The 120,028-nt window shown below is 39.5% G+C and overlaps 13 protein-coding genes and 1 pseudogene across 39 annotated transcripts; 6 read left to right on the top strand and 8 right to left on the bottom strand.

The window, feature by feature from the left end:
- Positions 1–2,702: 2,702 nt before the first annotated feature.
- LOC115742241 (serine/arginine-rich splicing factor RS40) lies at positions 2,703–6,852 on the bottom strand. Of its 5 annotated transcripts, XM_048282260.1 has the most exons (7): positions 6,703–6,819; positions 5,764–5,883; positions 5,538–5,683; positions 4,115–4,227; positions 3,749–3,984; positions 3,037–3,606; positions 2,703–2,950 (listed from the first exon to the last, which is right to left on the bottom strand). In XM_048282260.1, exons 3-7 carry the CDS (start codon positions 5,641–5,643, stop codon positions 2,926–2,928), a joined length of 1,050 nt encoding a protein of 349 aa, XP_048138217.1. In that variant the 5' UTR covers positions 5,644–5,683; positions 5,764–5,883; positions 6,703–6,819; the 3' UTR covers positions 2,703–2,925. The 5 variants fall into 5 exon arrangements, with proteins under 5 accessions (XP_048138217.1, XP_030532274.1, XP_030532265.1 ...); XM_030676414.2 differs by lacking the exon at positions 5,764–5,883 and having other exon boundaries at positions 6,703–6,852; XM_030676405.2 differs by lacking the exon at positions 5,764–5,883 and having other exon boundaries at positions 6,696–6,827.
- Positions 6,853–8,865: 2,013 nt separating this feature from the next.
- LOC115740868 (two-component response regulator ARR11-like) lies at positions 8,866–13,589 on the bottom strand. The gene is made up of 7 exons (XM_048281819.1): positions 13,568–13,589; positions 13,083–13,223; positions 11,917–12,069; positions 11,373–11,786; positions 11,192–11,268; positions 9,157–10,242; positions 8,866–9,066 (listed from the first exon to the last, which is right to left on the bottom strand). The coding sequence occupies exons 1-7, from the start codon at positions 13,587–13,589 to the stop codon at positions 8,866–8,868; spliced, it is 2,094 nt and encodes a 697-aa protein (XP_048137776.1).
- A 3,974-nt stretch (positions 13,590–17,563) lies between these two features.
- Positions 17,564–20,850, bottom strand: LOC115742224 (traB domain-containing protein). 3 transcript variants are annotated; one of them, XM_030676385.2, is made up of 7 exons: positions 20,379–20,512; positions 19,453–19,581; positions 19,271–19,359; positions 19,118–19,192; positions 18,854–18,961; positions 18,333–18,428; positions 17,564–17,997 (listed from the first exon to the last, which is right to left on the bottom strand). In XM_030676385.2, the coding sequence occupies exons 2-7, from the start codon at positions 19,556–19,558 to the stop codon at positions 17,731–17,733; spliced, it is 741 nt and encodes a 246-aa protein (XP_030532245.1). In that variant the 5' UTR covers positions 19,559–19,581; positions 20,379–20,512; the 3' UTR covers positions 17,564–17,730. The 3 variants fall into 3 exon arrangements, with proteins under 3 accessions (XP_030532245.1, XP_030532254.1, XP_048138952.1); XM_030676394.1 differs by having other exon boundaries at positions 19,453–19,591; positions 20,380–20,511; XM_048282995.1 differs by lacking the exons at positions 17,564–17,997; positions 18,333–18,428 and having other exon boundaries at positions 19,080–19,192; positions 19,453–19,568; positions 20,379–20,850.
- Positions 20,851–29,155: 8,305 nt separating this feature from the next.
- Positions 29,156–29,985, top strand: LOC115743686 (ethylene-responsive transcription factor ERF027-like). The gene has a single exon (XM_030678588.2). It carries the CDS (start codon positions 29,227–29,229, stop codon positions 29,836–29,838), a length of 612 nt encoding a protein of 203 aa, XP_030534448.1. The 5' UTR covers positions 29,156–29,226; the 3' UTR covers positions 29,839–29,985.
- A 5,837-nt stretch (positions 29,986–35,822) lies between these two features.
- Positions 35,823–36,589, top strand: LOC115740861 (ethylene-responsive transcription factor ERF025-like). Its single transcript, XM_030674492.2, has one exon. The coding sequence runs from the start codon at positions 35,878–35,880 to the stop codon at positions 36,400–36,402; it is 525 nt and encodes a 174-aa protein (XP_030530352.2). The 5' UTR covers positions 35,823–35,877; the 3' UTR covers positions 36,403–36,589.
- Positions 36,590–44,852: 8,263 nt separating this feature from the next.
- LOC115742962 (post-GPI attachment to proteins factor 3-like) lies at positions 44,853–48,731 on the bottom strand. The gene is made up of 5 exons (XM_030677532.2): positions 48,491–48,731; positions 47,211–47,472; positions 46,900–47,096; positions 46,191–46,378; positions 44,853–45,493 (listed from the first exon to the last, which is right to left on the bottom strand). The coding sequence occupies exons 1-5, from the start codon at positions 48,583–48,585 to the stop codon at positions 45,207–45,209; spliced, it is 1,029 nt and encodes a 342-aa protein (XP_030533392.1). The 5' UTR covers positions 48,586–48,731; the 3' UTR covers positions 44,853–45,206.
- Positions 48,732–49,386: 655 nt separating this feature from the next.
- Positions 49,387–51,000, bottom strand: LOC115742971. The gene is made up of 2 exons (XM_030677544.2): positions 49,811–51,000; positions 49,387–49,720 (listed from the first exon to the last, which is right to left on the bottom strand). Exons 1-2 carry the CDS (start codon positions 50,267–50,269, stop codon positions 49,433–49,435), a joined length of 747 nt encoding a protein of 248 aa, XP_030533404.1. The 5' UTR covers positions 50,270–51,000; the 3' UTR covers positions 49,387–49,432.
- Positions 51,001–51,130: 130 nt separating this feature from the next.
- Positions 51,131–54,849, bottom strand: LOC115742909 (calcium-dependent protein kinase 26-like). Of its 2 annotated transcripts, none has more exons than XM_030677435.2 (5): positions 54,493–54,849; positions 53,161–54,052; positions 52,772–53,068; positions 51,723–52,118; positions 51,131–51,641 (listed from the first exon to the last, which is right to left on the bottom strand). In XM_030677435.2, the coding sequence occupies exons 2-5, from the start codon at positions 53,747–53,749 to the stop codon at positions 51,373–51,375; spliced, it is 1,551 nt and encodes a 516-aa protein (XP_030533295.1). In that variant the 5' UTR covers positions 53,750–54,052; positions 54,493–54,849; the 3' UTR covers positions 51,131–51,372. The 2 variants fall into 2 exon arrangements, with proteins under 2 accessions (XP_030533295.1, XP_030533306.1); XM_030677446.2 differs by having other exon boundaries at positions 53,161–53,993.
- Positions 54,850–57,629: 2,780 nt separating this feature from the next.
- On the bottom strand, positions 57,630–60,885 carry LOC115742940 (sorbitol dehydrogenase). Of its 4 annotated transcripts, XM_048282384.1 has the most exons (7): positions 60,740–60,885; positions 60,420–60,620; positions 60,155–60,222; positions 59,465–59,701; positions 58,929–59,219; positions 58,288–58,475; positions 57,630–57,967 (listed from the first exon to the last, which is right to left on the bottom strand). In XM_048282384.1, exons 2-7 carry the CDS (start codon positions 60,526–60,528, stop codon positions 57,775–57,777), a joined length of 1,086 nt encoding a protein of 361 aa, XP_048138341.1. In that variant the 5' UTR covers positions 60,529–60,620; positions 60,740–60,885; the 3' UTR covers positions 57,630–57,774. The 4 variants fall into 4 exon arrangements, with proteins under 4 accessions (XP_048138341.1, XP_048138343.1, XP_030533365.1 ...); XM_048282386.1 differs by lacking the exon at positions 60,740–60,885 and having other exon boundaries at positions 60,398–60,705; XM_030677505.2 differs by lacking the exon at positions 60,740–60,885 and having other exon boundaries at positions 60,420–60,702.
- A 1,676-nt stretch (positions 60,886–62,561) lies between these two features.
- On the bottom strand, positions 62,562–65,165 carry LOC115742980 (annotated as a pseudogene).
- An 874-nt stretch (positions 65,166–66,039) lies between these two features.
- LOC115742918 (L-idonate 5-dehydrogenase-like) lies at positions 66,040–68,778 on the top strand. The gene is made up of 6 exons (XM_030677460.2): positions 66,040–66,258; positions 66,918–66,985; positions 67,091–67,327; positions 67,691–67,981; positions 68,178–68,365; positions 68,454–68,778. The coding sequence occupies exons 1-6, from the start codon at positions 66,153–66,155 to the stop codon at positions 68,644–68,646; spliced, it is 1,083 nt and encodes a 360-aa protein (XP_030533320.2). The 5' UTR covers positions 66,040–66,152; the 3' UTR covers positions 68,647–68,778.
- A 3,470-nt stretch (positions 68,779–72,248) lies between these two features.
- LOC115742989 lies at positions 72,249–72,662 on the top strand. The gene has a single exon (XM_030677564.2). It carries the CDS (start codon positions 72,249–72,251, stop codon positions 72,660–72,662), a length of 414 nt encoding a protein of 137 aa, XP_030533424.1.
- Positions 72,661–89,153, top strand: LOC115742899. Of its 2 annotated transcripts, none has more exons than XM_030677425.2 (2): positions 72,661–72,701; positions 85,890–87,985. In XM_030677425.2, the coding sequence occupies exon 2, from the start codon at positions 85,913–85,915 to the stop codon at positions 87,869–87,871; it is 1,959 nt and encodes a 652-aa protein (XP_030533285.1). In that variant the 5' UTR covers positions 72,661–72,701; positions 85,890–85,912; the 3' UTR covers positions 87,872–87,985. The 2 variants fall into 2 exon arrangements, with proteins under 2 accessions (XP_030533285.1, XP_048138502.1); XM_048282545.1 differs by lacking the exon at positions 72,661–72,701 and adding an exon at positions 88,893–89,153 and having other exon boundaries at positions 85,488–87,622.
- Positions 89,154–99,337: 10,184 nt separating this feature from the next.
- Positions 99,338–110,607, top strand: LOC115730271 (MADS-box protein AGL42-like). 16 transcript variants are annotated; one of them, XM_030660899.2, is made up of 9 exons: positions 99,636–99,884; positions 99,958–100,181; positions 102,498–102,579; positions 105,145–105,206; positions 105,310–105,409; positions 107,903–107,944; positions 108,042–108,083; positions 109,873–110,039; positions 110,153–110,607. In XM_030660899.2, exons 2-8 carry the CDS (start codon positions 99,964–99,966, stop codon positions 110,014–110,016), a joined length of 690 nt encoding a protein of 229 aa, XP_030516759.2. In that variant the 5' UTR covers positions 99,636–99,884; positions 99,958–99,963; the 3' UTR covers positions 110,017–110,039; positions 110,153–110,607. The 16 variants fall into 16 exon arrangements, 14 of the variants coding, with proteins under 14 accessions (XP_048138506.1, XP_048138505.1, XP_048138504.1 ...); XM_048282549.1 differs by lacking the exon at positions 110,153–110,607 and adding an exon at positions 99,338–99,582 and having other exon boundaries at positions 99,713–99,884; positions 107,903–108,083; positions 109,873–110,095; XM_048282548.1 differs by lacking the exon at positions 110,153–110,607 and adding an exon at positions 99,338–99,582 and having other exon boundaries at positions 99,708–99,884; positions 107,903–108,083; positions 109,873–110,095.
- The last annotated feature ends 9,421 nt before the right edge of the window (positions 110,608–120,028 follow it).

Here is a 120,028-nt window from a genome sequence, read left to right as displayed (position 1 = left end):
TTACTTGCATCACGAGTGTGTGGAGATAAAACCAAAAGACCCTTTGTCCTAAGCTTTGATGTTGAATTGTGATCCAGAGGAAACCTCTCCCCTTAGGATCGATTTTTTGTCATGCTCTCCGATCCGCCTTTCGGTACCGAAAATGGGAAGAAAACAAAGAGAAACTACCTTTCGGTGTGTCCTCTTTCAACGCATGTGTGGTGTGTGGAAAGCAGCCAAAGAATGACACCCCATCATGGGGATGACCAAGCTGAGCCAACCCTAGACCGAGGGAAATCATATTAAAGGCCAAAAAAAAAAAAAAAAAAACAGAAGCCCAAGAAGTTGGGGATCCCTTAGGATGGTAAAAAACCAAGACGATAAACCCTAATGTCTTGAATAGTAAGTAAAACACGAGAAAAAAAAAGAAACAAATAACAATAATTTCCCTCTCGAGTCTCGACATTTATTGGTCCGGAAAGAAACAAAGAACTTGGTTGAAGGAAGCATCGCCACTTCTTTTTATTGCCCTCAAACGGTTGGATGTGGCTAATAGGGAAACTGATTTCTTCTTCTATTTTTTCGTTATCTTCTGGGGACAAGCTTAGTGAAAAATGAGGAAAACGGCAGAGTTTGAACCTTGGCTCCTTAAAGATCAATGTGTGAGTGTGTCCAAGAGGGGAGCTTAGGAACTGGTAGAGGAAATGCTGTCCCAATGCGATAAGAACTCTTGTTTCAACCGCTTGTGGATTAGCTTCCAAATCCTAAGCTCTTGTCCGCAAGTGCTGACGATGAGAAAACAGACATAATGAGGATAAGCTTGGTGACAGATCAGTGAACCATTAAACTTTGAAACCCTCGGATGATTTAAAGGATCCATACTCGAGATTTCAATTGAGAATTGTGATGTGCGTCTATCAACCATAGGTCAAAGAATGCGTGATGTTATCTAAAACGGCTTCTTAAAGTCTCAGTCCAATTACAATCAACATGCCTTCGGATTTAGATAATTAGGGTTTCGAGTAGTAGCTACAAGCATCCAAACATTCCCTTTCCTTTTTTAATTATTATCTTGTCTCTAATTACAACTAAGTTTCGACCGATCTCCTTTCTTTGGGGATTGAAATGATTGTCCTCTTCGCCTAACTTAATATCAATTTTGTCTCGAGTGGAAAACTAAAACAAAGGTTCGGAGGAGCCAAACTTTTTGCTTACGCACGGGACATGGTGCAACAGTGCATACAAGTTGGGATTATCTTCTAGTTTGCGATAATAGCAAGTTGCAGTGCTGAGATATAAGTAAAAGAATTAGAGGGCAAGTTCTATGTATCTAATGTTTCTATGAAATTTCATATATAGCGTACACTTGTTAAAAATTGCACCAAACTTCAAGTACTTAAAGGAGGCTACGACTCCCCTAGTCCCCTCGATCTGTACTGGTCAGTGGCATGCAAATGCAAAAAAGGAAAAAAAGAAGAAGAAGAAAGAACTCCCCTTGGCTTTATCCCCAATTATATGTACATTTTGTAATGACAGAAATATTGTACCTCTAGAAGAATTAACATATTAGGGCGTTACATATTTTGGTAACACCCCATTTTCAGTTTCCTGTAGGAAATGAATTGCAAAATTTTGCACCTCGTGTTTCCACGACAAATACCTTTTTACATATTTTTTTTTGTAAACCCAATATTTTTTTGTTTTCGATCTCTTTTAATCCATGATCAGAAGTTCAGTTCTGAATACTTAGAGAATGGAGGGGTTATCAAGGTTTTCAGCCTAAAACATCTGGCTTGTGCATAGGTCAAAGAACGAAGGTGGGTGTCATCTAAAAAGGATTCTCAAAGTCTCAGTCGAACAACTATCAATATAGCGAGGCATCTCCATCCAAACATTCGCATTCCAATTTTGTCTCTGGCTAAGACTCCGTTCCCGACACCTCTGCCGAGAGTTGTCTTCTTCGCCATCTGTTTCCCCGGCGCGAATCCCAATTTGGTTCTAGCGAAACGGGAAACTTTTGGGTGATTCGCAAGTGCCAAGCTTTATAGGTGCATCATGGAAACTGCAACTATTTTCCCAAATGGTGCTGCATCCATATGTAAACTCCAATAAGACAAAAAGAAATCAATAATGCCGCTAGATTGCAAAAACAGCTCCTTTCGAGCAAATCCTGTGAGCCTGGTAACTATTTTCCAACTCTCCCTAGTGGACGCCCCTACGAGAGACAGACGAGTAACTTTTCAAAGTCCAACTACACGATAGCGAAAATGTCCGTGAAGCAGCAACATGCCTAGCCTTCCTTCAGTCTGATGCTCTTAGTGATGACAATCAGATAACACGAAACCTCACAAGCCATCTTCTGTTTTCGACGCAGCTCCGGCTCTACTCAAGCATTCACCAGTGATTGTTTCAAGCATAAGAATGCTGACGAATACACCAAGTTGAAATCTGTTATCAGCATTAGCAAAAGAAAAACAAGGTGCTAAAGTGCCCAGGATAGTATGGTATTGCATAAATCACACAATAATGCCCGGATCCTGCCCCTCCTCAAGTACCATAATAATTGGCAGATCAAAATCATGTACCGATCCTTCCGCAACAGTAACTGCTTAACGCATTGCGCCTCATGGCTGTGCAGAATGTGTCGGTGGGCGCATGTGCATGTCTACATGATTAAGTTAGATCCATGGTGTGCCCCATGGCCATCATATAACGAGATACGATTCATCATAATTTGAAAGGACTTTTAAATCTCCCTGAAATGAAAGAAACTTACAACAGTCAAGTTCTATCCGCAATAGCTACTACGCAGGTCTTAATTGGATTCCACTAACACTTTAATCCGAAGCAGTCATCAAAGAAAGAACAAAATTAAAAACTTGACCGCTAATGAAAGACAGTGATGTAACTAGGTAAAAATTCCTTCTTCACTTGCCAGCACAAACTTCAATCCTCTGCTGCAGGTGAATAGCTGAACATAAAAAAAGAGGGGAAAAATCAGACATGCTTCAAGTTCGTCGAAACTTCAGCAAGAACAAAGTTGAAAATCATACAGACCTGTGGCGTCCACCTGATGCAGGACTTTCTACACCAACATCACGGGCAACATCCTCGTTATGATCTGTAGGGGGCTCACGACCATTTTCAGGGCTTTCCTCTTCCCTGTCGGGGCTCTTATTGCGATCAGGACTGTTGTTAGGTCCCATTGCTGGTTTTTCATACGGGCTGTGGCTATGGTCCCGACCATTGCCTCGGCTGACCACCTGCCTCTTATATGGGCTTCGGCTTCGGCTGCGGCTGCGGCTACCCCCAGAAAGAGATCTCTCCCTTCGACGAGGACTGCGGCTAGAACCTCGACCGTAGTCTGGGCTTACTCTCTGTGCCTGACGGTCAATCGGGCTAGATTCACGACCATAATGAGGACTTCCCCTTTCTCTTCGATAAGGACTAGCACCTCGACCGTAATCAGGGCTACCTCTCTCTCTTTTATAGGGACTAGGGGAGCGCTTCCTATCATAACCTCTTTCAGGTGACCTACCACGACCTCTGTCTGGGCTGTACCCATCTTTCTTATCATCATCATCTCGAGCAGCATATTCCACTGATATCACTCGATCCATCAGCTTGCTGCACACAATGAGAAGTAAACCAGTTAAGAAAGCAAGTCAATAATTTGAAACCACTCAAACATCGAACCGGATTTTTCTCCTGGAAATAAATCCTACAGTTAGTCCAACTCTACTAAGGAGAAGGGAAAATAAGAACGCACCTCATATTTGTAGCATCCAACGCTTTTGTAGCATCCTCTTGATACTCATACTGGACGAATGCAAAATTCCTTCTAATCCTAACACTGACGATCTTCCCATATGGCTCAAAGTGCTTCTCCAGATCCCTAGTTCTGGTCTGATAAGTATCAAAGTTAATAACAAACAAGGTCTTTGAGGGTCTCCCGTTAGTTGAGGATCGCCTTGAACCACCAGGCTTTTTAACGCCACGTTCGTGCTGCACGATGAATCAAACAATCAGAACAAATGCATGACAAACCATACGCAAAACTGACAAGACATGCCAAAACCGCCTAGAGGGGAAAAGGCCTAGTGATGCTGGCAACAACCAGCAAATCCAAATATACCTTGGTCCATTCCACACGAAGCCTGCGTCCCTTTCGACCAAATTCTATCCGATCCAGTCCACGGATTGCATCTTCAGCATCTCTCTCATCGTCCATGTAGACAAAAGCGAATCCTATCAAACAAGATTAAGGAAATAAGAATTTCTTAATACAGGAGAAAAGGTACACATAGTTAGATATCCCCGGTGATATCATCCTTGATATCGTGAACCCGTTACTTCCGCCAGCAACATGGACCGCCCCTCAAACCTATCCTGCCAACCTCTTTAATCTATAAACTAAGTGACTAATAAGTAAGTAACAGACCTTGTGAGATGGACTAAGTGATGTCAAGGAACAACAACGCAAATGTGGATGTCTCAAATGGGTCAATGTAAATGCGTGCCTTCTCCATCTATTCAGCTTCTTCCGCGAGTGGAGTCGGCAATGTATGTTTCGACCTTGAAACATGTCTGAAACTCAAGGCTGGAGGAATGTGATGACATGGTAAAAGCAATGGTATCTGAATAAAGTGTGGGATGGTAGTGCCATTTGCGGATCAGAGTATCTCTTCTTAATAACAAGAAGAGGAAGCTCATTCCAGGCATGGAAACAGGATTCTGAAGAGCCATCCATTAGCCGAGAGGTATATGATTATGCCAAGTTAATCCTGCGTCAAAGAAAATATTGAGTATGGGGGTTTACACCACATAAAATATTCTTTTTTCTCTGAACCCCCATCTAAAACTCAATCACGGAAGATTTCAGAAGGAGATGCACAAGTTGAGTCATCCAGTCAAACAGCTGCAAGCTGGCACTGAAGAGAACTGAATCCCTCTGAGATGGTACCCTTGACTCCAACCAATCAGCTCCGTGGTAGAGAACACAGGCACCTTTGTGAATTGCTTACTTAGCTCGTAGAGGGAAATATATTTCTGTACACAGCATTCACCCTGAACTATGCAGATGGGCCAAAGTGCTTCTTAGAGTAGAAGAAAGCCCAGCAGCTTCGAGTTAAGTTTCTCTTAACCGGTAATATCACGTCTTTAAGAAGTTAAACCCTTTCATGATGAACCCTCTAAGATGACAATTTTACGAAAAAAATTGTGAACAGAATTTACCCACCTGCAAATTCAGGCTTAAATGACTCTACTTCTGCTTCCATGATTATCTCTCAACCCAGAGAAAGAAATGGATAAAGTTCCACGGAAGGATTTTACCAATGTGATAAAGTAAATAAATTAATGGCATAGAAGAGAAACTACCAAGCCAATTGATGGTGACCTGATTGGAATCGCCCCACATTCATCACAGAAAAAATTCAGGTTTGCCAGATTCATCAATTTGATTGAGCGACCAGACAGGTGAACAAACATAGAAAGAACAAAAAGAAGCAAAAAGATTGAAGTAGTAGTCATACATGCAGTGGAGACAAGGCACTTACCAGACTTCATATCCACCTTATCGACTTTTCCATATCTGCGGAAAAGTCTTTCCAATTCAGATGGTCTGGCATCATACTCAAAATTCCCACAGAAGATAGGCCTCATTTTTCGGAGGAGCAACTTTTCGCACAGCTCTGCAATTCCTCCAAGAAAGGGGAAGACAAAAAAATCGGTAAGCTCATAAAAAAGAATAAAAGTACACTCGCATGAACAATAAGCAGTAACCTCGTGTAACTATCAGAAGACAACAGTTGTTGAGCATCATAGCTTGAACGACTTTTGTATTATATGCCCAGAAGCAATTTCCTAATGCTGGTGAGCTATTATATTCAAAAAGTCTTATGCCTAGGAGAGGAAAGAAGGAAAAATGATGTCTTTCCTCGATCTATCCGCAAAACCTGGAAAAACTTATTGAACAGGGCAGGTGCACCAAGTTTCAAATGAACTTCTGAAGATCAACTATGGAGAGGAAAACAATGAAAAAGGCAATTTTTTTAATTGAGAAAACCCGTGTCTAAACAAAGGAAGCAAAACATGAAGAGATAATCAAGCTCATGAGAATTGTATTGAATAATGTAGTCAATCGGCAGAAACATACTTGGGTGACCAATTGAAAATTAAAAGGAACCTGGATGCAAATTGCAAGATATGTGTTTCCAAAAGCTAATATGGGATCAGCTTCCCCTAAATCCTAAAGATAGACCGATATCACCACATCAACAATCTAATACACCGGATTCCAATCCCATTCAAGTATGAATCTCTATATTTAATATCGCCTTAGAGGTCAACCCAGGCACACATCTTACATCAACCGAGCATCGAATCCATCCAGTACACCCACCATGACCAATTAGGGACTAGCACGTGCTCGGTCAAGCTACGCACACGCTAAAACATCATGGAAATTCCATTCCTTTGACCTAACACCAGATCGGACAAATTACCGAGCAGATCTAGACCTATCCGATCCGAAGCTAAGAGATCGAGGTATGACGAACTCAATCATGGCTTTAATCAACCTCAATCAGCGTAGCTGACCAGAAACCGCAATATCGCAGTTCTAGAGAGTCGGGTCACGAAGCTGGAAGCTCGAATCAGTATCAGCACAATCGACATCACGCGCATGAAAGAGGGGATCATGAGGATTTTCGTACCTTTTACCTTCTGGAGGCGGCCAACGCGAGCTCTGAAACTCTCCAAAAACCCTAACAGAGCTCCTGGGGGAGAAGATATGCTCGAGCAGTCTCACAACAGGAGGGAACGTTGCGCTGTAAGTACAAGCCAGGGAGGGAATAACGTAAGATACTAGTGAGAAGTCCCTGAATTTTCTTCTATTAGCAAATCAGTCCCTTCTTCGCGTAATATTTCGCAATTTAACCCCTGTACTTGCGGGTAGAAGTGGGGTAGGTTTCACGGCTAACGTCATCGCAGGTCGGACCCCAATTTAACTTTTTATTGCTCCCCAAACCCGTTACGGTCCCCCATCAACAAACTAGTCGGGTTCAAAAAAAAAAAAAAAAAAAACTAGTTGGGTTCTTCCGACCAAAAAATAAAAATAAAATAAATAAAACAAAAAAGATAACACCACAGAAAACCGTAAATTGGTAGACCTGTAATAAATTTATTTCAAATTATTATTTTTAACTACAAAAGCCCTAAACCGATATACTTATGATAATTTTATCTTAAATTGGTATATCTAACCCATCCATTAGTTTTTGTCAAATCTAAACGTTAAAGTGCTAAGTTGTACGATACATGACAATTGATGGGTATACCAAATTGAGATTTTTATCCTCTGTTTGTCACATGTGTATCGGTTTGAAATTTTGCATGGTATTAACCCAATTAAACGGGTGGTAAATTTGTCACAGATATACCGGGTTGCGATTTTTTACCGTAAAAAAAAAATTAGTTTAGGTTTAAATCTGTCACAGGTGTCTCAATTTAGGATTTTTGTTGGTCAAAAAATAGTTTGGAGTGAATTTGTCACAACTGTACTAGTTTGGGATTTTTCATACAAAAAAATAATTTTGAGTAAATTTATCACAACTGTTTCGATTTGAGGGTTTTTTATGATATTAACAAAACAAAAAAAAATAGTCGGATTCTTGTTGGATACGCTTTTTATTCGATGTGTTCATTCAATTAATTTCAAAATAAATCGTATTTTGACCGGACCAATAAAGAGAGCTAAGGTTATAAATAATGTATGGGTCACAATCGCAATCAATCGCAGCACGACTGTTGCCATATGCATTAGCTTTTTCGTAGCCACAATACAATACCTACAAAAAAAATGGCTTGCCAACACAGAAATGTAACGGCTGCAGCTGCACCAAACGGAGTCTAGTAGCAAAGTATAATCAGAATGGAGTTCAGGATTCGAACTGAGCTCGTCCACTCACACAGAGCCACAAAATACACTTGCTATCGATCATTCTTGCCAGAAACGAAAAGGGGATCCAACACCAAACATGTACTTAACCTTCAATTACAAAACCAGTTCCATTCTAAGCCGCAGATGTTGTCAGAAATAAACATGGCTGTCTCAAATTCAAACAACAGAAATGGAAAGAGGGTTGTCTCAGTTCAAACAGCAGAAATGGAAAGGAGCAAGTCCATATGATTATGCATTTTATTTATTTACAAATGTAGATCCGAATTTGAAGCTCTTCATTCTTTCACAGAAAGGGGCTACCGGTAAGCAAGGCGTCCACGAAGTCCTCACCCCATATCTGCAACCAACCAAGACCTTATATTAAGATCACGAACAAGCTCGAGAAATATGTCGAATTCAACAGTATGCGCTTTCATTTTATATGTAGAACAAAAAGGCTGTACATTAGGATAGGATTCCTCGTCGGCAAACAGATCATTGAATGAAGTAGTTGGCTCCGAGAGAGGCATGGCGCCGTGCTCATTGTTCTCTTGTTGCTGAACATGTATCCACAGGCACACACCACATATTAAGAGAGGTGAAAATTCAATTTTAGACATAAAGACATATGCATATGTCTCTGTGTTCATGAAGATTGGCTCACCTGATTGGAGCATTCATTGGAGGGCATAGGTAGCCTGTTTTGTGGGGCCTCGCTGTCGTGGCTGCCGAGCTGAATAGCCTTAAAAGGGGAAAAGGTTTAGTGAGTAATGATTACTTGAAGAACAAGGATGATGGTCATAAACATAAACAGGCAAGAAGCTAACACTAACTAATCGTTCTTTATTTCGATTTAGATTTCATGTCAGATAGCAGCGGGGAAAACATAAAAACGAGGTGATTACTCAGCAGTCGAAACCTACACACTTGCATGAAATTTAATTTTAACGAACGACTGTAAATTTCAAAGAAGAAATGGGGCTCAAACATGCCTGGCCAAGGTCCTCGTCAATCCAGGGATCGAAATCCTCTAGTTGATAACATGAATCGGAACTTTCAATTCGCTGAATTTCTTTGCTGGGACTGTTCATGCCTGTACCAGGAGAGGAACTAATGACTCCCTGATGGGGTCCTCCTTCCTGACCCTGTTAGGATGCCAAGTCAACAAGTTGCTAGAAAAATTCGCCATCAGTGTTTCACATTAATATATGTAGGTAATAAACGATTCCTCATACCTTATTAGCCGATTGCTTGAAAACGAGATCAAACAGATCACCATCTCCATAATGTTGCTGATCAAGGCTATTCACAACTATGGGAGCATTTTCCATCACATCTTGTTCATGAGCATTTCTGGGCTGAATACTTGCAACAGGTGGTTGCGTTGTAGGTGCTGGTTGAAAGAGAGGACTCTCAGGCCAATTAGCAGCAGGAGAAACAAGTGGTGGCAATGGCTCAGTTATGTGAAATCCAAAGGGAGGCTCTTGCCCTTCTTGAACAATGTAAGGCCCTGACGAGCTCCCTTCCCCAAAATTTGATGAGGAAGTCCCAAAATTATCATAGCCAATGGGACTCATGAACCCCTTATTACCATCAAGCGTATTTCCACCACCTCCAGTCATCTGAGTACCACAGAAGTTGGTATTGGTGGGGTTTGAATTGACAGAAGGGTAATGAGCAATGTTGCTCGAGCTAGGCATGAAAGCACCTGAACTTGAAGAATGATTCTGTGGAGGGTACACTTGCTGGGCAATTGCGAGGCCTGTTATGACATTTGTAGGGCCGAAAGATGAAATTTGTATGTTCCTTGGTCCTCTGGCGTTGGGCAGGATCGCTTGCGAAGTTGAGGCATAGGTTCGATAAGGATTGACATTGACACTGGAGTTGGCGAACATTGGATCCTTCGGTATGGAAAGACCTCCAGTGTTGGGCCTAATCACTTGCAAACTCGAGGCATTGGTTGGATAGGGGTTGTTGTGGACACTGGAATTACCAAACATTGGATCCTTAAAGATGGAAAGGCCGACACCTGAGGCATCTTGAGGAGGAAATCGTACTGATGTGGCACTGCTGTTGTGGCCATTGAGTGCCTGGGTACTCACTCGGGGCCTTATTTCAGGAAGGGGCGGCTGGGGATGCCTCCTTGGAAAACTATCAGGAGGCATTTGATGTTGGACATCGTTCCTGGCCGACCATCGAGGCCGATGGTGCGATGTTGAGCTTGAACTTTGGGCTTCTCTGGAAGAGTTCCTTGCTCTTGCTCCTGGTGCGACTGTGCCATTATCTCCAACTGCAACTTTCTTCAAGAATATGCGATACTTCTGCGTGTTTTTGAAGATAACAAAGCCATCATGAGAACTCTTTTAAACGATGAAGCCACCTTGAACTTGAGAAAAATTAATACGCAGCTGGGATATAGATGTAAATGTGAACTTTTCATAGGATAGTTGATGATTACGCAGAAGGAAGTCGTAATAGACATGGATGCGCATGTGTACATTTATGAGGGTACCTACTTCTGTTGCATGGATGACAAGGAGCAACAAAAAGTAAATAAAAAGACGAGCTGTGGAAGAACTCAACATGCTTGAAAGCAAGATTGGAGATTTTGAATACTTGAGAAATGAGGAAAGAAAGAAGTTAATGAACATTAGAGTTACGAGTTTCTACTTCCTACACATGTGACAAATAGTGTTCAAACAGTAGTGGATTGGTTTGATTTTTCCTTTTCGGGACAATTGCAAATGGACCTTAACAATCCTCTGTGCATCCCGGTCATTTTTTCAGCGATGACAACTAATGCATGAATGCACACTCATAAATAAGTACACGCACGTGTGTCTTCGAAGTTCATAAGAGTCAGCAAACAATTTGAGAACAGAAGTAATAGATTATCATTCAATAGTGTGAGTGGATCCATACTATTTAATTAGGAAAATAAAGAGATAAAGATCATTGAATACATAAAGAAGCTAGCATGTTCATACTTTAGTTCATGTCAACTAGATAATAATGCATAAACATCACATCCCAAACTATATATTCTTCATGACAAAAAAAAAAAACTATATATTCTTGAAACCCTAAACTGCTGCGGATACAATATTCCCTAGCACTTGCAATACTTGGAATCTCATTAGATTCATGCAAAGTTATCAGTATCTACCAGCCTAAGTGATTCATAATTTGCGCTCCAATCGACCTCGAAAGATACATCTACTCATAGGAAAAGAAATTTATAGAAAATGCAACAGTTACAGCAATGCAAACCTGCAAATGGCTGGCTATGTTCTCTCTAGTTAATCCAGGGATGTTCATGAACTCAAGAATCCTTTTGGGAACAGCTTCTGCAATATCAGAAGATGATATTCAGAGAATGATTAATACATACTCATGAGACGTATATCGGCAGCTCTCAAATGGGGCAAGGCAAGGTCGGAGGTTTTCTTACTGTCCAGTCCTATGTAGTTGATAGCATGCAAAAATAGATCGTGAAGCCCAGTTGTCCAAACCACCTTTGATTTTCTTGGAGGGGTCATTGAGTAATCAATTCCTCCATCATTTTCGTCGTCGTCCCTGCTCCTTTTCTTCCCATTTGGATCTTGTGTACTGCCTTCCTTTTCCAAAGTCAAGGGTTGGGCAGGAATATTAAAACCTTCATGTATAATTCTCTGATATAGTGATGCACCAATTGAGGCACTTGCAGCTCCTTCCTCAATGACAACTGCTTTTCCCTTTTTTCTTGCAATACAATATTGCCAAATATTTTTCAGATCATCCGGCCTCACCGGTTTCACAATATAGAGGGAGGCTCCTGCCTCTAAACTCTTTAATATCACCGATTGTCGATCATCCCCCGACATGACTGTATGAAGAAGATGAATCAAATGGACAATACTTAAAGTTCACTCAAATACATTTAAAACAAATATGGAGCTGGAAGTTTATAAACTATACAAATCAAATTGACTGGAGTTTGCAAGTTTTGGACTCACCGATCACCGGCAGATCAAATTCTTCTCGGACATGCCTTTGTAGCTCGAGACCATTCATGTCGGGCATGTGATAATCAGTCATGACAAGGTCAAAAGAACACTTTCTTGCTCGAAGAATGGATAAAGCATAGAGGGGGTGTTTTGCGGTCACAACTGAAATCCATATCATTGCAAAGCCATTATTAGATATATCAATTCTTAGAAAAACAATTTCCCCGAGGTTGAACCCTTTTTCTGCCCCTTTAAATGAACCATTTTCTACGGGCTTGTATGTGAGGATCATATGATTCACAGCCTAGTGTTCTCGTTGAGAAAGGTAAATATCTATTTTAGTGATCTTTAAAAAACAATAATTTTTTGTGACTTCCACATTCAAGCAGACCTCATGAAAGCTTCGATTAATGTATTTCATTTAGCTAGATCAATTTAAAAGTACGAAAATTTATTATCTTGATTAAGGATCTAAAGTTCCAATGCTTTGTATTTGCTTGTAGAGATAGATATAAGCAAATAATGCATAAAGAACATGCATGATAATTCTAAACATTTGGCTTTGCGATAATATCTTGAAGGGGTGATTTTCTTTACCGCAAATGTTGATGCAGACCACGTGAAAACTTCAATTGACAGATTCATTCAACTAGATCAAACTTGAAAATATGAAAAATGGGCATCTTGATCAAGGATCTAAAATTCTTGCATTTTTAGTTAATTTTAGAGATAAAAATCAAAGCTTGCTTGATAATAATTAAAACACTCAGAAAATTTTAGATGTAAGCAAAATCAAATTTTTACTACACCCATTAACTAGACCAAAAAAAAAAAAAAAATTCCAATTCCAAGGATGTCAGATCGTTTGAAGTGTGGAAATAAAGATACATGTTCGTCATTTCTCACACATACATAAGTTTGAAAACACTAAATTTGCATGGTAGATTTTCTTCCATATCTGGAACAGCAACACCCCCCCCCCCCCCCAAAACAAAAAAAAAAAAAAAAGGAGAGATCTTGCTTAGTCAAACGAAAATGGAAATCGTTTCTCTTGCTTCAGTTGAAACGAAGGAGGTACAGGTAGCTAGATCACGAGTCACCCATTTGAAATCAAACAACATACGACACGATCTCTACATACATGACTAAAAAGCAAGGTTTGCAAGCCATTTTACCTTGATAGCTCCAAGCTCCAAGAATCGCAGCAACAATGGAAAGTGAAGTAGAGCAATCATCGACGACCAAAATGCTAAAATTCATGAGTGGGCTTTGCATCTTTGTGGATTGGTCTCCTGTATCTGCCTCAAGCCAGTAACCTGAAAAACCAGCTGCACAAGGGTATAGAGAAATGTAAAATGGCTCTTTTATATGGAGAGTAGTGCAGGAAGGCGATACATTTGTCACGATAGACTTCTTTTAGGTTGCCTGATTCAACGACGCTGTGTGTATTTTGTGTACGTATTGGTGGGGATTGGTCTAATCAAAGGTTAGGACACCCCTTATCGTCCAATGAGAGAGAGAGAGAGAGAGAGAGAGAGAGAGAGAGAGAGAGAGAGAGAGAGAGAGAGATATGTCAATGGAATTTCTTCAAGGCTCTTTTTTTTTTTTTTAATGGCAAACGAAAGAAGGTTGATCCCAGATAAAAAAGGATTGAACTCACCAAGAAGAAAAATCACATGCATGTTTGTCATAATCCTAAGGCTAGTTATGTAAACAAATCCACGATATAATGCGCATTTAACGCTAACAAGCTTAAGAAGTTCTTTACGTGGAATTCTTCATGAGGCAGAAATGTTTCAATTTGATTCTCCTTCCTAAGTGTCTACTACCATGTTATAATTTCATCACCTATGAACAACATATTTTTAAATAAACGCGGCGTGATGTAATTGTCGGCGGATACGGGTTACCGAAATAGTTGAGATCATTCCAATTTAAGGCTAAGGTGATGGATATATCTTTTTATGCATAGATTTATTAGCAAACTGGGAACTTTTTGGGGATTGCAAATCTTTATAACGGCTCCCGTAACATGGTAATTGTGAAGAAATGCTCGATATACAGGATCCCGATTTCGGCGGGTTAAGTTTCGTGAAGTAATTAACTTTTTAGACATTATAGTAAATTTTATTATAAAGCTTTTCGAATTTTGGGACCCCTCTTTTGTTTATTCTATTTATAACTCACATTATAGTACTTTTGGTTCCCCGAACTTACTTCATTACGTTACATTCACGTTCCGTAAATTTCATGTAATACCTGACTTATATATGGAATGCAACGTGTACTCATGTTATGTCTAAGATACAACATTTATTTATCCACTATTGATGTTTGTCAAATTTGACGAATATCTAGCACATTCCATTTAAGCAATACTTCGACCTATGCAAAAGTTCTAAAAGAAAACCACTCATCACTATTAGTTTCATAGGCTTAATGCTTTTAATAAACGAAGTGTGAAATTTTATTCAGCCCATTGTTTTGGACGAAAAGAGTTCTCATTATTTCATTGCTTGCACGAGACATACAAAATGATAATTGTAGTCACTGAAATTTCACATGACCTGAGACATATGTTAATTACATGCACTTTCATTAAATAAAACAACTCTTTAGCATTAGTGTCGACCTAATTAAAAACCAAGAGATTTTCATATGAGTTTTCTCATACAAGTAAAACTCCTTAATGCTACGATATTAATCCTATTCTGACTCTAACTCTCTAATTCTAATTACTAATTACGAAAGTTAGAGAAACAAGTATAAGAGAGTGCAAATTGATAACCGGGGTCTTTGACCATAATAGCAAGAATGCTATGCGAAAATCAATAAGAGAGAGTGCAAAATACCCACTCTTCAAAATTAATTAAAATGGCACACAGTGTAACAAGCAGTGCATACAAATTGTAGAATTTAATTAATTGATTACTTAACAAGTGCTCTTACGGCTATTTTAGAAAGAAACTTCGATCGAAAATTTCAAAATTTCTCTTGTTTGATTATTCATTATGTCTGGAGACACTCTTTAATAATATCCGGAAAAAAAAAAAGAAAGCTAGAAAGAGAAAAAAAGGTTCATGTGCATTGAAAGTCTGAGGCCTGGACTAATTTGCGGCTGCCACATGGCAAGCATGCAGCCATGCATGGGCATGAAGAAAGAGTTGACCCTGAAATGAGGAAAAGAGCAAGATTGGTAACAAATCTAGAGTACAAATCTGGATTTATTGTATGTCATAATTACACTTATGTGCATTTAACTAGAGGCCTTCTCTCTTTACCCACTACTAATTTCGTGGCAGGTTGATTGTGAACTTGTTAATTTATGAATTCACTCTATCTTAAATAATTTGCACATCAAGAAAAGTAATGCAACTAATCGCTTTCTCTTCAGATAATTAAGCCTCTACGCTCGTGCTCCTTGGGTTGTAAGAAATTTGCTCCTTCCTTAGTATTTTGAGTAATAAATTGAGTCGGACCAAATCGTGCACCATAACCAGAAGATGCAAGTTCTAAATTATAGTTAATTTGATAGGTGTAATAGAATGACATGCTTATGTTCATTTGAAAGTCTCATATCCTAAACAAACATCAACTTTAGGTTCAGTCCCAATTCTATCATAATTTTATTTTTGTCTCATACAAAACCCTTAACTTTTGGTTCAATCCCAATTCTACCCTAAACTTTTTTTTTGTACCACTAATTTTAGGTACAATCCCAATTCTACCGTAAAATTTTTTAGTTTAGTAAAAGGCCACAAACTTTTACTTTAGTCACATATTTGCCTACGTTAACACTGCATCCAAAATCACCCTTAATGTTGTGACATTTCCACGTCATTTGCTCTAATTTTTCTCCAAATTTCAGATCCAAGAAGATGTATTTTGGAGATGAATTTCCACATCAGTCCAAACATCTTCTTGGATCTAAAATTTGGGTAGGAACTAGAGCAATTAGGGTTGACCTTCTTCAATTGCTTTTACTCTTATGCTCTTCCATCTCACTCGGAAATCTTCGATTTTGTACTTAGTTTTCAACCTCTTGTGCTTCGGAAAAGTATGTTCTATTTAGAAAAGTATGTTCTATTTCAGCTAATGATAGTATCATGTAAGACAACCGGTGTTTACGTCGGTGATTTCCAGTCATAATTTACTAGAAAAACTATATTGAAAAATCGTCAAAAGATTTGGAAATAAATTGTCCAAATTAAAATGTTTAAAACTGAATTAGTTGTCATACAATAAATTTAGGACTTTTTTTCCTTAATTTTCTTGATAATTGAACGTCTATGCCTTGTGCCTTTCGGATTACAAATAAGTTTCTTTCACCTTTGTATTGAGCAATTAACTTGAGTTCGACCACATTGTATGTACACCATAACCAAAAGTAGAAAATTCAAAATTATGATTAATTTGAAATTGTTCCTGAAATATTATGCAGAATCAAACCAAGTATCACACCAACAATTTTTTGCAGCTATCTAATAGGTTCTTAGGCAATTATGCATTCTTAAGTTCATTTCTACTTGACGAATTGCTGGAAACTCGTGCCTATTGCATAGATCATCCTCTTTTGAAGTAAGTTCATTTTTCCTTTGTTATTGTTCCTGAAATATTACACAGAATCAAGTCAAGTATTGCACCAAAAAGTTTTCGCAACAATCTAATAGATATTTAGCTCGTTTCTACTTAACGAATTGATGGAAACACGTGCTAGGTGTTGGAAGCAGTTACTTATTTTTTAAAACCTAAAACCTAGAACATATGCGGTCACAGGTTATAAAGTCTACTTAGGTTCTACCTACATTCTTAATTGAACGATTACAGTGAATTATCATTTCTAATGACCATCATTTGTTGTTACAATTCACTAACCGTAATTCATATTTAAACAGATGAAGAATATGAAACATTAAAAGAATAAAAATCTCAGTCATGAATATCGCTGGAAATTGAAGCTCAAACTAATGGTTCCAAATTCCACACCGATAACCCACCGCTGTGAAATATCACAGAATCGCGCAAAGACATAAAATAAGAAAAACATAAAAACTTATTCTAAGTTCCAAGTTCCACCTCTTTAAACCTGGAACATATCATGTTTCCACCGGTTTGATTTTTCGATTCTGGGTTATGCCTTGAAACCATGCTCACTCCTAATAATTTGGACAGTTGAATGTTAACATATTTATCTATCTAAATATTGATTAGTAAGACTGACTTTAGTACAGTAAGTATATACAATGTAACGACTTCTGATGATGAACCAATGTAATTAGCCTCAGTAATTTGTTTGATTTATTCAATTTGATACGATGAATATTCATGTTTTTAATCTAATGATGTCTATTATTATATCCTAGTTGAGTTGAATATCTTACATGAATAATCTGGATGAACGTTTTTTCTTTCCACCATTCAAATTTATTGGATTGAAAACTAAATCATCAAATTTCCATAACTTGAATTGATGAAAATATAATATTGAATAGTTCCATATAGTTTAGGGACTAAGTTAAACGTTTAACCATAAATCATATTGAATAAATTAGAAGTTGAGAGACGATATTGCACAGTAGATCGAAATTCAGAAATCATTTGTGTAATTAGCCCTTGAGTTTTCACTGAAAGAAGTAAATATGGCTGCTCGAGATTCAAACTGATCCAACAACTACTGCTTCTTTCCTTTTTAAGCCAAATGTACAATCACAAATAATTGGAAAGTACCAACACTGCCAAAACAATACAAAATAAAAGTTCCCAACATATTGACCTATTGTCTTCAATTCAAAGAGATGGATTATCTAATCCCTTGATTTAGTTTTATACTGCACCTTTGACCCATTCATACAATGCCCAAAGCAGAATCCCTAACAAAGTGTCTCTAATCAAGCTCCTCGCGAGATCTTCAACCCAACCCCCGGTTTTATTGCCCCCTGCCTTATTCCCTGCAAGATCACGGAATCGCAAGTTCCCTTGGTCTGAGATAAGCGAATACACGACCCCGTTCATGTGGCCCTTCCCGATCACTCCCACCACCCTCTTGCAGTTGTTCACGGCCTTGCTCCGCTTTAGGGACCATGCGAGATACTGTGATAGCATACAGGGCGACATTGATTGAGCAAAGTTATATATGTAAGAATTTTCTCCATATATGAAGAATGAGCCCCCCCCAAAAAAAACCAAAAAACAAAGCAAATGACTAATTAGTAATGCTTTGCTGCCATATATGGTGGATGGAATGCCAAACATTGGATGAGCAATCTTCCTCACACCTTAAGCAATCTTGCGATCACGACTCCAACAGAAAGAAAAGTTCTGCTCATCCCTTTATGTACACATGAACCGCAATGCATGATATGCTGTGCATAAGCTGAAAGTTGCTGGAGAAGGGTAGCAGTTTAGCTGACAAAGAATGTACTCACCGTGTCTCGTTCATGTATGAGAGGCTGTAGAAGTGCTGGATAAGAAAAGCTGAGCTGCTTGTACAACTCAAATGTGCTATCCCCGGTGTATGATTCCTGGAGCAAAACCAGGAATCTGCTTTAGAAACTACCAGTTGTTTACAATAGCTATTGGATGTTTTAGAAACTCAATCATCATCCTGGGAGGATGTGAATCATGCAGAATAAGCATAAAAGGAAGCATTATGTGATTCAGGAAGAAGCATATTACTCCATGTTTATCTGGATGATTCTGTGCAAGAAATGGTTTCTGTATACAAGCCACAGCTCTCGATGAGGACTTTAGAGACAGAACCATAGATGTGGCATATATATCATCAACCAGAAAAATTTACTCCCAATTTGGATTCAAAAAGGAAAAAATACAGAAGAATCTCATGGAGTGAGTCTGGTCTTACACCAATTTTTCATTGCATAGAAAACTACAGCTAATTTCTTGTGATGCGATGCAAAATGACAAAAAGCTGATCAGGAGAGAGCACCTGAAGATTACTCCCTGACGCATCCGATTTTGATGCTATTCCACGAAAAACAGAGATCACTAGGCTTATTTTCTGAGCCCATTTCAAACTATTCCATGCTCTCTCAAGCTGAACAACAAAACATCACAAGTGAATACTTCTGTCAGTCAACTACCATAGGACCTCAATCATCCGGTCCCAAATCTAATGATTATGACGAAGAAAAGCTAAATGATCAGAAACTTTCTTCATAAATCATGAGACCAGATGTTCGAGCATATATACTGTTATTTCAATTGGCCGATCCCCCAACACAATTTGAGCACCGATTTCTTCGGATACCTTCCGAGCAGCTCGAAACTGTCGGCAAGAAAATAATCCCAAGTTGAGAGAATGTCATAGGATTATGGAGCTGAAATCATGATTTCGGGTCACTACCTCATCTCCGAATGGGCGGTTGACATCTGAGGATATTTTTGAAGAGAAAATTGCCAAGAGTAGACGTAATGCTAGAGCTGTCTGACCACCTGTCATGAACCAAATAAAGATCATCTAATTGACCTTTATTAGCATTTCAAGTGCAGAACGGTACTCATAAATAACAAGAAGCTAGAGCTTACCCAAGTTCATGCTACGACCAACGGCACCAAAAAACCCGGTACCACTCAGGGAAAACATGCTGGACCGTAATTGTTGACTCGGATCTCCTTCACTAGATGTGTACATGATCCCAGCTCTGAAAACAAGCTCTGCAACGACGGGAGTTCAGAAATGGATAGGACATTAAACTTTTTGGTGCTTCTGAGACCTCAGAGTGCCAGTTTCAGTCAGAACTCAGAAGCCAAAATATGGAAAACTACTCTCGTTTCTAATACCCGACATGCAAAAGAAAAATGCGAAACCAAAGTAGCACAATGTTGACCTGCAATTGTCGTTTAACATTATGACATATAGCAGTAATAATTTTCGAAACGTCCAATGCCTCTGTGTGATTTGGGGTGACAAATTGGAAACCATGCATGCTAAATACTTGCAGCATCAGTCAATGCTCAAAATTTTCAACCAGTCAATGATAGTCAACATACCAGCAAAATTGATGGTTTACTTTCATTATGTCCCATATCGAACTAACTATGGGCAACTTAATTCCGCACTCAACTAAGATTTCAAACTTAATGCCTAATTCGTTCGATTCATTTGTAAGTGGCGGCACAAGACTTGGTAAATCAACTCCTGCTTTCATCAGGATCTCTGGTCTAACCCCAGCCTGCCAATATTTACTAGACAAACAAAACAAAATGTTGAATATGCACACTACATTCTACCCTCTTGAGAAACTGACGCATATAAGAAGCATGTCAAGAATATATACCAAGCATGTTCATAGCATGACTATGCTGGGTTAAACAAAAAGAAATTCAATCAACTCCTGTGTGTTTCCACTGCACTGGGGATGAATTATTGGAATGAGTACTGAACGAGCTCAATAACCACATTCAACGCGATAGCACAAGAAGAAAATGGCAACAGAAAGGTGGAAACTTGCCTGCTCCTACAGAGCTCGACCACGACGTTGTCGGGCCTCAAGGCCCGGACAACCCGCGCCACGTCATCGGCGGACCGCCGCGAGATGTGAGTGGTGCCCAGCAGCCATATCTCCTCCGGCTCCACGAACTCCGACCTCCATGCCGGGGCCGGGCCGAACTGCCGCTTCCGGACCAGCACGAGGGCCGCGTCGTCCGCCAAATCCAGCAACTCAGGGTGCGACGAGGCGATCGAGGCCTTGGATTCCTCCAAAATCTCTCTCCGGAAGTCGAATCCGGGCGGTGGAGGTCTGATCGAGGCCCTGAAGGGTCTGATGATTCTGGGTGTGCGTAGAGTTGGGCTCGGTGTCAACACGGGGAAGGGTTGTGGTCTGAGGATGGTGTCCATGGATGTGAGGAAGGATTTGCTTCCACACTCCAAGGATAAAGAGAGAGAGAGAGAGAGAGGCAGGCCTTGTGGTGCTTCAATGGTCACTTATCATCCGTATAGGTCGTCTCCGTATGCAAGGGAAATCAGAAAAATGGGTGGACATTCTGCAGCTGCACTTCGTATCTGGTTCATGATATTGTGTCATCGCATCCTTATAAAGCAAAAAAGAAAATTTATGGCGTAATGTTCTTGGGTCCTTCAATCGTAAAAACACAATCTTGCTTAGGGGTTAATCTCGCAAGTCTATGCTAAATCACCAAACTTGCTTCTAGGTTAAGACTTAAGACCACCTTCTCACCTCCACAATCAGCTTTGCTCGCCAATCTTTTCATGTTCACACGGGGCCAATCGCGACGGATAGTATTTTGTCATCATATCCACTCGTTCTTAGACCAAAATTAGTTTTGACCGTTTTAAATACTTAGTTAAAATGTCCAGCACCTTGTCTTACTGTAAGTCGGATTAGGAATGGTATGTCGAACTCAACAAATGGGATTGACGCATATGTGAAGCTAACTGGGACAAAATCTAACTCTAAGGCTACGTTTAGTGGTCCAGATTTCTAATCGGGATAGGATTGAATATGATATGATCCTATCCAAGATTTGGTAAATCGCAATAATAAAATCGAATATATTTATATCACATTTTGTTCATTGTTTTGGAATTTACCACATATCAATGTAAATGAATTTGGAAATGCATAAATGCATATAAGAATCTCTCATAATTCACTGCTAAATCTAGTAAAAGAGAGAAAAGATAATCATTCACTTGTGACTATAAAAAGTTTTGCCTCTCTTGCCACTTTTGTTAAACTTTTGACGTGAACTGCAAAACTATGGAGGGCAAGGAGTTTTGACTCTCTGTATGCTTTCATATATTTTTTTACGTGAACCGTAAAGTTAAGAAGGAGAAGAAGTTTCAACTCTCTCGTTATTTTCATAGAGTTTTGTAGTGAACAAAAAAATTACAATGAATTATGAAACTTCAACGTGAACCAGAAATACAGAGGAGAAGGAAATGCATATGCTAGTCTTTATTTTTTCTTTTTGAGATTTCATTGCCTCTCATTCTTCAAGAATTAGAAATATAATTTTCAAGTTTGAATATGTTCACTTAAAATCTGGGTTCTTCTAGTTCATTTTTACTTATTTTTATTTTTAAGTCTCTTTTTAACATTATTTTTATTCCCTTCGATCATTTCTCAATGAAATTTTTAGTAAATGATAAACTATACTATTATACTTTAAATATGTAATGATATAGATACTAGGTATATATAAAAACTATATATTATAAAGTGGCAAGAAATTAAAAATAAAAATAAAGATAAGGTAGATAAAAATTAGAATTTTCTTTTGTTATTTTGAGTTTCCTTTTAACATTAGAATTCAAATATAATTTATATTTCATTATTATTCTAATTTTATTATTTAAGAAGTTTTTTATTCAAAAAAATTAATTTTTATACCATAAATAAAAGAAATCGTATTCACCTTTATCCCGTCTCCCCTATGGGATAATTTTCTCCAGACTTTATCCCACTTGTATCCTATCCTGGCGGGAACCAAGCACAAGATTGGATAAATTTTCTCATATCCCAACTTTTATCTCAACTATCAAACGTAATCTACGTCCAACTAGAGGTATTAAACGGATGAATCGGGACGGGCTTGGGTAGGGCCAAATATGATACAGCCCATATTGACTCATACAATCCGTTTTGACCTATTTTCATGCAGTACAAATTTAATGATCCATACTTCACCGGACTCATATTATTAAACCACTTGAATATTTAATCATATTTGGGAAAATTCATTTCTTATAAGTTTTTGAAGAAAAATATATGCCTAAGGATAATTTTTATAACCTGTAAGAAAAATTAAAATTTGTCCTTGGTCTTTCTTTTTTTTTTCCCCTTCTTCTTCCCTTCTTCTTCGCAACAAGTCAGCGCCTGAATGCATTCGTGCTCGCAGGCATCGCGCTCCGCATCACGGTCACCGTGAACAGCTTCTTCTCCCCGGCCTTGCTTGCTGCAGCTCAGGGTGTCCAGTTTGACCAATATTTTCCCCACGGCGAAGCCCACTACGCCGACGCCTTGTACGTCCCCCCGGAGCCCCCGTTGGTGAGCATCCTCGCATACTTGATGGTGGTGGATCCGCTGCTCAATGAGTCGAAGCTCGCCGCGAAGGAGGGGCAGTTCCGGTCGTACAAGTTGTAGCTTTTGCTCGAGTCACCAGTGAAATTCCTCCTTGCGAGGGTGTTGATCTGGGACGAAGCGTAGTTGAGCCCGCAGTGGAAGTCCAAGTAATCCTTCACTGTTAGATCGTACACGAGCCCGGTATTGAGGGCTAGCACGGGCTCCACGTGCCCCGCCCCTTCGTCATACGGCGTGGAGTCTTCGCCGGTCCCCACATCTCGTAGCTTTCCACCATTTTTGTAGGACATGTAGGCGGCGGTCATGAGCGCCGACTTCATGGCGGCGGGGCTCCAGTCGGCCTCAAGCAAGCTCGGATCGCCTAAATTGGCCGAGCCTTGAGCTCGCCGGTGGCCTAGTAGGCCAATGGCAGCAAAGGCAGAAAAAGGAAAAATGAAGAAAAAAAAATTATAAACAAAAGAAGTAAAATTGTAAAATTGTAAAAAATGTGGAATTGTTTTAGAATGTTCACAAAACATATTTATGACTCACTTAAAATAGTTATCTTAGCTAACCCGTTTATGGCCCACTTAAAAACTCACACTTGAAACTTATTTAGGACCCATTAAGTTTTTAAGTAACCTATATATGACCCTCTCGTAAAATATAAGCAACTCATTTATGACCACCACCATTAAATATGGGTTAAATATGAGTTCTAAATCCATTTTGTCACCTCTAAATCCAACACAAAGCTTACTCTATTAGTTGGAGGAAGAATACTTGCATATAAAGGAATACATGAACTCCATAAACTGCGATTTAGAATATTTCAACATATTCGGTGGATTCCCAACTAGGAAAAAGTATAAAAAAAAGTCATAGCCCTATTGTATTGGTATAGAGACATATAGACATGGCCATGGGCCGATTTGAGCCCGAAGCCAACCCCTGGTCAAACCCGTAACCGGCCGTTAACCGGGCCCTCCAGTTCCAAATTGAAATCGGCTCATGCCATAGGGGCCGGTTACGGGTCTCTCAGAAGTTGAACCAGAAAAAGAGCCGATACAAAAAAATTTTTAAAAAAAGGGAGAAAGAGACGTTGAACAGCTGTTTCCCCATTTGACTGTTGCCTTACAACAGTCACTCCCCAACCCCACCCCTCCCCCCACCCCCCTTTTTTTCTTTCTTTATTAATTTGTAAATTCTATCCTAACCATTATAAATACTCCTTCCATCTCTCATTTTTTTCTCATAATTTCTCTCAAATTCTCTCAAATTTTCTCAATTCTCTCAATTCGCTTTCCACTCAATTCTCTAAAAAAATAGCAAGTGGAAGCAAAACTAGTTATAAAGGCAAGAACAAGATGGGGAAATCCGATTATCCTCGTGATCCTCGTGATTATGCATGTTGGGAATTCGATGTTGATGATGTCAATATTATTCGCAATGCAGAGTACGCCCCAACTCAAGAAATCTTCATCCTCCTACAGGTATCGAAGAAATGTCAACAACAAAAGAGCCGGAACGGGAGTTTACATCCGACGTATGGGACCACTTCACGAAGAAGGAAATATTTGATATTGATCCAAAAAGGTATGATGTAGTTTGTAAATATTGTAGGATAATATACAAATATTCAGGTGGAGCCGGATATGGAACATTTAAACGGCATCTTAAGGCGAAACATTCAACCCAAGCGAGAATTGATACCAGGCAATAATAAATTTCCGGGTACGCCAATCCCGACACCCCTCTTTATTTCGTTATAATGAAAAAACTTATAAAGAAGAATTAGGTAAATTTATTTCCGTCGAACATTCATCATTTAGTTTTCATGAAAGATTTGATTTTAATAAATTTGTACAAAATGCATGCACTCCATAAGCAAAACGTGTTCCGAGAAATACACTTAAATGCGTAGTTTTTTTTTTTTTGGTAACCAAGGATCCACCTCCTTTCGGCGGACAGCGTAATCGGGTCGTCAGCACCTTGGGGGAGGCTAGCCCAGGATCCCACCACCAGGACCCCCCACTTAAGAAGCTAGCAACTGCGTGATTTGAACCCGTTCCCTCGGCGATGAGGAGGTAAGGCCCAACCAATGCAGCTACCCACCGGTGGGTTTAAACGCGTAGTTTTTGATCTTTATAAAAAAAGGAAAAAAAAATTACAAAACTTTTTTATGAATTTTAATGGACGTGTGCATATAAGTAGCGATATTTGGAATAATCATTGGCAAACTCATTTTTATATGGATATAACATGTTATTGGGTATATGATGATTGGAATATTCAAAAAAAGAGTTATTGCATTTAGAGTTCTTGATGATGGACATACGGCAAATAATATTTATAGAATAATTAGGAAAATTTTAGAAAAATATTATTTGCTTAATTAAATTTTTTCAATTGGTTTTGATAATGCTACGGCAAATACCGCTTCAATTGCCGATTTAGAAAAGATTTGTAAACCTGCTTTTGGTGGATAATTTTTTCACATTAGATGTGCTTATCATGTTTTAAATTTATGTGTACAAGATAGTTTAAAAACTCTTGATATTTTTTCAACCCAATAAAAATAGCAATTCAATTTTTTATGGAAACAATCCCAAATAATGAAAGTATAGTGCAGATTTTGTAAAATTAATGGAAAAAGATCAAAAAGATTTTCAAGAAATCTTCCAAATCGTTGGAATTCTACTTACGAGTTGCTTAATGAATCTTTTGCATATAAAGATTTATTATGTGCATTTATTTCGGATAATATTACTCAAATTAATTTATACCCACAAGAGTAGGATATTTGCAAAAAAAATTTAGATATTTTAAAAAAATTTAATGATGCAACTTATACTTTATCAGGTGTTTATTATCCTACTACTCATTTAATTTTAATAGAGTGTATTAATATTGTTGGAGTTTTTGAAGAAAATGAAAATGATGATAAATTACGTGACACTATTATAGCAATGCGAACAAAATGGCTACATTGTTATAGCGAAATTCCTATTATTTATTTAGTTGCTTGTGTTTTTTATCCACGTTGCAAATTAGATGGTTTAGGTGATTATTTGAATACGTATTATGAATGTTTACATTTAATTGAAATGGTAAATGTTAGAGCTATACAAACAATGGTTAAAAACATAATAGGAGAATTATATAATGAATTTTGTAGTAAATATAATCTAGGTAATAGTAGATCTTCTCAATCTAATGACATACAAAGCGGGAACCTAGGTAAAATTAGTAGATGGTACAAACTTTTGTTGAAGATGCAAAAAAAGCAAAAGGGAGCAATATGAAATATTTCTAAAATAGAGAGCTAGCTAACTATTTCTGTTGAGTTTGATGAATCTGAAGGTAGCACAAATTTCACAATATTAGATTGGTGGAAGAGGCATTCAACCCAATATCCAATTCTCGCTCTCATTGCAAAATAAGTTTTAGGAACCCCTTGTTTAACAGTGGCGGTTGAACAAACATTTAGCACTAAAGGTAATATTTTGGACGAACGACATTTAAGATTAGCTCTGGATTCAGTGGAGACTCAAGCTTGTGTCGATGATTGGACAAAGGGTCAACATTGACAATAAGAGATAGATCGCAATAATGAAGCCAAATTCTTAAATGATGGAGATACCACCGCCACATATACCCGTACCGGAATGGGTAGCGACGATTGATGATGAGATAAGTATAAGGTTATCAAAGGTAAAAGAACTATATGGGCTTTGATTCTTCAATCCCCAAAAAGATATGTAGGCGTTTAATGATAATTCATTAAGTTCAAGCTCCTTCCCCATTTTTTTTCCTCCCAAATTTGATTACAATATGTATTTGATAATTTATTATTTCATAATTTCATAATTCATTATTTAAAAATTAAATTCAAAAAATCGTAATCGGAACTGAAACTGGAACCGGAATCGAAACCGGCGGTTCCATCTTCAATTTTGAACCGGAACCGAGCCTAAAATCGACTACGAACTGCTGGTTCAAAATCAGAATCAGAACTGCCCCTTGAGGGCTCAATTCCGGTTCCCCCATGGCCATGAACCGAAACCGCCGGTTCATGAATCAGAACCGGCCGGTTTTGACCCCCGGCCATGCCTAGAGACATAAATCTTTCAACATTAGACCAGTTTAGTCCTAAACCTTTTTGCATTGGTGCCAATTGAATTCATCCAGCCAATTTTGGCAAAACATCTTTGACTCTGATGCCAGCCATCCTAGGTGGCACGGTCGACACTAACATAGACTTTTTTTTTCCTTTTCTTTTGTTATGGCTAAGGGCTGCTGGCCACAAGCATTGCCAAATATGGGCTAGCCCGAGAGATCTAGGCGTTGCGGCCCTTGTCGGGGTCAGCAAGGGTCACCAGCCCTTGCCTATGACCAAGAAAGGTTAGCTAGCAGCCCTTAGAAAAAAAAAGAAGAAGAAGAACAGAAAAGCAATTGAAAAGGAAAAAAACTAAAAATTTTATAAAACAAATTCAAGATGTCAAAAAATACTAGTAAAATGTCCACGTTAGTGTCGGGCGTCTAACATAGCACGGCAGGCATTCACATCAACGATTTACAACCAAAATCGGCCGAATGAATTTAATTGGTACCAATGCAAAAAGGTTTATGACTAAATTGGTCCAATTATAAGGTTTAAAATTGAATTTGTTACGACACAATATGTTTATGACTTTTTTGTAATTTTTCCCACCCCAACCGCATGTGGTAGTCCTCTGTATCTCATGGCATGCAAATATGTCACGTACTTAAAGATGCAAGTTGGAGAATCTTGTCATGTAACAAACGTTTCAAACCGCCCGGGGGGGGAGCTTTGCCATCAGGCCTTTTTTTTTTTTTTTTTGTCAAAATGAAATCTAATTTTAGCAAGGAAGTTGTTAGTTTGACGGTTTGACAAGACTATTAATTATTTCTGATCACAAGATCTCTCAATCAATAAGTGTTTTATGCAAAATACGTTGTGATGATGTGTGGATCTACAATTGAGATTGTGCCGTTCCTGGCAGTATTGTCAAGAAAATATTATTCTTGTAATAACATTATATTATCATTCAGTTGGCATCCGAGGATTAGCAAAAGGACAAATCTGTTTTGGTACAGGGACTCATCGCCTCGTTGATACGGCCTGAAATCTTTCAAGTCTGAAGTTGAGGAATGTTTATCGTACTTGGTAAGTTTGGTTAATTCATAGGTTAAATAACCTGAAGCAGATTTAAGTAGGGCCAAATTAACAATTTCATCCGAACGGATTCTCCTCCACACTTCTACATTTTAGTTAATAGGAGTATCGGCATCCACTTCCCAACCGTATCTATTCTAATATAATATAATCTGATATCTTTTAATGTAAACAAAACAATCATTAGAGATCAATGAATTGAATAAAGCATAATGTCTTTCAATCAATAGAAGCATCATGTCTTGGCACTTAGGATTCAAGACAACAGAACATGATTCCCATGTGAAGCACCTGGTCCCCGCAATAGAGATGGTATGCCTCTGATGCGTGCAAAGGTTAGTTTAGATTAGGGAAAATAACACAAATGATTCCTCAACTTTGAATCAATGTGCAATATGATTTATGGACTTTTAATGTTTTCAATATAGTTCCTGACTTTTAATACATGTTTAATTTAATCCATGGACTATGTGAAAATATTCAATATTGTCTTTGAATTTGAATTAATGAAATGACTATATTGAATATTTTCATATAGTTCAAGGTTGGCATTGAACATGTACTAAAGTCCAGGGACCACATTGAATAAATGAAAAGTTCATGGATCATATTGAACATTAGGTTAAAGTTCGAGGATAACATTACAAAAAAATTAAAAATTCAGGAATTACGTTGCATATTGAGTCAAAGTTTAGAGATCATATGTGTCATTATCCCTTTAGATTATTAAAATTGATATAAATTAGGCGGAACTATATCACGAGAAAACCTAAAAAGGACAAGGAGAAAATAAAGACTATGTTGCTGTATCCCAGACAAGTACGTACGTCTGCATGTTTGTAGCCTCAGCAGCAAATCCATGAACAGCGATACATCCGCATTTAACGGCCACGTTTCAGGCTCCTGCGAGTTCCCTCGTTCGCCCTATCTTGAACTTTTTAATGTTTTCTCGTTGGTAGTAGCCAACATCAGAGAACCCTACCACTATAAGCCTAAAAGAGCAACGCGTCCATATTAAATATCGTTTGTATTTTACACCTTCATCAATGTCCATGTGTTTGTGTTTGTCTTAGATGAATGGCCAATCAGCCTTCTAGTCACCCTCTCGAGTGTGCTCTTCCCACGCCGGAACATTCCCCACGCGCCTCTCCCGCAGCCGCTACCATGGATCAGCACTCCCTGCCGCCCGGTGCTGCCAATTCGCCTGCTCATCATCCACCGGTCTCCAGGAGACATCCGGCGTATCGCGGGATCCGGTCTCGCGGCCAGAAATGGGTGTCCGAGATACGAGAGCCGCGGAAAGCCACACGCGTTTGGCTCGGCACTTACCCGACCCCGGAGATGGCTGCGGCTGCTTATGACGTCGCAGCCCTTGCCCTGAAAGGCCCTGGTGCCCTCCTCAACTTCCCAAGCTCTGTCCTCACGTATCCTATTCCGCCTTCTGCCTCACCATCGGACGTACGGGCTGCTGCGTCGAGAGCAGCGGCTTCGAGGCTCCCGAGGTGGGATCTCAACATGGACCCGAACGCACGCATGGCAGCTTCGGGGCAAGAATTCGTCGACGAGGATGCCATCTTGAACATGCCGAACCTGTTAGCCAACATGGCGGAGGGGATGCTCGTGAGCCCGCCGCCGCCGGAGGAATCACAGGAGTATTCCGACGCGGAAGGCTTGTGGAATTATCCATGATAAGAATAAAGTCACTGTCACTCTAGACGTACGTAACGTGGATTTTCCTGGTTTGTCGCTTTTTCACAACGTGGAATTTCGTCAGCAGCTGATTGGTTGTTTTTCATTTTATGTAGCCGATGCAAGAGTTTCTAAAGTTTGTTCCAACGACTTTCTGATGTTTTCTTTTACTCAGCAATCACATCGCATTGATTACTCGTCTTTGACTAGTGTATAACTCGTAAAACGTGCTTTGTTTTTGAGAAAACCTTTGAATTAATGCTGTTTACTACGTACGGTCGCGATTAGATTTTCCTAGGTAACGCCGTTTTGCCAACGAATGGCTAACTATGAACCTAATAACAAGCAACTTTAGTTTGCTACGTCTTCTTTTGTAACTACTCCTTGTGGTTTTCTTACGTTTGGATCATCTGGTTTAACTAATTAAACTACCATATGACGATAACATCTCATACGTCCCATCACAAGAGGGAGAATATTAAAATAATAAGAAATAATTACTGGGATGACTTCAGAATAGTTACATTAGATGATATATCGGTGGATTTTAACGCTCTAAATAGTGAAAAAGGACCCGTCAAATTACATGAAGTAGGAAGAATAATTTTTTGGAGCATGATGTCGTGCGCCTTGCTACATTACTCATCACTCAAGATTGAAACTAAGATAATGGAGGTTGCCTGTAATTTTCTAGGGAAAGAAAATCAAACAAGTTAATCGTGGCCATCTTACACAAAAGAATTGGTAGTTTTTGGACCAATGTAATTGAGAAAGGGAGAATGTTAGTGTGACCGTCTACTGCCAAATGATGGTGGATAGCACTTTGCCAGCCACAAATTGTTTTGTGGCCAGCACATAGCAGTTTAAAAAAAGGAATTGTGTAAAAAATTGTGGCATGCATGACATGGCCAAACTGTCATTGAACAATATGATCGTCACAAAAGCATTTCCCTTGAGAAAGTATCTCAAACCCTTCTCAAGACAAAAGATAGCTAGGATTTGCTAAATTTGACAGACTTCATGCTCTAAAAAGTAGAAGGAAAAGAGCAAGTATCGAATCCCATTATTAAGCATGGTTCCAGCGTAAAATGGAAAACCAAACTAGTGGGGTCGATTGTAGGTTCTAGGTATATAAAGTAGGTTTCAGATTTCAAAAATTGAGAAACCAGTTATAACGAGAAGATTCCAGGTGGAACAAGTCCTTGTGCTTTTCTTGTTATATGTCTTTACACAATCATACGAAATTTCATAGTGTCCGATTATGAGTGTATAATCTGAAGTCACTAGTTTAAACTTTTATTTTTAGCGATATACATTACTAAGACTTTTATTTTATTAATGTTTCATATTCTTCAACCGTCTAAAGTTGTGGTCAGTGGATTATAACAGCAAATAATAGTCATTAAAGATGATGATTCAAGGCAATCGTTCAATCAAGAAAACAAGTGAAATCTAGGTAAACCCCGAAAACAACTCCAGAATATGTGACAGATTAGGTTTCAAGTTCTAAAAATTAGAGAACCAGAATCTAAACCAACCCCGAAATCGCTCACCCCTAGTATTCAGCCAAAAAATGAACATTTAAATGCGGCAGTATCTTGGAATATTGAGCTAGGCAATATCTGATCAGCTCATTAACGAGCATGCAAATTAATTAAATGCGGGAGCATATATTTGGAAGGAAGAACTCCCATTAAAACCAGGAAGGATCAAATTTTTTGATTCGATCCTCAAGAAAAAGTTGAAAGAGAAAAATCAAATGCTTGCATAATGAGAGGGATCTTTGACCATTAAAGGACAAGGCCAAAGTGGAATTATGTAGCTATTAACACGTGGAAAGAAATTCTTGGGCTCATGGCAAAGCTACATATGATGTTTCACGTGGTCTGCCTATGATAGGCCGACATTCGAAAACACCCACTTAGAGATATGCAAATATCAATGAACACGATGATTAAGATCAAATGTCACCAAGAAAGAGACAAATGTCCGCCATTGGGTCTACTCTTCCCCTTTTTATCTTGGTAAAATTTTTGATGATTTCTTCTTGTCAATTTGGGTTGTGGGGTTCAAGGATGCTTGAAATCTCTTTTTGCAAAGGCCTTTTTCTACTCATAAGATGAAAAAAAATAGCAAAATAATGGAGGCTATAGTTAGTAAAGATTTCGTTTGCCACAACTGTAACCACATCCTAGTTATGTTGTGCTGTAATTATATTGCCAAAGGGTCCCATTAACATGACCGTATAACAATATGGCAATGAAATGCGAGGTATGAGATCAAAGATGGATACTGCCACCACCATGACTTCTATATTTTTTTTGCTATTCATAAAACTTGCGGTTGAGATTTCATCATTACATTATTACCATATAAAACATTGAGAAAACTTATTTTCTCTTTCGAAGTAGTACTTAATTCCCGTTATAGTTAAGATAAGCTAAAATTAGGTGCATTAAGCCGCGCAACATGAATCTTAGAGACATGATGAATTGAATCTACTGTGGGGGAATTCATCTACTATGGGGGAACTCCACTTTGGGCACTGTTCCAAAAGCGAAAAGGAATCCTTAGAGATACGAAAGCATTGGAGGGACATCTCCAGTGTTCTTTTTTTGCGGTTTTCAAGAAGAAATATACATGAAACAACGACAAGGCTTTAACATCAAAGGCCAAAAAGAAAAAGTTCTAAAGCTGAAAAAGGCCCTCTACGGGTTAAAGCAAGCAGCACATGCTTGGTATAGCAGAATCAACGAATACTTCACAAAACAAGGATTCAGGAGGAGCATTAGCAAGCCAATGCTACACATCAAGACCTAAGGTAAATCCGACACTCTCATCGTCTCTCTATGTATATGATCTCATATATAAAAGGAACAATGAGAAGATGATTCAAGAATTCAAAGAAGAAATGATGAAAACATTCGAGATGACAGACTTGGGCTTGATGCACTACTTCCTTAGCATCGAAGTCAACTAAGATGAAGGAATTTTCATCTCACAGAAGAAATATTAACCTCCCAAAGAAGGTCAAGATGAACTACAACACCGCTCGTGACAAACAAGAAACTATTAGAGAAGGACGGAGTAGAAACAGTTGATGCTTCCCTTTACAAAAGCCTAATTGGCGCTTATCAAACTGCTACATAACTATACATCATGTACACGATAAGTCTACTATCACAGTTCATACAGAGTTTGAGTCAAATTTACTTTGTAGCTACAAAGAGAATTCTCCGATGTTTACGAGGAACAACAGACTATGCCATTTGGTATCAGCCAAGTGCAAGCACTAAGCTCATTGGCTACACCGACAGTGGATGGGCATGTCCAATTGACGACAAGAAGAGAATTACTGGTAATGCATTCACTCAGGGTTCCGAATATTCTCGTGGGCATCCAAAAAGCAAGACTCAGTAGTACGGTTTACAGTGGAAGTTGAATACGTCACAGCCGCTACGACTACCAATCAAGCAATGTGGCTTCGGAGAATTCTAGAAGACATTAGAGAAACACAGATGAATTCTACTCCGATATTTTGTGATAACAAGTCCGCAATTGCCATCTTAAGAAATTCCATTTTTCATGGGAGAACTAAATATGTCGATATCAAATATCATTTCGTACGAGAAGTGCAAAGCAATGGAGAGATCGAGCTTAAATATAGTAGGACGGAAGATTAAGTGGCAGACATATTTATTAAAGCGTTGTCACAAGCAAAGTTTGAGAGAAATTGATCAGGGGTCAATTTTCGTTTAGAGTAGTCTAGACATCAACTAGGTTCTAGATCAATAGGTGGTAGTTGTGAGTTGTGGTCTACAGGTGTTAGTTGTATCGTATGGCTAAAATAAAGCCTGAGAAGTTGGTACAGTGATACAGAAGAAGTCCACGTGAGCTCCTAATAAGAATCTTCTTACACTATGTCGGTCAACAAAGGCCTAGAAGATACTCGTTTATGTAATGAAGAAATCATTCCATCAGAAAGCCCCTCCATTTCACAGTTTTCACTTGTGCTTTTGCTTTCCAAACTACTTCATTAAACTTCCCATGTATGTTCCAGCCTTCTTCATTCGTGAATCCCACGTATTCTTACTTCCCAAAATACGAAAAACACTTGCACATCCATTTTCGAGTAAAAAGAAAATGAAGCAGATAGCACGACAGTCCGACAAGATATCGCTTATTTCTAACAACATGATCTTTCAATCAATGAGTGCTTTGTGCAAAATACGTAATGATGGTGTGTGGATTTACGGTTAAGATTGTTCTATCTCTAACAGTACTGTTAGAGAAGTATTTTCAAAAGAATATTATGGCATCAAGTTATTGTATCCTTCAAACGTAAAAAAACGCTACTAAATTATTGCGTAGAGGTCAATCTTGTAATTGTGTGCTAATTCACCTCACTTGCCTTTATATTAAGCCCACTTTTACCTCCACAATCAGCAGTTCTCGTCTGTCTTTCCATGTTTACACAAGGCATAGCGCGATGGATGGTATTTTCTCACCCTATCTACCTCGTATCGACAAAAAATGAATTGGAATAAAAAAAATCCAACTCGGTATCGTTTGGTCGACTAAATATGTCCTTGCAAAGGAGTTTAAAGAGACCGTTTAAATATTCGATTAACTCCCAATCCCATGTGTGGTAGCCCTCTATGTAATGAAGATGTTAGGGCAATTGCCCCGTTACTAATTTGGCGAACTGTACAGATAGATTAAGTTCTTCTGAATACGTTATACCTCGTTTGGGATTTTTTTTGTTGGATAAAACAGCATAATGCAACATGAGATTAATCTGTCGGAATCTTATGCTTCTAAAGAGCATATTAGCTTTGGACCAAAAAAAAAAAAAGAGCATATTAGCTACTCCTGCTAACACATTATTGAGGAAGTGACCTTCAAATCTAAAGATGGTAAGTTTTAGAATCTTGTCATGTCATAAAAGTTTCAGCACCCTTGTAAAGATGCACCATATATTCAACAAACGTCCCTTCCAAGGGAACAATCAAACCTATAAAATCAGTCACAAGATGTTACGATTCAGCCGACATCCGAGTACTAGAGAAAGGACACATCTCTTTGTGTACAAGGACAAACCACAAAAATCTGACCTTTGGCTCTCTTTTTTTCTCCAAAACAAAAGATGGCTGAATGCCCAACCGCAGTTTCTAGTTTTGGACCGCAACGATTTATAAATTTCATGTTTTTTTTTTGTTTCACTTTTTATCTTCTTCGTCGCTTGGCACCAACAAATTGCAGTAATCACTGCCCCTCAAATGGGACATGTTTTTTCGGCAAAAAAAAAAAAAGACGAGATATGTTTGACTCTCTACATTACTTATACGTGCAAAATAATTTCACGCTTGGACTGCTTACTCCGAGTTTATAGCTCATGAATGATTTGACCCTACCATGAAGCTTCATGTCATATTTAAATTCTTCATGAAATGATCCTTTTGTTCTCAAAAACGGACTAAAAATGTCAATTCGCCGTCTATTTGCCCCCTTGTACCAAGCTAGATTACTTCGACTCAACTCACCTTGGCATCCACTTCCCTATCGTATCTGATCGAATCGACTCTAATCAAATCCGATATGACTTAGACCGAATAAAAGGAACACGCGAGATGGAACCAAGCAACGAAGCGAGTAAACCAATATGTCCTTCCATCAAAAGAACCATGTTTCGTGCTCCTCCAATTCCCCTCGTTTCCCCTATCTTTAGTTTGTAAATATTTTTTGTTCTCATTAGCCAACGTCACAAAACCCTACCACCATTTTCCCAAAGAGGAACCCGTTCATTTATTAACACACTATGTCCTGGACATCAGATTATATATTGCTAGGATTTAACCCCATCATGTCTGTCCATGTGCTTGTGGTTGCATTAGCTAAATGGCCAATCAGCCTTCTAATCTTGGCCATGTCGACCAAACACTCCACCCTATGATACTTCTTCCACCACCTCACCCTCTCGAGTCTGCTCCTCCTCGCACGCCGGAACATTCCCCACGCGCCTCTCCCGCCGCCGTTGCCATGAATCAGCGCTCCCCACTGCCCGGCACTTCCGGGTCACCCGTCGATCATCCTCGGGTCTCTGGGAGACACCCGGAGTATCGTGGCATTCGGTCTCGCGGCAAGAAATGGGTGTCCGAGATACGAGAGCCGCGTAAAGTCACGCGCATTTGGCTCGGCACTTACCCTACCACGGAGATGGCCGCGGCCGCTTATGACGTCGCAGCCCTTGCCCTGAAAGGCCCTGGCGTCCTCCTGAACTTCCCAAGTTCGGCCCTCACATACCCCATTCCGCCTTCCACGTCACCAACTGACATACGGGCCGCCGCATCCAGAGCAGCGGCTTCGAGGCTCCCGAGGCGGGATATGGACATGGACTCAAACGCACGCATGGCAGCTTCAGGGCCAGAGTTCATCGATGAGGATGCTATATTGAACATGCCGAACCTGTTGGCCGACATGGCGGAGGGAATGCTCGTGAGCCCGCCGCTGCCGCAGGAATCAACGGAATATCTCAATGCAGAAGGCCTGTGGAATCATCCATGACAAGAACGAAGTCTTTCACGCAGTCACTTCAGAAGTAGGAAAGGTATATTGCTGCGGGAGTGAATTTAAGAAAATAGACGAGTGAATAAATGGAAATGCCAATAGGATATCACTGTGACGTGGAATTTCCTGGTTTGTGGCTGAAATTTTATCAGCAGCTGATTGGTTTGTGAGTTGTCATGCGTACACGGCTACGTCTTGTACCTTTGTAATAAAACGCCGAGGTTTGTAAGGACGAACAACTTAGGTCTCATGCATGGAATCAACATTGTTCTTTTCATCTGCATTTTCGATGCAAGAGTTTCTAAAGTTGGTTCCAAACGACTTTCTGATTCTTTTTCCTCAGCAATCACATCGGGTCGAATCCTCCCACGTCTTTGACAAAGGTGTCACTTGTAAAACGCGTTGTGTTTGGTTCCTTGGCTTTAAACATCAAAATCAAAAGTGACATAACTTGCATATGGCGCTTATTTGAGTGTCAAATTGGTGTAAAATCGTTCGCATGAGTGACTATCTTCACCGGCGGACGCCCTGCTCCCTCTCCCTCTCCCACGCTTGTTTTGAGAACTCCAGTTTCTGGTTGCAAGCAAAGTTAGGGTTTTTCCCCTACTTTGCCAACTTGGACAGAACTTTGCCCCTATTTTCTCAAATTGATTCAGGGTTCTTCAAATAAATCTCCAAACAAACTTTTTTAACTTATCATTTGCCTATTTTTGTTCTACAATAAATTAATGCCGCGTCGAATTTTTTGGCAAGACAAATCGTCGATATTACTGAAGTAAATGATTTTTGAAAATTGTGACTATTCGAGTGGACGAAAAAAGAAAAAGTTATGACACACAAGTGAGTACTGTATAAAAATTATGACACTTATCGCGTGTTTATCCATTTATTTTTTTAGAAAACTTTGCATCGGTGCATTACACTATGCACACTTATAAGGTAGCTTTTCCTGCGTCAATCCCTTTTGCCAGTGAAGGGCTAACAATAAAACTAAGAACAAGCAACTTTAGCTTACTTGATCTTCATTTGTGACCATTTCTTTTTGTGGTTTTGCATGTTTAGATCTTCTGGTTATACCAATTACACGACCGGTGGTCACGACTCACGGTAGTTTCTCATGAGTCTCATTATAATAGAGGAGATACCAAAAACAGTAAGAGATAATTATCTAGATGACCCCAGGACAGTTGTTTTCGAGGATATACCAATGGATTTTAACGATATGAAGAAAAATAGAGACTCGCCGAATCACATAAAGCACAAATCATAATTTTCTGGGGGTGTGATTTCGTGCATCCTGAATACATCAGTTGTCACCCGAGATTCAAAAGAAGAAAATCAAGAATGGGTAGCGTTTTGCCAAATTTGACGGGTCTCGTGCTATAAGGAGTTAAAAGTAGGAGGAACAGCGCAAGTATCGAGTTCCGTTGTTTCTTCTTCAGCCAAGAAAGAAAGTGTAAATTCTGGAATATTATCCAATAGTGAGTTTTAGGATCGGCTTATTAGGGAAATTTGATACTATTAGGAAAAAAACAAATGCTCTGCATCATGAGAGGGACCTTTGACCAATCCAAGGACAAGGAAAAAGACATTTGACGCGAAGTAAAACATATGTTTTCGACCCCCCCCAAAAAAAAAAAAAGGTAAAACATATATCATCATTGTAAAGTGGAATTATGTAACTATTCACACGTACGGAAATTAAATAAGAATTTGGTCAGGGACACGTGGCAAAGCAACATATGAACGAATACAATGATTAGATCAAATGTCACCAAGAAAGAGACAAAGTGTCGGTAATTGTTTTACTTTTGCCCTCTTTATTTGGTAAAATTGTGATGATTTCTTCATGTTAATTGGATAGTGGGGTTCAAGGATGAATTTTTTTGTTTTTTGTTTTTTTTTGCGAAGGCCATTTCTGCTCGTAAAATGAAAAAAAAAATCAAATAATGGAGCTAATAGTTAGCCAAGACTTCTTTTGGCATAATTGTAACCATAATCTAGCTGTATTATGTTGCAATAATATTGCCATGTGTCGTAATGCGTGTGTTTGATGACACGCTACACATCTATAACGGTTCATAAAATTGGGAGAGACAGCTTATTTAAGAATGATGGCTCGAAAGTTGCAGCAGTTTGATTTTTTTTTTTTTTTTGAGAAAATTACTAGAAAAGTTTTAAGCTTATTGCATTAGTGAAAATTCATGTCATCAAACTAGCTTTGGCCAGCCGACAATAATGTGGTGTTGCCGTCTCTGAAATGATAATTTTTAATAATATTTCAATATTTTTTGAATTATTTTTTTTTTTTTTTTCTTTTTTTATCTTTTTTATCTTTTTCTGTCTTCCCTTTCTTTCTCCAGCCTGTCACCGATCCAGAGCCGAGGGTCGTACTAGTGAGGCTCTGCCTCATCATAGTTGGCCTAGGTCGCCCTCGTTAGTGGCAGGCTAGGTCGACCTCACCGGTCCTCACCTCCAGGCGGTCTTTGGGCGATCGGCCAGATGAAGAAGGAGAAAAAAAAATAAAAGAAAAAAGGAAAGTAAAATATAAAATAAATAAAAATTATGTAAAAATATGAACATATTATTAAAATTTGCTAGGTCAGCATTTGACCGTGTCCACATCAGTGCCGACCGATCAAAGTTGATCGGATGAATTGAATTGGCACAAATACAAAATTTTTAAGAATCAATTGGCCAAAAAAAATATTTATGACTGGATTGGCACAATTGTAATAGGTTTAGACTTTTTTTTATAATTTTCTCGATTTTCGCGAGACACACTTATTTGATGAACAAATCTATTTCATATGTATGGCCTAAATAACTCTGACAAGCCAATACGACATTTCTCGAAAATAGAGAATTCCGACACGTTGGGACAAATTGTATATTAAATGTACATTTTATATATATTATGAATTATCATGTATATATAAAAATATTAGCAGCGGGTTTCTTCTTCTTTTTCTATTAGGGATTCACAATTAGTTTTGTTTTTTGGGCTAGCTGGGTGTGTTAATTTTGGGGTGGCTGGGTGTATGACTTAAGTAAATATATTTTTAATAAATTTATATTTTGACCCGTAGTTTATGGAAAATGCTTAAAATTGATTCCGTGCATGTCGAAATGGCGGAATGCTGGACTTGAGTATCATTGGAATGTCTTGAGCACTGATCATGTGTAAGTAGCATATTCGGAGTATCGGATAGTGTCGAACACGACATAAAAGTCCCCGGTGAGTGTTAGTGCTTCCCAAGGTACGACTACTGATTTGGTAAAGACCATACAAAACCTCGCGAAATCCAATTTTCACTTCGGAAGTACGGGAGATCTAATATTCACTTTGGAAGTAATAATTAGGTCTTTAGACAATCGATATGCCAAACATGTAATTTCTTACTCAGTGCAGCACATTCACACATCACTTACCAGACAGTCCAACGATCGAGATCACAGCTCGTGTCAAAGAACTTCAGTGAAGCCATTCAAGGTGATATCATTGAAACCACGAATCTACTCCGCTCTTATGGGAGAGAGGCTCGAGCTTCCTCCACCAAAATAGAACGAGAATAATGTTAAACTTGACGAACAAAACTGGCCCCGTAAATGCACCTAGGGTTTAAACACGTGAGGCAAAAGGAACATGAACTCCACTTGACGATGGAACGCTTATTCTAAACCACCGTGGGCCAAAGAGGATGTGATTTGGGCAGGAATTAGTGCAACTGGCCATCATGACATCAGCGATGGAGGCATGGGAAATTATTGGAGAGGACTTTAATCATTCGATGAGATAAGTTAAAATTAGATGCATTAAGCCGCGCAACCGCGTGGATGCCCGACATTATGCTAGGAGATATGATGAATTAAATCTTACTTTGGGGAACTCCACTTTGGGCCAAGGGAAGAGTCGTGACGGTCCATTGAAGGGTCATTTGTGATGCGGAGGATATTGATGGGACATCTCCGATGTTTCAAGGGAAAAGCTATTTCCACCGTTTATATGATTATATTCTTTCACTTTTTTTTTTTCAAATTGCCATCAATCGCTCAATTGCATTGTAAAAAGTTGTGGCCCCAAATTTATTTATTCATTTCCTTCCTTTTTTGTAGAATTTAGTTACCATAAGTAAAAATTTCATATTCTTTGTTGTGGGTGTCTCATGTATATTAAAGACTCTATACTTTTCTTATATTAGGTCATACTTCCATTGAAATTAGTTTGGCCGAAAAGAGAAATTTAAAAAAAACAGGATACTTTTCTACGTTCTCAAGCGGATTCGTGGATTAGAAGTCAAGTAGAGTATGTAAAACTTCTAACATAGGCTCTTTCCTAACACAATCACTTGTTTATCATGAGAAAATTACTTAAAAAGTCATAAATATATTGCAATTGTGTCAATTTGATTTTAAATTTCTTTTTTGGCCAATTCAATTGTAAACATTTTCAACGGCACCGGCATTGGGCTCCCCACCCTGGAAGGATATTGAAAAGCATCGCTTCTTTCCACCAAAAGTGTGGACGACAACGGGATTGGCATTATAGATAATAAATAGAGGACGTCAGGATTTCTAGAAGGAGTGGGAGGTGTACAAAGGGAATACCTTTGCGAGGTAGAGAATACAAATACGGGAGGCACGGAAAGGAAGGAGGAGGAAAGTGGGATCCGTAAGGGAGAAAAGAAAAGGCGAAATAAAAGAAAAGAAGCATATGAATATTATAAGAAGTAATGGGCCACACAAAAGTGAGGCCGGTCAAAACACACATAAAAAAAAGTGTCAAAATTATATACAAAGTGGAAAAAATGCGAGCCTTTTAATTTACACCACGGCGAACCATAAAACCTTGTCCGTTTCAACTAGCAGTTTATCAAGCAACAACTTGCTCTTTCAATCCTGTTTTTGGCCAATGTGGAACAGTTTCCACATTCAACTCCTCATTTTCAATCCATTATGATAGCCGACACAAAGTTTCCTAGATGGAATCATATGCGAACGAAAACATTGCTCAAAAAGTACGTTTTCCTTTAGTATCATGTATCAGTCAATAGCACAACTCATTTCCATACTGGGAAAACTATTAAAAAAAATTATGAATCTATTGTAATTTCGTCAATTTAGTCCTAAATTTTTTTTTTTCCTAGTCCCTATCATATATAAAGTAGGACAAGTTTACTAAAAACTTCAACTTCTTTCCAAGCTAAAGATCCACCCATTGAGTCCTAAACTTTTTCACAATTTTCTCAATTGAATCCATCTAGCCAATTTCAATTGAAAATTGATGACCCGAACGTCAATAATCCCATGTGGCATTGTCGGTGCTTAAGTGAATTTTTTTTTTTTTTAAATTTGTTGTTATTTTTTTCTATTTTTTTTCTTTTCTTTTTTTATTGTTAAGACCGGCATGAGGCCACCAACCACCGGAAAAGCTCATCGGGCCTTGACCGCCTCTTGCCCGTCTTAACAAAAAAGAGAAAAGTGAAAAAGATAGAAAAAATTAATATAAGTTCCATGTCAATGTCGGTAGTGCCACATAGAACGGTCAATGTCCATATCATCAATTTTCGACCAAAATTAGCTGGATGGACTCAATTAGAAAAATACAAGAAGATTTAAGACTCAAATTAACAAAGAGAACGATTTATGACTGAATTAACATAATTGCAATAAATTTAAAAAAAATTGATATTTTTCCCTTTCTATAGTTCAACTAATTAAACTGAGGGCAATTATATTTATGATTAATTTACTTTGCAAAATCTTAACAATGACACCAATCCCCCAAACTTTCCTTGCGTTACCAATACCCCCAAAATTTTTGTCAACCGGTACAAAAAGTTCAGAGATTGGCGTTACAATAAGCAAAACTTAGCATTTTGTAGTAGACATAGACTATTAATGCCAGTTTTTTCGTATACTAGTTTAGAGCTTTGGTGATGCAAAAAGAACTATTGGATTATTGGTGTCACATGAGTGGAGGTGTCAAATGAATGGATGAGTTTTGGATTGGGCCAAAAATGGGCCGATCCATATTTACCCGTTTAATCCATTTTGACTCATTTTCATGGAGTACAAATCTAAGGACTCATACGTGGCCCAACCCGTATTGTTTAAACACTTCTATATTAAACCAAACCATGAAATATTATTTCTTGTAATTTGCTAACAAAAATGATATTGCTAAAATACTTTCATACAACACAAATATTTAACTTTTTGTCATTTTTAATTTTTTTCTAAAAAAATTAGTTTTTTATTTTTTAAAATTTTTTATTTTATTTGTATTTTCTATTTTATTTCCCTTTTTCTCCCGCGGCTGGACATAGCAACCGGCAGCGGGCAGATGGTGGTTGTCAACTACGGATGGCGATGGATGGTGGACGACGAGAATTCTAATCAAATGATATGAAGCTGCCAAAATATCTTGTGGCGGCGATCGGAGGTCATGGACGGCAACATTAACAATTTTTATATTTTTCAATTGTATTTTTAATATTTCTTTCTTTCTTTTCTTTTACTTATTAAAAAATAAAAAAATTTATAATCTGATAAATTAAAAGCCAAGTGCATCGTAAATGGGTTGGGCTTGTCTAGCTAAATGGTTGTAAATGGGTTCAAAGATAAACTCATTTACAACCCAAATATTATTAGGCTTAAAAGTCAAACCATTTACAGCCCATTTTGTAGAATTTTGTACCATTTACAAAATGGGTTTGCAACCCATATCGACACCCCTTCACATGAGGCATAATTTAGAACTTTGTTTATTTTTATGTGAACGAGGACGACCCAAAAAGAGGAGGCATGATGTTCTTCAATCCAACAAAGGAGTTCAACAATTGAAGCAAACACTTAAATATCAAACCATACAAAGATAAATTTATAGGTGGAGGCGGTAACATGAATTGTAAACCCGCTTTTTAACTAATTTTTAATTGGTCGGGTGGTATATGGTTTTTTTTTTTTTTTTTTAGTTTTTATGGCGAGTCCAATGGCTTAAGAAAATAAAGCGCACCTGAATTTGTGGGAGACCAATTCCTATTAAACTATGAACAAGACAACTTCATGGTGAAAATCAATCATTTTCTCTCTTACAACCTTAAGATTTTTTCTTTAGGAAATTAAAAAAAGAAAGGCAAATGCCGATTTCATCAACTAAAAACATATCATTGAATTTAGTCTTGCAAAAGTTAACATAAACACGTGTCAATTGATTCTAACGAAAAGTTTCGAGACGGGTTACCTTGAGTTGTAGTGTTAGCGAGTCATGTTGAATATAGGTCAGTACAAATGGAAATGTCCATATAGGTTAAAAACGGATGGATCTGCTCTCAGTCTGAACCATCCGCACAAGTGTTCTTATCTATCTGCACGACGCTCGAGCATGTCTCAATGTTGCTCATGTACCATGCGAAAGCTTAGCCCATGACCCATCTAGAACCCAAGTTCCCTCACTGACTAGGCGAGCCGGTCCTTAGAGTCTCCGTTTTTTCCGAAGTAGCAATTTAAGGAGAAAAACTATTAAGAAGTCGGAGCACGGCTTGGATAGGGTATGGGTAGCTAAAATTGTATTGCATAACAATGAGCTAATATAGGTCAATTCGACCCGACTCACCCATTTGACGGCTCTATTTGGAGTACTTGGTCATTTGCGATCCCGCTTTCTCATGTTGATCACTGCCCATGACATGAAATTGGAAGTCCTAAACCTTTTGTATTTTTGTCACTTCTATCCGTCTAATCAATTTTGATCGAAAATCGCTGACATGGATGTTAATCGTCCTATATGTCGCTATGGCAATCGGCTAGAAGCAAGGGCAAGCGAGGTCGACCTATTGACCACTAGCAAGATGGACCTTGCCCTCACAACCTAACCACAGCGAGCCTCGCCCGGGGACGACAAGGAAAAGCCTCGCCAAGGCGGGTGAGGCCAACATCTTGCCTCTAGCCGATCACCAAGATACGACGATCGGCTAGAGGAAGAATGAAGAAGCGAAGGAAAAAAAAGTCTAAAAAAATTGAAATATTATTAAAAATTAACCACGTCAATGCCCACTGTGCCACGTAGAACGGCCGTCGTCCTTGTCAGCGATTTCTATCCTAAATTGATCGAATGGATTAAATTGACACAAATGCAAAAGGTTTAAGACTCAATTAGCTAAAAAAAAAAAGTTTAGGCCTAATTAGCACAGTTGCAATGAATTTAGGACTTTTTTGGTAATCCTCCCCATGAAATTTGGTTCCAAGAATGATGGAAGCTGATAAATGCAATCAAAAGATTAAAGACTAATCACTAGACATCGAGCATTTTCCTTCTTTGTTATTGCTAGCTGAATTTTCCCCACAATAATTCCGATTCAAAGAGAAAGTTCATGATCCGAACTTAATTCTTTACTGCTGCAAATAATCTTAAACAAACATCAGAACAGGTGCGAGCACATCAAGAAGCAATTTGCATCAAAACCAGTTTATGAGATGCGAATCATAACCTTGAGAGCACAATCTGAAACTTATATCCTCTATGAAAGAAACAAAAGAAATCTACAGTCGAATTTTAAGCTACCTAAATCAAAATTCTCATCTGCTTGTTTTCTTCTGGTGGGGGGGAAATAGAACACAAAGACCAGTTCCATTACAAGCATATCACATGTCGCATGAAGACCAAGTTCTCGTCAAACGAGAAGCAAACAAAGGGAAAGCTGGCCAGAACTATAATGTGTGAAGACTTAACTAAGGAGGAGCTATGTCTGCCGCTCAAGAGTTGTGACTCCAATAAACCGGGTTTTCTGTGAGAGTGTCTATTTCTTCTTCTTGAAGAGGGCCGATGTCCTGAAGTTGGCATCATCTCTAATAAAGCTCCACCACAAATATGTCAGAGGAATGGTAGTGGCATGCCAAAGAGCATGGGCATCTACATATCCCCGGTAAGGTGGGAAGTCGTAAATCTCCAACAGCATTGCTGCAGCTCCACCCACGACCACCACCCACAATTTCCAGCGCGAAGGATGCCGAGTGACACCAGCCCATATCGCCCATATAAGAAGCTGAGCTACGCCCATCGCAATGCACACTTTCATGTTCAGACCTGCAATAGAGTGATCTTTAAGACCATTTCCGGTAGCAGACTCGCAATATCAAGCAAGACAAGGATTCAAGCCATTATATGACTAAATAGATCAGTAGCATCGGTAGATGCATGCATCTGTTTTTTCATTTTGGGAACCTGCAGCAACTATTTTGATACATGTTTCCTAATATTGTTGGTGTTGCCAATTATAAAACTGATTCAAATCCAATATTAAGTTGTCCACTGGTTAGCCGGTGATAACCACTAACTTTGTGACAAACACATAAAGCTATTCGAAACACCACGGACTATCATTTATCCAGGTCTGGAGATCAAATATACAAAACCACAGTTTTTGAAAGCAAACAGATCCGCCCAGAAAAGCTAGGGATGAGCATCTGAAAATTGCAAATCAGAGACTCACATAGCACTCCCGACCTCATGTCGACAAATCCAGGTCGAACAATTTCGTGAAACTGCACCAGGCATTAATGACTATATATCAAGGGTAAAAAAACCTTTGTGAGTAGCAAAAATCTGATAATAAGAACATCAAAGCATGGCCTCAAGCAATTCAAATTCATGGCATTAGGGAACAACAGGGATTTACAAGACATTGGGACGCCAACACAATCTTGAAGGGCATTCTTAACAACTGTAGAAATAATGGGTGCGTGAATGGGAACTGATTATATAGAAACAAGAAAGTATTTACCATAATCAAGCTTATAGAAGTTGAGATATAAGATATGTGTGGTCACAAATGCAATAAAAGGAGCTGCAACCATGACCCTAGCAGCCTGGTCTCTCACATTCAATGATCTCAGTATTGCCAATATGAGAGAAAACCCGAGTAAGGCAACAGCAGATGAATAATCCAGCTTTTCTGTGAAGTCCACATCTCTGTGAAAGTAAGTACATTAAAAGAACATCAAGAAGCAGGCATGAAACATAACAATATTAGCAGATATAAGTTTTTTACAATCAATTGTAAGGGAGGGAGATGCGACAAATTTGACATTATCATCCCTCACGTAAGAGAAGAATGCCGACGGGAACAGAAACAAAAGTCAAATTGAACTACTAGCTTCGAGTAGCATAACATTCCTATTATGATACATTTCCAGGATTGTATCCCGATAACATTCCGGTGGTTCTTTCATTGCATTTACAATCAGGAATAGGTATCAATTCCCAAAGAGTACTGCATAATGTTTAACCTAACTGATGCATCCTGGCTAGTGTTAAGACATTTTTCCAGGTAAAAATGACAGCTCAACAGAGTTAGCATTCTAATGCTACGCAGGAAGTCTATTAGCCGATCTCGACTCATTAAGGCAGGTAATAAAATCATGATACAAGAGGTGGCACTCAACGATACAAAACTTGACCAAACTGAAAAGCATATGTTTAGCAATGCTTACCGACTGTGAAATACAGCACTCCAGAACCAGGAATTCATGGACAAGAGACCATAGACATGCCACAAGCTCGTATATTCATAGTATATTCTCTGATCTGGTCTCAGAGGTAACTTGTAGTACAAAAGGATGAAAAAGGACAGCCACCCATGAAAGTGCATTGCAAGATTAAGCGCAGAAAAAGCAACGGAGGCAGGTTCCTGATGATGGAAGCAAATCAGTTTAGATGCATGTTGAGCATATGTGCTATCAAATACTATCAGATACATTCAACATAGTTTGATAATGCTAGAAAGCAAATTAAATGTGGAAACCTGAAATCCATCGACACGCTTGAACGGCCATTTCCCATGATATTTAACAGGTTTGTGGCCAAGTTTCTGTCTTTCCTCTTCTCTCACAAGCATACACTGATATCGGCAATCACTCTGGCAGTCCCATTGTTTCCATCTAAGGTAAAGTGGTTCTTGCAAATACCAAGGACCATCAATAGGTTTGCCATCAGATGAAAATTTACAATGTTGGAAGCACTTGTCTCCCACACACCCCGAACTTTCACACTTTTCTACGCAAGACCTGGCAAAACATCAAGACTAGCCATGATGAAATGGAAAGTATTCCAATCAAAGAGCAACCTTCCGGATTGAACTTATTTCAAACAAGCAAGTAGATAGGCCAACTTACAAGAACAACTCTACAGCCATTCAAAGACAAAAGAAAAATATTTCAGGGAAAGGACTTTTTTTCTACTTCTTTTCTACTTTGAATCCATAAAAGAAAACAAGCAAAGAGCAGAAGAAACACAAAGGTTCAATCAGCTCTTCTTGGAATAATTGCATTCAGCAAAGCAGGACCTTTATTCTAGTGATAATTGGAAACAAGATAAAAGAAAAGGCAAGCAAAGGGAACCAAATACACAGGGAACGAAGATGCATCTTAACATTTTAACTACGTCCTTAGACCCCTTACCTTTGCACATCAAGCAATGTACTCGTGATTTTGCCTGATATCTCTTAACAACAAATATGGCGGGTGAAGTAACTTATATGGACCGGCAGAGAATGAAATGCATGCACAGACAGCGCATAAAAACCTAGAATAGACACACATAATTTCCAGCCCGCCCTCATAATCAAGAGAACGTATAGCATTAGCAAATTGTTGTATTTAACTAGTGAAACTTCTAGTCGTCAAGCCGTCAAAATCCATTGCTTCTTAAATACCATACTTCAACTCGCATCTCTTAAACCTCCATAAACCACCAGATGGCTAACAATACAGATTCAAAAGAAAGCTTTCATTTTTCCCATTTCCCATCTTCTTTTCTAGTTAGACGCATCGATCGAGGTCTTATTTCTTTCATAAACTCAAATACAAATGAGCAACTCTGTATTGGCGAAGCCAACTTCTCAAACAAAGACCGAATCCGCACCCACCCCAACAAAAATCCAACACCATCCGACCAGACCAAGCGAACCGCCAACACAAAGAACGCTTACAAGATACCTTATTCAGCAGATCCGCAAGGATCCTGAACAGAACAATCGAGCGAAATGAACACAAAATCAAACTAGCGGGAGAAGAAGGAAGTCACCTGTAAATCGGATCGGCGTCACCGGCACTGGCGTCGAGAGCAGCGACGAGAGAGAAGAGCGCGACGAAGAGCAGAAGCGCGCGCGAGGGACTCATCTGGCCAAGTCACGAACCGTGTTCCATCGGAAAACTATCAGACCGAAGATTTGTGAAGAAGCAGAACAAGACGGACGCTCTCCGACCTCTAAGAGCGAGAGAGAGAGAGAGAGAGAGAGAGAGCTAAGAAAATGGAGAAGAGCAGAGCAGAGCAGAGCAGAATCTGAAGGAGAGCTGATCTCAGATGTTTATCGGCATGGCTTCTGTCTTTTCCCCCAAATCTTGCTAGTTAACCACCATTAAAAAATTATTACAAGATCCATTTCACAGACACTGTTGTAAAAAAAAAAAAAAAAAGGAGGAATTAGGGTTGAAGTGCTGTCAAATTTTTTCCAGCATGGCTGATCAATCCTCGATCGAATTAATAGATCGCCCGACAGACCCTTTATTAAGTTCGACAAAAATGATATGACATGTCCTAAATAGTATGTCCATTTTAGAGTAGAAGCGACTAGTCATTAACTCGATCATTTACGATTTTATTCTTGGTTGAGGAGATTTTTTTGGTTCCTATTTAGGATTACACGTTTATCTATGGCCGCTAAATAAGGAGAAATAGAGATAAATTAGAATGGTTTCGCATCTCTTCCTTTTTTTCTTGACACGTGATGGTGGCGAGTAAAGCTCGCTATTAAGAAAGATATTGAAGGGTCGTGAGATAGTGATTAGTTAGAGAAAATTGAGCTACATATAGCGTTGCACGAGATAATACATACATCGATAAGTTTCATAGTCAATCTACTTAGTTCAATGTACAAACTATGTAGCTCTTCTCTTAGTAGATGTGAACACTAACTTTTGTAGAGCAAATGAACATATCGTATGACATTACAAAAGCAAAATGTCCCTATGATGATGATGATGATGAACTAGAGAGAGATATGACAGCATTGAGGCTGGCGATGCACTCGGCAGGAAGTCCTAGGAACGAGTTCATCAACAAGTCATCGATGGGGTCAACGCTTGCCACTCCCACCAATCTACAATTCCCTTCCTCGTCCAGTCTCTCTCCCCGGCCGCCTCTCACCGTCCCGTTCGATTCCTCCGACGTCAGCACGGTCTCGACGATCAGCGGCGGGGCTCTGTAAAGGCTCCCGACCGAGAAGCAAAACTTCGCCTTGAATTGAAGATGGACCTGCAAGTACAAGTTTGCGATTTGAAAGTACGAACCGATGGGAATGTTTTATCAGGATCATCATCTGGCTAGTTGTTACTGCGATTTTACCTTGCCGGATTCTTGGCAAATCCTGCCTTCAAACAGCTGTGGAACTATGTCTATCCTCAGGAAAGGCGGCAACGGCAATCCCAGGAATTTAGTAGTCACGCTCGTCAATGGCGGGATGGAAAGCGTGTCGGGGTCGAAAGATACCGATATTTCTCCGGTCGGGTTGCCGTTCGATGCCACCGAGCCGTGCCCACTTCCGGTACCTCCGTGAGCATTGTACTCGAAATCGGGATATCTGGAGATGCCGAGCTTGCAAGCCCCAAGGGTCTTGAAGTCCACCTTGTAAGCATTCGGTCTTGAGAGATGGAATTGAGTGGTTGTGGCTGTTGAAGTGAGTTCTCCATCATTTCGAGCGTAGGAAGAAGAAAAGAAGGAGATGGATTTTGGAGCGACTCTTGCTCTTATTGCCGGGAGTTTGCGCAGAATCGGCGAGGTCGAGGCATTGATCTTGCAACCCATTTGGGGCTTGTGCTCTGCTATTGAGTTCAGGAGAGGCAGAGCAAGAAGAAGAGGGTCATTTTCCTGTTCTCGCTTTCAGGTGATGAATTGGTCCGTGTGGAGCATTGAAAAGAACAAATCCATACGATATCTGGGAGGATAAAGCTTGGGGGTAATCAGAACATGAGGCTGATATGCGCCGAGTTGGACTCGCCCTTCCTGGCCACCGTCTGTTTGTGTGCTTCTTTGCTGCAAATCGCCGATGAGCATGTAGATTATAGCCCATTTGAATAGAAAATCAACCCATGGGCATGAACTGCATCATTCTTTTGCATTTGACAGCAGTCTTATGAAAGGAGCATAGTAAAAGTATGAGGGACTGAGATCATCAAGTAACTGATTTGAACTAACCGGACGAAAGTTGGATTGTACAGTTGTCGTCCCGCTTTCTTGATTAGTTTAAAAGGGTAACCTGCGGGTCGACTCGACCGGTACACTGGATGAGATGCAGACAAGGAGGGGTCTAGGGAAGGATCAGCAGTCAGCCAATTGCCCCAGCCGCACCACCTGAGCCAAGCGAATTTTCATAGATTGATGTAACAAAGCTCCAGCTCTGGCAAGTTAGACAATGGTTGAACTGGTCCAACAAGGTGGTCAGAATTGAGCATTATCCATTTGAATCCAAATTCATGTGCCAGGACAACAGACAAACGACAACTAAACAAGTTTCTGAGAGCGTTCGACCTAGCCGCCTGAGAAGGCCCATCAAACATGAACAAGGGATGCTGTCCATTTATAAATGGGTTGGCTCCAAACTCACGGAACTCCAACGTTAGTTCCTCAGATAAGATTTCAGAAGAAGATACTTGAGAAAGAAACTGAGTAGAAAAAAGAAAACTTGAGAAAATCCACCATTACAAACGCTCAAGAGTCAAAGATCCTCACCCAAGAATGTGTAATCCTTGGCTACTAAACATCAATCATAATCTCTAGTTACAAATTGTACATCTAACAAGGACAACGCTCTGTCGCCACACAAATATTTTCCGCTCGCTAAAGTCACAGCACTGTCAAATTAGCACAATATACGATAGGTAGCTTAGATAGCACCGTGTCCAGATTCTTCAGCAGACAAGAGAAGATCTAAGAGAAGTCGGAATCAACGTGCACGACGACCAACGGATGACTGACTCGGTCACCACAAGATCTAATTGCTCCTGCTCACCAAGGCCAATCGTTCTATTCCTCTTGCTATGGATGCCCAGTACTCTATGCTCAGTCGTTCCTCCGCCCCTCTTAATTTCAGCTTTTTTCTGCTCCTCTCCTCCCACCAAATGGTTGAAAATGACGAGTGACGAAGTTGGCAAGTTAAACAGCTTACCAGATCTTACCTCTGCACATTCGTGAGTCTATGGTATCAGCTAACAAGTCCAATACAAAGTTGTTGACAATAGCAAAATGAAGAACCATGTACCTCCATCTGGAGATGCATCTGATGATAACCCTGATGGAGCACTTCCTTGTCCATCCATCAAACCAGGACTGAAGAAAGAAAAGCTTGGCATTGAGGGAATAGGTGATGAGAACTCCAGCGCACCAGAACTACCACAGCTGCGGAAGGAAAGACCACCAGAAGCAAGGCCTGGTGTTGATGGTTCAGGAAAGAAGGAAGAAAAAGATGATCTGCATGTAAATGTGGGTGACTGAGTTTCACATGTGATGTGTGTTCTGTGGCCAAAGCTGATATCCTGATCCCTAGGCATATACGTGGCAGAAAGCGACACTCCAAGATCATCAAATCCTCCAGAAGCCCTACACTCCCATAGATTTAGGACTTCAACATTTGGACCGTCGTCCATCCAGGAATGTTCTTCACGAGGACAATAATATGCACAATTTGGGAGTAGAAATATACATGAGATACGATAATTTATATAGACATATGCAAGGTCTATGTACATGATGGCTATGAAGTCAGAGATCGAAGTAGTATGCTCAACTACTTATCTTGCATGAGCATCATTATCATGTCTAGTGAAAACAAAAATGCGCACCTGCAAGGATTGAAATGCTCATCACAAGAAAGTTAATGCTAAGTGCAGCACTCTGGTCGATTACTAGTATAGTATACAAGCCACCATAGATGATACTACAAGATGCTTTCAATCTATTTAGTCAGGATGCATCATTGCATCACATACGAGATTTTCCTAGGCAGATGCTTAAGCGCTAATATAGTAGATATTGCAGAGATGGTCAACTTATTGTTGTGGTCTTTCTTGGAAAAGAAAAGGCATAGATAACCTACTTCCAGACAATATTAGGAACAACATAGAAAAGCCTTTGCATCGCAATAATGCCATCTAGTAATTGAAATTTGGGGTTTGCCTAGCTGTTAAGTATGGGATGGCACACAAACACTCATTAAAAGTCACGTGACATAGACGTACTCACATCTAGCTTCATAAAACTAGCAGATTTGTGTGAATTTACATTAAGCAGAAACAATATAGATTGACCTACCTAGAACCTCCCGAGCTGTGAACCTTTGAGAAGGGTCAACACAAAGCATACCCTTGATGAGAACCTTTGCAGATGCAGATATGCAATCCCAAGGACTAGACGGGAATCGCAGATCAGCTATTCTAACAGCATCAAATATACGTGATTTGGTCTTCCCCCAAAATGGCGGCATCCCGCTGAGGAGAATATAAAGGATGACCCCAGCACTCCAAATATCAGCACTCTGGTTATAACCCCCTGACAACACCTCTGGAGCTATGTAAAATGGACTCCCAACAGTCCCGTGCAGACTCTGGCCTGTCAAAACACGCTGAAATAAAACTCACTTTTTGGAGGAGAGAGAACAGCGAGCAATGAATATATCAAAAGAGCAGGAATTAAGGCCATACCAGGCTTAATGTAAGTGGCAAGACCAAAATCAGCCAATTTAATGGGCGAAGATGAGGCTTTGGTTGCCAATAGAATGTTTTCGGGCTTCAAATCTCTATGAACTACCCCTTTCTCATGACAATACAAAACCACTTGCATAAGATGCCTGAAAAGAACCCTAGCCTCAGCCTCAGAGAATCGGCCATGTTCCTCCAACAGGTGAAAAAGTTCCCCTCCCGCACAAAGCTCCATCACCAAGTGAACGTAATTATCCTCCTCATAAACCTCTTTCAAATCAACTACATTCGGATGCCCAGATAACCTAGTCATTATCTCAATCTCAAGCTTCACGCTCCGTACATCATCAGATGTCACCAGTCTATCTTTGGCAATCGATTTGCACGCAAGGAGTTCCCCAGTTAACTTATGAGAACATGCTCTGATTACACCAAATTGGCCCAAACCCAACTGTTCACCAAGTGCATACCTATCTTTCAAGTTTGAGATCTGCTCTGCACCCAAAATCGCTTCACTCAAGCCAGCAACTTTATAGTAGTTGCACGCCTTTATTGATGATTCGCTGCTGCTGTTGCTCTTGGCAACAGCCATAACAAATTCTTACCCAATGATTACCAGATTCTTGGGCAAGATCCAAAGCTATTCTAGATTGATATCTGCACTTAAAAACGTTTCAAACCCCTTCGGAGCAACTAGGAATGCCAAGTTTTATAGTCAAAGATCGTCATTTTCTCCAAAAGCATACTGTAGGTCAAAATCCGAAAAGAAGCTTCTCATGTGACCAGTTGCTGAAGTTGACGAGTGCACTTCCCGTGATGGTCACGACATCATGTTTCTGGGAATGCGAGAAAATTTTTTTTAATAGACTTCAATCCCGAACAGAATCATCTGGATCTGAAACATAACCACAAAAAGCAAAAAAAATTTATCCCACCGTCTTCTCGTTGGATTAAACTAGAACCCACGATATCAAACAACAGCTACTCTAGAAAATTAGCTGACCAACCGTCAGCTACTATATGCTATTGATTTCAAAGTTACAAATATTCAACTGAAGGTCAAAAAAACACAAAAATTTGTTGCAATGCGCAACATGCTTTTGGCAGATAAGATAGAAGGCAATAGGCAAGGCGACAAAAAAAATTTTAAAAATTAGGAACCTCGAGGGCTTGAAAGCGAAAGCACCCAAAAAAGCTTCCATCTTTGAGAACCCTAATCGCCCTAAACAGCCAGTAATTGACTTGAATCGCAGCTAAATCGCTCACAGGATTGGTCACTTATGGCGATCGGCTGAAAAAAAAATGTTCTTTAAGTCACGCGTACAACAAGATTACCTGAAAGCCAAAATGCTCTCTCCTGAAAATTTCCAGAGCACACACTACGACTCCACATCCACGAATCGCGCTTACACGGAGAGCAAGAGAGCGAAGACTACGAGCGAGCGAGCGAGCAAGAGACAGATACAGAGAGAGAGAGAGAGAGAGAGGAAGAAGATGCCGTTGGAGCGGGAGAAGCTGAACGATGTAGCTCTATCTCTCTATCCAGTCTCTATGCTTGTCCCAACCCCACTCTCTCTCTCTCTCTCTCTCTCTCTGTTCTGCTGCTCTGGCAATGGCGATTTGCTGCGTTGTGCTGTTGGTGCTCTGTTTTTCCCCTGCTTTTTTGAAATTGAAAGGCTTCCACTCCACGGATGTGAACTCTTTCTTTAATTCCGTTTACTTTAATTTGATTATGATTATTGTATTTTCAGCAAGCTTGTCAAAGCGCAGTAATTTGCAACGATACCCCTTGCACATCTTTTTTTTTTTCTAAGTTTTAGCACTCGTACTTTAGTTTTTTTTTATGAAAGTAGCCCCATTCTTCCAATCTAACCTAATAAAAATGACTATGAACGTAGAGTTTTAAATTTTAATGGATGGAATCACTTTTTATTTTTATTTTTCAAATGAAAACTTCAAATTTCTTCGGAAAAAATATTACGGTACATAGGGAAATCTCTTGATAATGGCAATCGACAATGAGAACGAGGAAAACATGATTAGAAAAAATTGAGGGAAATGTTTATATATATATATATATATATATATATATATATATTGAAAGAATCTGTTTTGTTTATTGATAAACTAGGAAAATGGAAAAGAATAACTGAAAGAAAGGAAATCAATTAGTTATTCTTGAAATTTTCATTTTATCCGGTGACTAAAATTAGACGATGATGTATAGCTGGGATAGGTAGAACATATTGACATAGTTTTAAATATTACGTAGTTCTAGTAATATCGAAAGTAATAAGTAGTGAAATTGACTCGGCAAAAATGAAAAATTAGTATTGATATTCCTTTTACATCTTCGTGATTATTGTTATTGCTACAACTCTTATACATACTATTTTCGTAGAAAATGAATGTTTTCAAGAGTAGACAAACAGCTTTAATAAACATAAAATTTTCAAAAAAGAAGAATATATTGATTTTACAGGGCAATGCGAAAGAGTTCCTTTCTTGCTAAGATTAGCTCTCTCGACATCGGATGATGATCGCAAATACCCTCGATAGCATGACTCATCGGATTAGAAACTCACACTAGGGGTATGTATTTTGAGTGAAAGGATTCTCTGCGAATTAGTTTTTTGGACTTTCACGAGTTTAGTTTATTGAAAATGATTAATCAATAGAAAACCATTTACTGTCAATGAAAATTTATTCATACTCAAAACAAGAAAAATTTTCTGAAACGAAACACACCCTCTTCCTGAAATGGAAAAAAAAAAAACACATAAAAAGTTGAATGGAATGTCTGTTTCAATGCATGTGAAATTACAAGAAGTAAAGTCATTTGCAAATGACTCCATCTACACGGACACTCAATCCTACTTTTGCAGCTAGCACAAACACATTCCTTGCTTTTTAAGAATGTGTACGGGGTTTGTTGTGACCTTTGAATGCAACTGTTTTTGGTGGAGAGAGGTTAATTCATAAAGAAGAGTAGATGAGATCCAACGCCAATGGATGGAATCTCACTTTTGTGTGTGGATGTGTATTGAATTTCTATCGCCCCTTTGGCGACACCAAGGAGATGGGACTTTAACTATCAAATTAGTGGGATAATATTAGCTAGCAACCAAGTGATGATGTCTACTGTAGTCTTATATCTGAACTTTCAAAGATAAATTTTGATTGGTATTTTCGTATTAGCCTTCAAGAGTAAGGATGCGTTTGGCACTGACTTTGCTAATGAAATTTGGACCTTTGAAGGCTTCTGTGCTAGAGTCGAGATGTTTGGCAAGACAATTTCAAAGGGTTTTAAGCAAAGTTAGCATTTCCAAAATAACTTTAACCCAATTCAAGTTCTACCTAGCATTGGATCTGAGCATTTTCAAAAATGCTACTTTTTAGGTTGCCCTTGCTAAACCACATAGATTTCAATTTTATCTTCACTATCTTTGCCGTGCATATCCAACGGGCATCATGCGATATCGTTGATAAGTCCCCTATATTTGACTGTGCCGCGAGCCCGATCTGTTAAGGACTGCCTAAGGTGAGGCCGTGTGACCTTAGGGTGACGTTGGTGGAGGGCGCACGAAGCCTAAGTGGAGTGGCTGAGTCCGCGACCCTGAGGCAAGTCATCCTCTCTCTCTCTCTCAACCAATTTAACTTTTATTTTAAAAATTACTCTTCAGGTTGGATGTAAAGTTTTGTAGAAAAGTGTTCATCAAACACTATTGGCATTTCGTGAAAACTCTTTGATAACGACATTGGTTATCACTCGCCTTCTTTCATGAAACAATGTCTTTATTGATGGAATTTTATGCCAAACATACAATTCATTCCTCCCAATTTCCTGTTTTAACTTTGGTTCAAAGTCGATAAAAATGCCGAAAAATTCGCTTAAGAACTTTTTAGTAGCTTCCTGCTTTAGAGTGATTAGATAGAAAGGCCAGTTCTACAGTCTCACGTGAAACGCATCTACGATCATCGAGGCTGGTGGAAAACGAAGTCTAGCTTTTTTTCAACCATTTCCTTTTCCGGTCAGTTCACATTTCGACAGCATTTTCCTCAAATAGCCTGCGTACCAAGAAAGGTCTCCTTTGTTTTTCCCTTTGTGACATTTACCTCTATGTATCATCATCAGGTAACATGTCGCTCGACGCTAGCTAACCACAAAATAACTGTTTTTTACGCCAAATAACCTTAAGCAAATCTCTTACTCATCTCCTTTATCACACTTCCTTGGGCTAACATAACAGAACGCCGAAGAAAAGAAATCACCCGAATGCCGTTTGCATGTCTAGGGACGAATTTTCAGCATGATATTTCAGCTTGAATAGCGAAAGTTCACTAGCTATGTAGTCCACTGATACATGGAGCAATACCAAGTTTTTCCAACCACAACAGATGATAACACCGGATGAACAGGCTGAAGATTAGCAACACCATTTCATCATGCATTCAGATAAACCCTTTATGGTCTAATAATCATTCTCGGCTTCCCGTTATTAGGTATCGAACATGTGGATGCCTGTTGACATGTTACCGTTAACCATTACAGTTATTTACATGTCACAACCAAGACACTTCACTTTGGGATGAGAATTTCCTGGTGCAATTCTTTCGTCACAGATTAAACATGACCTTGATGGCATTGCCGCCACGAGCGCTCGTCTCAAAGGCATCTTCAACTTCCTTCTGGGAGAACCCAAACCTGTGGGTTATGAGGGGCTTCACATCTATCTTGCCGCTCCTTAGGAACTCGAGGCAGAGAGGCCACGTGTTCTTGTACCGGAATATGCCAATCACATCAACCTCCCTGCAGGTCATGAAAGCATTCGTGAATGAGCAAAGATATCAAATTCGTTCACTCCTAAAACTCAGATGCAATAGTGGAAAACTTCTTATACTAATCTTCAAACATTAGCGCTGGTTATTCAACAACCAAACTGCCACTATTTTGTCACACTGGCTTTGGATCTACAGTTGATTGGTAATAAGTACATCCATTGTAGCATAGTTGGGCAGTCTAAAGGTCAGGCCCATATCTGGCAAGCCCTTGGCTAACATTGGCAGAGCACATTGCAGGGGCATTTGTAACATAGAAGGGGGGAAATACACGAGAGGGAAAAGACATACCTTGCAGCAGCAGGAGTTAGCGGTACAGTCATCTCGTTGTGACCCATTCCCACAAGGCAAACTTTGCCGCCAGATCGAGTGGCATCCAATGCCGTTGACATAGTTTTATTAAAACCGGCACAGTCAAAGCTCACGTCAATCGCTGTTGCCATTGCTTTTTGTATCAGCGCCACCTCTTCAGGTATGTCCTGCAGAGGGGCAAACTCAAGAGCAAGTGAAAACTTTATCTTTTCATTTTCTCAAGTTTGAGCTATAAGCTTATAAGGGCTTATAGACTGCTAGATTGAACCATTCCGTCATGCCATCGTCTGATAAAAACGAGGAAAAGCAAACCAAAACCATGAAACACTAAAGAAAATAAAACCGTCAATGAATTTCAACGACTTATTCTCCACAAACAGTAATATAGAAGCGTGCTTCTAGGTTATATTATAGCAGAAGAGAGGCAAGTGTTGTTGCTCGTTATTCTCCAATTTCTTCGCAAACAACTAGGCAGACTGAGCACCCCAACCAGTCACAAGTCACAATTAACACAAATTATGCAGAAGGCCCTAACATGCACAACCCAATCACTGGCTTCAGCTTGTTAGTTCAATGAAAAACAACAAAGCGATACTTACTTCAAATTTGGTCTAGCATACCTTCATATCTGTAGAAACTTTAATGATATCATCTGCACCCAGATCCTTTGCAACTGATAAGCGGTGGTCATCAACATCCACAATGACAATTCTGGGTGCTCCAAAAGCACGGGCAGCTAACATAGTAACAAGCCCTATAGGCCCCGCACCCATTACCAAAACATTTGTCTCTGGACCGACATTAGCTCGGCGACAAGCATGAACTCCAACGCTCAGAGGCTCGCACATTGCCCCTTCCTCCAAGCTCACATTGTCTGGAAGCTTAAAACAAAGGTCTGCGGGATGCACCACCTGTCAATAGAAAGAATGGTACTCTCAACATTGTCTAATTTTATAGATGCACCTCACCTTTTATCAATATATGTGACCCAATTTCAAGTAACTGTGCAGCTCCATGCATCATGCCAAGTTGTGCCAAAAGGATGTCCAAATGAAGTTTTTATCAATCTCCATTCGTTGTATGCTCAGATGTTGCTACAAAATCTTGCTCAATAGCTATGTCACGACACATTACTATCAGAGAATATGTCAAACACCTGATTGGCAAGAGAACCATGTACAGGAGGAGTGGCAAAGAACTTCATGTCAGGGCAGAGATTGTATCGGCCTTCTTTACAATAATCACAACGCCAACAGCTGATCCCTGGCTCTAGCGCCACTCGATCACCCGGAACCAATGTCTTGACATCACTCCCCACTTCTTCTATGATCCCGGCACACTCATGCCCGATCACCATAGGCTCTTTCACCACGAAATGTGCGCATCTAAGCGTCTGCAAATCGAAGAAACAATCAAAAGAGAGCAAGTGTGAAAAACCTATTTATTAGCCAAGTGCAACTTGTGAGATGTGATTTTACTAAAGATGAAATCATAGGTATTGCTAACCAAGAAGAAGATTCTTCCTCATTGCATTTCACAATCCATATGGTCCAACATATAAAGTTATCCCTCAACCGAGTTGGATCAATCATTACTTTTTTTAACTAACCAGTATCTTAAATGACCTCTCTCATTGAGAAGCCCTCTAAGAAATCAAATCCCCATCTGTTACTCATCAGAGCCATGTCAGTGCGCCAACTAGTCCTTTTTTTCTTCCTTTCCCCAGCTTGTTTTGCGCGATCTACATGAAAGCAAGTCGCCATCCCAAGCCTTAGCCCGTAGACTATCACTAACAGAAGGGGGAGAAAGCAATAAAGAAGAAAGATTACAGTTATAAAACCATAACCTTCAGATAGTGAACGTCACTCCCACATATACCAACAGCCTTCATCCTGACTCTGACCTCATGGGGGCCTATTTGCACATAAAAAGCACAGATTAATCCAAAATCCCCCACACGGGTCATCAAGAAATCGACCAAAAGGATTGACAGAGCACACAAAAACAACTATTAACACCGTCACAAGCGAAGAGGTGAACATTAACACTGAAACTGGAAATTCCAAGAGAAACAAAAGGGGTGCGTCAAAAGGAGATAGAGAGCTTATGACCAAGTGGAGGGAGCGTAAAAGGTTGAATCTTGAGGGTGTTGAGACCAACGAGCCAAGCAGCCATGTTCTCTTCTTCACCATCCTCGCGAGACATGCCTCCTTTGCCCATTTGCTCCTACTTCCCTCAAAGCACTCTAAAAAGCCCACTCTTTTCCTCGGAGTGTCGAGTGACCCTCAACGCCCTGGGAGTCCGAGACGAACTGGTTATGTAAGGACGAGGGACAGGGGGGAGTGGGGTGGAGGATAAGAATAAAGATTGCGTTTTTATTCCTCAGTTCGAGTCGAAGGACGGAACAAATGGTCATCTCAAGTGGGGTATTGTCAAATTTGGCAGATTCGATCCAATCCAATCTCTGCTGGCTTCAGAATCAGAATCCAGTCGTGGCCATTAGCCAACATGATCGAGCAACCTCAAAAAATTTATTTGAAGATGAAGGAACAAGAAAATTAGAGGCTTCCACGCCGTTCATGACACTGCTTCACAAATGGCAAGGCCGACCACAATTAGCCGTAAAATGAAAACTTGAGCAATTGTTTCGGTTCATTTATCAAGGAAATAGTTTCTTTTTTTTCTTTTGCTCTTTTGTACTTTTACATCATGTAACTTTAACATGAATTCTTCCCACCAAAAAGTAAATTTCTTAAGATTTTTGTCAATCTGTTTTTGTTAGCGTGAATCAGCGGAAATTCTTCCAACTCATTATGAGAATGCAAAAAGACATACGATTTTTTATAATCTTTTTATAGAAAATTTGAAAGAAAGGAATAGAGTGGAGTCATTTTCTTAAGAGATAAGTACAATCAAAGTCTTAAAATTTTACGACCAAAAAAAGGCATTAAAATTTGTCACGAAAATTCAATTGAATTCTCGAACTTGCAAAATGTATAATCAAGTCTTAAAATTTATCAAGTTTGTGTAATCGAACACTTTTACTAATTCCATCTAATTTGATTAATGAAAAATACTGGTGTTATTTTATTATTATTATTATTATTATTATTATTTGTCATTTTCACTCTGCTACGTAGTAGTACAGCACAACCCAAAGCTGCAACAAAGCCTCAATCACTGTCAATCCAAAAACCACCATTGCAATTCGCGGTGGGAAGAAGCGGGGAGGCGGAGATGGAGGTGGAGGTGAGTGGCGTGGAAGGTAAGCTCGGTCACTTTCATATTTTGTTTTGGACAAAAATGTACCATGTTCCAATCACTAGAAAAATTAAGTGTTCGCCGGCCATCAAAAATTAAGCCAACCGACTAGCTCAGGCCCTTAATGAAAAGACTGAATTGATCACTTCAAGCCATTATATGAAATAAGATTAACTTTGGACCCTCTTTTAGGAATAAGGGCCTAAGTTGGCCGGTTGGCTTAATTTTCGACTGCCGGTGAACACTTAACTTTTCTGGCGGCCGAAACATGGTATTAGGTCTCGAGCGAGGGCCAATCATCCTACTTTGCTGTTCCTTGTTTCTTGTCTTGGGTCTATCTTGGACCGGTTCTCACCCGCAGTTGTTACTTGCATGACTTATTCATCGATCCTCGACATTGAGGCTCGATGATCCTTTGAAACCCAAGATGGGAAACAAAGAGTAGCTTTTTTTTGTTGCCCTTTCCTTTCTAGTCAGTTCCATTTTGACAGCATTTTCCTCAATTGTAAAGGTCTTTTAGGACAACACTTAGACTTTGACTAAAGCCTGCATTCCGTCTGGGGACACATGAGAAGAAGAACATCATTTTTTTCTTCCAAAGGCAAAGTATGATTACTGTGCTCCTAATTCCCCGTCTAATAGCCTGCGTATCAGGAAAGGTCTCCTTTGTTTCTTCTCCATTTTGTGACATGAACCTCTACTTAACTGGAACACTTCCCCAGGCTAACATGACAGAAAAAAGAGAAATGAGATAATGAGAAAGGTTAACAACCGAAGCAGACCTAAGCAAAACATGACAGGACTGTGATTTCAGTAGCTACGCTTTCCGACCTTTACAGGCCCGAACTATAGAAACCTTCTGAAGAGATCATTCAAATGCCATTTTGCGAGTGTCCTGGGACGAATTTTCGGTTTGACAGCAAAGTTCACTTGCTATATGGTACACTGATACCTGAAGCATTCCAGCCACCGCAGATGCTAAAACAGGACGAACGGGCCAAAAGATTAGCCACACCATCTCATCATGCCATTCAAATAAGCCCTTGTGGTCTAATAAGTATTCCCGGGTTTGCTTTATTAGGAATCAAACACGCCATCCAATAATGTTTACATGTCACAGCCAAGAAACTTCACCGCATGACAGGAAATTTCTTGTCGCGGTTCTGTTCTCACAGATTGAACATGACCTTGATGGCGTTGCCGCCATGAGCGCTCGTCTCAAAGGCGTCTTCCAACTTCCTTCTGGGAGAACCCGAATCTGTGGGTTATGAGGGGCTTCACACCTATCTTGCCACCTCTTATAAACTCGATGCAGAGAGGCCATGTGTTCTTGTACCGGAATATGCCGATCACATCAAACTCCCCGTAGGTCATTAAAGCATGGGTGAATGAGCAAAGATACTAAATTCGTTCCTTGCTCATATTCAGATCCAACAGTGGAACACTTCTCATGCTAGTCTTCAAATATTAGCACTCCTCATACTAGTCTTCAAAAAAAGAAGTACCTTGCAGCAGCAGGAGTTAGCGGGACAGTCATGTCGTTATGACCCATTCCCACAAGGCAAATTTTGCCGCCAGAGCAAGTGGCATTCAGTGCTGTTGACATAGTTTTGTCGACCGGCACAATCCAAGCTCGCGTCAATCTCCGTTCCGATTGCTTTTCGTATCAGCACCACGTCTTCAGGTACGTCCTGCAGAAGGGCAAACTTCAGAAGATGAACTCAATAGCAAGTAAAAACTTCATTTTCTCAAAGTTTGAGAGACTGCAGTGGCTTAAGCATTTTTAGTTCAATTGAAAACAGCAAAATGATGCTTGCTTCAAATTTGGTCTAGCGTACCTTCATATCTGCAGAAACTTTGACGATGCCATCCGCACCCAGATCCTTTGCAACTGATAAGTGGTAGTCATCAACATCCACAACGACAATTCTGGGTGCTCCAAAAAGCCCGGGCGGCTAACATTGTGCCAAGGCCTATAGGTACTGCACCCATTACCAAAACGTCCGTCTCCGGACCGACATTAGCTCTGTGGCAAGCATGAACTCCAACGCTCAGGGGCTCGTACATTGCCCCTTCCTCCAAACTCACGTTGTCCGGAAGCTTAAAACAAAGGTCTGCGGGATGCACCACCAGTCAATAGAGAGAAAGGTACTTTCAACACTGCCCAAGTTTCTTGATCCATCTAACCTTTGGACAACATATGTGACCCAATTTCAAATAACTGAGGGACTCCGTGCATAATGCCGAGTCATGTTGAATGATGGCCAAATGAAGTTTTTCTCAATCTCCATTCCTTAGATGTTAGCAAAATAGTACAGGATCCAGATTGTTAGGCATTCTCACATCCTTGGTTGGATACTGAACGCTTCCGGTCCTTTGAAACCAACTTCAAGATACAAGACAACAACAACCTAAGCCTTGTCAAGATGTTCTTACAAAAATCTTGCTCAACAGCTATGTCATGACACAAAACAGTCACTGATAGAGCATGCGTCAAACAGCAGATAGTGAAACAATATTCTACTTTTTCACCTGATTGGCAGGAGAACCGTGTACAGGAGGAGTGGCAAAGAACTTCATGTCAGGACAGAGGTTGTATCGGCCTTCTTTACAACAATCACAGCGCCAACAGCTGATCCCTGGCTCTAGCGCCACTCGATCACCCGTAACCAATGTCTTGAATTCACTCCCCACTACTGCTATGATCCCTCCACACTCATGCCCGATCACCGTAGACTCTTTCACCACGAAATGCGTGCATCTTAGCATCTGCAAGTCGAAGAAACAATCAAAAGAGAGCAAGTGCAAAAAAATCTATCTATTCGCCAAGTGCAACTTATGAGATGTGATTTCACTAGCAATGAAGTCACGGATATTGCTAACCAAAAAAGCAAAAACTTCAGCACTGCATTTCACAATCCATATCGTCCAACATATAAAGGAATCCCTCAACCGAGTTGGATCGATCATTACTTTTTTTAACTAACCAATATCTAAAATGACCTCTCTCATTGAGAAGCCCTCTAAGAAATCAAATCCCTATCCGTTACTCATCAGAGCCATGTCAGTGTGCCAACTAATCCTTTTTTTTCTTCCTTTCCCCTGCTTATTTTGGGCGATCCACATGAAAGTAACTCGCCATCCCCAGCCTTAGCCAATGCACTATCATCGACAGAAGGGGGACAAAGCAACAAAGAAAGATTAGAGTTGTAAAACCATAATCTTCAGATAGGGAACGTCACTCCCACGTATACCAACAACCTTCACCCAGACTCTGACCTCCTGGGGGCCTATTTGCACATAAAAAAGCACAGATTAATCCAAAATCCCGCACACGGGTCATCAAGAAATCGACGAAAAGGATTGACAGAGCACACAAAAATAACTATTAACACCGTCACAAGCGAAGAGGTGAATATTAACACTAAAACTGGAAATTCCAAGAAAAACTAAAGGGTGCGTCAAAAGGAAATTGAGAGCTTATGGCCAAGTGGAGGGAGAGTGAAAGGTTGAATCTTGAGGGTGTTGAGACCAACGAGCCAAGCAGCCATGTTCTCTCCTGCGCCATTCTCGCGAGACATGCCTCCTTTGCCCATTTGCTAATTCTGCTTCTCTCTCAAGTCTCAAGGCACTGAAAAAGCCCACTCTTTTCCTCTTTGAGTGTCAAGTCAAAGCCTTGTGAGGGTGTTGAGTAGGATTTTGTTCATGTGTCTTCGTCGAAAAAGGTAACAAATCACAAACTTGGACTACTAAACTTGGCAGATTTCGATCCCATCCATACTTCGCTGACTTCAGAATCCAGTCATGGGCATTGGCAACCGTGAACAAGCGACCTCAAACAGGTTGCCATAAAATCAGAATAAGGAGAGACATATTTGGGATAATAACTACATGGTCATTGAACTTTGACCTAACGTTCAACATGATTTTTTAATTTTTAATTTATTTAACGTGATAGTTGAACTTTTTTCTAATTTGCAATATGGTCCTTAAAAGTTTATTGTATTCAATATAATCCCTAAAATTTTGGTACATGTTCAATTTAATTTCCGAATCGTATGAAAAAGTTCAGTGTTATCTTTTTATTATTTCAAGTTTAAGGACAATAATGAATATTTTGATATAATTCGGGAACTAAATTAAATATATATCAAAAGTCTAGAAGTCATATTACATATCGAACTAAAATTCAAAAATTATTTGTGATGTTTTCTTATAATCAAACCGTTGAGTGTGCTCGAGCGAGCTTGCTTGCTCGGAATATTGTGAAGGGGTCCCAATCGTTTCAGGAACACTCGTTACAGCATTTGCGTCCGCAGTAATTTCTCGATAGTCAAGATATGCCTTATTATGACAGAGATGTGTGAAGATGGAAATGTCATTTTCGAGCTTCCAGAAGAAACAGACAAAAGCACCCCGCATGTCTTGTTGCATCGGAGGTGAGTCATCTCTCATCTGATGTTCTGGTCATTGTCATTGGCACTGATTTCATGAACAGTGAACTCCAAAGCCTCCATTTTTCATACTAGCATCATCTCTCTCTCTCTCTCTCTCTCTCTCTCTCTCAGAGGTTGGTGATCATCATGGAGAAAGGGGCCAAAGCGGATGAAGAGGAAGAGACCAATATGGCAGCTTGGCTTCTGGGTGTCAAGAACCTCAAGATTCAACCCTACCATCTGCCTCCTCTTGGTTGGTTCTCATCTCTTGTGTCTGCTGTTAAGTCCTAATTCCACTCGAACTGCGATTCAGAAGCTGAAGCCAGCCCCCCCCCCCACAAGCCACCACCAATCAAGGTCTTTAACTGTGCTGAATTAGAAATTCTTTGCTTGCTCAAAGTAGGTAGGAACCCTTCTGTTTATGTGGCTTCTGTGTGGTGGTCATCCTGCATTTTTTTTTATTTCTTTTGTAGTGCTGTAATTCTGATGCTTCTTGCTGAATTTGGACGCCCAGAGAGTGATCTCATGGCTCATGCTGTTTTATAAATTCCCCTTTCGCACCTTCCAACAAGATCGATAGTCTTTTTTATGGGAGAATGTTGATGAAAGCATGAATAGAATCTTTCTATGGTAGATAATGTATCTACCACAGAAGCAGAACGTGTCTAATAGACCTCTGCTATGACAATGGCTACTTAAGCTGTCACAATAATGTAAGAATGAGCACCTAAGAGTTGCACCCGTTGAATTTACCAAATGCATGACTTTAGCTTTGCTTTCTGATAATCAGGTTGCTTACGTTATTTTGAACAAGATTCTATTTGATCTCCACTCTATTCAATGTTTTAAACTCTGACTGAAAATGTGTTTATGCTTCGTTGTGTTCTGCTCACACTCTATCCACAATTTCAGGCCCGCACGATGTTAAGGTCCGGGTAAAAGCTCTTGGTATATGTGGAAGCGATGTTCATCACTTCAAGGTGTACAACTCTACTTATACCTTATTCTTCTGGTTTTGAGCTGCAACTGCAATAAATTCCTTCGGTGATCTCATTCCTGCTTGTTGTCGTATATCCTTGTTACAGACAATGCGGTGCGCAAACTTCATCGTCAAGAAGCCCATGGTAATAGGCCATGAGTGTGCTGGGATCATAGAAGAAGTTGGGACTGAGGTGAAGTCTCTGGTTGTGGGTGACCCCGTAGCCTTGGAGCCCGGAATCAGTTGCGGTCGATGCCGTCACTGCAAAGATGGTCGCTACAATCTTTGCCCAGGAATGAAATTCTTTGGATCTCCGCCAACTAATGGTTCGCTTGCCAATAAGGTATGCTTACCGACATTTGGGTTTTTCAGGCTTTTATAGCCAAGTAGTGCCATTGCTCGACCAATTGGAATCTATATGAGCCTTTATCTCTGTATTGAGTTTTACGTGAATGTAACCGGCACTGCTCTTACTCTTCAACAAATCTTAAGTTTCATGGATAAAAGATAAAACGGCCTTACATTTCATTGCTATTCTGGAACTCAAATTACAGTTTAGGCTGGTGTAGAGCTCCCTATTTCGAGTTCCTTGAACTTTTCAGATTGTTCGAGTTGGTACAAAACATTTGGCTTGCTTACAAAGAAATGAAGGTGAACATGGTCGATAAGAACTCTGCATTTTCCCTGTCTAATTGTTTGGGAGTAGGTGGTGCATCCTGCGCATCTGTGTTACAAGCTACCGGAAAACGTGAGCTTGGAGGAAGGAGCGATGTGCGAGCCCCTCAGTGTTGGTGTACACGCTTGTCGCCGTGCAAATATCAATCCTGAGACCAGCATACTCATAATAGGATCAGGGCCGATAGGCCTTGTCACCTTGTTAGCGGCCCGTGCTTTTGGAGCTCCGAGAATCGTTATCACTGATGTAGACGAGCACAGACTATCGATTGCGAAAATGCTCGGTGCCGATGAGGCGGTTCAAGTCTCAACAGATGTTCAGGTGATGTGGCATAAGTTTTGAAGTTTGAACTTCTGTGAACTAAAGAACATAATCATTCTAGAGACTTGGCCCCCTGCACGGCCCAATTGGGAACGGCCCTCGTTTTTCTTCAAGCGAGAAAACATTCTGCTGTATGTCCGATGTATCTTCAAGTTGTTCTGGTTTATCTTGAGTGACTTGACTTGAAACAGTACAGCTCGTGGACGAAGAAGTGGCACGCATCCAAAATGCGATGGGCTGCGACATCAACGTGAGCTTCGATTGTGTCGGCTATGACAGAACAATGACCACAGCTCTGAATGCGACCCGTGCCGGCGGTAAAGTGTGCCTCATTGGATTAGCCTTGAGCCAGATGACAGTTCCTCTTACTCCTGCAGCAGCGAGGTAATTGCATAGCTTGATCTGATGTTTCGAGAACATTAACTTCTTCTTGAATGGTTTATGACTTGCAGAATTTTCCTCTCTTTGGCAGGGAGATTGATGTGATTGGCATATTCCGGTACAGAAACACATATCCTCTCTGCATCGAGTTTCTCCGGACTGGCAAGATCGACGTGAAGCCTCTGATCACCCACCGGTTCGGGTTCTCGCAGGAGGAGATCGAACAAGCCTTCGAGACCAGCGCTCGCGGTGGTACCGCCATTAAAGTCATGTTCAACCTGTAGAACTTATGTTTAAAGCCATTAATAGATTCCTAAAGAGATACAACTAAATCAATCAAAACGTGGTGGGAAAATTGTCAAAAATGTCCCGAACCTTTGGCACCTTTGACAATTCAATTATAAATATTTTAAGTTTGCCGTTTCGATTGTAAACCTTTTCAGCTTTTGCCAATTCAGTTGTATTGGCCGGAAATCACCGACATGGACGCCACCCATCCTATATGGCATCGCCAGCACTAACGTGAAAAACTTTTAATAATATTTTAATTTTTTTCCAATATTATTATTCCTAACGAGGGTCGCTCTCGAATGGGCCGTCGCCAGCTCGCTCACGCCAGATCTCGCGATTTCAGACTCCCAAACATATGATTTTTCTAATCTTTGCTTCATTTCCATTAGATACGTAATTAGCTTGAAAATGATATCCGAGGAAGATTTGCATTTTCTTGATCAAGCATCCGATCGATACGTTCCAACTTCCAGAGCCTCACAAACGTTGGTTCAGTCAAAAGCAGAGTGCAGAATATTGACACTGACGCTAAGTGGGTTGCCTGTCGCTTCACCACGGAGAAAACTAATGGGGAACAAAAGGTGTATTATGCTCTCACTAATTCTAAAGTTAAAAGCACTAAATTCTTCGTTCGAGAGATTATGATTTGAGATTAACATAATGCCAAAGGGGGTGAACATCTGAAAGGTTTTCTTCTGTGGGCCGAATATCTAGATGAAGGCAACAGACGATGCTTCCTTACTTACCAAAACAAAAAGTTCTCAAAAATAATAAGATATATAGATAAATTAATAATTAGTGAGGCTCCTCGAAAGTTGACTTACGATGCCCTTCTCATAATTCATCAAAGGGTCTAGCACAATAGTTGTGGGGCTCGGAATTAAATTTGTTCGGCTAATGCTTAAGCCTTGACTACAATTGCGCTCGAGAATCTTTCGCCCATTCATCTTTCTTCGTAACGAGACAAAAACGTCAAAAGAGGAAGAGGCCGCACTCGTTCATATCGGTTGACTATATGAAATAAGAAGCTAGGATGCAACCAAAAGGTAGCTTAGTAACTAGTAATCGTTTCGTCCTTAGAGGCTATTAATCATATCCAGAGAAATGCCTACAAAAGATTATACGCCAGGAAGGTTGTTTGATTTGAAATGCTTTTAGGTTACGTTCCTTTCCTAACTTATCCTGCCGATAACTGTGTAGAACGACGAGATTCGAAACAGATTAAAGTGGTAATTAACAACATGTGCGGTTCTCACGCTCTTCCCTCGAAGGCTCGAACCTTGTCTAGACTCTCTTAACCGGGGTAGGCCTCATGAACGTTTCAACGATAACAACCGTCGAATATCTCTGCCGTCTCCGACCGGTTTGACTTCCATATTCTCTCCCTCTCGACGTCCAATGATGCTGTCCAACTCCAAACCATATAGTCTCGGACGCCGACCGCACTTCCTCGCAGAAGCGATGTCGTGTGCCAATCGCTGTTCGAGTTGCGGGCGGAGAAAATGATGTCCTTTTGGACCTCCACCGCGGGAGTGGAAGACTTGGTCAGATGGTCCCTCATTGGCCAAATTTGGCCCGTGGGGCACGCGTAGAGAGAAGGCAAAGGCAAAGTCCAAGGTCTCCCCAAGGAGCTAGTGATGTGGGGAAAAAGCTCGATCTTCTGGGGTCCCCTTTGATTTATCTTCTTGGCATGAGATTAGATAGCAACAAGAGAAAGAGAGAGAGAGAGAGAGAGAGAGTTGAAATTTAAACGAGGGCCACCCCATAAAAGATTTTGGGGGGGAAGGAGGGGAAGAGAACAGGTACATTGGTTAGTTTAGAAATAGTTGGTAGTTGGGTCATTGCAAGCCCGGGGTCTTGGCTTGATCAAATTGGAGATTTTACAGGTCATTTTTGTTGGGATATGGTTCATACTCCCCATCGAAGGGAAAGAATAAAGGTCTCAGGCCCTACCGAGAGAGCAGGGGTCTGAAGGAGCCACCCTTGCTTTGGTCTCAAGGAAACAGTGCCTCGTGGATGCCAAAGGACTTTTATAATTTAAGTCCGTATTTTATTGGTATTTTGGGCTTTGGTTCGGGAATAACTACTGTTATATATATTCTTTTTTCACTTATAATTGAGTGATATAATAAAGAAGAGTAATGTGCTAATTATAGCAGAATTGTTTGCTAGATGTCGCTTTAATTTAAGAGTGAACCGGGATAAATATTGTGTTTCTATTTTTCTTTCTTCCTTTTACGCTCTATTCCGTTGTCATTGTGCGCCAAATCATAACATTTTTTTGAGCCGTGTAATAGTTATCGATCAAGCTATTTGTAAGGAAGAAAGAACGAGGGTTGACGACTTCATAGAACGATCGAACGCAGCGATAGAATCCTCTGCCTGTCCCAGGCGTCCCTCCAATTTGTACGGCGAGACGACATGTCAAACAAGAGATTATAACTCTTCAATTGACCGTAATTCATTCCCCGCCGCGATGTTCTCATGATATTAATGTCGAGTTAAATCAGAAGGGCAGAAAAGAAAAACTACCTTGGAAGGTCCTCATGGCCCCCCTAACTCCCCGTTCAATCCTGCTCGTTCATTGGCTGGTGCAATTATTATTATAACCAAGGAGGAAAAGTCATATCTTGGGCTGCCAAGGAGATGGCCAACCAGACTTGGGACGACATAAAGGTTTGCTTTCGCGATAAGCAGTAATGACTTGGTGCGGATGAGAAAGCTTTGCTCGGAAACGTCGCGAAGGAAGACCAACGCCACCATATAACAACCACATAAAATAATAATCCATTTGATGTAGTATTATGGTCGGAGTCCTTCTCGAAATACAAACTTTTTGGACGGAGGAATTCGGAAGTTGTCCTAAAAAGTTGCTCACCTAACCCAAGCGATGTAATTATAGGATGGTGACGGATTCATCCTCTTTTAACTTGATTTGGGCGTGTTTGAGCAGCCACCTTCCTCACCAATCAAAACGACCCACATGTCTAGATTCACTTCATCAATATGCCTAAGCAATTTTTTTTTTTCCAAATTTTCGTGACCTTTAAATCTTGACATTTTTTTTTTCCGGTGCAGTCTTAAATCTTTTTCGCGAAATAGAGTTCCATTGTCTTTTTTTTTTTTTTAATTCCTCGACGCCAATCGCATAACATCCAAAAACGACCCACTTCTCGCGATTTCGGTAGCGTTGAGCTGATCCATCCATGTGTGAAGCCAAGATAACAAAATTTGAGCACATAATTAGCATGAGAGGAACAACATCTGTAAAATCTGAACTCAATATGACCAAAAGCAAACGTCGCCGTGTCATCAAGGTCAACTTTCGCCCCCCACCCAACGCATACGGCCGCGCTCGGTGGGACTCTTTCTCACGCACACTCAAGGAAAGCATAAATAAATAAAAATACAAAACATCATATGCATGAAATATCATCAAACCCTCGCGCATATATATATCTAGGCATGCCCACTTCCTTAATTCCTATCTAAACGAAAAGCTTAACAATCCAAAAGCAAGAAACAGTAAATCCCCTTCTTTTTCTCATACCAAAACCTTCCTTCCTTCCTTCCTTCCTTCCTTCCTAGCACAACTATGGCTATTTCTCCTCCTCCCCCTTCTTCTTCTTCTTCTTCCTCAAACAAGAGCACCATCAGAGCCACCATAGCCATGGCCGACGCCGCCTCCGCCTCGTCCTTGTGCGCCATCTTCCTCATAGCCCTAATCTTGGTGGCTTCCGATAGGGAGAGCAGCGACGCCAATGGAATAGGGACCGGCGATCGCAACGACCGGCCGTACAGCCTCAGGGGCAACCAGCTCTTGGTCCGGCCGTGCGACGAGATATACGTGGTCGGCGAGGGAGAGACCCTCCACTCCATTAGCGACAAGTGCGGCGACCCGTTCATCGTGGAGCGGAACCCGCATATCCAAGACCCGGATGATGTCTTCCCGGGCTTGGTCATCAAGATAACCCCCACCAAGAAGACGAGGAAGCTCTTGATGAGTTGAGAGAGAGAGAGAGAGAGAGAGAGAGAGAGAGAGAGGGACGTGCATGATGTCCTCCCAAAACAGAGCCCAAGCAGCTGTTTCTCTTCTTGAACTTTGTGGTTTTACTTAGCTTTTCTCTTTTTTTGTGTGTTCTTTTGTCCCCTTACACGCGCCCTATGCAGAAACGCATATGAGAGGTGGGTAGCTTGAAAGGCCAGAATTTGATCAGTTTCTGAGGAAAAATTGGAGATAAACTCCATGATGTGAGTACATAAAAGTGTATAGTTGTCTTGTAATAATTGATCCAGAGGGACTGTTACACCTATTTGAATGATCAGACACTTATACATCTTATGATGAGCTTTCTAGTTTATGTTGGCGACCGTCCCCCTTATCTTTTTTCCTTATTTTCCTCAGATGTATTCCCACCTGTCCCGCGTTCTTCTCCTTGAAAAAAAAAAAAAAAAAAGAGAGGTGAAATATGTCTTAAAAATTTTCAGTTTGAGACTAATTAAGTAGGCTGATGGCCCCAAAGGAGTAGATAGATGAATCTTTAGTCCCGAGCAATTTATTTAGGAGCCGTCAGGAGGATACGCTGAAACTGGATACTTCCACCGGCTTGATTATGCTAATTATGTAATTAATTATCGAAGATATGTTTGTCCTAATGTGGTGACGTGTCTAAACCATCTTGGATCAACATGTAATAATCTTAATCTTGTGTGTCTTAGGGTTTTCTTCTACTTAAGAGACTGATCCTCTAGGGAAGCAAGAAAACGACCATCTTTGTTTCTTTCTGTTTATAGCCTGCGAACCGTTCATTAGTTGGATGTCTACGTAGCTCCCATATCTTTTTTTCATTTTGGATTATCGTCTCAGCTTTCTTACATGGGTGAGGGATAAGTGGAAAAACAGTGATCTAAAGGTTTTGGGAATTGATCAATGAAAGGTTAAAAGACTTTAAAAAGGAAAGCTTCAATTAGGTCTCGAACTTGTCGCCGATGCAATTCGGGCGTCAAGCGCCATGCGTGACGAATGACCGGATACATCGGATATCCGGCGCCCGAATTCCACCGATAGGGCGGTCGAGATTTTATTATGGATTTTTAAAATCCTTAAGGTCTCAATTAATCAAAATAAAACCTTAAACTCCCAATTACCCAATGGCCAAAATTTTAAACCACGTCATTGCACTTATCTCCGTGGATGAGAAAATGAGGATCATTATAACTAAGTCGTTTTTCTAGTGAGGAAAGATTTCAAGTTTCTTTAAAATGGTTATTTACATTAAATAGGATCTTTCTCCCCAAAAAAAAATTGGAAAAAATAACACTTTGACTAGGTTTCTCAACCATGCCGATTCTTTGGGCTATATTGATTGCATTAAGCTATTTACAATTGTAATGTGATTGGTTAATTGCGCAACATTTTAACCTCGTGATTGACATATAAAATACTCTCTCCGAGGAAAAATTGTTGAAAAAAGTCCAAAACCTATTGCGCAACGTCTAATTCAATCTTAAATCTTTTAATTATGCAAATTCAGTCATGAATCTTTTAACGATTTGCCAATTTAATCCTAAAATCTTTCAATTGACGAAATTTCAAAAGGTTTATGATATTGACAGACTAAACTAGCATAATCGAAAGATTCGGGATTGAACCGCCAGCCATACAATAGAGATTTAGGACATTTCGGACAATTATCTCCTTTCTTCATACTCAATTTACTATTTGCGCACATGTAACGTGATTGAAATTGTTTATCCACTCTTAAAATCAACGGGTAGGCAAAGCATAGCACCATTGAAGCACGGGGAACGCGGTTCTTGATGCATTGAATAATACTCGTCCACTAATTTTTGGCCCCCATTTTGGGCTGCTGCTGACGTGGACTTCCAACCTCTTCCCCTCCTGGCCCTTCTCATCAATGACGTATTATTCACTTTGTGCGCCTTTGACAGTCAAACCTCTTCCCTTCCTCGCCCTGCTCATCAATGACGTGGTATTCACTTCGTGCGCCTTTGTCGATCAGTCGGATGAAACCCCTAAGGAAATCCTTTGGAATAATGACGCAGATGATACGTAAACTTTGATTCGATATGCAATGTGATTTTTGAACTTTTAATTTAACTAATATGATTTATGAAGTTTAGCCCAATATGTAATGTTATCCCTAAATTATTAATTTGATCAATATGATTTTTGAGCTTTTGAAGCATATTCAACTTAGTCCCTAAATTATAGAAATATGTTTAATGCAGTCGTTCCATTAATTCAAGTTCATGAATGACATTGAACATTTTTTTATAGTTTAGGAACTAAGTTGAACATATTTCAAAAATTCGGAGACTATATTAAAAAAAAATTGAAAGCTCAAGGATCACATTGCACATTAGGTTAAAGTTCGGGGACCACATTGGACATTGTACAAAATTTTAAGGACCATTTATATCATTTTCCCAAATCCCTTAAGGTAATAGTCAAGCATCTGGAAATTACTTTGAATAGAAGATGTAGGGATTTGAACATGAGGTATGCCGTAGTCTAGCCAATGCGTGACCACGAAACTGTGATGCATCTCATGTGCAATCGGAGGGTAAAATTATTTTAAAAAAAATTATAAATCTATTACAATTGGTCATAAACCTTTTAATCATACCAATTGAGTCCTAAAATTTTTTCACATTTTGTCAATTAAGTTCATCCGGCTAATTTTAATCGGTAGTCCAATCAACGTAGGATGTCCTATGTAACGAACCGGCGCTGAATGGACAACTTTTTTTAATTTTTTCCCTTTCTTTATTTTGTTTTATTTTTCTATTTTGTTCTTTCCCTTTGCCAATGGCCGATCTCGGGTGACGACCAAAGAGGAATGGACAAAGGTTGCCCTCGGGGTAGGGCGAGGCTGCCCTCGACAACCACAATTAGTGAGGGCCAACCTCACCTAGACGAGGGTCGTCCTCGCCCAAATGTTGGATGTGCCAACCCTCGCTAGCACTCGCTCAAAAATAAATAAATAAATAAATAACCAAAAAATTATGAAGAAATTAAAAAAATCACTGAATTGTTATTTAAAAATGAACACATCAACTCCAGTCATGCCTTCTAGGACGATCGGCATTCACATCAGCAATTTTCGATCAAAATTGACCGGGTGGGCTCAATTGACAAAATATGAAAATATTTAAGACTCTATTGGCACAATTGAAAAATTTACGACTTTTTTGGTAATTTTTTCATATCGGGGGAATTCTCAAATCCAATTATTTAAATCCTTACGTTTTTCCCCGTCAAAAAACACATGAAACCGACCAACGAGAGGGGGATAACCACAATACGTGCGCCACTTCGGTTAAGATTGTGCTGAAGCACTGTTTCGATAAGGCTAAGATTTTTTTCTTTTTCTTTTTCTTTTTTCCTTTTTTGTGGCGGCGATTTTGGCGTTTAACATCCGTTCATTTAAATGTCATTTAGGTAAGCAATTTTGGACGGTCGTAAATACACGTAGAAAGTCGAGGCCACATCCATCACCCTCTTCTTATCCTCCTTTCTCTTTTTTTAACCTTCTAAAAAGTGGAAGTCTATTTGGATTTTATTGGAAAACAGTGAGTGGGAGGAAGATATATCATGGCGGGTTTTAATTATTTCGTACCACCTCACGAATCTTATCGAAATTAATCGCAAATGAGTTGCGTAGATCTTACGTAATTTATCACGATGGATGGATTCGTGTACGATGCCATGAAGACGTATGTGATGAAAAATTTATATATACATCGTGGTAAGTCCAGCTACTCCGGCGCGATGGTCGACGACGAGGCATCTCTATCGTGATTAAGAGATTTATGAGTAATCGCCTCATTTTGTCATAATCTTACATTAAGTAAGGTGGAGATGGTGGATAGTACGTGCCGAAGAACTAATAAATGGCCCGACCCCTCTGTACGTTGGGCACGTGGCAATCAATGTCGATTGTCATTTTGGGCTCGTTTGATTTTGAAAGGCGGGCCCATTACATTACAGGGCCCACTTGACTCGGGCTGATCAGATTATATCCCGAGATTGACAACTTGCTGGAGAGTCGGTAATTAACTCAGCCCAATTTGTCATTTGACGATTTTGATACCGAACTTCCACCTGATTCTATTTTTCGTGGGGATTAATAGTAGCGTTTCAGAAAACTAACAAAAAATAAAAATGAAAAGTCCCCCGCTCATGTGCTATAAACACATCGCTTACATTTTTTGAAAAATGCTGGGAGCTTGCAACATAAATTCGATATATTTGCCTCAAGAAGAAGTCCAAATCCGAGCCCATCAACATATACAATTGAGCCCACCTTTACTCAAAAAATTAAGCCAACTAGTTATGAGCTAACTTGGTATATTAACCGTTTCACACTATACTAATTGTGTGATGTGGGACTTTTCTAACACAACTCATAGATGCATCCTAACAATCTCTCCCCTCACGTTTGAGCTCGGCGTTAGGTCCGCTCTTCTCTTCTTAATCCAAGTATCATTTGTATCAAGATATCTCGACCTTGAATCTCATCAATGTCCAACTTCATCCCTCACCTCACGTGTGAGCTTAGTGTTAGGTCTGCTCTTCTTAATCCAAATATCATTCAGTATCAAGATATCTCGACCTTGAATCTCATCAATGTCCAACTTCATCCCTCCCCTAACATGTGAGCTAGTCACCAAACGATGGAACAAATTGGGGACCAACTAATCAACCATTGGCTTTAATACCATTTTTTGGGAGAGCGCAGTACAAATCCGATAACTTCACCCAATGAAATAGCCAAGAGGGAGCTAGTGTTAGGTTCTCATCAATGTCTAATTTCATCCTCCTTCCCTTCCCTCCACCCCCGCACCCCCGCACCCCCCATCTCTCTCTCTCTCTCACATGTGAGCCAGTCACCAAACATTGGAATATATTGGAGACTAACTAATCAACTATTGACTTTGATATCATTTTTTGGGAGTGCACAGTACAAGTCTAATACCTTCACCTAATGAGATAATCAAGAGAGAGCCCAAGTCCGAACTTGTTAAAATATCTAGTTGGATACACCTTTATTCAAAAGCTTAACCAATGAGTTATGGACAAACTTAGATATATTAACTACTCTAATCACATCAAATCTCCAATGTGAGACTTCTTTAACACAACTAACACGTGCATCCTAACCAAAAACACGAGTTGTCTATACATAATTTCAGAGCATAAAGCAAGGATCCGAATTCTGACATTCCCTGTTAATTTTCTTATGCCCATTATTTCTATTATTCTGTCTATCTTTCTGTTCCGCGAGTTATCCCATTAATATGATTCTGCCCACGACCGTTAAGTCGTATGCTATGAATACATCGGACCGGGGGAATATCTTCACGTGATTTTATGCTTGCATGAGGCCACCTCCACACTTAATAATGAACTATCCATGTCCATATATGTATCTCAAGAGCAGCCGCTTTTTTCCACTTCACACCACACACAAGCACATAGAGAGGGAGGGAGAATCTGGATAGCGTTGCTTTTTTTTTGTGAGGACAAAGAAGTGGAGGGAGGTATAAAGATGTGAATTGGATATCCAAGAGCATATGCTAAGGTCCCTTCCAAGATGGCACATCTTGTTCTCTACCTTTGCTTATATAAATGCGACCGACCCTCCTTCAAGATCCCAAGTTCAAACTCCAGGTGGTGAACACATTGCGAGAGAGGAAAGTCGTGGATGAGTTTCGAGGTCGTGTAGAAGCTAAATTAGTCAGAGGGCATCTCTCGGTTTGGCATGTACGAAGTTGGGCGATCGGCAAATGCCGCCTACCAATCACATGCCAAAGGAGAGTTGCCCTGCGACTGCTTCAGCTTAATCACCATTTTTGTAAGGGTCTCTCTGCTTCAATTTTTTAGATTCCAGGTCTCCATGAGAAGGAAGGTGCATTTGATAAATCTCCCCCCCTTTGTTTTCTAACTTTGTTTGTACTAAACTATCAACATGGTTCATAGGGAATAAGTAATGTCAATTTTGGGTGTCAATGGATTGGGTTGGGTTTTTTTTTCTTCCCAGAAACTCGAACAATTTGGTCCGATGTCATTTCTGGCCTAACAGAATCACGAGTCAGATAAAACCCAGACATTGAATTTGGTTGCCAATTTCTTTCTTGAATACATGCGTTTCAGGAAAAATTTGTGGAATCTTAGGCGCCGTTTGATTCGCGAGCATTTTCAGGAATAGGTATTCCTAATCATTCATTTTCCGCGAAATAAACGGAGCAATTCACTTGGAAGTTTGACATATTCAGTTAGCAATCCACATATTTATTTTCGGTTCTCTCCTTTACTGAAAGTGTGCGAAAGTAGAATGTTTCGCCCCTTTATTTAGGTGGGAAATAAATTTTGACCGTTTATAATGCAAATAAACATCGCGTGTTATTTTGCGATTTTCAAATAACGCAAATCCGTTTTGGGAGATCAAAAGTGAATAGACTCGATGAGTAAGTGGTTTGAAAGAACGGGCAGTCAACAGAATTTTATCATGATCAAAGTCGAATCTGTATTCCAAGTACCTTTTCTTTCGTGCGAAAGAAAAAAAGAGAAAAGCAAGAAGAACGGTGATTATAATTTAGGTTACATTAACATATAGAAAACTGCCAACTAAAATGTGTCCTAAGCGGAAATATCACAAATACTGACCCGTCCGGACCATCGCTAGAAAAGCTATAACCAAAATCCTTTTTATTTGGCATTAACTTTGAATCATGTGCATCTAAAGCACCTTTTACTAAGATCAATATAGTTTTATGTAAACCTAAAGCAATCGCATGATGAAATATCACGAATTAAGTTCTATTTGTTCCTCGAAAAAAGAATAATTTGAAAATTATTTTCTTGAAAATGATTGGTTGTATCACTTAAAATATTTAGCCAATAAAAGTGTCTAAACGTTTTCATGGACGATGAACATATTTTTCAATTCAGTTATTTTTGTAAGTGATCTATGCGATTGTTTTTAGAAATATGTATTCCTAATCATTCATTTAGGACTATGCAATCCACTTGAAAGTTTGACGTGTTCAGTTAGCAATCCACTTATTTATTTTCGGTTTTCTCCGTTACCGAAAGCGTGTGAAATTAGAATGTTTCGCCCCTTTATTTAGGTGGGAAATAAATTTTGACCGTTTATAATGCAAATAAACATAGCGTGTTATTTTGCGATTTTTCAAATAACGCAAATCCGTCTTGAGAGGTCAAAAGTGAATAGACTCAATGAGTAAGTGGTTTGAAAGAATGAGCAGTCAATAGAATTTTATCATGGTCAAAGTCGAATCTGTATTCCAAGTAACTTTTCTTTCGTGCAAAAGGAAAAAGGGCAAAGCAAGAAGAAAGGTGATTATAATTTAAATTACATGGCGTGCTCGTGTCGCTTGATATGACGACTGTACAAAAGAAAAAATATTCTCCTGCTCACAACGGTAGAATAAAAAATTGATGACTTCAAATGGATTTCACGAGGCAAATCGATCAAGGCAAAGATCATCTTCAACTTAGTTACTCTAGTATCAAAACTTAGCCATATTTAAAAAAGATCAATCCCGAGTGTGCATTTTTTTAATCTCTTTATATCGATTATTGTGGCAATCGCCTCATATAAAGCAGATTTAGAAGAAACTTAGGCGTTCTATATGACTTATCATTCGATGGTGTCTGAAGAAAGCACCCCTCGAAACCCGTTTCAAATTTGTGGAATTTGGAACCTCTCCTACTTGTCAAGGTTCCACCTGTATTGTTTATTAAACAATTACAGTGAACCATCATTTATAATTTGTTGAATTTGTTGTCTCATATCGCTTGATAACGGATCATATATGCTCTTTACATTCATGTGATCTTTATCCACCTATGAAGTTTAAACTTTTGGGTTGAACTTTCTAACATGGTATAAAAGCAAGTATTATCCCTTTGCGAATGTGCGTTTGCTCCCATTAGTCAAATTTCGCATTTTGCTCGTAATCCAACTTGCACGTGAGAGGTGGAGTTAAAGGTCATATGTCTCCCTTCGCTTATAAGTTTAAGCTTTTGGGCTAGCCTTTCTAACAATAATTTTTATTCTAGGTTCCAGGTGTCGTTGGAACCGATTCCTCATTTTTTTAACCCGAAGCGCCCTAAAACCTAGGACGAACCGGTTCCCACAGATCCGGTTTTTCCCCGAAATCATGCTCACCCTTAATATCTCTCTCTTTATGATGCTTATCTTCTGATATTTTCGTATCAAGGAATGATATTTATCCCTCGTGAAGATTACGGTATTGTGACATTTACAATGTCTCTCCACAATGGTGAACTCAGAAGACATGAAATACTCGTTTGAATTATTTGTACATGCCAATCATATTGTGAAAATCACACAAAATCCTACGGAAAGGTGGAAAAATACAGAACCCACTCCCATAAAAGATATGGTGGCTTTGGAATGTACATTTAACGCGGAATCTACGTTCGGTCCAAGTCAATCCTTTGAAAACACAATTAGATCTCCAATGAACCCCGCGCATTTACATGGTTGCTGCGGGCATTTCAATCTACACAATCATTTTGGCGGGAAAAATTGTAGCCTTTTGGTCAGGCCACATCTTCATTTTCTTAGCCATTTTTTTTCAATAAAAAAAAAAGAAAATTTGCCGCACAATTTCATTTGCTTTGCTTCAAATCCAACAAAGTATGTCTTGAATCGAATATCATTGTCCAATTCATGGGAAAAAGTAGCAAAAAAGTTCTAAACATACTACATTTTTGTCAATTTAGTCATAAATCTTTTAAATGTGTTAATTTAATCATTAACCTTCGGGAAAACTTCAAATAAGGATCCGAAGTGTTCTTGTTTTCTCAAATAAGAGCCCCAAGTGACATAGCAGTTTCAAAAAAGGAACTGAAGTGGCTATGGAGTCTCAAAAAAGGTTTGGCCTAAAAGGTATTTTCGTCATTTCTCCTTTTTTTTTTTTTCCCCCACTACAACCAGGAGAGGGTATGGGTATCACCTTGGTCAAGGTGAGGGTCGGCAACCCTCGCCTGGGCCTATGCGAGGGCCGGCGACCCTCATCCAGTTTTGGTGCGAGGGCTAGCATGCCCTCGCTTATTTTTGGCGAAGTCGACGGCCCTTGTCGAGGTGCCGACGCCCCCACCGGTGGTGGGGACCACACTCCCGCCTGTGTGTATATATATTTTTTATTTTCTTAATTCTTAAAAGAATATTGGAAGGAAAAGACAAAAAGAAAATAAATTGTAAAAAGAAGCAAAATGACAAGAATGTCCTCCATATCAAGCCCTTTTATGAGTCTTTTTGGCTAGTTCAAGTCCTTATTTGAAACAAAGTTCACTTCATGCCCTTATTTGAGAAAATGAGGGCACTTCAGCTCTTATTTGAAATTTTTCCTTGACCTTTTGACTATTTGCCAATGTATTCAATCTAGCCAATTTTTGGTAAAAAATCGCTGAGGTAGATTCCGATCATCTTACATGGTACGACCGGCGCCGATGTAATTTTTTTTAATATTTTAATATTTTCCCATTTCTTTCCTTTACTTTATTTACTTATTTTTTTCCTTTCATTGCAGATGAGGGCCACCAAGCCCTTGCTCGTGGCCAGCGGTGCCTCGAAGGCCTTAGGTCGGCCATAGGTGAGGCCATCGTAGCCTCGCCATCCACCGGCAATGGTTGTGGTCTTCACTCACGGTCGTGGGCGAGATAGGCCTTCCCCAAATCCGACAAGGCAACAATAGCCCTAGGTGAGGCCTCGCCCAAATCACGGGAGGGCCGCAACCCTCGCCGCCCAAAATGAATGGTAAAGAGAAAACAATGAAAAAAAGAAATAAAGTTTGAATTTTTTTTTTTTTAGAAATTGTCAACGTGCACGTTGGTCACGTCATGTAAGTAGGATGATCGGCGTACACGTTAGCGATTTTCGATAGAAAGGACTCAATTGATAAATTATGAGAATATTTAGGATTTAAGCAGTATAATTAGAAAGTTTATAATTGAATCGACATAATTATAACAAATTGAGATTTTTTTTTCCTTTTTTTTTCGTTGCTTTCCTTTTCATTTTCTTCTCTCCTTGGTCTTTCGGTCCTCAAGAATGGCCACGCAACTCAACGGAACACCTGTCCCGACATACGTATCGAAACCCTAATGACCCGTTTCGACGTACACAGACCGGGTTCATCAATTCGGGAGGGCCGACCACGACTAGGCTGGGCAGCTACTATGATTGAATTGAAGACCCCTGTCCCTCGCCCCTCGTGACTCTCCGGGACCCTTCCTTCCACGTCCTTTGCTTTTGGTCCATGCCCTACCTACACGTCCCTCCCCACTCTACATGACATGATGTTACATAGTGACACGCCTGTCCAACGTCACATCGAATGTCCAAATGAATTTTGCTCGGCCTGACTTGGGTAATACCAAGAACAAGAATCAGCATGGGAATGGGTCTTGTCGTTGGTGTCCGATGCTATAATTAACTTTAATCAAACGGAACAAACAATACGTCGAATCTGTCAATTAAAAGCTTAATCTTATAAACTCAAAAGAGAGCCGTCTCTATTCAGGTTCAACTCGTGCCTGATTTTTTCTTCGCACGATATCGTAACACATAACATGATGGAATGCACGCCGCTAAGAAGCGAATGACTTAGAAGATTTCCTGTACCTTTTATCTTATCGCATTGAAAAGAAGCGAAAAGGTTTTGGTTTGGAGCAAGCGGCTATCCTAGCGGTTCCGTTCAATTCAAATATTTATTAGAAATTCGAATCGAATTGAACCATTGAAACCCCTTCGCGTGTGACGGATGATGATTCATTGGGAGTCCCTTGGCTTGGGCTGGACGCTAAAGGTGGGAATCCAAACGTCCCTTCTACTAATCAGGAAATTATGAAATAATTAGAGCTGGGATTGCATTAATTTAATTAAAGTTCTGGCGTTGCCAGCTAATACTAATTCTACTTACGCAGTCAAAGCACGGACGCCGGTGAAGAGATCCTTTTCTTTCTCATAGAATTAAGGATCATCTCCATGCTTTGCTACTAAAAAGGATAATCAAATGTATTGCCGAAAGTATACTCTTTTTCCAAGAGTGTGGACAGCCAATAACCTCGCAAGAGTCGCCCTTGACCTTGAGTTTTATATACTGAGGACATATACTCACACCAAATGTTAGAACTGCTGTTCAAGAATCAATGGAAAATTGGCCAAAAAAATCCTAGTCCTATTTGCACTTTTACCACTTCAGTACTAAATCTTTTAATTACGTCGATTGAGTCCTAAACAATTGTAAGCTTTTCCAATTGAATCCATCCGGTTAATTTTGATCGGAAATCGCTTATGTGAATGCTAGCCGTCTTACGTGGCAAGACAGAGCTCGACATAGATAATTTTTAAAAATATATTTTTAATTTTTTATTATTTTTTTCTTCCATTCTTCCTCTAGCTCATTGTCGAGTCTCAACGATGGTAGATGACCGGCCAAGATGCGAGAGCCGGCGAGGTCCACCTTGCTGACCACGAGCTCGCCTAAGGCCAATTCGGCAAAGGTCGAGCCTCCCCCGGTGGCTAGAGGGGCAAGCTTCACTAGAGGTTAGTGAGGTCAACCTTGCTGTCTTCGTCTCTGATCGGTCGCCAAGGTCGACCACGTAGGATGGCCGGCGTCCATATTAGCGATTTTCTGTCAAAATTAGCCAAATGGACTCAATTGGCAAAATGTGAAAAAGTTTAAGATTCAATTGAAAAAATTAAAAAATTTATGACTGAATTAGCAAAAATGACAATAGATTTAAAACTTTCTAGATAATTTTCCCCAAGAATCAAGTACACATGATTTCATCACTGATTAACTGTTGCTAATCATATGATATGAGCATGCTTTAATTATTCCAACATTCTTAATGCATTATGGTCACGTTGCTTAGTAATTCCTCTGGCCTTAAACTTATTTAAGGTTTGGCTCCACTTCTAATCATGAAAAGCAAAATCAAATCTGCTTTTTAGTAACTTACATGCTAAGGATGTGTGGTAGCCAGCGAGCACAGAGAAAAGGGTCTCCAAAAGAGGCCTTTTGGACAACCAATGCCTCGGCTTCGCTTGCATCTTCGTCAAACGCCGGAATCATCGGAGATCATCGATGGTGTGTCATCGACCACGAGACATTTTCCGGACTTTTTTCTGCGCAATTAGGGTTCAAACTGGCGACAGTTTTGCTCATCTGCAAGGGAAACAGAGATGTGGGGTTGAAGAAGCAAAGCTCAATCTCCTAATCCCGGAAGAGCAAATGGAAAAAGGGACAGATTAGTAATTTAATTGCCGTTGATCAAATCGGAAGCACGCTAAACTGGGTCTCCCTTTGGACAAGATCGATGATGCCGGCCAGCATACCGGTCGCTTTGTCGTCCACTAATGCTTTTGTCCCTTTCGATTCCCCTCCCTCTGCCTTTTGAAAAAGCAAAGACGTGCAGTGCAAAACACAAACTCAGCAGGGAAAATAAAGCGAGAAAGAACAAAAGCTAAAAAGGAAAGGTTTCCTCAACAACCATGACCTGGTTTTGACTCCCCAACGATTTTTTTTCTACATTTTTATCTTGTTTTAGTTTGATGGGTTATCTCAATTCTAATGTCGTAGATCAAAGAATGGAGTTAAGCATTACTCTCCAAATACTTAATCCGCATTGGTCGCTGAATCGAGGAAATTATCTAAGAATATGCAACTCGCCCCGGTCTCCGTGTACAAGCGAGATTGCCCAAATCGCGGCGAGATATCGTCAAACTAATGCCATCTTGATGATAACATTGACGCGGCACGGGGTCACAACGAGTCTAACTTGTGATTAATGTCCCAAATTTAATCCATGAGAAGCAGGGCCACCACTCGATGCACCTAGACTGGCAAATGGCCCGAATGATGTTGCCACCATACCTTCTGGGACATAAACGAAAGACCCCATGCCTTCCTTGTTGATTTGAATAGACCAAGGACAAGGTCAAACAGGTACCCCAGCTTAGACTTTTTCAATGTGTTCACATCAATGCCTCGCCATCATCTTCAGCTACCCTGTCCATACCACCGACGACAAACAAAAGGGAGGTCGCGTGAGGTTTTCTTGCCGATCAATCATCGTTATATACCCATCAAAGCTGATTCAACAAAGCAAACAGATCTTGAATCAGAGACCAATGAGAGAGACAGAGAGTGCTACGTTGAGTCCCTTTTGAGATGAAATCCACAACAGAGGCTAGTATGCAGACCTCTGGCGACGGCGCGGGGGTGGCGAAACAGGTTTGCCTTGATGGATGCTGTCCGTCGCCTCTGCTCGGCGGCCTGCCCGAGCAGCGGACCTCCACGGTTCCCAAGCAGAGAAGCGCCTTCTCGGCTTGCCGGCGCGATTTCGCGACCACCACTTCGTCCTCTATCTTTCCAAATACTCAATTCACAAACCATGAGTCTCTCCCATCTCTGAAAGAATCGTTCACCGAGTTCACCAGGGTCTATCCTCAATACGCCGAGACCGTTCAGGTGGACGAGCTCCGATCGCGGGAGTACTATCACCTATCTATCTCCAATCACACCTGTCTTGATTATATAGGCGTAGGCCTCTTCTCTCATTCCCAATTGCAGAACCAGGAACACTCAAGATCCCAACAGGCTGGTTCATCCTCGTCTCCACTGTACAAACCAGATTTCCCCTTCTTTAGCTTATCTTACAAGACAGGGAGCCTCAAGACTCGGCTGCTTCTGGGCGGCGGGGAGTCACAGTTGGAATCATTGATGAAGAAAAGGATCATGGGTTTTCTCAACATCTCCCAGAGTGATTACTGCATGGTCTTCACTGCGAACAGAACGTCGGCCTTTAAGCTCCTCGCAGAGTCGTACCCCTTCCCATCCAGCCGTAAGCTTCTGACAGTCTATGACTACGAGAGCGAGGCGGTGGAAGCAATGGTAAACAGCTCCGCCAAGAGAGGAGCCAAAGTAATGTCGGCTGAGTTCTCGTGGCCGAGGCTCAGGATCCAATCGACCAAGTTGAGGAAGATGATTGTTAGAAAGAAGAAAAAGAAAGACAAGAGAGGACTTTTTGTCTTTCCCGTCCATTCGAGAGTGACGGGGGCTAGATATCCTTATCTGTGGATGAGCATGGCACAGGAGAATGGATGGCATGTTTTGCTCGATGCTTGTGCTCTGGGACCGAAGGACATGGATAGCTTTGGTCTGTCTTTGTTTAAGCCAGATTTCATCATCTGCTCATTCTATAAAATATTTGGCGAGAACCCATCAGGATTCGGATGCCTTTTCGTCAAGAAATCCACCCTTCCGAGCCTTGAAACATCGCTCACTATGGGAGTTGTCAGTCTGGTTCGGGCTGAGAAATCGCTAGATGAGTCCTCTGGTACTGACACAGAACTTGATCGGGCATACTCGAATTCAAACTCTTTCTCAGGTCCCATACCTGTTGAGACGAATTGCGGACCATCTGATTCTGAGCAACAGGGAACCTCTTTCTCCCAACCTGTTGAACTACCACCCGTCAAAAATAAAGAGCCAGAAATTTCTGAGATTGTTTCATCAGAGAAGACTGATGACAAAGCCCCACAAAATATTGGCAATAACAGCGGCAACGGAAACACGGAGCTCCACTGTGCGGGTCTGGATCATGTGGATTCACTGGGAATGACGTTGATCAGCAACAGAGCCAGATACCTGATCAACTGGCTTGTGAATGCCATGTTGAAACTGGAGCATCCTAACACAGAAGGTGTTCGCCTGGTCAGAATATATGGACCGAAGGTCAAATTCGATCGAGGACCGGCTTTGGCATTCAATGTGTTTGACTGGAAAGGGGAAAAGGTAGAGCCTGTTCTTTTGCAGAAGCTTGCCGACAGAGGCGGCATATCTCTTAGCTATGGGTTCTTGCGCCACATCTGCTTCTCGGATAAGCACAATGAGGAAAAATTGAAAGTTCTAGAGAAGAGAGGGACTGCAGCAAATGTGGCTGTGTTGAACAAGAAGGACAAAGCCAATCAGGGCATAACAGTGGCCACCTTAGCCCTTACCTTCCTATCCGATTTCGAGGACGTGTACAAGTTATGGGCATTTGTTTCTCAGTTTCTGGATGCAGATTTCGTGGAGAAGGAAAGATGGAGATACACTGCTCTGAACCAGAAGACTATCGAAGTTTAGCCTCCGAAAAGCCATTTATTTATTTTCTCAATGTAATGGATTAATTTCTCGACCTGTAAGGCTGTACGTGAAGTCAAGACCAAGCACATTTCATACAAACTTACCTTCTTCTCATACCATGTTCCAGTTGATGAATCCAACTTGTTTCCTCGTCTCATTTACTAACTGATCGATGAAACTAAAGCGAGAAGCGTGCGCAGCAAACGTGATGACAACACTAGTATTCCTGCTTCTATATTCTTGGCAGGAATAACAGTTCGAAAGTCAAAGCCATAATTTATCGTGGCAACGATTTCAATCGCTTGTTGCTCATAGGATGACCATGAAGAAGAACACTCTTTACCATCAAAGCAGTTTGTTTCACCTTTTACCTCACATGGGCCAATTTCAAATGTTTCATCGGGCAGCAACAAATCATCTCAGATTATTATTGTCACGTGAAGAAGCTAGTAATTCAAAATGTATAAGGAGGATAAAAGAGCAGCGTCGAAAGAGATACGTACTTGAGGGGTTGACTCATACATAGAAGCCTCAGCCCCGTCATATTCATGGCAGTCATTTCCAAAATCTGAGAATAAGAATAGCAAAGGCAAAGAAAGATCAGAGCAGAAAAGGGCAGTGACGAGGAAAAATTAGCGAGACGACAGAAATAGCTTGACGCTACTTGGGCTTTGCATTTGAATCCCACAGCAACAACAGTCGATCCTAACGGAGAAACATCTCTATCAAGCATATCTACAAACAGCTTGCGTGCATCTCAACAACATCACTGGACACCACTTTAAGGTTGGCTAAGCCAAAATTTTTTTTTTTCATCCATCACCACTTCCATTTTTCTTCAGCATGGACACATGCAGACACAAGGGTCACGGCCATCTGGACTGCTGCGGATTCAAAATTGTCATTTTGCAAAATGAGGCTATTCAGTGAACTCGTAATTCGTCCCCAACAAGGTCTTTCGCGTCCGACAAAAGTCAAGCTTACATGTGAACTCCTGAGTGGTGACATGTTTCCTACGCGATACCTCAAAAGGAAGGGATTGGAGGGGCAGACATTTTAGAAAAAAAGAAAGAAAATCCATGCACAAGCTTCTGATTTTTCCCCTTTTCTTTTCCTTTTCCTTCATAGAAGAACTCCATGGACAAGCTTGGATAAGAAAGACAACAGGCACATCTCCCTGGTCACTACACTGGTCAGGAGTGAATTTGGGGTGGGTCCTCATCAAGATCCATGGCCAGCTTGTCAGCTACGATACCAAAGTGATTATATAAAGTGTCATACTGCAGTGCAGTCCGTGATAATACCTCTTGTTGAAACAAAGAACATTGCTCTTGGATGAGTAAATCCCATGACAAGAAAAGGACATTTGTGTTCTCCATGAATTAACAGGAAAGGGGTCTTGTGCACCAAATGAACCCGTCACGGCGACACGCGGGGAAAACAAATTAATCGTAATTGAGAGTACCTTTTAAATGAAAAACTTGGCAGGATGCATCAGATCGGTCAAAATGACAAATATCCCGTTTAAACGTTTCTAATCCAGTCAGATTATTTGTTTATGCAAAATGTTGTTTGTAAGGGAAATTCTTACCCAATCAATTGTAAATCTATGGTGTGGATGTCAATGTAGTCCTAAACTTTTCAATTTTATCAATTTAGTTCTAAACATTTGTGCAAAATTCCACCGTAGTCCTTCCGACCGATTGTTGCAAAAAATTATCGACATGTCGGTTTAGTCATTACTAGCCGTCTTATATGGCATACCGCCACGCCAACAACTTATAGCAAAAAATTGGTTGGAAGGACTAGATTGAAATTCGCGCAATGAGCAGGACTAAATTGGTAAATTTGAAAAGTTGAGAATTGAATTAGCATCCGCATAATAGGTCTATGAATGTTGGGGCAATTTCCCCTCATTTGTGACGAGTAGTTCCATTTTCAATCACTTGAATCAACCTTCCATAAATAAAAAAGGTGACTTGCCCAAATATTACCTGTTAAAAATGACAGCACACCCTTTGTAATCTTCGATAAATCATGGATATGTACATTATGCCAATGCAAGATTTAGCATTGCTTTTTTCATTATTTAACCAGTATTTAATTCTGACAAACACGTACATACTATGTCTAAGCATTGACTATTAATGGTGCGCATGATAACACTTCTGGAAGTGAATTTCTTCTCCAAAAGTGCTTATGGAGCGAAAATTTGTTTGGTAAAAATTTTTATTTTTGAAGTGAATTTTCATTTCTGAAGTTATTTTTCCCTAAATTTGAGAAGTTGAAAAAAATTGCCTCTCAATTCAAGATGCTCTTTTCGCCTCACCCTCTTTTCAACCACGCACGCTTCTGCCCACCGTTGACCTCCGCTGTCGCCTCACGCCGCCACCGCTTGCTCGTGATAACCGCCACCCACTGCCCCCGGGCCGCTAACCGGCGACCACAACCGACAACGATCCATCGCCGCTCGGGGCCACCGCCAATTGCCGACTATTACTCGTTGTTGCCCATCGCAAACCTCTGCAGGCCGCCGCCCACCGTCGCCACCCACCAACCGCCCCCCATTGCCAACCACCACCCACCTCCGTCGGCCGCACCCATTGTCGTCCACCGCCACCGCCGACCACCGACCACCACGGACCTCCGTCGGCCACCGATCACCGCCCCCCACCGCCAACCGTCGACCACCGCCTCTCCCTCCACCACGGCCACCAACCGTTGACAATCGCCGACCACTACTGCGACCACCACTACCCGCCATTGCCATCGAGTCGTCGTCTCCGGGCGTTGAAGTAAAAAATAAATAATAATTTTTATTTTTAAAAAGTAATTAATATTTTTAATAATGAAAATTATTTTTAAAAGAAATTTAAAAAGTTTAAAAATGAAGTAGAAATTTTTCGGCCTCTAGCAATAATTTTTCATAAAAGATTTTGTGTTAATAATATTTCAGAAGTAGAAATTTTCAACCATTGTCAAATGAATTTCTCTAATCAGAAGTCAACTTCTTGAGCAAAAGTAGAAAAATCAACTTTTGATCAGAAATTGATTTTTGAAGCAGAAGTGTTGTCATGCACACCCTAACCCTCTCGCGTTCACTTTGCTAGGTGCAGACAACTCCCAAATGTCAGAGCCTTTTAAAGACGCTCTACTTCTCATTTAGACTTAAAGTTGCTGGTTTGCTAAAGGAGGAAGGATCTGCTCTATCTCAAGCCGACAAAGATAATTCACAAATATTTATGGTTGCCTATTTGTCGAAGAAACTCGATTAGCATAAGTAGTTGTGGGCGTTCGATTCCACCTTATGTTTTGAAGCAATGCCTCTTTTATTGACTTACTTATTGAAAAGATAATTTTTGAGATAGTCTAATGGGTAGAGATTATGGACTAAGGGACATGACGAGTATGGCATGTTGGTTATATGTGATAGAGTACCTAACTATTAAACCACATTTTCATATGATTATTTAAATTTTTAGAATAGTTGGCAAGGGTTCACAAAATCTCACGACATGCGTAAGGTGCGTGGTTCCGCTTAACATATATATTAGTACATGTGATGTTATTGAAATGAGATTTAACCAAGGGCTTGCCTTAGGTAATTTCGCCATTGTTACGGTTTGTAAATTTTTAAACCGATGTCATGATTTTCCTGTCGAAATATTTGAAGAAACTAAAATTAGAGGAATGGGGACTTGGGAAGAATGACTAGAATGTCATCAATAATTAGAAAGTTAGGAGAGAAGATCAGAAATAAGGAAAAGCTCTCTTTCTCTAAGCCAGACTTTAATGGTTGTCGGTCCTAGTGCTTTTGTGCATTTTGATGACATGATGTTGAAAAAAGCTCGCTCTATCTTCACACTCTAAAGCTGTGTTTGGTCATCCGGATAAAATTTTGGATAGGATATGTCATATCCTGTGTTTGATAGTTGTCCAGAACAGAATAAAAGGAATTAATAGATATAAAATTATCCTAGGAGAGGTGTGGGATAGAGCCGGACATGATTTCTCTTATTCATAACATCGTAAATTGCATGCTCAAGCCATCCCTTCTCCGCCACGCCCCATACGCCTCTCCGCCATGACCAACCACCTCTCCGGTAGCAGGCCACCTCTTAGATTGTGGCAAGCAACTTCTCAAGCAGCAACATGCAACTTTTACGGCGACGGCGACACTGCCGGTGGTGTTCTCAATCCACCTTCACCTCTAGACCTAGATTAAGAGACAACTAACACGTTGTATTTTAATCAGACTATTGTGCTCAAGGATGTCGGAGGACTTAAGACGAAGTGCCTATGATTGGATGACTTGTTGAAAGACTTCATGACCTCGAGTATCGATGAAGTCGCCATTGCTGAACAATCTTCAAAACTTCTTCTCCGGAGAGGCGGTGCACTCTGGATCCTCTACAATCGCCGGGAGAAGAGGAGAGAGACTGCTCAATCATGTGTGAATTGGAAGATGAAAAATTGTGAGGAGGAGACCTTCTAGAGGTTTCAACATAGAGAGAGAGAGAGAGAGAGAGAGAGAGAGAGAGAGAGAGAGAGAGAGAGAGAGGTTTCAACTTCGACGGCGGCTGGCAGCTTCACCACCACCAAACCCTTCTTCTTCTTCTCCTTCTTCTTCTTCTCAAGCTCTGACCAGGCGGCCCCGACAAGTGACTAGAGATCCACTACGTCGGTTGCGAATGGTACAAGTCAAGAATCATTATATTGATATCCAATTTTTACCAAACAATGGATAAGATAAGATATATAGATATCAACTTTAAATTCATATTTCACTAAACAGCAGATAATATATAATCAAATCTCTAAATTTTTATCATATCCTATCATGACTAAAAATCCAGATGACCAAATGCAACCTAAGTGACTATAACACACCTTATTTTACTAAGTTGACGGATATAATCTCATAAAGACTAATTGATCAAAATCATAAGGTGGAAATGCTGAAAGTTGAGGTGGATATTAAGTTTGAGCGGGAGCAATTATATTCATGAGACCATCCTTGTCGCGACCCAAAAAATAAAATTTTTAGGTTAATGGATTATTAGGTTAATTAGATGAATTAACTAACCTAATACGGACCCTCCCAAGCCCTATCAATTCGCAACTTAGGTTTGATTTTTAATTTAGGAGCCGCCACTAATCTTTTTTGGTAGGTAGATTAGATACCCGAATAAAGTACGGGAGGATACTTTATTTTCTGCTAACCGGAGGTTTAGGGTTCGGGGATTTGATTATGTTAATTTTTAATTAACACCCTTTCGATACCAAATTTCATGAAAATGCCTTTTCTTGATTGATGATTTGTGATTTTGATTTCTCTTTTTTATATTTTCGGATTTTTGAATTGAAACAGATGAATTTGAACAAAATTAAACAAAAATGCCCATAATATACCTTTAAATCCGATTTTCCGATAAATCTTCTCATTCCCGAAGATCCGGGCCGGAGCGAAATTTTATCCGCTACATCCTCGAAGATTCGAGCTAGTATGCGGATAATATATAGAAATACAACGTCCCTTCTCGCCAAAGGGCAGAATACGAATTTCTATATTTAAATCACCATCCCATTCCACGAGATCGTGGCTAAGGCGTGTGATTTAATTTTCCGACGGGACTAGGCACCAGGGATCATACATTATAGGCATGTTTGTTTAAAGATGTGCAAATATTTATTGAATTTTTTTTAAAATCCTTAAGGGATTTTGAAATTTTCAAGGAGATAAGCTCCTATCCACAAAGGATTTCATATCTCTTAAAAATAGGAAAGATTATCTCTTGAGATTTGAGAGGAATTTTTTAGATAATTTCCCAGATTTTAAAGATATGTCTGAAATTTTCAATCGGGATGCGATCTTATCCAAAATATTCAGATTTTCGAAAAAAAAATTCTAATCCAACCATTCGAAGATTATCCATAAGATATACCAAATAGTTATTCCCTAAAGAATCCGAAAATATGCTCAAGATATGCATGATCATCCACAAGCCAAAAGATATGCGGAAAAGTTCAAATTTGATATACAAAGATTAATCATTATCCATGAACGATCCACCAAATCTCAATTGAATATCACTAACTTATTTGCCAAAATTCGCTTTTATCTAATCAATTTTAGAATACGCAAGGTAATCCAAATTCAATCAAGACAAACAAGACGAAGTAAAATTCAACCAAATCATGTTCATATTTTCGGATCTAGTGATATCACGAGTTAAAATCCGAATTTTTCATGCATGCTTTCAATTCGACAACTTCTTGTAACCCGGGCCAATATCAGTCATTGAAATTTAGCAAAGAATAAGGTACAAAGGCAAGGAATCAATCACATAGATAACAAATTCTAAGATACGACAGAGAATTCTTTGTTACCTAATTCAAAGCTTGAACCGAAAAATATTGGTGAGCAAATCTCTCAAGATTAATCGGCTAAGGAGTATCGCGTACGCCTAGGAGCTCCAAGCAGATTTTTCGGACTGAACAGCCGGGGACTTTCCCTTGTTATTCTTGGCTTGTCCAGGGAGCTGTTCACCTAAAGAAACAGCTAAGAGCCCAGCAAAAAAAGTTGATCTCCCTCACCCCTTGTTATTCCACGTGAGTTCTCAAGTGAGAGTAGAAAATTTTCCCACCCCTCAACCCTAGGCATAAAGATGTATTTATAGAGAAAAGTAGGGCTTTGAGTTGTAGGGTTTATTTAAACCGCTAGATCAAAAGCTCCAATTACATGTTGATCGTTAGATCGAAAATTCTGATCTTGAGGAGTCCTACTAGACTTAGACTCTTACAATTTTCGGCCAAATGAATCAGGGGAGCGAAACGGGCTACTTTTCAATGTTTTATGGGCTCGTTTTGTGATTTCGAACTCACTTGGGCCTTAACTAATAAAATGGGTAACTAATTAAGGCCTTTTTGCAATTTTAAGAGCTCGAACGGGCTGTTTTGAGTCCAAAAAATTCTACACCCTCTCTAGTGACTTTCGAGTTGATTTTAACTCGGTCATCTGTCGGAACCAAGCTCAATTAACTCATCTCCGGCCCTAGCCGACATGACGTACACTTGACCGATGAAAATTAAATATGCAATGCATGAAAATTTATTTTTTGTGAGAATTATGAATAACTCTCATTTTATACTTATATGAATGATTTTTCTAAAAATCAAAATTTAGGTGTCAACAATCCTCAATATAAAATAATTATCGGATGCAAACATATCAACCTTGGAAAAATTACCAAAAAAATTCTAAATATATTGCAATTGTGCTAATTCAGTCTTAAATTTTTTTATGCAATTTCAATTCTAAACCTTTTATATTTATGTCAATTTAGTCATTCCGACTAATTTTGGTCAGGAATTGCTGATTTGATGTGGCCAACATTGATGTATCCAATTTCTAATAATAGTTTAATATTTTTTTATTTGTTTATTTTTTCTTTTATTTTTTAATTTTTTCTCTTCTTCTTGTTCTTCTTTCGCAAGTCGACGGAGGCGGCCGGCTTGAGGTAGGCGGCCGGCTTGAGGAAGAAGAAGAAGAGAAAAAAAGAGAGAAAAGAAAAAAATTCAAAAATATTATTAAAACTATTCACGTTAGAGCTAGTTGTGCAACATTAGCGATTTTCGGTTAAAATTAACCGGAAGGACTAGATTGGCACCAGAAAAAAGTTTAAGATTGAATTGACATAATTACAATAAGTTTAGGACTATTTTCATAATTTTTCCTATCAACCCTCGTATCATCGTTTCCTATATATACACACACACATTTTCTCGTATGGATACAATTGGGAAGAAGATGAAAGTGAAATAAAACTTACTTTTAACTTGATAATATTGAATATACATATGATTTTGTGTTAATACCACATAAAACACCAAACTAGTATATCTGTGATATATATAATCAAAACTATTTTTTTATCACAAAAAAACTCTAAATTGCACACTCGTGACAAATTTACACTAGTATACCTATGAAGCCTCAATTAGTTTTCGTTAAATTTAATCGTTAAATTGCTGAATTGGATGAGACGTGGCAGTTCATGGGTGTACTTACCTTTTGTTTGTTACAGGTGTATCAATTTATGATTTTTTGTGGTACTAACCCAATTTAACGGAGGGTAAATTTGTTACAGGTGTACCAATTTGGGATTATTTAGGGCAAATTTATCATATATGTACTAGTTTAGGATTTTTTATGGTCAAAAAAATAGTTTGGGATAAATTTGTCATAGATGTACCAATTTGGAGTTTTGCATGATAAAAAAAATAATTTAGGGTAAATTTGTCACATGTATATTAGTTTGAGATTTTTCGTGATATTTACCCTGTGGTTTTTTGTCAATTCAAAAGTTAATCTAAAACATCAGAATTTTCCTGGAAAAGAAATGAATCGTCCAATTGTTGGACTATTGGTGTCTTTAGTAGCTGCAGTTTTTACTATTCAAATTCTCTACAATATTACACGCTTGAGGAAAATATAATTGGTAAAATTATCAAAAAAGTCATAAACCTATTGTACGGATGTCAATTTAGTCCTAAGCTTTTTTATTTGATTAATTTAGTCCTAATTCTTTTGATAAGTTGCCAATCTAGCCCTTCCCGCCAATTTTGTTGAAAATTGGTTACCCGAATGCCAACTATCTTACGTGGCACGACTAGCATCACCGCAAATAATTTTTACAATTTTGTTATTTTTTCCCCATGAAAAATAAAAATTATTTACGTCGGTGCCACCAACATCACGTGGGATAGGCGGCATCAACGTAAGTAATTTTTTGTCAAAATTGGTTGAAAAGATTACATCGATAAATCGTCAAAAGGTCTATGACTAAATTGGCCAAATAAAAAAAAAATGCCTGAATTAGTATTTGTATAATAGGCTTAAAATATTTTGATAATTATCCCACAATATAATTGTAATAAACCTGTTCGGACACTTTTCAGCAGAAGTCACACAAAAAGCAAAGAAAGATAAAAGAAAGGCAGAGACCCAACATTGGAATTGGTCATGAACGATTAGATAATGAACCCTCATTTACAAATCCATCATATTTGAAAACATGCCAAAATCAAGCAAGCATGAAAGAACTTCAGACAATTGCTGAAGTGACAAAACATTTTCATCTCCCTCATTCAAATCGTTGGATTCAAAGTACAGCGTTAAGAAAAGGAACCACACCATCACCCTTGGAAAAAATTATGCTAGGGTTTCCTCCCCCCTTTTCCCCTTTCCTTGGAAAAACAGCCGCCAATCTACCTTTCTCTCTCTCTCCCTCGACACTGTCCTTTCTTGTTTTCCTCTTTCGTCTTTCAAGCTTTCATTTTGTTTGCGTAAATAAATTTTTACAGCTGATATTAAGTGAACTTAGAGATTAGTTTGGTCATCTGTCCAGTTGACAGCCGCCAAAGAAGATGTCCAAAGCGTGGGTGGTTTTGCTAGAATAGACAATAATGAGATCACTATTTTAGTGAATGACGCGAAAAAGGATAGTGATATTGATCCACAAATAGAGACTAAAGCAAGTGTTGGATTCAAAGCTGGTGTTAAAAATTATAAACTGACTTATTATATTCCTAACTATGAAACCAAAGATACCGATATCTTGGCCGCTCTTCTCTCCCAATTTAAATTTAGGTCATGATTTGAAGATTTTACTCTCTCAAACTAGATCTAGAAATAGATTTAGGAGTTTCCTACAGGTATTAGATATGTGTTCTTTTAACATATTCATGTTGGTGTCTCCGTACGATGATGCTAATGAGGATGTCGAACCTAGACGCGTACCTTAAGCCTTTATAAATGGAATGGGAGATCTCAGCATGTGCTCGTCACTAATTCTAGAGATCGGCCATCGAAGTTTTACAAAGGATGATTTGTTTTAGATAGATGAGAGTATGCTTTTAGCTGCATATTGTGTTTTGTTATTTACTTTTTGGCTTTTGTTTTGTTTAGAAATTGCATATGTAACTCTCGAACTATTATTATGATATGAAAGATAGCTTACTTTTGATAAAAAAAAGATGTACCGTGTTAGTACTGCAGTCATTGGGAATTAGTTAGGTGCTCAAAGAGTGACAACACTCTATCATTAGCAATAATAATAATAATAATAATAATAATAATAATAATAATTATTATTATTATTATTATACATGTGGTAATCCATGAGTAATTATAATCATCAATTTCCTTAAAGGGCCTCCCAATGTATTTTTGTCACAATCAGCCAATTAGTTGGCCTAGTGTCAATTCCAATACTTCCTTTCTAAATGAATCGCGATTGATTTGATTTATTTACACTAGATGCAGAGAGAGGAACAACTTGAGATTAGAGAGGAAGAGGAAGAAACAAGTGAATTTGGTGCTAACCTATCTCTCAACCAATATATATATATACAGACACACACAACCAATATATTGAGTGGGGGAAAACCAAATAAATTTTATTTTCACGGAATTACACTTCTCAAATGAACAAATAAAAATCGCTATTTTTCCATCATGAAGGAATAGATAGGCTGCACCTAATATGAATAAGCTTGCTAGTCGAGGTACGTGAAAGTGGTGTTTCCTGCAAATTTACTCCCACGTTTCATGTTGATTCCATGGGGGGATGGTGGACAAGAGGGACCATCTCTTCTTCAAGTGCAACTTCCCCTCCTGCCTAGTATTCAACCTCTTTCGGATGTGATTATCATATAAATAGTGGGTATTGATGTTGGACTAAATTGAAAGGTGGTCAGTCTGCCAAAGCTAAGTCCAAACCGGGTCCTAAAATAGCTTTCAGAAACAGTTTGGTAGTTAGGATCTTGAATGCTCAACATGTTAGCTCCCGCGCGCCCGTGAATGGGATAAATGTTGTTGGGGGGGAATTCATGAGCGGTGTCCCAAGTTGTACAATTTCCCGATCAGCAATAATGATGAATTATAAGTGGAACATTGAGAGAAGATACGCTAAAGGAAACAATCCGTCTTTATTTTTAAATCCTCACGGTAATATTTCCGAGATCTCCTAGTACTCATAAACCATTAAGAAAACATTATGGGAAAAAGGAAACCCCCGGCGGTTCTGCATAAAGGAAATTAGAAAAAAGTGGCAAAGAAGAGAAGCACCAAGGACGAGTAGCCCCGCTGTTCCTGTTTGACCAAGAAAATGGACGGGGTCTCTCTCTTTCCACTGGTTGGAGTGGAGGCCTCACTGAGTTTTAAGTGGAGAGGAGATAATGTTCTGCCGATTTGTCAACGTCCCATTGGTTGGCTCCTCACGTCATGGTACGATGATGTCGACAAATCTGTCTTTCGCAGGTCCCCCCCAAAAAACAGGCCAGAGCTTGAAGCTGAAACCCTTCTGTAAAAATATATGTTTTCTCGAAAAAAAGAAAATATCTTCTCTCTCTCTCTCTCTCTCTCTCTCTATCTTTACTCTCTTTTTTCTTAATCTTGCCAAAACAAAATGACCCATCTGCGTCTTTGAATCTTCTTTACCAAATTAACCATTGCCGTATCGGTCGAGCTCGAATGCTTTGCTTTCCTCTTTAACCCTTTCTCTTTTTGTTCGTTTCTTTCCTTTTTATGGGTACATCGCACCATATTTGCCCTGAGTAGAAGATCGTTGAATTTGGAATAAAAGGCCGTTTTCGTTTCCTTTTATGTTTGTGGCCGCAAGGTAAAGAGAGAGATCTATCAAATGCCAGTAGATCCTTTGCGTTCATTTTAGGTGTTTTTGGTTTGGTTTGTTTTTTTTTTTTTTTTGGTCTTTGCCCTCTCATCCCTCTCTAGGGTTTCTGAGTTCATGGTCATTTTTGTGGCATGGAGAAGAGAAGCTAAATCTGTGTTGCTCCGACCATTGATTTCGTGCAATCTTTATCCTGTGGTTGTTGCTTGGGTTCGAATGGTTTTGCTTCTGCGGTACTTCATTCTAAAGTCTACAGAATAGGAGGAGGGAACTAAAAGATAGATAGATATTCAGCTGGCTGAAGCTGCACAAAGGACTTGGTGAGTTATGGTTTTTGATCGTTGAGGTATATTTGTTAAGTTCATCCTCATCCCCGATTACTTGTCACTCTAGGGTTTGATGATCGTAACGTCTGTAGGGAGAATTTTGACCATGGCGAGAGGCAAAGTTCAGATGAGGCGAATCGAGAACACGGCGAGCCGGCAAGTCACCTTCTCGAAGCGCCGGAGCGGGCTGCTGAAGAAAGCTTACGAGCTCTCGGTCCTCTGCGACGCCGAAGTCGGCGTGATCATCTTTTCGCAGAAAGGAAGGCTTTATGAGTTCTCGAGCAGTTCCGAGTAATGTCCCTCTACCAATTTTTCCATTTCTCGAGTTGATTTTAGATGGGGGGAAACATGATCGAGCCATTATAACATTCTTATTTCTGAAAAATGAACGCATGGGCACGTATATGTGCTGTGCGTTTGCAATTTATAAGGGACAGCATCATGGCCTGCGTTTTGTTTTTTCGCTATTCTCGTTATCTTTTCTATCATTTTTGCTCTTGGTCAAACGTTTACTGCATTTCCCCTTCGATGATGGACTCAACTCACCATGATCACCAATCTAGTTCTCATTTTCAGACAATTTCCGAAGACAATATGACTTTTGTTCAGATATTCTATTCGAAAATAGCTGAGAAGAAGAAGCATAAATCTACAAAATCTTCTTTTTCGCTTTTTTTTTTTTGGATAGTCAATGGCTAGATGCGGGAGATCTGATTATCAATGGCATTCGTTATGTACGCTATTAAGTTGGAGTTGGACTCTCTCTTTCTTAATGGTTCTTCTGAGAAACTAATTGTTGGATACCTTGCAAGTACTGATCTCCTCCAGCTACTACAGATTTTAGGGCAATCATTACTTTGTCTTGGGAAATGAAACATAGTTTGATGTTAGTGAAACTAGGGACTGGCATTGTTTGGTCCTTCTGGTTTCCTACAAGTTATAATGTAGTCTTCACCAAAAATTTCACATTGATATGAAATGAGCATGCCGTGCAGTGTTATTCCATCTAGTGATATGCTATCTTGGGATTGATCTCCATTAACTAATGCTTGGGGCATGATGGTAGTAAGCGTATTTGCGGTTAGGTATCTTTCTATTTGAAGTAGAATTTTTCCGAAAAAAATTTGACTGGTTGGAAAATTATTGAAGAAAACCAAACTTGAATTGAAAAGGGTGAAGCGTTCAAAACATCCCTTGTTTGATTCAGTTTGTTCTAGTCACACCACTTAGACATGGATTATGACTATTTTATGTACCCTATCTGATAATGGTTTTCTCACAAACCATAAACATTGGTGAGTCTATGGCTATACCACAAATGCAATTCATGTGCAACACATTATATTAGTCAGGACATCGAATTATGTGTTATCTATCTGCCACCATAAGTATGAAGTATTTCGAATGAAACGAAAAGCATTTGTTGGTTTATCGGCTTGGTCATGGTTCATTGATATCGGAACTTGAAGCATTTGTACTTGTGCGATTAATTTATCTCTTTTTCAAATCAAAGCAAGCCTGCAAAAGTTTTTCAATGGTACTTTAACCCTAAACTAAAGCCTGTAAAACCAGTCCTAGACATCTTCTACTTTATGTACTTTAGGTTATATGGTGCTTTGGAGGGTGAATAAAATTATGGGTTTGACTGCATTTGTGTACTGATGATGCTATGGGATCGAGTGCCTTCTCTTATATGAAAGACTTGAGGCTGACGTGATACAATACACTGATCTCTTGGAGTTCTTATTCACGGGGCATTTATGTTAAAAAAATCTGACTGCAATCGTACATGTTGGCCATTTTAGTTGCTCCTCTACTTCATTTTCCGGGTAAAAATAAGTACTTAAAGAAGTCACGAGCTAACGAAGGTGCAACTGCTTGCTCTTATAATTTCTCCAAGAAGTACCATGTGGAGTACCAATTCAAACAGCTTTTGGTGGTAAGCGAACATATTACAAAATACCAATTTACACAACTTTTGTACTGCTTCACAATGCAAATGATGATTTTACATGCAACATGTGCTGTTCTTACTTCTTACTGACATGAGGTGGCATGTAGAATTCTGAAGACTTTGGGCTTGGGCAAAATACATTGCATTGTTAACTCTATTTGTAATGCTGGGGGATGCCCATAAGCTGTTGTACTTCATCTGCTCTATAATACTTATATCTTAAAAAAAAAAAAAAACAAATACATTGCATGAATTTACTCTAAGCTCACATTCAAAGATTCTTTGCCTGCGTACATAATTTACTTTTTCAATGTGAACGTCAACGTTTTCGCGCTAAAATTTGAAAATAAATATTCTTGGCATGATTGGCGTTATTAATTACAAAGTGTAAGCTGGGCATCCAGACTTTTCCAAGTACTTCATATAGTTGCAAATCAGGTGCTTAGAGGCTAAAAGCTTCTTGCAGTGGCTTATGCCTATTGCATATTCTGTTGTTTGGTGAGTAACATACATATCCACTGGAAGTCATGCATGATTCACCCAAATGATCATTAATTTGTTTAATGTTTGCTTACTTTAGTTTTGATGATACCTGATTAATTTGGAGAATGCATTCCCGGTGGCTGAGCATGCTGCCTTTTGCAATTTTTCAGAATCCAAAATACAATTGATCGGTATCGTAGATCTTCAAATGATGCGGATACATACAAGGCTAATATGGAACAGTATCTTCTGGTCAGTGCTCTAACCTTTTCATGATGCTGCATTGGGTGCATTCGTAAGGAGTTCAGGGAGACCCTCAGTTTAAGTAAACAAGTTGCCAAGTTTGTGAGTCACACGAAGTCAAAAAATGTTGAAACATCATTATTTCAAATGTCAACTTAGTAAATGCCTGTGCTTGCATCAACAGTATATTGATGGGAACACTAACATGGAAGGCACACTCATGGATACATATTTTGGCCAAGTTACAGCAAAACACTTTGCAGTTTGAAAAATTGAACTTTCACAATCTTAATAAGCGTATACATGATGCATTTGCTTTGGCACATGAGAGATGCTTCATGGTTCTTAAGCACGAGGAATGCTGGGGATACTTTCTGAACTGGTAGACTAAGTGATCTGGCACTCTGAGTGTTATTTCATTGCAAGAGATGAAAAGATATGGCCTCAATTCTCAACGTGTTGTTTCAAACTTCTGAATCAATTTGTGCTTGAGTTTGTTGTGATGATTTTTAACAATATCAAACAAGCCGCTTTGATGAGGATGGACGTTATGGCTTGTGACATCTAGGATTTGGATTTTTCTTTTAGTTGAATTTTATGGTAGTCTTCTCAATTAGGATTTGAGTACCGTTGGGACTCGATTAAATTTTCTACTTATGTCACAAATGGGATATCGAGTTTCTTGTGCAGATGAACTCTATTTCAATTCTATTTCTTGTTTGGAGTCTTCCTAGCTCAATTAGGAGTATGATCAATCTTAGAGGGATGTATATGGATGGTTGTAACTCTTTCTTGTGTTATGGAATGGTTTTTTGAAGTGGGAAACTTATGAAACCCTAGGTGAGATGCTTAGAAAGTGTATATGTGATGCCAAAAGAAACTTACTCGTTTTGAATGGTTGTTATCTTCAAGTTCTCTTTGGAGATCACTACTCAGGACATATGGTCTCTACCATGTTACCAAATAGATATATAGGATGATATCTCCCAAATTAGTGAGCTCAACTTAATAAGAATTGACGACAACTTTCAATGAATGACTAATCAAAATGGGTAAAATTTTTTAGGGATCAGACATAAGACTTCCTAAGCATAACGAATAGGGTTTCTTAGGCATCACAGGTGAGAGTATTATTGCATCACTAAATCAAAGCAAAAATTGTTAAAATTTGATTATACTCATCAACTTTATAAGTAGACAGAATCACAACCATATACAAATTCTAGAAATCCTACTCTTACTTAATATGGGAAACTTCTCAATAAGCAATGTAATTGTAATTGAAAAAATCTACATAAGAAAAACAATGTCCAATTACTGGAATAATGGATTTAATTAAATCCTAACAGTACTCAAATCTTAATTGATTAGATTGCTAATTCAACTAGAAGAAGTCCTAATCATTTTCACCTCTAATTTGAGCTGTTGAATTTTGTAACATCCATCATCACTGAAGCTTGGTAAAACCATCAATACTTCAAATATCTGCTTGGAAAATCTTTGTGTCTCCATCAACAGTATATCTCCATTAATGGGGACAGTAACATGGCGGCACATTCATGGATACATCTTTGGCTGAGACATAGCAGTGCATGTTTCACTTTGAGAAATGCTTCCTGGTTCTTAAGCATGAGGAGTACTGGGGATACTTTCTTCATTGGTTTACTAAGCGATGTGGCTTGCATAAGTGTTCGTTAAGTTAGTCAAATCATTTAAGTATCTATTAGGTATCTATATCATCACTTGGTAACATTAATTTAGGAGACAAGTCTCAATATGTCTAGAATCATTCTTTAAGTATGCATATCCCTCATGAACCCAATTGTGGAAAACTCATCCTACTTTGCTCTTTATAGCAAAAGTCAAGTATCTCATAAAAATGTTAGGAGGGAATAATTTGAGAGAGCCATCAGAGCTGTGGTATCAAAGTGCTGTTATGGTTAGATAAAGGACTTGCAATATAATTGCAAGTTATTCTTGTGGTTTGGCAATGACTGGGAAGAAGAGAGGAAAAACTGCTGAAATATGTGTAAAATTTGAGAGAGCCATCAAAGCAGTGGTGTCAAACTGCTGTGAGAGAGAGAGAGAGAGAGAGAGAGAGAGAGAGAGAGAGAGAATAGGTTTCAAGTTAATTAATCCTTAAAACATGCTATTTTGATCTTTGTACATATCCTCAGGACATTAACAGTTCCTCTAAAATGCTTTCACCTTCTGAATTTCCACTCATCATCCACCATTTGATACCTCAAAAACATGCCCTCCGTGGGCATTTACATCTTATTGTTTTCTTGAAGGAAGTTTTGAAAGTGACTGTTGCTGTGAACTTATAAATATAGCATTGTGTTCTTGATAAGAACCCTATTCTTGATCTCGAGAATTCTGTGGTGGTGGGCCATAGAATCGACTATGCTTTACACTCTCCAGCTACATATTTTGCAATAACATTAATCAAAATCCTGTGGTGTCGCAGATTTGTTTACTGTGATTGGTTTTATGCATTACACGATTTCACATATTTTCAGTTTGTATTGCTCCATTCACTGATTCATAAATATCACAATCTCCATTGTGCAGCATTTGAAGCAAGAAACCACGGATATGGAGAGGAAGATTGAGCTTCTTGAAGTTTCACTACGGTCCATAAATTTTTGAGACTTCTCTCTTATAAATTGTGGATTGAAATGGGTTTCTGATATCTAATTCACAAAAGTATGGTACTCATTTTCTTTTTCTCATCAGGAAGCTGTCAGGACAATGTCTTGGATCTTGTTCAACTGATGAAATCCAAATGATAGGGGATCAGCTCGAGCGAAGTTTGGGCGGCATTAGGGCAAGAAAGGTACTCGCCTCTTTGGCATATTTGTCCTTTTCTCTGTGCCTAAAGATGTTTTGAGAACTTTTCATCAAGTAGCAGCTGTGCTTGGAGGCATGGAGATGGTGAGAAGGGAAACAAAACTAAGAGAAGCAATTTTCCACATACGACTAACAGGAATGACCTAATGAATATTCAGGAACCGACACACCAATGTTAATAGACTAAACACGTTAAACTTGGCGTGTGAAAGGAGGCAATCAATTTTTCTTCATTTTTATTGACCTGTCCTCTTCCAATAAACAAGGAAAAGATCATGGTTATTTTTTGTCATTATTTTTCACCTAGTTATTTGGAAGACTCTATTGTTCCTTGTCCAAATAAAAAAAATTGGTTATTTTTTCGGGCCGGGTGAACTTCAAAAAGAGTTGTAAGTGACCAAAAAAAAAAAAAAACGGTGATAAATTTGTTTTCCCTATTACTGGATTTCTAAGTAACTTATTGGCAACTTACTAACTCTTTTATGAAATCACCGACTCCTTTTGACAATATGCAAACTATCAATTTTTCTTTTTCTTTTTTTATCAATTTTTTATTTAATTTTTTTAACAGTTTCTTTAATTTTAATAGCTCTTATATAATTTTGCAGATATTTATTTGAATAGCTTGCCAACTTATTGTTTCAATTACTTGCTCTTTTTGGGTTACCAACTTTCGTGTGACTTGCTTACCAACATTTATTTATTTTTTCTTAATTTACCAACTTTTGTTATCGATTACTAACTTTTTTTCGCCTTTCTTACAAAAGTTTCTAAATCTCTTATATGAATTTACCAACTGCATTTGTGTAGCTTATCAACTTGTCTCTCATTAGGTTTATGATTAGTTTTGATATATCAACGTTTATTTGGTTATTTACAATTTATCGTCATTTATTTTTTATTATAAAAAATTATGAAATTTTGTATTGAGTTACCAACTTTTATTTGCGTTACTTGCAAACCCAACTAGAAGTGACCAATCTTAATCATAGCACTTACCAATTTTTTCCCAATTAAGTTACAAACTATTCTTCGCACCAACCCTTATTTGATTAGTTACCGAGTTTATTTGGTTTCTTTATATGGATAACTTCTCTTATCTTTGACCACACACCCCCTAAGAAATTCTCTTATCTTTCACCAATTTTTTAGTTACTTTTCTTATCAAACGTTAAATTTATCAACTATTACATGAAATGGGTAGTGACACCACCAGTCTTGTAGTTTTGCTCAATATTCAATCTAGACTTGGAACTTTTTCCTTTTGTCCAATGTGAATCCTATACTTTTTAAAAGTTGAAGCAATGTGATCCTTCCTTTAAATGGATTAACATAAATCGCTGATGTGGCACTTGAGGCAACCAACCGTGTCAAAGTTGGCATTTGACTTGTCAATCGGTCGGTCCAGAAAAGTAAATAATCACTTATAGTAAAGTTAGTGATTTCATATTAGAGTTTGGTAACAAATGACTCAATTGAACTGATAGTAGCAAGTTTTATGATTTAAATGCATGAAATGAAAGCCTTATGACTTAACTACACAACATTGACAAATTTTAGGACTTGCCGTATCATTATTCCAAGAAGAATACATTTGCTAAATATAGTAATCCAAAACAAGCTGGTAACCTCGTTGGAGAAAAGTCCGTCAGTCATTTTAATTAAGGGTAGTAATTTTCAAAAGGAGTAGGTAAATTCAAGGCATTGCTAAGAAATTGAACTAAGTGGCAAATTAAAAAATAAAAATATATATTGTCGATGTAACTTAAATAAGAGTTGGTAGCTCCACAGTATGAGGTAAAAATTGTAATCCCGCTAATTTAGGGAAGTAATCTCTTAAAAGAGTTAACAAATGAATGAGGTTGCTAACCAAGGTAGTTGGTAAGTCAATATAAAAAGTTGGTAAAACTAAAAATTGTTAAACCCTGGTAAGTAAGTCAAATAAAATTTGATAATCCAAAACTAGGTGGTGATTTAAACTGGCAAGAATTAATAAGTCGCTAAGATTTAGATTGGTAACTTCAGATAAACTCAACGTGTTAACTAGTTATGAAAATAAAAGTTGATAAATTTGTACAAAATTTGGTAGTTCGTAACCTATGAACAAACGTATAACTTACAAAAGTGTCGGTGATTTACCAGTACTTTGCATGGAAAAAAGGTCATCGCTTGTTTTTTACCAATAGTATCTTGACACTTATTAACACTAATTGAAACTTACAGACACGATAAAAAATAGTTCGTATTATTTCACATGGAACAATAGAATTCTGCGAGTTATTTAGTTTATTAACCTGGCCAATTTCTGTCTACTACTTCTCCATTTAACTGTATTTTCTGAAAAAGTTGCAAAGCATTGTCCTTCTAGCTTTCATCATCTCAACTTATGTTCTCATTTTTTTTTTACTTTTACTAAGAAAGGTACATGGACAGCATGACACACACGAAAGTTAAAATGTTTGTATGGGTCTCTTTACAGGCTCAATTATTCAACGATAAGATACAGCAGTTACAAGAAAAGGTAAGTAGAGGAATTCGAAGAATGCGTGTCAGATCTCGTCAGACATTGTTATATTCCTGGTTATATAAATCTAGCAACTTTGTTTGGTGTAATTCAGGAGAGGTCTCTGAAAGAAGAGAATGCAAAGCTTCTTGCAAAGGTGAACCCTGTTTCTTATCTATGCTTTAATTGCTTCCTATTACTTGCCGTGCATCGCCACTCTTCTGTGCATAAATTAACCACTTCCCTCAACCTTACCTACAGTAGAATCTCTCAATGAATCTCATGTATTGTCTAGCATTGCAATTTTATGATCTGCTAAGACCAGAGAGAGGTCTTCAATGATTAAGAATGTTCATTGCCCTAATGCCATAATAGGCTTGTGTTGTGAAGAACTTGTTGCTTTATCCATCAAACCAATGTTAGTATTTATTATGAGCTGCACAGTTTAATAGGTCGTCAGTTTGTCTTGCTCTCTATTAGTCCTGGTGTTGAATCCTTAAAGGGTTGTAAGATCAGTTTTTATGAAAAGGACGATGCACAATAAGAGATGCTTAATTTCAGGGTTCTGTACCAGAATTTGAACCTTTCTGTAACTGTGAGAGGTTTTGGTAAGCGAGCAGATACGTTGAACATCACAGAAGAATTCTATGATCTTGAGACAGAATGATCTGCTTGATAAAATTAGTAAATTACCACCACATTGAGAAATTTACTGTCACAAGATACAATTCTACTGTTCTTTTTTTTACATGTTACTGTAGACAAACTCTAATCTGTATTTTCTATGGTGCCGCACTTGATCTGTCAAGGAAGTGATTGATCCATAATAGAAGTTACTAATACAGAGTTACTAACATGTTGGGAAAACAAATATTAGGGAAATTACGATCATGTGATACAATTATGTGTATGGAACTGTAGGACTGTAGACGGATGCAAATCTGTGTCTTTCTGAGATCCTGTGACCATTACTTGATGTGCTTGGAAAGTTACTGACTCGGAAAAAAAAGTTAGTTGCACTAAGTTACCAGCCTGCGTTGTGTAGTACCACCGTGGTGAGAATATTGTTTTCCAGGAAGAATATGTTGTGTTTTCCAACTGGGGACTATTACATCCAAAGTTCATAGTGGTCACATTTGGCGTGCCTAATCACTTTTCGAGTTTTTTTTTCTTTTATTTTGTCTTTTTATGAGAACAGAAGAGAGAACCACTTTTGGAGCTAGCTGTTGGGACATATTGAAATTTTCTAACAAAAATATCGGAAAGTTAGTAATTGCCAATATAGGTAATAAAGATTAGTAGCACAATGTTTCAAAGTAATTAACGTTGGGAAAAACTACTACCCCAACTTTCTATCATCGCACGATTCTATGCTTCTAACATGAGATCGTAGAAGGACTGAAAGTTCCTTGCTGTCTATAATTTTGTCTCCATTAGTGATCTGTTTAGAAATTACTAACTTGACAACAGAAACTAATAGCCTTCAAATAGCAACCCCTGTTACAAAAATTAGAACAACATAGATGATATCACTATCATGAGATACTAGTCTGTACTTAAACATGACTATTGGTGGAACCAAATTTTGTAGTCATGTCTGGCGTAGCTAGCCACTTTTAGATTATTTTTTCTTCCGGCAATGGAGGAGAGAAACTCTTCTGGAGTCAGATGTTAGGAAAAATTGAAATTTCCCGGTGACTATTGATAGATCTGGCCACATAGGTGGATGCTTCATCACCTATTTTTGATCAAGTGAAAGGCTTGTTCAATACCTGTAAATCTCTTTTTTTTTTTTCATTTTTAAATCTCTAATTGAGCTTCAGCTTTTTCCCATTTTAATTAACTGAAGGTTTCTAGGTCCCCCATCATCATTCAATTGCATTTGTTATTTTCATTTAATTGACAAAGCGTTTTCCGTCCTTGTTTTTTTCTTTCTTCCAATTCAGTGCTATGCAAATCCTTGGCAGTCAACAGCTTATCCGAGAGTAGCAGCAATAGATAGCCAGAGCAGCCGGAGTGAAGATGTTGAGACCGGGTTGTCCATTGGACTGCCGGAAAGTCTGATTCGCCATCACCCGGCACAAGTCTAGTAATACCTGTTCAATAGTGTATAGTAAAAATTACTGCAATGTCACTGAGTTATATCTTTAGTGAGCTGGATTCTCCTTAGCACTGTCACAACAACATATACACGGGATTCAGGGCAGTCATCTCGAAAAATCTGAGAGTAAGAATAGCGAAGGCAAAGAAAGATCGGATCAGAAATGAGCCATGACAAGGACACATACTCAAAGGAAGAATCAGCGGAGCAAAGGAAATAATTTGCCCGCACCTTGGGCTTCACATTTGAATCACACGACAGCTGATTCCAAGAAAGACACATATCTGTTGAGCATATTTTCGAGCAACTTGCGTGCATTTAAACATCAGTGGACCCCTCCTTAAGGTTGGCTAAGCCAAAAGATGTCAATCCATCACCCCTCCATGATTTTCTTCAACGTTGGTGCATGAAGACAAATGGGTCAGGGTATCTGAACTATTCTGGATTCAAAATTTGTCATTTTGCAGAATGAGGCTATCTAGTAGACTTGTATTCCATCCCAAACAACGAGGTCCAACTTTTTGCACCCTGACAGAAGTTAAGCTTACACGTGAATTCGCGAGTGATGACATGTTTCCTAGGCGTTGCCTTAATTGGAAGGGACTGGAGGGACAAGACATTCTGGGATACCAGGTAACACATGAGATGACCAAGATGTACAGTGCATACTGCTTGGCAATAAATAAGAATATGGACAAGCTCAGACAAGAAAGACAACAGGCCCCTCTCCCTGGTCACTGGTCAGAAGTGGGTGAATTTGGGCGGGTCCTCTCCTCATCAAAATCCTTGCCCAGCTTGTCAGCTAACATGGCACAACTGGCGCTAAAGTAAATTTTTTTAATAATATTGTAATATTTTTTGAATTTTTATTTAATCTTTATTTAATTTTTTCATTTTTTTCTTCCTCTGTCTAGCTGCACGACATCAATGATTTCCAGCCAAAATTGACTGGATGGACTGAATTGGCATAAATGCAAAAATTTTAAAACATAATTAACAAAATAAAAAAGGTTTATAATTGAATTTTGAATGATTGATTCAGTATGAGAATATACTCTCTAGCGGAACAAATACTGTATAATGGGGTTTGTCATTTATTGATGGACCTTTGGAGTTGGGGCTCCAAATCTTTTCAATTTGACCGAGTGATTCATTGTTGCAAGGAGGTTTGGGCTGGTGATCGGAATGCATTCTAGGGAGGTGCTTGACAAAAGCTTCTCCACCTATAAATGCCTTGGGCTCCGACAACACACCAGACATTGTTGTTATTTTGAATTTTATTTTCTTGTATTCAAAGTAGCGCATTAGGCTACAATTGGACATTTCCATCATTGAGCGGAAATTGTATGAAGACACTGCTGAGCTTGAGAATTCTAGTCTTGCTTTAAATGCTGGGCTATTCATTGAAATTTCGAGGGGAATGATGACCCCTCCAGATGGCGTCTTCCACATGTAAAGTTTCAGCCGCATCCCTATATCCATCGAAATAATCAAATTCATGGGCAAAGGGAGGGGGGGTGGTTTGGGCCAAATCATGTTACAACTTCTGTACCAATTTGGTCAATCCGAGGTGGCTCCATAGCACGATAAATTCAGCCGTGAATAACTGTAATGTAAATGACTTTCTTAGAAAGATTGTGTAACGCTAGATCTCTTCTCGGGGGCTAAGATCGAGCCGGAAGGCATTGTCCATGGATATTTGTACCCTGTCGAGGTAAGGAACCATGGCGAGGATAGGAATGTTACTTATAAGACTATATCGGGTAGTGCCCATCCGAGGGCCGAGATGACGTGACAGACATGCCAAGGTGTCCCCTTGCCGGGCGAGGCCGTCTCGCAAGTGGTATGATCCACGGTTGATGCAATACTCTATTCTATTACGCGAATCGAGAGTAGATATATTTTCCTTAAATGCATAAACCAAGTAAGCAAGACGTTGATAAGATCCTTCCATTTAGTAGCACCTTATGTCCTTTAGTTGAAGTTGAGGAGTTTTTAAATGTCATAAGGGCTTGGCTTCGTATGAGTGGAACGGGATAGGAAAGCACTCCTATCATGGCATGGAAATAGTAAATGCTGTAGATCTTACTTCAAAAACGATGCTTCCCGAGCCGTGCGCACCATCATTACGACAAGTGTCAAGTGGAAGTGCAATGATCCCAACAACTTCTCAAGCGGGGGATTTGTTAGAAGTGTCAAAATCTCGTTCAGCACACCTGAACTGTGGCCTTTAATAATATTATACAATAAAAGTTGGCCCGTCTTTCTCAAAGTAAAGAAAGCAAAAAGAGCCTATTCGTTCACGGGAGATAGCCGCCGCGGTAATACGGAGGATGCAAGCGTTATCCAAAATGATTGGGCATAGACGCTTTGGTTAGGCTCGATTAACAAAGGCAACAACATAAGCAAGGAGTTTCATAGCTCGATGTAAAGCTTCAGGGAATTAGTCAAATGGATTTAGAGACAACGTGGAAAAGAAGAAAAAGAGGTCTAATGGTTACCCCAAGGTTCAACGAATAAATGAAGCTACAGACGTCAATTTGGGACACATGTGGATAGCTGTCCCACATGACTTAAAAAAAGAAAAGATATTAAAAAAAAGAGAGAAAAGGAAAAATCCATTTTCTTATAGAGTTAGCCGATCGGTGAGTAGTGGTCAAAGAAAGCGCGGAGTGGGCAACGTCAACTATTCTTCAACCACGAATCGTTGATGAGGAACATTATGAAATTGTGCATGCAACAAAAGGGCGCTATTTAACGCTTTAGTTCGCCCAAGGCCACAAATACCTTGCCAAACCATAGCATAGACAAGGGTTTCACATAGATTTGTACATGGAAGAAAGAGAGAATGTGGTTTTACATCAACCTAGACCCGAACCCAATTCCCTTCCTTCTATTCTTGCTTGATCCTTTTTCAAGTATTCTATGCTTGAACTGGTGTTTTGTGTTGCATGTACCACACCAAAGTTTACGGTTAAAACGAACAATCTCAAATAGACCAAGATCGAATTATGGGTAATTTCCTAATTTTTTTTAGAGCAACTAGGAAGAGATTCTTTAACCCAATTCATTGAGATTTCCCTATTGGGCCAGGTCATTTCGGGGGACTTACTCAACTCACTACTTTAACCAGCTTCTCGGTAGTCAAGGTCGGCCGGTGAGTTAGCACAATTACAATAAGTCTAGCAATTTTTTTTTTTTTGTGATTTGTCCATATAATGTACATAGTTGTTGAAAGAAACTAATTGGGAATAGTCAAGTGAGACTAAATAGTGTGTTGAGATTGGTTATATACGTGAGGGTGCGTGTTTTGGCTTAATATATTAGTACAGATGACGATCTTGATATGCGATTTAATGAAAGAGTCCATGCCACTTTGGTGTCCTCGTGAAACCCCACATTACCTTAGTTCCACCGTCCTCATTCTCTGTGTTTTTAAATTAAAGATCAAGATTTTCCAATCAAAATATTAGAAGTAACTAATATCATAGGAATGGGAACTTGGGGAAAATGAGGAGAATGTCATCGGCAATTAGAAAGCAAGGGAAGAAGCCATAGAGAAAGCAAAGAAAGATGGAAGAAAGGTCATGACAGAATGCCCGACGAACCTTTGTTCCAAATCCACCATATTAATCCACGAAACATGTCATTATGAAGCAAGTACAAGGAGAACATCTTCATCTTCTTGAACCTTGGAATTGAATCCACGCTAATTCCTTCTTTAGCTATATATTTTTTTAACGTTTTCTTTCCTTTTCCTTTTCTTTTTGTCGGTAGCCAGTAAGGTCCCCCTCGCTAGACCTTGCCCGAAGGAGGAGGAGGTCGACCCATGCCTAGGCCGGAGCGAGGTTCACCGGCCACGGGAGAGGGTCCAGGGCGACCTCGCCTAAGCAACGCCAGCCCTCGTCGACCACCGGCGAAAACGAAAAAGGAAGAAAAAAAGTGGGGAAAAAATAAAAATAACAAAAAGATGCAAAATATTAGTTAAGTATTATAAAAAATGTCACGCTAGCATTGGTGATAAGGGTGAGCAAACTAGACCAAACTGGCCTGGGATCGGCCAGGTTGGTCCGATCCTTGAAAGAGGGGGTTCCGATCCCCCATCCCAATAAATAGGACTCGTGATTGGGTGGTTCAGTTCTTAGTTCCATGGTGGATGGGACCGGACCGGCCCTCCTGGACCGGACCACCTAAAGTATATATAATTATAAGTTAGGTTTAAGTCTCATGAGAATAATATTCTACAACACACAAAAAATTAGAAAAATTTCAAGAACTAGTTAACCTAATTTTTTATCTTCTACTTGATACTCACTCCTCTCCTCTCGCTTGAAGCTTGCGTCTCGCCTTGGCGACGCAGCTCTGCTCGGCGATCGCTTCTCTCGCCCTCATCTCTCCTCTCACACCTCTTGCGGTCTCATCTCTCGCTCGTCGGTAATGTTGCTCTTCTTGCATCTTGCAGCCACCGGCGAGACCTACCACCGCTACTGTGCATTGCCGATTCATCACGTCCTCTCCTCGTCTCCATCCTCGCTCCGTCGCTTCGATCTCATGTGATAATTAAACGATGGTCATGTATATGTATTATTAGGTTGGATGGTTAAAATTGAAAGTTGTTAGTTTAGATCTAAATGTTTGATTTCTATAAGTTGTTGGTGGTAGCGGTTCTACTGGGACCAAATCGGATCAATCCTGGTCCAATCCGGTCTCGATTAGATCCCCAATCCCGAAAATTTGGGGATTGGGACTATTGGTCCAATCCTTAGTTCCATACTGGGACCGAACAAGCCTGGACCATGCACACCCCTAATTGTTGGTGTTATGTAGGACGATTGGCGTCTACGTCTGCGGTTCCGTCATAATTAGCTGAATGGACTAAATTAGTGTTAAAATGTCAAGGACTAAACTGGTTCAATTGAAAAGTTAAAACTGAATTGGTACCAATACTACATATTTATGGCTTTTTTGGTATTTTTCTCAATAAACATCCTTAACTTCCTCGCTCAAAAGTTGAATTTGAATTACCACGCTAGTACCTTCTTCAAGGATATCTTTTGTGAGCACAAACCGTATCTATATGTGTCCAACAATCATCTGATGCATATAACCCGGGTGACTACTACATTCATTGAAAATTAGTGAAGTCCTCAAAGAGTGACAACACCCTATTATTAGTTGAAAAATGAATATTAGATAATTTTTGTTGCCCCATGAGTAATTACGATCATCACTACTTATGATTGTGAAAAGAAAAAGTGGTTGGCCTAAAGAAAACTAGAAAATCAGTGCAAGGGAAAATGGCAAATAAGAGAGGACCAAGTATTTTGTTCGGCTTTGAAAATGACTTTGAATCTTTAAAGGTCATTGGGCAAATGCTAAGGTATTGGACAACTTTTTTAGGAGATGCATTAAATGTCCAAAATTCTCCAAAGGCCCTTAGCTCAACGCAAGGTCTCCTAGATTTGGGTTTAAAGCTTTCTCGAAATGATAATGCATTTTTTCTCCTTTTGACTTCCCACTCGCTAAACTTTCGAAATTTTAGTTTTACCATTACCGCTTTTCACTATATCGCCTTTTGCGACATTGCCGGCGAGCCTTGCTTGAGGATGCTTGCTCCTTTGGGGTTGCTTGAACTCAGGCAGCCCTCGCTTGAGGTAGCATCACCCCAAGTAATAGCCGACCATGCTAGATGTAGCTCATCGACGTCTGCATGTGCGCCGATACATTTTTCTTTCTTTTTAATTATTTATATAAAAATATATACATAAAGTCCTTTACAAGTCTTTTTTTTTTTTCAGACAACATTTAAATCAAAGTTGATTTCTAAGATACTCTTTCAATTACACTTTAAAAAATCCATTTGACCGTAAAATTTTGTATTTCTTCAAAAATTTTCCCAAAATACCAAGTCAAACTCAAGAGGGCTCATATTATTGGCCCGGATTAAAAAGGGTTAGTACCATAAAAAAATCCTAAACTGGTATACCTATGGCAAATTTATAAAAAATTATTTTTTTAATCACAAAAAACTTCAAAGTAGTACACTTGTGACAAATTTACCATAAAATGATACATCCGTAATAAATTTACCCTCCGGTAATTTTCATTAAATATAACCGTTAAAGTGCTAAGTTGTATGACACGTGACAATTGAAAAGGCGTATCATTTCGGGGGTTTTTACCCTCTGTTTATCATAGAGGTATTAGTTTAGAAATTTTCGTGGTATTAATCTAGTTTAATGGAGGGTAAACTTGTCACAAGTATATCAATTTGAGATTTTTCGTGATAAAAAAAATTAATTTATGGTAAATTTGTGTGTATCGGTTTAGGATTTTTGGTGATTAAAAAAATAGTTTGGGGTAAATTTATTAGAACTATACCAATTTGAAATTTGTCGTGGTCAAAAAAATAATTTAAAGTAAATTTATCACAGATATATTAATTTAAAATTTTTCGTAATATTAATCCAATTAAAAAATTGCCCATCACCAACCTCCGTCGCCCGCCAACCACTCCCCACTGCCAATTATCGCTTATCACCGACCTCCGTCGGCCGAACCCATTGCCGTCCGCCACCAAGAGCCGACCACCACTGCCGCTAATCACCGACCTCCGCCGGTCGTTGGTGGTAGATGCCAGTTGTTGGTGCCACCAACTATCGACCACCGCCTCGCGCGCCACCGCGCACGCCACCTGCCGACAATTGCCGACCACCACCATGACCATCGCTGCCCGCTACCACCATTGAGTCGTGTCTCCAACCATCGAAGTAAAAATAAATAATAATTTTTATTTTTAAAAAGTAATTTTTATTTTTAATAATGAAAAATTATTTTAAAAGAAATTTAAAAAGTTTAAAAATGAAGTATAAATTTTTCAGCCTCCGAAAATAATTTTTTATAGAAAATTTTGTGTTAATAATATTTAAAAAGTAGAAATTTTCAACCATTATCAAACGAATTTCTCTAATCAGAAATCAACTTCTGGAACAAAAGTAGAAAAATTAACTTCTAACCAAGAGTTGATTTACGAAGTAGAAGTGTTATCATCCACACCATAACCCTCGCGCGTTCGCTTTGTTGGGTGCGGATAATAGGGGTGAGCAAACAAGATCGGCCGGGACCGGACTAAGATCGATGGTCCGGTTTTAGGTTTTAGAGGGATTCGGTCCGGTTCCCTGTTCTAGGGCCCGGGACTGGACCGGTCTTTTTTTTATTTAATTTTTTTAAAGGTAAACCTAATGTTTATTTGTTTAGGCTTAGAGTTTGCTTTGCTTCGCTTCAAGCGCATACCTCTTTTCTTGCCTTTCCAGTCTCCACTTCTCTCGCGACTCGCAAATCCTAGTAGTCGATCCCGTCTTTGTGCCTCACCCTAGGAGCCCGACTGCTCGGCCTTCGTCTCTCATGCGTGCGTGTGCCTTTGCTTGAAGCCTCCATCGTCGCTCAACTTGCTCGGGCTCGTCTCACGCGTGCGCCTCTCGCTCGGTTTGCTCGGTCCCTCTTGCCCGCATCGTGTTCCTCTTGCTCGACGCCTCTTGCTCACGATCTCGGCTCGAGTCTAAACTCTCGCCTCCCTCTCTCGCTCTATTTTAGCCGATCACGGCCGTAATCGCATCTCGTTAAGGTAAATGTTCAATGCTCTCTTTTCTTGGCCCCCGTTGAAATTTTAATGTTACAAGTGCATAATTTTTTCACGAACACAGGTTCCTTGGAACTGCCCGGGAACTATACCGGACCGATGGTCCGGTTCTCGGCTTCGAGGGTGGTCGGTCCGGTCCGCGGTTCCAAAAAATGAAAACCGGGACCACCGATTCCGTTCTCAATTTTTGATGGGAACCGGACCGGATCAAGAACCGCTCACCCCTAGCAGACAACTCCCAAATGTTAGAGCCTTTTAAAAGATGCTCTACTTCTCATTTAGACTTAAAGTTGCTGGTTTGCTAAAGGAGGAAGGATCTGCTTTGTCTCAAGCCGACAAAGATAATTCACAAATGTTTATGGTTTCCTGTTTGTCCAGGAAACTTGATTAGCATAAGTAGTTGTGGGCATTTGATTCCACCTTTTGTTGTGAAGAAATGCCTCTTTTATTGACTTACTTATTGAAAAGATAATTTTTGAGGTAGTCTAATGGGTAGAGATTATGGATTGAGGGACATGACAAGCAGAGCATGTTGGTTATATGTAATCGAGTACCTAACTATTAAACCATATTTTCATCTAATAACTTAAAATTTTAGAACAATTGGCAAGGGTTCATAAAATCTCACAACATGCATAAGGTGCGCGTTTACGCTTAACATACATATTAGTACAGGTGACGTTATTGAAATGCAATTTAACTAAGGGTTTGCCTTATGATAATTTCGCCGCCGTTACGATTTGTAAATTTTTAAACCGATTTCATGATTTTCCTACCGAAATATTTGAAGTAACTAAAATCATAGGAGTGGGGACTTAGGAAGAATGACTAGAATGTCATCGAGAATTAGAAAGCTAGGAGAGAAGATCGGGAGAAGCTCTCTTTCTCTAAGCTAGACTTTAATGGTTGTCAATCTTGGCGCTTTTGTGCATTTTGATCACATGATGTAGAAAAAAGCTCACTCTATTTTCACACTCTAAGGTTGTGTTTGGTCATCCGGATAAAATTCTGGATAGAATATGTTTTATCGTATCTCGTGTTTGATAGTTGTCCATAACAAAATAAAGGAATATAGGGGATATAAAATTATCCTAGGGGTGTGTCATATTATTTGGACAGAAAGGAACAACATCTTATTTAGACAAAAGGCCTTATTCATACCGGGGATCACCAAGGATCTCCTCAAAGTTACGAGGGACAAAGGTCTTACTTTTGGTCACATTGAAGACAACCCCCGGAATAGGCGCATACAATCAAATTGGGGCATCTCTCCTGCCATTTTCCAGGATCGGTTGGCGATGCACTAATCCAGTTTTTTTGCTTGTTTTCATCATGTATTGCCATTGTTTTGTTGTCTATATTTGGCTACTGTCTTTCTTCGGGTTTACTTCTGTAGGGTTTTTCTCGGCTTCTTCGGTCCGCTTATTGTCCGTATAGGCTGATGTACTCTTGCTTAGTTTCATCTTGTTTGGCCCTACACCTTTGCACCCGTGGACACATTGTGGTGTATCAACGGGTACGAGGTTTTTGTGTTTGGCCTTAATCCTTGTACATCGTACTTTTGAAAAGTCAATACATACTTTACTTCACAAAAAAAAAAAATTATCCTAGGGGAAGGGTGGGATAGAGCTGGATACAATAACATCATAAATTGCATGCTCAAGTCACCCCATCTTCGCCACGCCCCATCCGCCTCACCGCCATGACCAACCACCTCTCCGGCGGCGGGCCGCCTCTCCGATTGCGGCGGGCAGCTTCTCAAGCGGTATCACGCAACTTCTATGGAGGAGGCGACACCGCCGGTGGTGTTCTCAATCCGCCTTCACCTCCGGACCTAGATTAAGAGACAGCTAACACATTGCATTTTAATCGGACCCTTGTACTCAAGGATGTTTGAGGATTTACGACGAAGCGCCTACGACTAGATGACTTGTTGAAAGACTTTACGACATGAGCATCCGATGAAGTCGCCATTGCTGAATAGTCCTCAAAACTTCTTCTCCGGAGAGGCGGCACGCTTCGAATCCTCCGCAATCACCGGGAGAAGAGAAGAGAGACCGCTCGATCATGTGTGAACTAGGAGACAAAAAATTGTGTGGAGGGAGACCTTCTAGAGGTTTCAACATATATATATATATATAGAGAGAGAGAGAGAGAGAGAGAGAGAGAGAGAGAGAGGCTTCAACTTCGACGGCGATGGGCAGCTTCACTACCACCAAACCCTTCTTCTTGCTCTTCTTCTTCTCCTATCTCCTCAAGGTCCGACCAGGCGGCCTTGACGAGCTACTAGAAATGCACCGCATCGCTTGCGAATGGTACAAGTCAAGAATCATTATATTGATATCCAGTTTTTATCAAACAA

The sequence above is a fragment of the Rhodamnia argentea genome, chromosome 7, assembly GCF_020921035.1.
Source record: "Rhodamnia argentea isolate NSW1041297 chromosome 7, ASM2092103v1, whole genome shotgun sequence".
NCBI lineage: Eukaryota > Viridiplantae > Streptophyta > Magnoliopsida > Myrtales > Myrtaceae > Rhodamnia > Rhodamnia argentea.
This window is presented reverse-complemented; position numbering and strand designations above follow the sequence as displayed.

Bases quoted from the DNA above. Each gene is read 5' to 3' on its own strand.
- LOC115742241 (XM_030676414.2), bottom strand. From the start codon at position 5,643: ATGAGGCCTATCTTCTGTGGGAATTTTGAGTATGATGCCAGACCATCT. The intron at 3,607-3,748 runs GTGCGTTCTTAT...CATTGTGTGCAG, and splicing joins TTGGATGCTACAAATATGAG to CAAGCTGATGGATCGAGTGA. The intron at 2,951-3,036 runs GTCTGTATGATT...TTTTATGTTCAG, and splicing joins GCATCAGGTGGACGCCACAG to CTATTCACCTGCAGCAGAGG.
- LOC115740868 (XM_048281819.1), bottom strand. From the start codon at position 13,589: ATGCATGTGATTTTTCTTCTTG. The intron at 11,787-11,916 runs GTGAGTCCAAAA...TTCTTCATACAG, and splicing joins ATTTGATCTGCCGGTGATCG to TCATGTCGGGGGATGATCGA. The intron at 10,243-11,191 runs GTTTGCATTGCT...AAAAACACGCAG, and splicing joins ACATAGCCAGCCATTTGCAG to AAGTATCGCATATTCTTGAA.
- LOC115742224 (XM_030676385.2), bottom strand. From the start codon at position 19,558: ATGTACACATCTAGTGAAGGAGATCCGAGTCAACAATTACGGTCCAGC. The intron at 19,193-19,270 runs GTAGTGACCCGA...TCTTGCCGACAG, and splicing joins ACCGCCCATTCGGAGATGAG to TTTCGAGCTGCTCGGAAGGT. The intron at 18,962-19,117 runs GTATATATGCTC...TTTGTTGTTCAG, and splicing joins ATCGGCCAATTGAAATAACA to CTTGAGAGAGCATGGAATAG.
- LOC115743686 (XM_030678588.2), top strand. From the start codon at position 29,227: ATGGCCAATCAGCCTTCTAGTCACCCTCTCGAGTGTGCTCTTCCCACG.
- LOC115740861 (XM_030674492.2), top strand. From the start codon at position 35,878: ATGAATCAGCGCTCCCCACTGCCCGGCACTTCCGGGTCACCCGTCGAT.
- LOC115742962 (XM_030677532.2), bottom strand. From the start codon at position 48,585: ATGAGTCCCTCGCGCGCGCTTCTGCTCTTCGTCGCGCTCTTCTCTCTC. The intron at 47,473-48,490 runs GTGACTTCCTTC...ATGTTTTGCCAG, and splicing joins GACGCCGATCCGATTTACAG to GTCTTGCGTAGAAAAGTGTG. The intron at 47,097-47,210 runs GTTTCCACATTT...TTCCATCATCAG, and splicing joins AGCGTGTCGATGGATTTCAG to GAACCTGCCTCCGTTGCTTT.
- LOC115742971 (XM_030677544.2), bottom strand. From the start codon at position 50,269: ATGGGTTGCAAGATCAATGCCTCGACCTCGCCGATTCTGCGCAAACTC. The intron at 49,721-49,810 runs GTAAAATCGCAG...TTGTACTTGCAG, and splicing joins TTTGCCAAGAATCCGGCAAG to GTCCATCTTCAATTCAAGGC.
- LOC115742909 (XM_030677435.2), bottom strand. From the start codon at position 53,749: ATGGCTGTTGCCAAGAGCAACAGCAGCAGCGAATCATCAATAAAGGCG. The intron at 52,119-52,771 runs GTAGGTCAATCT...GTCCTCGTGAAG, and splicing joins CACAGCTCGGGAGGTTCTAG to AACATTCCTGGATGGACGAC. The intron at 51,642-51,722 runs GTACATGGTTCT...ACGAATGTGCAG, and splicing joins AGATGCATCTCCAGATGGAG to AGGTAAGATCTGGTAAGCTG.
- LOC115742940 (XM_048282384.1), bottom strand. From the start codon at position 60,528: ATGGGCAAAGGAGGCATGTCTCGCGAGGATGGTGAAGAAGAGAACATG. The intron at 58,476-58,928 runs GTATGCTAGACC...GCCCCTCTGCAG, and splicing joins AAGTTTCTACAGATATGAAG to GACATACCTGAAGAGGTGGC. The intron at 57,968-58,287 runs GTATGTCTTTTC...CATGACCTGCAG, and splicing joins CTAACTCCTGCTGCTGCAAG to GGAGGTTGATGTGATTGGCA.
- LOC115742918 (XM_030677460.2), top strand. From the start codon at position 66,153: ATGGAGAAAGGGGCCAAAGCGGATGAAGAGGAAGAGACCAATATGGCA. The intron at 66,986-67,090 runs GTGTACAACTCT...TCCTTGTTACAG, and splicing joins GCGATGTTCATCACTTCAAG to ACAATGCGGTGCGCAAACTT. The intron at 67,982-68,177 runs GTGATGTGGCAT...GAAACAGTACAG, and splicing joins AAGTCTCAACAGATGTTCAG to CTCGTGGACGAAGAAGTGGC.
- LOC115742989 (XM_030677564.2), top strand. From the start codon at position 72,249: ATGGCTATTTCTCCTCCTCCCCCTTCTTCTTCTTCTTCTTCCTCAAAC.
- LOC115742899 (XM_030677425.2), top strand. From the start codon at position 85,913: ATGAAATCCACAACAGAGGCTAGTATGCAGACCTCTGGCGACGGCGCG.
- LOC115730271 (XM_048282549.1), top strand. From the start codon at position 99,964: ATGATCGTAACGTCTGTAGGGAGAATTTTGACCATGGCGAGAGGCAAA. The intron at 105,207-105,309 runs GTCCATAAATTT...TTTTCTCATCAG, and splicing joins CTTCTTGAAGTTTCACTACG to GAAGCTGTCAGGACAATGTC. The intron at 108,084-109,872 runs GTGAACCCTGTT...CTTCCAATTCAG, and splicing joins ATGCAAAGCTTCTTGCAAAG to TGCTATGCAAATCCTTGGCA.